The sequence below is a fragment of the Ascidiella aspersa genome, chromosome 5 (assembly GCF_963924565.1).
Source record: "Ascidiella aspersa chromosome 5, kaAscAspe10.2, whole genome shotgun sequence".
Taxonomy (NCBI): Eukaryota; Metazoa; Chordata; class Ascidiacea; order Phlebobranchia; family Ascidiidae; genus Ascidiella; species Ascidiella aspersa.
The window spans coordinates 19,005,335-19,149,513 of NC_139451.1; the positions used below are offsets into that span (position 1 = coordinate 19,005,335).

The following is a 144,179-nucleotide window of genomic DNA, read 5'->3' on the forward strand; positions in this document are numbered from 1 at the left end:
CACATCACTTTCTAGTTTGTAAATAGAATCAGCAATTGGCTTAAGTAAATCTAAAAGTTTTGCATTTTTGGTCCAAAATACATTATTATCTAAAATATTATTCCGTATATCTTTGGGACATGCACTTGATACTTCATCTTCTACAATTGCAGATTGCGGGGCCTTTTTACAGGTTTGCAGATTTTGAATGCAGGTTATCATAGACGCCCAACGTGTGTTACAAATTCTACTGAGTGTGGAAGAAATTGAGTGCTGCATTAACTGTCGTTTGAAGATTGCTGCCGGAACTTGCTTGTTTTTGAAAAATCTTACAATTTTATTGACACTTGAAGTATGGGATGACACTGTTGTAAAATTTTCGAGATCTTGTATAAAAAGTTGTAAAGTGTGTGCAGAACATCCATAACATTGGATATGTGGAATATCTTCCTTTATTATGTGCCACGCAGCTTTAATGTTTGCAGCATTGTCTGTTACAATAGACATAACCTTTTCAGAACCAATCTCATGTATAACATTTTTGAATTGATCTGCAATATATGCTGCTGTATGGCGATGTTCTGTAGTGTTTTGGAAAGAGTAAAAGATAGGATTAGGTGTTGTAACCATGAAATTAATTATTCCCTCATTGTGCACGTTACTCCAGCCATCTGATACAATTGAGACAAATGCAGCTTCATGCAATATATCCTGAACCTTTTTCTTTATTTCGTCTGCTTCCTCATCTAAAAACCGTCCAGATAACAGCTTGCGAGATGGCAAACTATACACTGGTCTTAGCTTTTTAAAAAACTCCTTTACATATGGATTTTCCACAATGTGAAATGGCATGTTACTTGCATACACTGCCCTTGCAAATGATTGGTCTAAATGCTGTTTTGATAGTGGTGTCATTCGGTCTACAAATCCTTTAATACTACTTTGATATGAAGCTGCAGATGCAGAAGACACTGACATCTTATCACTTTCTTCTTCTTCAAATAAATTTACACTTATTTCATTGCTGCTAGTACTGGCTATATCTTGTGTAGATCCTGGCTTTCCTGTTTGAAGTTGCATAATGGTTTCCTTCACACTAGTTGGACAGGAACTGCATTGTGACAGTAAATGTTTTACCATCCTGTCCACATGGGTTACATACTCTTTAGCACAAAACCTACACTGTGCTTTAACTTTGCTGCCCCTTTTAATTGTGTTGTAAAATTTCCAAATAAAGGGCTTACCCAAAACTTTAGCAATGACAAATTCTATACAGATAAAAAAACATTAATGCTCAGTATAATCAATAAGTTACAAGCATATTTCCTGCTAAAATTACTCCTAAGCTACTGACAAAAATGACTACACTGCAAAGCTGTAAATCAAATCTGAAACTGCAAAACCAAGTATTCTATTACTTTTCTTCTATTCCTTTTATGACAAACACAATTCACCACCATTGTGATGTCACAGCAAAAGAAAGCCAGTGAATTTACACTGTATGGTGCAACTCATACTAGTAAACAGACTGGAAGACTTAAAAATATGAAATGCATTCATTCTACTCTAAACAAAATAAAATCACTTTTGCTATTACAAACACTTTGTTATTACCACAAAACTTGTGTTTGCATTAGGTAAACACTACCATTTTATATTTGAATTCTTTAAAAAAGTTACACTTGGGACTATTAAAAACTTCACAAAACAACCGCCGATAAAATTTACAACATTTGCTTCCAAAATGAGTATTTGACCGGTTAAATAAAGTGTGGTCAATTGACCGTATTTGACCAGTCAATTGACAGGCTTGCCAACCCTAATTTAAGGTATATGATTTTTTATGTATTGAATGTTTAACTTTCTTCAAATTCCAAAACAAAATTAGAAATATTCAACCTAAAAAGATCTTGTTCAAACTTTGCACATAGACCTTTGCAAAACAAGAAAATTTGATTGACAGAATACTAGCTATTATTTGTTGTTTTTTCGATCTTATTATTTTTTAGAAAAGTCAGCATATCAAATTGAGGCCTTGTATTAATTTATTATTATTTTTTTGCAGAATAAAAATTTACACGCTGGTGAAAGTGGAGCTATGATTAAGCCAATGAAACACAATCCAAGGTAAAGAGCATAGCATGTTTCTCCTGGCAATTTATGAGTCGTATTATATATGATCAAAATGTCTTACCGAATTCGAGTACCGCCTAAAGTTCTAAACAAATAACCTCAGTTTTTTCTAGTTTTTTTTAACAAATGTAGTATACATTAGCGTGTGCTGTTTTAAAAATTGTCCAACTATCGTGGCACGACAGAAAAAAATTACGATTGCTGTCTATTTTCGCAGGAATTCAAATGTCAAGAAGCGACAGCCTTGTAAGGTACGTGTATACACTATACCGGTCATGTTCAAATCTTCTAATGTAGTCTTAAAAAAATAAACTTTCTACATTGTCTTATGTGAATACCAATTGTCAGTGTTGATGAATTTTGTAAAAAATCAAGCATTAAACGAGACTCCCAAATGCTAATCTTTGTGAGCGTTTGGGGAAAGCAGTAAGCGACAGAAAGCCCCAATTCGATGCTATTGTAAGACCTGAAGTCTAAAACAGGGGTCGGCAACCTACGGCCCGCGGGCCGGATGCGCCCCGCCAATGGTATTTTATCGGTCCGCCGCTTCTTTAACAAACTAGATACGAGTCCATTTCAAATACTTTTGGGGTATTTTAACTATACGTAAGTGCGAAAAATTTTCGCGCTAGCGCGAATGATCTTTCTGCGTCCAACTTGTTTACGTTTTGATGCTTTCTTTTGAACTACATAAGCGCTTCGTTGCCGTTAATAAAAACGTATTCAAAAATATTGGACATTCATTTTTTAACATTTTTATTTTTGGCAATGTAATAAAAACTTGCAAAAAATTAAAAGAAATGTCTGTATACCTAAAAAATCGCGCTCGCTCCACTCGCCACGTGCGCCCAACTTAGAAAGGCTAACAAACCTAAACAAGATTAACTATTAAAGTTATCGCGTTTCTTCAAAGTAGTTTTATCACACTTTTCATTAGTAGTATGGATGACGACGTTTGGGCTCGAATTTAAACCAAACAGCGCCTTTTTTCGCGCTTTGCGCCAACACTTTACTGCCTCCTTAAATGTAATTAAACACGCTTTTAAGTGAAAAAAAAAATCCGAGGTCCGTCTGATAAAAAGTTGTTCTAACATTTTAATAACACAATTCTCAGTTAACATCTTGTGCGGCCCACAAAGACCTTTCTGAGTTTGGTGTTGGCCCGCGACTAAAAAAAGCTGGTCGCCGACCCCTGGACTAAACCAACTCATCATTTTTCTCGCAGAAACAATCTTTGCTGCGTAGGACACTTCACTTTTGACTTAGGGCATATTTACATAAATAAAGCACCATACAAATTAAAGCGTGTCCAATATGTTTACTATTCGCATTTGGTGGATCATCATGTTGTCAGGTTTGACTGTGGTGGATCATGGCAGAAATCATTTGAACACCCCTGCACTATACTATACCGTCACTAACGGTCGTCATTTCGATGTTTACGTAAAGGATTTTAAAATTTGAATTTAAATAAAAACGGAACTATACTATTACAGGCACGGCGCCCGAACGTTAGACCTGGCCCAGGAAAGTATAAAAAGGCAAGTTCGTGTTTAATATTTGCTTAAGCTCATACTACACTATATTAAAACTTTGGAAACAACAAACGTTTTGGATTAATCCATGACCCCTAGGTATTATTATAAATTGTGATCGTAGCTTGAAAACAAAAATAAACAAGATAAAACTAAAACAAGCCAACAACTGTAGGAAGTCGCTCTTACTGCAATCAGCTTTTTATTTATGCTTTAGGTGGAAAATAAAATCGTCTCGCCCGAAAAGCTGCAAATGGTAGGTGATACACTACGTTTTTTTAAAGTGTATACTGTTTTGTTTTATTGAAACACACGGATAGCCGTTTTGCAGAGTTAAAGCTTATTTCAAATGAACTTTCTGTTTGAAAAAAAGAAATAAAATGATGAAATATGCGTTGCCCCCGCATGCAATTTATTAATTATCACATTTTTGTTTCAGCAGAAGCAACCTTTCTTTGATGTTAGTGACAGTGATGACGATTACTGCTTTTCGATGTTTAGCAGCGACATCTCGCTCTTTTGAGTGTTTTATGACCAGGCTACCTACATATAATTAGCTGCTGGCTAATTATATGTAGGTTTACCAACAGCAGTGTTGGAAACCATAACAGCGGTATTTTTTTTATTACGATAAGCAATTCCGTAAACATTCATGATTGTTATTGCTTTTTAACCCAAAATCAAATATAATGTGTAGATCTGATGCTAAACTTAACTTAATGCTTAATTTGCATTCATATGGTTGTTTTTCAATTCTCAGTTTTTTGTTAAAAGTGTTTGTAACTGCAATGAAATCCGTTTTTTCTTTGTTGCCTATTTTTATCTTACAGTTTTCGAATATTTACCAATCAAATACAAAAATGTTTTATTTACATTGTCCCCTGTTAAGGAGTTGTTTAATCTGTATTAGTCTGGTTCTGATATGTATTGACTAGTTTTTACTTAGGTGTGTTCATGAAAGCTTGTCGAAGAATCGATATATAGATAAGAGATATATTCAAATTAGAAAATGACACGAATTTAATCAAAATTTGGCACTACTGAAAACCGATATACCTGCGATCAGTGTTCCCTCTAAGAAAATTGTGTACTGCGCAATAATATTTTAGGACTTTTTTTGGAGATGACGTCACAAAGCGTGACGTCATGAAACAAATATTCTCAAGGAACTTGCATGTGCAACTGCAATCGGGTTACGTTCAAGGATATGGCAATAATGCGGCCGCGCTAAATAAAAGATAGCCGATTATTTGGGTTAAATTGATAAAACGTCCAATTTAGCATGATAGAATATTTGACGTTTTTAGCACACAATCGCGAACTACTCGAATATTTGCATGTATCACTATGAGTTTGCCCATTTGTTTGGCCATTGACACGTAAATATTGCGGTTGTGTTAAAAAATATTCGTCCTCAAAAATGCATTTCGGTTTTATGATCCCGAATTATTGTCAAACACTCCACTGCAGTGTTCAGCACTCTCCTAACCCATTCATTCCCTCAGCTTTGTTTTCCTGTGTAGATATTTAATTTTACGTGAAATAAAAAAAAATACACAGCATGGCATGGATGATGAAAACCGATTAGATTAGACCAGGGTTTCCCAAACTGTGGTCCGTCGCGATATGACAAGAAAAAGTTACACATATACGTTGTACAGCAGGGGTCGACAACCTACGGCCCGCTGGCCGGATCCGGCCTGCGAATGTAATTTATCCGACCCGCAGCCTATTTGACAAACTAGACACAAGTCCATTTCTTATACTTTCTGACTATTTTAACTATGTAGGTGCGAAAAAAAAGCGAAAATTGTTCGCGCTTTGCGTTTAACGATCTTTATACATCAGGTTTGTTTACGTTATGATGCTGTCATTTGAACTAGATTAGCGCTTCTTGCGCTGTGGAAGACTGACTGTCAAAGTGCGTCGCGTACAAACGGAAAACGTATTCAAAAATATTGGACATACATTTTTAATTTTTTTTTTTGAAATGCAATAAAAACTTGCAAGAAATTTTAAAGAAATGCCGGTATACGCCCCCAAAATATGCGCTCCCTTCGCTCGTCAGGTACGCCCTTATTTAAATAGTTTAACAAACAATGAACTACATTAACCATTAAGGTTATCGCGTTTTCTCAAAGTGGTTTTATTACACTTTTTAATATCAATAACGACGTATGGACTCGAATTTTAAACCAAACAAACGCTTTTTGTCCCGCTTTGCGCCAACACTTTACTGCCTTCTTAAAAGTGACTAAACACGTTTTTAAGTACAAAAACATATCTGAAGCCCGCCTGATTTACATTGTTCTGACATTTTAATAACATAATTCTTAGTTAACATTTTGTGCGGCCCGCAGAGACCTTTCTGAGTTTGGTTTTAGCCCGCGACTAGAAAAAGGTTGCCGACCCCTGTTGTACAGTATGTGTACTCTTTTAAAGATGATTAAATTGCCGCAGTTATTCACAACTTATTGATTTCGAAAGCTTTTGCTATCCAGTATCGTAAATCTAACTTGTTGCGCTTTTTATATTAAATTGATCATTTAAGCAGAGGGAAGCAATTCCATCTGTCCCATTGATGTTGTCAATTTTGTAAATATATGAAAGTTGGTTTTATTTATTTTTTGCTTTGTATTGCGGTCCGCGAAAAAACAGATTTACAAATAGTGGTCCGTGGTCCAAAAAAGTTTGGGAAACCCTGGATTAGACAAATAAATTTACAGCAAAAATACAGCACAATCGTCGATGCTGATTTGATTTGTACTTATTTATAGCTGCAAACATCAACAACAAAAATAGCCAATGCGATTACTCAAACTGTTACGGCGAAAAAGTTAAGATATTTTAGTTCTAAGTTGAGAATAATGTAAAGGCGCAAAAGGCAAATTTCACTGCGCGATTTGTCTGGTGGGGCTGCGCAATTGCACACCTTACAACAGTGGTTCTCAAAGTATGGGTCGCGTAGGGTCAAAAAATGGGTCGCTCTAAGTCTAAGGTGATTCTGCGCAAACTAACTTTTTTCGTTTCATTTTTCAAGCATTTTTAATTCAATCATGACTGAAATATTGCATCATAAGCATTTCATGTGGCAACCTGGATTATTGCATCATAAGTGGTTTTCTGACGTTTTGATGACAGCCAGCTACAGTAGCTGCTAAGACTGGTTTAAGCGGTAGCCGCACAGTTACTTACTTTTTTGGAAGATTATTTGGCACTTGTCTAGAGGAAGATTATTCGACACTGGTCTACCACAGGGTTCAAACAATTACTAAATTGCCGCACAATGTTTGAGTTAGGGTGAGGGTTAGCGTTTGGGTGTGGGTGGGTCAAGCATTATTTTATTGATTAACTCAAGTGGTAACCCGCACCCTAACACAAATTAAAATGTGCGTTGTGATAGGATTGTAGAACAGCGCCGATTATTTTGCTAGCTCGTATTACACACATATACTTCATAATTCTGTTAGACTAGAGTTTTTATAGTGCTGTCTTAGTCACTGATAAACTTGGGATTAGAATTGAGAAAATTGTGTAATATTTATTCGCAACTTGAGGTCCTCAGCAGAAACTCATCCGTTTCAGTTCGAGCTATAGGTTCGTTTCTTTCGAATCGAGCTATAGTTTCGTTTCTTTTGATGCGAGCTATAGGTTCGTTTCTTTTGATGCAAGCTATAGGTTCGATGCAAGCTATAGTTTTGCTTCTTTTGATGCAAGCTATAGGTTCGAATTTTTCGATGCGGGCTAGAGTTTTGTTTCTTTTGATGCGAGCTATAGGTTCGTTTCTTTTGATGCAAGCTATAGTTTTGTTTCTTTTGAATCAAGCTATAGGTTCGATTCTTTCGATGCGAGCTAGAGTTTTGTTTCTTTTGATGCGAGCTATAGGTTCGATTCTTTCCATGCGAGCTATAGTTTCGTTTCTTCAAATGCGAGCTATAGGTTTGTTTCTTTTGATGCGAGCTATAGGTTCGTTTCTTTTGATGCAAGCTATAGTTTTGTTTCTTTTGAATCAAGCTATAGGTTCGATTCTTTCGATGCGAGCTAGAGTTTTGTTTCTTTTGATGCGAGCTATAGGTTCGATTCTTTCCATGCGAGCTATAGTTTCGTTTCTTCAAATGCGAGCTATAGGTTTGTTTCTTTTGATGCGAGTTATAGGTTCGTTTCTTTTGATGCGAGCTATAGGTTCGTTTCTTTTGATGCAAGCTATAGGTTCGATTCTTTCGATGCGAGCTAGAGTTTTGTTTCTTTTCATGCGAGCTATAGGTTCGATTCTTTCCATGCGAGCTATAGTTTCGTTTCTTCAAATGCGAGCTATAGGTTTGTTTCTTTTGATGCGAACTATACATTCGTTTCTTTTGATGCGAGCTATAGGTTCGTTTCTTTTGATGCGAGCTAGAGTTTCGTTTCTTTTGATGCGAGCTATTGGTTCGATTCTTTCGATGCGAGCTAGAGTTTTGTTTCTTTTGATGCGAGCATTAGGTTCGATTCTTTCCATGCGAGCTATAGTTTCGTTTCTTCAAATGCGAGCTATAGGTTTGTTTCTTTTGATGCGAGTTATAGGTTCGTTTCTTTTGATGCGAGCTATAGGTTCGTTTCTTTTGATGCAAGCTATAGGTTCGATTCTTTCGATGCGAGCTAGAGTTTTGTTTCTTTTGATGCGAGCTATAGGTTCGATTCTTTCCATGCGAGCTATAGTTTCGTTTCTTCAAATGCGAGCTATAGGTTTGTTTCTTTTGATGCGAGCTATAGGTTCGTTTCTTTTGATGCGAGCTATAGGTTCGTTTCTTTTGATGCAAGCTATAGGTTCGATTCTTTCGATGCGAGCTATAGGTTTGTTTCTTTTAAAGCGAGGTATAGGTTCGTTTCTTTTGATGCGAGCTATAGGTTTGTTCCTTTCAACTAGGTCATTATAAGTTTCAGGTAGTATTGTTAAAAGTTAAAATCAATCCTTTGTTTGGAATAATGAATATTTGTTTCATAGAACTGTGTAGGCTACTACATCTGGTTGTGTGTGTCTTTTTCTATTTCATGCGCAAGAAAAATACATTTTTTGATGTTTGAGGCTTGGGTCGGGAGATGTTCATAAAACTCCGATTTGGGTCGCGCTCAAAAAAGTTTGAGAACCACTGCCTTAGAAGGAACACTGCCTGCGACCAATGATACTATGCTGCGACCAAGAACTTAAACGTTAAATTATTATTAATTACGTTTGACAAATCGTCGTATCTAGCAGACATGTTACATTTAGGCAATGGCCGCCACATTACATTTTCAGACCATGACCTTTTTTAATTCAAACGGTTTAACTAAATAAACGTAGGCCTACACCAAAACGGCTTCTTACTTTTATTTTTGAAAAGTAGCTTTTGCTGCAAGAAATCACTTGTTCTGGGGTTCACTCAAAATGGTCTGTGTGGACCATGGCTAACATTTTATGAACCACTTGCAAATAAATTTATTAGAGGGCCTAAAACTAGGACAGAAACGTAGTTATCAGGCATACTGCAACGAGTTATATGGTTTAATTGATATAAACGATCAAACGGGTGAAAAAACAGAATTGTTACAAAATGATTCGTTGTGTTTTTGCAAATGTTACATTTCAAAAATGATTCGTCGAATCGTGCTGGTAAATCAAGCTTTTAGTATCAATTACTGATATAGGCGGAACAATACAATTTATACAGCGGTCCGAATTAGCAAATGGTTATATTCAAAATAGAATTAGACAATCGCAATTGAGTTACGTATAACGAACGTTTAGTAAGACGAAGTTCAGTAAGTAACTATATGTAAAGTAACTGGCAAAAAGCAGGTAAGTCAGATTAGTAACTCGTGAAGGCATTTTTAATCTACGATGGCAATAGTTATGTGCTTATTAAGGCGGATCATTGCCGCGCTTGGTGGAAAGAAAACACATGTTTCAACTGCATATATTTGCTGTAAGACAGTATTGGACAAAATTATTACCTTTTTAAGTTTCCTAATTGGGCCTTGTCTAAAAGATAGCTTGTTCAAGCTAATTCGAATCACATTTCGGTGGCTATTAAGAAAGCCAAATGATACACAACTTTAGCATGAAACAACTATTTGGCAGACTAATGTTTAGCTTTGACGTCAGCTTAGTCGATTTTTGATTAGTTTTTGACATTTTAGCAAACTGTCTCATCCATGATGGGAATGGAAACGTATATAAAAAGCGACAAACGCCATAAACTATCACGCGAAACCCTTTTATCAGTAAATTAACATTTGTTGGACTAATTGCCGGAACATGTATAACAGTAAATTTTGCAAAATTTTTAGTAACTATTTGCCGTCCAGTGGCCACTTACTACAGGCCTACTGTATGTATAAAGAAAGGATGCTTTCAAAAAGCATAAAGGTAAAGACATTCTGACGGAACAAAACAAATTTGCAAGAATGGGTGAAGAAACAGCACAGTTAGAAACAAAAGATTAGGGATTTGCACTTTATACAGTATGTTGTTCACAAAATTATGTAGAGCACAGACAAGACGTACAAAAAACACCCAGCCGCTTCCAAATAGTAACTATAAACGAATATATTTAGCATACAGAAATTCATGTGTGTGCCGGTTAACTTTTCCACAACCCGTGCAGTGTGCACCAAATGTGGGATGGAAGAATGGATACAGCATTTGTGCTAGCACCGATTTTTTACCGACTTACAGAAGTCATGAAAAGGGGGAAAATTACCACCATATTAAAAATAAATTGATACCATACACCTTAGCTTTACCACTTATGTGAAACCAATTGTAGCCTACTTGCAGCAGGTTATTCAAAAATAATGGTAGCCTATGCGCTTAAAGTTCCTCCGGCAGATATTTTACTTACAGAATACGGTTTTCGTTTGTGCAGTCGCACTGCACCACTTTACAAGCAAAGGTGCAGCAAAAATGCGCACCGCGAAATACAGAAAGAGTAACATACAAAATCCAGTACAAAATACAAAGGCTATTTTGATAATACAAAACAGAATGCAGCGATCGCGACATACAGAAAACAGGAGGACATGTAAGGGGCGATATTGTGATGTGTCAGTCCACGACTGAACGGACAAAATCAATAGGACAAATCCTATTTTCTTTAGGGTAAATATGGGTCGTGTTCAGAGCCAAAACCAAAAGTTGCTTCTTAGCTTTCAGAAAGCTCCAATGGGTACCTACAATGAAAAAAAGTAAGCCATAAGCTACCTTTTTTCGGGTTGATATCACCTTTGTAAATATAATTATATTTTGCGGCACCCTTGATACTTTCTTTAAATCTGTATAAAGGCAATGAAACCGAAGATTCACTTAAACAGATTGGAAATATGGTTAACGCAGCACAATAATTAACTAACACAAACTGAGTAAGGCCATAAATCAGGGGTGGGCAACATACGGCCCGCGGTTGCCAGATCCGGCCCGTAAACGGAAATCATGTGGCCCTCGACCTATTTTTAACAAACTAGGCACGAGGTCATTCCTCATATTTTTTGGATTGTTTAGCTAAGTAAAATCAATTATTTTGGCGCTTTGTGCAAATCTTGTTCCTGCATCGAATGTAACATGTAGTTTAGTCCCCTTTTCAACTGCAAAATAGCATACCCAAGCCTAGTGTTATCCCTGAATAATAGTCGATCACAGTTTAAGTTTACCGGTTCGCAGTGACCTTTCTGAGTTTGGTTTTCGGCCGCGACTAGAAAAATGTTTCCTACCCCTGCCCTACACAGTTAAATAGTTAGATGTGGCATTGGGTATTGCGAAAAACAACCTGATGACTACTCAGTCACATCAAGTTAGGTGTCAGCCTACTTAAAGGGATTCAAAAACTTAGCAAGATTAGGCAGACTTTTGCAAAGGATGGAATGTACAAAAAAATTATAAGCAAATGTAACATGCCTTTTAACAAAATGATACTTTCGGTACTTCGTTCTATATTTTTGGTACTTTTGTTCCATATAGTTGTACTTCTGCAGCTTGAAAACAAGCTAAACCACACATGATTTACATATATTTCGGGCAGCATTGTAGTAATCATGATTCCTATTAAGGAAGTGATTTTTCAAAAGCTTTCTATTTGTTTCTACAAAAATAAAACACTGCTGTGCAATCAGTTGAGGATGACATATTTTCCTGAAAAAAAAGCATTGAAACATAACGTATAACGGCAAAAGCCATAACAAAATTTCTGCATAGCATGAGTCCTAATGCGCTTAAAGATTGTGCTATAATGATTTGCTATAGGGCGTTAAGGTCAACAAATGCCACTTAACCGACCTCTCATTACTAATACTATTGTTTCTAGTTTTTAACCAATTTCTGCCTTACCATTGTGTGGTTGGCTGTGTAAGGTCGCTGTCGGCCAGATTAATAGTAACTTGTCCCATCAGAACCTTCTCGGAAGACAGAAATCCGGTCTGATTCTTTACAACGGCGGTCAACTTGCTTCGAGAAAACTCCTTAAGTGTGCCGTTGAAGGTCAATCTAGAGATGCAAGCAAAAAAGTCATGCGATTTTTACACAATTTACGCGGAAAAATTGTACTTTTAAATATTGTATCGGCAAATTATATGTGCTAGCACCATTACTGGGTGTGTTTTTTCGTAAACACTTATCGACAATTGGTTTTCACAATATGCTCAATGCTCACCAGTTTTAAAATTTAAAATAAAATATATGTGTGTGATGTGATGTAATGATATAAACCTTCACGCTATCCCGGCGAAATTTCTAAGTTCTAAGTTCATATTTTATTGATTTACTGATTTAATTCTCTTGCAAACCAAACAAATAACTGAAATCTCTAATCTATTACTTTTGATCGAACACGGGGTCGAGGCAGTTTTTGACGACTTTGGTCTTCTCCCTGTTCTTCTTGTCGTTGTTGATGTGGACACGAACGTAAGGGTCCGAAGTAGCGTTGTCCTCGTCACACACCATCAGTTTTCTGTAAGCGAAATGTTTTTTGTACATCTGCCATTATTTTATTTGTACATCTGCCATTAGAAAGTTTAATATAATCGTGTGTGAAACCGGTGAAGTAGGTATGTTTCCGATAAGAACAAATAATGGCAGATATCGTTGTTGTATGTGTAATGGCCTATGTGATACTTATTACGAGGGTTTTTTGCCAATTATTTTCCAATTGAAATGAATTTTAATTCCTAAACAGCTACTTTTGCTTCTAAATGTAAAATATTATTTTTCGTAATTTTTAGAACAAAGCTATTGTTCAGAATCGGAACTTCATCTGATTGTACAGGACATTTTATAAGTAGGGGCAGCCAACAGTTATATTAACCGAGCGGAAACATCATCGACCGTTTGATAGCGAAGTAACTTTATCCGTGGCGAGATTTTAGGCATTTTTTTTAATTTTAATTTACCATTTTTTAGATAGCTTCTATTAATCATTAGTCAACCGACATCGCAGCGTTACGATTAGAAACGGTTAAATCCTCTTCAAATAGTCGATTTTCCGTCGTTGGGAGAGGCCAGAACACATTAACGTCAAACTTTTAACAAAAAACTTTATACAGGAAGTAGCAAACACTACTTTCACCAACAACCTGGGCGGAGTCACATGCAAAAATGAAAAAAACAAAGATTTACTCGGCTCTGACGACAAGGATGACCAGCTGGTTGTTGCTGTATCTGTAGGTGAGCTTTAGGCGGCCGAGACCGTTGTCCTGCAGTTCTTCGCTGCTCGAGCTTTTGTCCTTCATTCTGTAAACCGTTGTATGCGAGAAGGTTTATACCGGACTCAAATTCCAGACTTTGATGTTCAGCAAAATTTTGGTGGCTACTAAAGCACTAAATTAAAAGCGTCTATTACTTAACAAATTGTGTTCAGCGTGGTACTTAATGATAGTTTTGAATAATGATATCTGTTTATCAATATCGGGGTCTTTTGTTTATAGACAAAAATGATTTGTTGCATTAAATTGATTTAGTAATATTTTTTTGCCTTTTATCCTGGAAACCGTTTTTACGCGAGAAGGTTTAGACCGGACTCAGACAACTCGATTTGGTTTAGCTTTTTAATATTACATTACAGTTAAAATTAAAACATTTCGGTTGCTTTTAGGCTAAATTTACCGAATTCTTATAAACTAGAAATAATCTATAACAGTAGTAATTTAGATTATTTGTTGCGACTAAGATACTAAAATGCAGCTAAACAAAGTATCATATTTTTTATAACCTTAATCAATTAAAATTAGAATTACGGACGTTTTGTGTTAGAATTTATATAGGCGCACGTTTTAAAACAATGACGACCGTTTTTCGGGGTTGTGCGAATCAATTTATAGGCAGGGTAAAACAACTGTAGTTAGCTTTGCGCTTACTGGTGCGGCCGTTGTTATGTAATTTATAATACCTTTTCGAATTCGTAAATATTATAATTACAATAAAATATTTTTTATCTTTTAAGACGCAAGCAGTTTACAAAAAAACATTTAACGAAATCAAAGCATATGCTCGAAAAAAGTGTAAGGGCTAGTGCATGAAATCATTTGGTTGTTCGCACTTTGGATTACATTACCGAGTAATTTTCCGTTATTTTCGGTTGTTGTTATGAATATATTAACAAGGTGCTTTTGAACTACAACGTCGTATCACATCGTAAAGTTGGTAACAGTAGAGGTCCAGACGTTACAAAGCCTTTTGCAAGCAAACGTATTTTTCAATGATGGATATACCGGATAATCTTACGTCATCGATGTGCAGATACTGCTTGTGTTAGGTCTTAAATGCGTTGCGCAAAACGTTAAAATACGTTGCGCAATTAGCTGTATGGAAAACGAAGAAAGGGGATTTAGTTCGGCATTTCAGAAATGGAAATTACCATAAACAAAAAGTCTTGGACAAAGTAAGAAAATGTCGCTGCATTTTCTAACGATTTATATTCTACACAACAACAATAACGAATCGTCAACCAATTGACTAACTATATATAGTTGTTTTCAACAAGGACGATATACAAATCGCTAAAGAAAAATGAAACAGACAACAATGAAATGCTGAGAACGACTCCACTTAAAAAACACCCAAACACTTTTCATATATTTCAACCTCAATATATGATAAAAGTGCAAAAATAAAGTGTCACTGGTTAACAGTGTTGTGGTAACCTGCTCGACGGGCCTGTCGAAGTGAGACCGAGGCAACAAGAGTCTGCCATCGGACAAAACATTCTCAGCAGGTAATGCCAGTAAAGGATTTCGGACTTTCGTCTAAAATCAACGTTGTGTAACAGCGCAACGATAAGTACCAATAATAAGTAAATAAATTAAAAAATGGCTGTCATGGGAGAAACCCTTCGGCCGTAGTAACGTTTTGACTCAAGATCTTGGCCACACAGAAAGTGCGGTTTATTAACTTGCTAAATGAGTAATAAGAGAACCTGTTTCTAAACCGTTTTTCTGTCGCAGCCTGTTGGAACACAAAAGTTAATAAAAAGTGTTGACCAGTCGTTAGAATAAAAGTAGCTGAACCTAAAATGCACAATTTTATAAGTGTATCAGTCTTTGATTTAAATATGATTTATTCATAACTGTTACTATATTGCTTTGAAAAAAATATATATGTTTATGTATAATTGTAAAGTTGAACCGTTACAACTAGTAGTTGTTCACCGAAAAGCAACTTAGCCTATTAATGAAACACCATTATTCTTAGGGAGGTTCCGTACTTAAAACTATATTTTAAAACCGATATTTTTGCAAAAGTTACAGCCATACCATTCCGAAACCAAAAGGCTTCATTCATAAGGCCAAACAGGCAAAATAGTTACAATGAAATTAAAGTTTCAAGGTTATAAAGCAAAAATTAGCTTTAAAGTATATTGTTCATTTAACATTTTCTTAAAAAAAATCGTCCTTTCAGGTTCAAAATATTACGCATATCCACATTGGTACTGATCGGATAAGTATTGAACATCTTAAATTTCCTTGCCAGTAAACACAATTTAGCCAAAAAAGATCGATCTATATATAAAAATACTTGTATATGGCCGTATTTGTCCTAATTCTAAATAGAGAAATCAGGTGGCACTGTATAAAGACAAATTGTATTTGATTCTCGACAAGCTTTCGCACAACCGTGCTTCATCAGGTCAAAGTAGAAATGAAAACAATTAAAATGCACGTAAAAGCACAGGCGCAAGTAAAAGGCGATAAGGATGGTGACGTCTAACATATCCACAGGCACATACTCGCAAAAGCGTGTTACTGACGCAAAAACAATTATGCTACGATGCCTGCGCTTCAAGGCACGATGGGTGTAGTACAGCCTCCTATGAGGTGTAGTGTGACATAAAGCCCAAATCCCGATTGAGCCCCACATTTATGGCATCGAACTTTTTAATTATGTTTTGTTCGACTGTGAGCCTCGCTTGGGTGCCGTTACTTACTTTTTTGATCACCGAAACTCTAAGGTCTTTTACACTGTGTGATCCTTGGTAAAAATCAGAAAGCGCATGAATGGACATAAAAGTGACATAAGGCATGGACATATGGAGAAACCGGTCGGCGAACATTTTAACCAAGGATCACACAGTGTAAAAGACCTTAGAGTTTCGGTGATCAAAAAAGTAAGTAACGGCACCCAAGCGAGGCTCACAGTCGAACAAAACATAATTAAAAAGTTCGATGCCATAAATGTGGGGCTCAATCGGGATTTGGGCTTTATGTCACACTACACCTCATAGCAGGCTGTACTACACCCATCGTGCCTTGAAGCGCAGGCATCGTAGCATAATTGTTTTTGCGTCAGTAACACGCTTTTGCGAGTATGTGCCTGTGGATATGTTAGACGTCACCATTCTTATCGCCTTTTACTTGCGCCTGTGCTTTTACGTGCATTTTAATTGTTTTCATTTCTACTTTGACCTGATGAAGCACGGTTGTGCGAAAGCTTGTCGAGAATCAAATACAATTTGTCTTTATACAGTGCCACCTGATTTCTCTATATAAAAATAGTTTATTCTGTTGTTGTGACCAGTCATTCTGTCGACGTGATATTCGTGCGATAAATGTAAAAATGCGAAAAAACGACAACCTTTAAAATGGACTACTGTGTCTAATGTATAAACTTAACTAGCTAAGTCAAATTCCAGATGTATAAACATTATATTCAGCAAAATCTTGGTGAACTAAAGCATGGACTTATATTACATATCGAACTATGTTTAGCGTTGCACTTAATATTAGTTTTAAGTATAGATATCTGTTTATCAATATCGTGGTGCTCAAAAAATTGACCTAGTAATGTGGTAACGCTTTTGTCAGAACTGTTCTAACTTTGCATTATATCATTTATCAGCAATCATCGAAACACAGTTTAATTCTCTCGACGCTTGTCAGGTGATAGGTTTCCTCTTTTGAAGTCAATTTTGTGACACAATTAACGTTTCAGCGAAAAAACTTAGTTATTCCAATCCTGAAAATATTAAATTGTATTTAGCAAAGCACCTTTTGTCCAATTAGGAAAAGTGCGTTAAGGGTCTACGACGGCCTTTTACAATGTTTACAAAACATGCAAAATCGAAATGACCTACTTGGCGTTCAGTCTCTTCCGGAGGTCATGGACGGCTCCGGGATTGGAGACCTCGGAGGAAAGACTCGGAGTGCGTCCCAGGGAGGATCTTGTTTGAAGGGAGGAGCTCGATGAGCCCTCTGGTAACGATAAAAAAGGATGAGAAGTAGAAGAGAGAAGAAATTATCATTTTAGCCGTTTGCATTTACAATACTACTATATGTACTGAAATGCCGACAGTTTTTCTAATACAGGCGATTTTTGTCCGTGTTTTAACAGAAGAAACCGTATGTTACGGTATTTACCGTAATTTGTAATTGATATAATTAATTACAGGTATTAATGTAATTGTACTTGTAATGTAAACAAGGCATTTTGGCTCAATACATTGATATTGAGAAAATTGAAGTTTCAATGCCGAAAATTGTAATTGATGACAACTAATTACAGTTTTTAATGTAATTGTAATTGAACTGAATTAATGTAATTAATCCAACTATGGTTGCAGCTACAAAGTATGTTACCTTAAAAGCAAACTGAACCTTTGCTAATTACGTTAACTTTATTGCAAAAATATTTCATGCTCAGTCAAAGTCAGATCTTGAACCACTTAAACTGGCAGAATCGGAACATTTGATACTGCGAAGGTTAAAAAAGGAGCAGAAAAAGTTTAAAAATTACAGCCTTAAGGATAACAAACTCCATTTGGCCGCATGTGGCATAAGAAAGATACCTTCACCGTGCATTTTGTTGAGCAAAAAAAGCATGCAACTCCTTTGCAAAAAAAGTTACCTCTAGAAGGGTAAAACTGACTGACAAAAAAAAATTAAAAGATCCTGTAAAGGTAGGTTTTAAATATCGCAAACTGCTGTCGTGACATTAAAACATCTTTAAAATTACAAAAAAGATAGAAATTAACACAAACTGATTTAAAACAAAAACACAAGTGCCTAGAGCCGGAAAAAAGTAGGATTTCACTTCTTGTCACTTTTAAAAAAATGATTGACAAACAGACGGAACGTATGAAGTTTAATCTATAAATTGAACATTGGACAACTAAGGTTATAAAGCAAACCATAAACAATTTACAAAGATATTTTAGTTTTAAAGGCACTGTGATAAAAGGCGGTATACTTTTTAACCCGCGGTGAATTAAAATAAACAGGATGTCCGTTTTACGAGTTTATTGCTTGTCCTTGCACGATTGAGCAACTATACACCTTATTATTATAACGCTATCATGCATTCAAAGCATTCGACGAACATCGGTTTAGTTAAAAAAATAAGTTTTGTATCTTTTGATTTTCAAAAGACGACAAAGCTTTTGTTTAGTGCTGTTTTTCATTCAACTTCTGAAAAGCCGATTCAAGGGGGGAAGTTGCGAGTAAAGGTCGGACATTTTAGCTTCCACAAGCAAAATATCACGGGCAATCACAAGAGAGAAATTGCGTTTTGGCGTCTTGATTTACAACAGGCAAAAAACATGGCATATAATCGCAGGCTAATTACGGGCATATCACAGTAGCCATTTTTTGGCTGGGGAAATCGGTGAAGTTTCAAATGTGCACTTTTGGTGAAGAAGGCATGCAATATTTTCACACAAACCGTTTTTCTTACCGTAGAAGGACTGCAGCGTTTTATCAACTGAAGACGTAGATAATACCGCGTTAAAAATGCAAAATCATAAGTTGTAGCACACGTTACATGTATTAGATGTTGTATTAGATGACATCGTTTTGAATTCGATCAAAACAATATATGAATGTCAATGGTTTAAAGCGGGCATTACAATTTTTTTCATATACTGGAAATCGAATTCTAAATTCAATTTAGTTGATTAGAATTTAGAAAATAACAGTTGGCATAGTGCAGTGGTTCTCAAAGTATGAGTCGCGACCCAAACATGGGTCGCGTAGGGTCAAAAAATAGGTCGCTCCAAGGTGATTCAATCCTGCGCAAACTAACTTTTTTGTTTCATTTTTCAAGTATTTTTAATTCAATCTTGACTGAAATATTGCATCATAAGTATTTCATATGCAACCTGGATTATTACATCATAAGCGGTTTTCTGAACGTTTTGATGGCAGCCAGCTACAGTAGCTGCTAAGACTGGTGTAAGTGGTAGCCGCACAGTTTATTACTTTTTTTAGAAGATTATTCGGCACTTATCTAGAATCCTACCAGAGCGTTCAAACAATTACTTTTCCGCACAATGTTTGAGTTAGGGCGAGGGTTAGCGTTTGGGGGTGGGTGGGTCAAGCATTATTATATTTATTAACCCAAATGCTAAGCCGCACCCTAACCCAAATAAAAATGTGCGTTGTGGTAGGTTTGTAGACCAGCGCCGATTATTTTGCTAGCTCGTATCACACACATATATAGCTCGTAATGCATACACCTCAGAATTCTGTTAGACTAGCGTTGTTATAGTGCTGTCTTAGTCACTGATAAATTTGGGGTTAGAATTGACAAAATTGTGGAATATTTATTCGCAACTTGAAATCCTGAGCAGAAACTCATCCGTTTCAGTTCGAGCTATAGTTTCGTTTCTTTTGATGCGAGCTATAGGTTCGTTTCTTTCGATGCGAACTATACATTCGTTTCTTTTGATGCGAGCTATAGTTTCGTTTATTTAAAGCGAGCTATAGGTTCGTTTCTTTTGATGCGAGCTATAGGTTCGTTTCTTTCGATGCGAGCTATACATTCGTTTCTTTTAATGCGAGCTATAGTTTCGTTTCTTTTAAAGCGAGCTATAGTTTCGTTTATTTAAAGCGAGCTACAGGTTCGTTTCTTTTGATGCGAGCTATAGGTTCGTTTATTTAAAGCGAGCTATAGGTTCGTTTCTTTTAATGCGAGCTATAGTTTCGTTTCTTTTAAAGCGAGCTATAGTTTCGTTTATTTAAAGCGAGCTATAGGTTCGTTTCTTTTGATGCGAGCTATAGGTTCGTTTCTTTTAATGCGAGCTATAGTTTCGTTTCTTTTAAAGCGAGCTATAGGTTCGTTTCTTTTGATGCGAACTATACATTCGTTTCTTTTGATGCGAGCTATAGTTTAGTTTCTTTTAAAGCGAGCTATAGTTTCGTTTATTTAAAGCGAACTATACATTCGTTTCTTTTGATGCGAGCTATAGGTTCGTTTCTTTTATTGCGAGCTATAGTTTCGTTTATTTAAAGCGAACTATACATTCGTTTCTTTTGATGCGAGCTATAGGTTTGTTTCTTCCAACTAGGTCATTATAAGTATTGTTAAAAGTTAAAAATCAAACCTTTTTGTAATAACAAATCATTGTTTCATAGATCTGTGTGGACTACTACATCTGCTTGTCTGTGTCTTTTTCTATTTCATGCATGTCAGAAAAATAAATTTTTCGGTGTTTGAGACTTGGGTCGTGAGATGTAAAAAAACTCCGATTTGGGTCGCGCTTAAAAAAGTTTGAGAACAACTGGCATAGTGGAATGTAAATAAATGTGCTTACTTAAGCCGACTATATTAATGTTAACTGTTTAATTCAACAGCAGCAAAATCTGTACCGATGCCGATATTACCAAGCTTGAAAAACCTGTAGTGTCATCGCATTGCGCCTAATTTCCACATATTTAGTAAAAAAAGGTTGATTTAGGGGTGGCATATTCAAAACGCTTTTAGTTTAGACGTACCGAAATCGATTTTAGATCCAGGTTCTGTGCTGGTATCGCTTTCTTCCATCGATGATTTTTCCTTCGGGAGACGTGTGGCTTCAGTGGAAGCTGAAAGCAACAAATCTGCATTTTTAGTTTTTAGTTCTGGGTGAATACTATATAATTAATAACATTTTGTTTTCAGGCCGAAACAATTTTTTTTTTTTTGAAAAGTTTCAACCCAAATCTGAATTTTCTAAGTGACGTAGCACAGTCAATACTGAACTAAACGTGCTTAGATTCGGTTTGTGGGGTTTTAAACACAACCTATTCCAGGGGTTCCCACTAAAATTTGATAAAAAATTGTTTTTCTTTTAACAACCCTACTATATATACTTTAAAAAGATTTACAAACAATAAGCTGTTGGGTTTAGTTTTTGTTTTGGATTTCAGTCTCGCTGTCTATTGTTATGAACATAACGGCCACAGTGTTAGGCCAAATGTACGTTACAATGTTTTCACTTTTCCTATACGTTTGCGGTTCATTCGAAATCTTACAAAGTCTCTACCCAAACTTCTATAAACTAAGACAGGGGTTCCCAACTAGTGGTACGAAGGTTTTTCAGGTGGTACGCGAGTAGCTTTCGTTTTTTTCATAAAAACCCGGATTGTCAACAAGAAGCACAGTTGCTTCAAATAGCTGTACAACGCCGTGCAACAGCAGTGGGCGTTAATTGTGCCAAATGATTGCTCTTGATAGATATTATCAATTGTTTTATAGCATAATCTAAAATAGCGTTGAATAATTCCAGTTGGAGGCTAAAAAAAGATAAAATTTGTTTCGATGAAAATAGTTGTTCTACAAGAAGTGGTACGCATGGTAGTACAGAGTGTCCGAGTGGTACGTTATCGTAAAAAGGTTGGGAACCCCTGAACTAAGAGAAATAAAATGAAGTGCGTTTAGATTTTTGCCTGTCCAAGTGTCCAACCATTAACCTGGGTATTCAAAACAACGTTGGTGGCAATACACAAAAAATGTCTCTTCGTAAGCGCGAATTTAAATGACTGTCAAGTTATTTAAAAACTTACGTTTTTCAGGTTTACTACTTCGCTTGTGTACAGTTATTTTTTTGGAGGCGTCCAGCCCTTCAACCATCGGCTTGGCTTTGAGAATCTAAAAAAAATAACATGCAGCTTTTAATCTACCATTGTACAAAGGCTAAACCGTTAAATGGTCATAGTAATTTTCGACCAATAATTGGTAAGGTGTCCATTTCTTATATACCATGTCATAGCTTATTTGCAATAAACAGGATATAGTTTACACGTTTTTTTTCAATAAAACACCAAAGCCATTATATTAAAAAAATCGACATTTTGCCGTTTACAAACGTTTCGGCAATACCTCATGCAATTATCAGTGTAAAAGGATATACTGTTATTGCCAAAACTGAACAACAAATGACGCTATGTCATTACCAATTAGAGGAGTTAAAACTTAAGATTTAGACACAGGAAATAAACACTTCCTTGGTTGTTCCAGATAGTTATGCAGCAAATACATTATAACGCACATATTAGCGCCGCAATGCTTACACAAAACAAAAATTTGTATGATGCATATAAGAATTTTATGTGCATGATAACGTCACCTACATCTGCTTAGCAAATAAAGCTGACGAACATTATGTATTTCTTAATTTAAATGTAAACAACTAAAAATGCATGAACATTGAACACCCTAATAAAATCAGCACATTAGCTATTTTCTAACATATATAAAATTGTTAACCTTTTAAATCTTTAAAAAAAATTTCACTCAGTAAATATATGAAAAATAAAAACTCACCCTGAGTGAAAGCCGGACATTCAGTACTGACTTTCCATCACCTCCCTTAAGGTACAGTGGTTCATCCAATGTCAGCCTTGGTTGTTTTAAAAGCTCACTAACTGCAAGCTCATAACTCCCAAGGCTAGTTTTTCCATTGTTTTCAAGCTGTAAATAAATAATTATCATTTTGTTAATTTTGTTTCTTGCATTTTAGAGCAATAAATTTAAAGCGTTTTTTATTGTTTTTGACAGAGAATTTTTTATATCACTTTTCGCAAAACCTAAAAAACATTGATGAACAAAGTCCGTATGCTCTACAAACATGTACACTCACTTTTAACAATAAATGAAGTTGGTACACTATAAAAAGTCTTATTTATGATTCTTACAATTAGTTCCATTGGGCCTAATTAGAATAAGGTTCATATTTAGTACTTTAAGAACTGTGCACCAAATCACATGTTATTATTTTCTAAGTATATAGGATATTTCCAGCGCTGCCAGTATTAGGCCTTGACGACAATAGGTATTTATCTAGCTAGAAATCTATACAACTATACACGTATCAGAATTAAAGATTTACAGGAAAAACACACTAAGGTCCGTAAAAAATTACTTTTTTAAGAGACACGATATTACAACACATACAAAACACATTGTAATTCAAAATAACTGACATTACAGATTACATATCAAATGACATACATTAAAATCCCTTTAGCTTTCACATCAAACTTATATTAGGAATTTTTTGTACAGAACTTTAAATGTTCAGCAAACTAACTTTGCTTTTGCTGAATAAAAAAGGAAGACATTGAATAAAAAATAGGATAGTAAGTTTGTTTTCAAACTACCAAAATTGGCCATGCTAAAATGACTTGTTTTGTGTATTTTACATAAAAAAATGGTTCAGTAGCAAAAATTAAATGATATATCTCATCTGCATATCATATGTTATCATGCAGGATGATTTTGATCAAGTTATAAGATTATAAGTTATAAGATTATAAATTATATATCTAAATTTGTTTCTTCTTTAATGTTGCAACCAAATTTTAAATGTGATTTGATATAAAGGATATTAAAATATGATTGTGTTTCAAGAGTTAACCAGTTGCACCTCATAAAGTCATGTGTACCAAGTATTTTCCAGTTAAAAAATATTTTAACGAAATACCTTTCTTGATATGAATAAAATAAAAGCCATTGAAAACAACTACAGCAAAATAAAATGCTGGTTGGCACGTGCAACATTTGAGAAATAAACCTTTGTTGACATATGGTGCCTGCTAAAAATGCGACGCATTGACGGTGTCTTTTGTTTCATCTTAAGCTTGTCTTTGAGCTGAGATTCCATAATTAGCAGATATACAATTTACCAGAAAATATAGACAGCAATACAACACCAAATATGGAAAAAGCTGAGTTCATTTATAGATATTAGAGATTTGTTTTATAGAATGAAAGTTTCCGTTTTTTTGGTGATGTAATATGGAAAACAATGAACAAATGTCAGTACTGCCTGAATGCAGAAATTGAATTTATATGCCATTTAATAGAACAAAAAAAAAAGTAAAACGATGTTGAAGGTAGATAATATAATCCTATTGATTAAATTCCTGTGATTTAATGATTTCCATTTACACACATATAGCATTATTGTAAACATGTCGTTTTCAAGTAAAAAAAGTCACGATCAAGTTATTCACAAAATAAGTCCAAGTCAAGTCAAGTTCTAGTCCAAGTAATAGCCATAAACTGTCAGATTCAACTAATGTCATTGGTATATAAAAATATTTAACTGTAAAGTTGGCAAAATCATGTTTGACATAGGAAATATCAAACAAAAGAAAAAGCCATTTAGGATCTTTACATGGAATAAAATAGACATAAATGTATTTAACTGGAGCACTTAAATTAAGTAAGTTCAAGTCAAGTCATTTATCTTTAAGTTCAAGTCAAGTCATTTATCGGAATTGACTCCAATCCAGTAAACTAATTTTGCCGAAAATACTTAAGTGAAGTCAGGTCAAGTCATTTAATAACAGTGACTTAAGTCCACTTTAGGAAAATAATTGGCTTCAGTCATTACAACACTGTTATGTAATTATTTCTGTGAAACATCAGTGTTGTTATTGAAACAGGGATAAGTTTAAAATTTCATAAGTAGCTGCAATTTAAGAAACTACTGCGAAAGTCTCTGATTCTTTGCATGTTTTAGTTGTTTTAAATACACAAACATTGAACTTGTTAGCTATTTTAAACAGATAAAAGAATAAACAAGGGAAATGATAACATCTGGTCAAGGAAAGCTACCTAAGTTTTGGCAAAAACAAAACTATTAAAGGTTATTTATTTTAAAATATAATTAAATAAGGATTAAAGTTAGTTGTTAACCATATTGTTGTAAATCCTGAAACCAACTTATTTTGTCTGCTAAAATAAAAATGGCATCTATGATTAAATATATTTTGTAGGAGATTAGTAAAACTGAAATAAAACCCTTAAACATTATTCATAAAAATAAATCACTGTGATTTCAGCAAAATCTTGCAGTGCATATTCACAGCATATTCCCAACATGCTAGTAAATGCTGTTTAACCCACTAAAGCATAAAACTAAAATGCTTACCTCAAATTTAACATTCTCTTTCTGGGGATTGACCATTAGGCATTGAAAGTTCTCTTCCCAAACTGGATTGGTGGTGTGTTGGATAACCTAAATTTACACAAAACGTGTTGTTTTATATAGAGACAAAAAACTAAATTAAAAAACTAAATTATTTTATATAGGAAAACATATTTTAAAGAAAGCCAAGTAAAACGTTTTCTATATTACTACCTTTTGAATACTATTTATACCAGTGGTTCTCGACCTTTTTTTCACCACGTACCACCTCAAGGTTTTATGATCTTGTTGCGTACCAACAAATTATCGAAAAACTCAACTTTACTCAAAATGTATATAGGATTATTAACAGGGGCGGATTAGCTAATTAGTTAGACCGGAAATTTCAAAACAAATGCGGCCCACTAGTCTCGAAAAAGTGTCATTTTTTAACTTGCAAGATACCGGTAGTCAAGTTTTGTGATTCTTTGTTGTTTTGCTATGACATCATAAACGAAATTTGGATAGATGTCCTGGAAAGAAATAATTTCTATCATTACTGAAGCATAAAATATCTAACTATACAATCATTGCGATGAATGTATAGTTTATTACAGTAGAAAAAACGTTTAACCTTTTGGTAAAACTGTTATTTTACTTAAAACATACTGCGTACCACCCAAAATGACTTCGCGTACCACCAGTGGTACGTGTACCACAGGTTGAGAACCACTGATTTAAACAAATAAGAAAAACAAACTTAATTGAATTTGAAAAATTGATACCTGAGTTTTTAATGGCTCTTTGCCTGTAATGGAAATTTTTAGAATGGGAGATGGATCAAAATTCTCCTGATCGAAGCCCTGCAAGTTAGATACAATAACATAGCAGTTGTAAAGATCGTCTAAATAAATATTTTAAGGTTTTTCGCTTGGTTGTACAATAAAAAAGTATGAAAATCAGCTGCCAAAACATTTCAAAGTTACAGATATTTGGCACTGAAGTGGTGGCTACGTATAAAAACTGATGCAAAGAGATTACAATAATCACAATAAAATACTGTCACAAGATAATTAAAATAAGAATATGTTGTTGCTGCCAGACATTGTTTTAATTGTAAAAATGCCGGAAGAACATATGTGCATTTGTAATTAAAATATTTTGAGTAATATTAATATTATAGGTATTTGAAAAAATCGCAATGCATTTTTCAAAGCAAGAAAGCCATATTGACTAACTTACCTCATTGAGTTGAGCACTATCAGCATAAATGTTGAGGAAAGCTGTGTTAGCGACAGCTTCCCCCTTTGCAAGCACCTATCAAAGAATAACAAAAAGTTTGCTAAAGTATATCGATCAAATAGTCAACGGGCAAAAAAACACAGGATTTCTTATATACAAGGTTAGGTGTGCTCTACAAAGCAATAGGTGTCCAAAAAAAACTGTTTTTTTTGGGCCACATAATTAACTGACAAGGGCCACATCTCTATGTATTAAGCAAGAGTTTACAGTGGGCGGCCATATTTGAAATCCTAACTAGGTTTAACCAATTTTTTTTTTCTTGCATACAAAATTATAATAGGCCCTTAATACTTGATAAAATACCTGATCAAGATCAGCTACATCATCAGACATGTCATACCACTCCAGTTTGACATGAATTGAGCCACTTGCAACATCACTGAGAGTTATCCACTGAAAAAATGCCATTAAATTAACTAAATGAGTAATACAAACTATAAAATGGATTCCTTGATGACATGCTTAAACAAAATGATGGTATTTTGGTAAAACAAAAGCCTAAGCACTAATCCATTGAATATTTAACAAAATTTGTAGTTTTGTGTATATAGAACACTGCTCCGCAGTCTTTTTTGATTTGCGTTTGCGACACCAACTAAGCTAAAACAATTCGGCGGCACACCTATGAAATATATGAAGATTGACATTAGACAACATAAGCCATTATCCTAGGCAGTCCAGAGAAATTAAAACGATTTATGATTAAATGCAAGACGCCAAAAATTTTGATGTAAGACGTTCTTTTACATTACAAGTTTGGGGTTTTCCGGGCTTTCTTTTTAAGACTAAATTTCTAAAATCGCCAAAAACTCTGAAACCTCCCTTGCAAAAATGGATCAAAGAACATTGAGGGCTTTTAAAAGCATATTCGAAAAACTAAACCTGACAATTGTGCTTTGTACTTTGGTTTCTAACTTATTTTGCGAAACAGCAGCAAGAATGAATCTTTTAACTATTATTTGGGCCACTCTCTTTCTACTGAAGATTATGAACAGATCCGGGTTTAGTGTTCCTAAGCAGCAAGATTAGTTTAAGATTAATTTAAATAATCACAAAATGTCAATAAGACATTTGCAATGATATTTCATGGGTTTCAAGTGTACGGGTATTGGATGAGCTCCCTTTCCACTGTGGTGTAAAGTTTAAAAACAATTAAGCACTTCTAGAAGTTATATTAGTTTTTACTGATTTGATATTTGACTTCTGGCGATTGAACATAACATAGGTTTTAAAGAAAGAAACTTACAACTACATTATTGCATAATGTCAAAATGTCTGCCCTAATGTGCCATTTTTGTGTTAATTCTACTGATTATTAAAAAGTATCCTTAAAAGTATAAGACATCCAGAAACATCGTGGTATACCTGGCGTGGCAGAAAAACCTATAGGAATAATTATTTAGCTAATTAAGCAAAATTTCTAAATATATGTAAACACCAAATAAACAAAATAAGCAAATAATCAACAAGTAGAAACAGCACATTTTGAGCATTTTAAAACCACGCAAATTAAATAATAGTGTTCTACCTTGATAATAAATTGAAAAGCCAAAAAGGTCGAGTAATTCGACATTAAGATGATGTCGATCTACTTGACCTATTTGGCTTTGCAATTCAATATCAAGCTACATTACATATCTGTGCATAGTGTACCCAAGTGTTCTACCTCATCAATGACTCCATGTTCAAACACATGCTGAATGGGGACAGATGCACTGTAACAAAATTTAAATGTGACATATAAATTAATGATTTTAAACAGATTGATTTTGTAAATAAACAACAATTCCAGCAGTGTATTTGTAGTAATTTATATTATTAAATTATTTATAAATTACTTTGCTTACCTTCCAAGAAAATCTGCTTTATTCAAAGCACCATCATCATCATGAAGCATAAACTGAATTTGTGTCATAGTGACGTCAGCAACTGGGACATCAAAGGACTCATTCCAAACTGGATCAGTAGTGTGATGAATAATGGCAGTCTTGAAAGTTTGTCTGTGACCAACTTAACATAAATGTACAAATGTAAGAAAACAGCAAAAACTGATAAAAATGTAAGCTAAACCAAAGCATTTCGCTAATTTTTTTACTAGAAAATAACAACTTACAGATATAAATATTTTTGTAAACTTTACAAACAAAATGTTTTTATTTAGCTTGTTCCATGCATGGCGGTATTAGATTTTAATATTTGAAAAGGTATTTAATTTTGTTCAAAACCGTTTATACCAATTGCTAGCTTACTACATAAAAATGGTAACAAACCCTTAAAAACAGGTAAATTGGTAAATAGAAAAGCATCATTTAGACTATTTGTTTCATTAATGAGACAAGATTGAATATAAGGTTGGTAACAATATAAATTAGGCCAATGAAATTCATTTCATTGAAATAGAAAAGTATGTAAACTTACAAAGCAATTCAATTACAACACTATCATAGTACATCACAGCAACAACACAAACACTCCACAGTTATACTACTATACAGAACTTATAAAACACATTTTGATTTCGTGTAATTAGTTCTACGCTAAAAAAGTTCACTTGTCAAATAAAGTTAACATCATAAATCTATGTGAAATTTTAGTTAAAGTAACAATATTTGAAGATCTAACATAGTTTTTACTGTTTTTTAGTCAAAATTAACAATTACATAAAGACAAAAAATTGTAATTACATAAGAACAGGCAATTGAGAAACAAGGATACAAAATGAATTGTTAAAGTTTAAAATTCAACAAAATATTGCTTATCAGTAACACACCAGTTAAAAGTCAGCCAAGGTTAAGAGTTTGGGTGAATCACGCTTTTTGCAGAGAAGGTAAGTAATGTCCACATTGAGCTTGTCATAGTGAAAAATTAGCTTGTCTAGTGAAAATAAGCCTACAGCAAAGCAAAACTTGCTAAGACTAATAGACCAAGGATGATTTTATTAAATGATGTCTAAAGGTGAGGTTTCGAAAGTAAAAATTTTTTAAACAATTGAAAGCGTTTCACAGTAACCCATTTTAAAGTACCCAGTCGTAAGTTGAAATACTGTGTTATTAAAATCATTTCAAAAATTGTTCTGTCCAAGGGCTTAACAAGTGGAAAGATATTTTAATTTCAGATAAAGCAATAAAAATATGGAGGTTATCACTACATTTTACATTTTAGGTAAATTTAAGTAATATTTTTACCAAGGGTAATCAATGAAACATCAAAATTTACAGTCCCCCAAAAAAGTTGGACACCTGTTTTTTTCTACATACAACTGTCTTGGAATAAGACCTAGACCAAGTTAAATGTCTTAAGAACATAAAGTAAAAAGTTTTTTGTCAATAAAAAAGGATAATTTGATAATTTATCAATCTTGTTGTTAAGCCAACATTTGTTACCTATCTCTGGCCAATTTGTTGGCTTAGGTTTACAAATTATTAATTCAGCAATTGTCAATGACAGACAACTTAACAAATTATTATACAATTATCAGGGACAATTTCACAAAACAGACAATTGCTGTGCAGAGAAAAAAATGTGTATATTGTCTTACCTTTTAAATGAACTCCTGCACAAAGATAACATACTTGTATTAAGCAAAAGGTTAGACACCCTAACCTATAATTAACAAGAAGATAACGAAATTTCAAGCTTCCTGTGGAATTTGGAAATCAATTGGCTCGAAGAGAATTAGGGAAATTGTCAACACATTGTTCATTAGTCTCTTATTTGCACTTTAAAAACACACAAAGAAATGCAACAATGGGTTAGAAGCAGTACAGCAATACCAGCATTGTCTGTTAGGCAACAGGAGCTTTTTAAAGCAACATTACGCCATCGCCATGCACCAATTTAAGTGCAACAGAAATTGCAGCTCCCTAAGATGGAACTAACCGGAAAAAGTTTCTTCAGGGTGAATCTGATTTGAATAACTGACTGCAAATAACATGGCATTACTTCCTCCAATAGATTTATGGCAGAACGTCAATTAGCTTACAGATAAGATATTGAAAATCAGCAATGATAAATATAAAAAAATGGCTAGGCTGCCTCATAACAAACATCTTGCAGTTTAGACAAAATCTTTATTTCATGCAGGAGAACTAAACGGGTTATTAGGAGAAAACAATCCTGTTATATGCTGCATTTAAGAAGATTGCAGAAAATTTTGAAGCAGGATATCTTAGTCATGAGGCTAATTTTTATTACTTTTCAATTTGATTTATAGGATATGTGGTGTTTTAAAATTAAATAAGGGCCCATTGGGTAAGAATCTGTATATACAGATGTCCATAAAGTCTCTTTCAATTTAAAAAAATATTTAAAAATGAAATGAGGAGATATCGCAATGAGGTTTGTTTTATGTTAATCAGTATTTCATAAAGTTTTTATTGACACTAAAATTTATTGTTTCAGACAAAATTTCTAAATTAACTGTTTAGATGTGCTTTGTGCAATTAATGGTGCCCATATAAAAGTGTATAAAATAAAGTATTGATATTTTTAATCATTTTTAATTAAATGTTGATTAAATGTTTAGAAGTGTATTTAATGTGTCAATAAAAACTTTATGAAATACTGATTAACATAAAACAAACCTCAAAGCGATATCTCATCATTTCACTTTTTAATAATTTTTTAAATTGTAAAGAGACTTCATGGACACCCTGTATATATATATTATCAAAAAAGCTAACTGAATTTATTTGTCCACTAGGCTTCAACTGTGTAAAGTTGCAACTAAGAATACGTTTCAAAGAAAATTGATAAACTTACGATATTCTACAAAATAAAAATGAAATCTAGTGTACAATAGTAAACAGAGAAAGTGCTAAGCAAACTGTAAAAAATGTATTACCTTTCACTGTTACAAATGGGTCACTTCCACCACCCAATCCTAGAAACTTACGATCTTTTTCCTCCAAATTTTTAGCCTCTAGCACATGGATTCTGATAAGACCCTTAAAAAAGATAAAACAAGATGGCTAGGTAAGATAAGGCAAGGATGTTTTTTTCACAGTCAGTACTAGAGATAGGCCAACATCACTTTTTGGATCGATACTGTTAAGCAATTTTTTAAGTTTTTGCCAATTCTGATAAGCGTTTCATATATACTGTATACCTGAAATTTGGTAGCTAAGACCTTTAAAATTGAAACTATAATGTAAATTAAATCAAGTGTATCTACCTATCTAAATATATATACACACTTTGTTTGGCAAATTTGTTTTCTACGGTAAAGGTCAACACATGAAACCAAACACTACATAACTTAAGAAGGAAATAACAAATGATAAATATGAAAGTTCGAAAAATGGGATATGTTTGTTTTTAAGGAAACTCAATATTATGGTAAATAAATATTTTTATGGTAAATTTTAGAAACCAAAGCGTCTCAAATTTACAGATACCAATATATTGGTATAAGTGGAATATTGAAGCTACATTGAAATATTTCTTTATTGTGCACTGTCATAACCAACCTCTATGTATTGTATTTCAGCATTTTCCAAAGGTATTGTGCACAGACCCTCCCAAATGTTAAGTAACATAGGCATATTAGCAACATTCCATGGTAATCTTCTTCTTATTCTTATTATATTTTATTTTGTCTTTTGTTTAGTTGGAATTTAAAAAATCATAATCCATAAACTGTGTTCACTTACCATTAAATACTGCACATTTTAAAAGTTTAAACTGTAGATTAACTTAATGGTGCATGAATTATCATCAAACTTAAAAATGATGGTAACAAACAAACTTCAGATAGTTTTGAAACATATTTTACATAGTTGGTTTAATTTAGTATTTGGAATAGCCTCCATTGAGCTATCAGCAAAAAAAGTCATTAAGGCCATAAACAGTTTAAAAGGAAGTATAGTCATAAATCAAGTGATTTACATTTTGCATTTTAAAAGCACTTTTGACAAGCATGTAAACTCTGGAAACAGTCCAGTACAATGGCTTGTTTTTGCTTTCCTGTGAAATTAATGTTTAAATAAATAGTATAGGTTGCCTATATGTATAAACAATGGCACGTTGCAAAAAAATGTTTATTCCTCTTGTATTTAACTTTAGATGCAAGTTGTTTGTTTTGTAAGGCAAACAACAGATGAGGCAATATTATTAGTTGTGAAAATAGTGCTGTTTACTAATAAAATAACAAGCAAATAATAAAAAGCTTGATCTGAATTTTGTGTACTTTAGTGAAAAATAGTACATGTTTATAGGAGAATTAACTAAGAACAACCACACATCGCTCTAACACCCTACATAACAGAAATATACCTTTGGTATTGGATATTTTAATTTGCTGACATCAACATCCTTGGAAAGCTTGACAATGTACTTTTCTGGCATAACCATCAGATTTCCGACACAGTCAACGATTGATTCACGAAGAATGTCGTCAATTCCCGGAAGATCAAACAAGTTGGCCAAACCTGTCAGGTCGAAATCGACTTGCTGCAAACAAGTAATAAAGACAGTTATAACACTTCATACTTTTAATGCATTTATTGCAACAAAATTTTCTATATGTTTTTACCATAACAAATCTTAAATTTACCATACATTGATTCTCTGACAAAAAGGTCAAGTAGTTAATAGCAATCATTATAAACAACATGGGCTTACTGGATCCTGGATAAATGACAGAGACAAGGCCCCTATGATTGGGATTTTCGGCATTAGCGGCTGCATGTTAACACGCAAGAGTCCACGGACTTGAAGATCTTTAATTCCTGCCTGAAGGCCATTAATGGATACTCCTAGGTTGCATTCGCTGTCATAACTGAAAAATTTTATCAAAATTATTTTTTCAAATTAAAAAACTTTATAATTTATCTCTCCAACAATCGAACAAACTTTAATCTTTGAGTAAGTCTAATTTTCTAAAGAAAGAAAATCTTGTAAAAATTGAAAATATTTAAAACTGTCTTTGCATCACAAACACTAAATAATTAACAATAATTATGTATTTGTAACACTAATAGCAAAATGGGCAATTAACCTTCATGAGAATGTGATGTACTCATAAATAGTGACAAGTGTTATTCTGTAAAAACAATACAACTACAACTACACACTTATATATGAAATATACATCAATGTTTCAACAAACACTACAGATGAGATACAAACTGTGAACAAACTGTTTATGGTTTGTGTAAAACTGTTTATGGTTTACTTACACAAACTGCACATCCATGACAATTTCGCTTTGACTTATCAAGGAGCCATCATATACTTTAATGCCGGCTATGCGTGGCGCACGATCCCCAAGGTCACACTCAGCAAAAATGAAGCTTGAGAGGAGTGCATGCGATTTTTGCACAGAGGGCTGAATCTACAAACAACAATTACCGTGTTATAAACTTAAGTCACATTTATTTGTTTAATAACTACTTTGTCAACACTTAACAAACTGTGTTTTAAATGCATTTATTTTGTATTTGAAATTTGAACTTCTTTATTAAAAAAATAATGCATCCTAATAGTAATTTTTGAAAAAAGATTTGTAATATGTAGAAAGTAAGCATGATGTCTAGACAAATCATTTGGGCAGCTGTAAAACAGTAGCTTTGCAAGGAAACAAAGTTTACCAAAACAAAATGTTGCTTTGAAAATAGTGCATTTATTTGCAGCATTAATGAGCGCAATTTAAGTATGATTAAAAGGCGCCTTATATGGTTAGTGCCAATTCTCCTTTTTTTCTATAAAACATGAACCAAACACTGAATACTTGTTAATATTTAGTAGACGTCCTATCACTAGGCTTTACAAAATGTGGATTATATTTTAAAAATTTAAATAAACGTGAGAGAGCAAATGTACATCTTGTTAAAACAAAAGTACAGAAAAAATAATATTTTCGGGAGTTTTTATTAAGTCAACTTTCACTAAACATTATAGCAGCTTCAACAAACAGCATCTGCAAAGTTGACATTGGAACAAACAATGGCCTTAACAAAATCCCTTACCTTTGTTACAAGAAGTTCTTTCACATAATCACCCACATTTGGCCAGAGCTGCTGCAAAATGCGGTTCAACCACTCTGCCCTTTCCATGTCAGGAAAGTAAAGCTAAAAATATAGAAACTAAATCACACAAAACTAACATAGTTAACAAATAGTATATAAAAAAAATTGGTTTTAAAATCTTGGCATTTATATAATTTAAAATATCTATGACAAATAATAAACATTTTACAGCAATTAAGGAAATTACATCACTTCCCTAGGAAATGAATGACAAGTTTTAATACCCATTGAGTACTATCAGTCACTAATAGGTACAACTTATTGTTTAATTTAAAAGTGTTGTTGTACACAAACAAAAGAAACAAAATCACAACTGGTTGCTGTTTTACAATAACAAGTAGTACCTTTGCTTCTGAGTCTGCCATTGAAACCTTTATTGTGAAATATTTTGACACAATTCAGTATGAGTTGCAATTCAGTCTGATATAACTTGTATTTATGACTTCCTAAAGCCTGAATCTGGGTTACAAACTAAAGCCAGACCTTGCAAAACGAGAACACTCAGATTGTAGGTCACATGAAAGCCAGACAATACAAAAGAGGCAGAGACTTGCTACATTTTAGATAAAGCTTTTAAATTGTGACAACCTTTACAATATTTTTACCCAGTAGTAAATCTAATATCTCATTGTTTCAAGTTGTTGCATGCACATTGCACACAACCTTAGTATTCTCCATCTGATGGCAGCATTCTAAATATCATAAACTATTCCACAGAGAAAAAATAGATACTCCCTTTGTGGTCTGGTAAACCACACCATCTTCATTTTATACCGCATATATATTTAATGATTTGATATGACATTCAATATGCCAATGTGTCTAAAACAATGCGAGAAAATGCTCTCAAGACTGCAAAGCAATGGCTAACCCTTTTAATCTCAATTGACATAGCCTTTCTCTTTCTGTATTTGTTTTTGACATTGCTAAGGGTAATTAAAGCACAGTGAAGGGAAATACATGGTTGTTTGTCACGCAGCACATGACATAAACGTTTTGATTCGGCTGACAATTCAATTTTCACCATTGTATTTACTGTCTAATCAAATTTGCATGGACCCATATTAGTGGCATCAGCTTACAAAGACATAAACAAAACCATTTTATGCACATTGACACCAAAAGAAGGAAACTTTTACTCAACAACATGTTGAAACCAGTAAAAATTTAAACTTAATATAAGATAGTTTATTTTTAATTTATAATTAAGCCGTAGAACAAAAATGAAAATATCTACAGAATAAGTAACAAAAATGGTTTTGAAAATATTACAACAGCATACATTACATTAAAATATTAGAAGTCATAATCAAGTTATTACAAAGCATTTTTTTTATTTAGTAAAGATTGTATTTGAACCAAACTTACCCAAGATGGCAAACGTCTTCCTTCACCTCGATATAACATCTTCATGTCTTCAACAAACTGTTTGGTATCATCATTTGTTTGCTTGGAGATCTATATAATACAATGTTGTTTTTAGTTATAGCTTTTATGCCCGATCTTTGGAATAAGTTCAATTAAAAAACAGTGATGTGCATATTTAAATGCCAAAAAAACTTTTTTAGTAATAATATATTTGCAATTTTACACTAAACCTTTTGGCGGTTATTATGTGGCCCGAAAAAAAAAATTTTTTTTTGGACACATGTTGTTTTTGTCCGAATTATTATTATTTTTTTTTTTTTTTTTTTTTTTTCAGTCAATTTTTTATGGCTCACTTTTGACAAGGAAAAAAACATAGTTGGAACATGAAATTTTCACAACTGTTAAATACCCTCCCAAAGTTGTTTCTAATATAAAAAAAAATTGCCTAGGTTGTAAGGGGTGGTTTTTAGGGGGGTAAAACTGTCATTTTTTGTTAATTTTGGTTTTCGGCACTTTTCAGAGATGAAAAAATGTAAAAAAAATCTGATATATTTATGGATGATGGATACATTACATATACAATGCTAAGTAACAAAATTTTAGACATTAGACCTGAACTGTTTATCCGGGGGGTCAAAATGCACAACACTTTAGGAAATTTCAAGGATATATTTACACTAGAAGGAAATGACATAAAAATCTGAAAATTTCACAAATGTTAGAGACCCATTTAAAGCTGAAGTTAAAATAAACATTTTACCTTTTGAAAATAGGGGAGTATTTTAGGGGGGCAAAATTAAAATTCGTCCGTTTTTGTGTTTAGAGGTGTCTAAAAAACTAAAGAAAACATTGTTAAATAGTTTTCAATTATAAAGACAAATTATAGGTTGCTTCACAGCAAAATTTTGACCTTCAACTCAAAATAATTAACCCATGGGGGAAAATAATTAACCAAAAATATAGAAATTAAAGTGATTTTTTGATGGAAAAAAAATTGCTAACAAAGTGGTGTACACTGCCTGGCAGATTTTTTATTTAGACTTGCGGCGGTAAAATATGTTGTTTTGTAAGAGCAATAAGTTAATTCACTAAGACGAGACACTTTGCACAATGGATGTTGCACGCGCTGGACAAAAAAAGCACAGCAGGGAGCCAGCCGCTTCGCGGCCAGAATAAGGCAAGCGATATGAACAAATTCTGTATTGCAGGTTTTCTGCCGCTAGATTAGAGTAGATAGCTGTAAAGAACTAAATCGAACACATCACACTATTGATTTTTGTCCCCAATTAGAGGCAAATAGGGGTGCAAGAAAAAAATGTCAAATATTGTTTAATTATAAAGACAAGTTACAGGTTTGCTTCGCAGCCAAATTTATATTAAGACCACTGGCAATCAATCTTGTAAAAGTTCACCATGTCCAACCTATAACACGCAACTTCGGGCCACATCCGCTTTTGCCTGCTAAAGCACCGAAATTGGAAGCACAACATTGGGAGTATATGGACACTGACAAATAAGACCCGTTGAAAGAATATAGAATAACCAAGGAATAACATCCTGGTAAAATATAGTGGAACTGCGCTATATCCCCCCTGGTATAATATAGTAGAACCGCGCTATACACCCCCTAGCAAAATATACAAAAACCGCACACCCTGTCTAGTTCCAAATGTTTTTTTTTTCTGTTTAAAGCAAATGTTTAAGAAGAGATTAAACCAAGACTGTTATTTTAGTAAGTGATAATATGGTGTCTGGAAATGTAATTAGATCGTTAAAGTTTAATTAGTCAGACAAACATAGGCAGCACATAAAAAATAAAACTTATTAGGTCTTTTCTTTTAAAATCAAGCACAAGCTTATTCTTTACAAAAATGAAGTTATTCACTTCTTATTAAAATAAGATGTATCACCAAAGGTTGACAAAAACCTATGTTGAAAAGTTTACACTGATAACAAATAGTCAAAGCTCCAAAATTCTTAAGAGACATTTTACCCAAAAAATATTTATATTTTTTCTCATGCTGTTATTGTATTCATAATTACCTAAAAATAAAAATATGTATTTTTACCATGAAAGCATAATTTTATGCGCTACATAAACAGTATACATATTTAACCTTTTGCATACCTTTGAAGCTATGTTCCGCCGGCGATTTTTCTCTGCAACACCAACTGAACACAAAACACCTGGTAAAACATTTTTAGGGTTATGGTAAAGTTAAGCATAGTATTGTGAGTAATGATGGAAAAGTAAAATAAAAAGCTAGTAAATGCATGCATTATACACATTCACCAAACAGCTAATATAAATATACATAAACTGTATTCTCTGATGTTTTTAGGTGAAACTGTACATAACTTTGGTACTTGTGTCAAATGTTCAAGTTATAAGAAATCAAAAAAGTTTTTTTTTGTTCTTTTTCTTTTTTTCTTTATCTATAAAAGGACATTTAAAACTGCATGTGCCATTTGAACATAAGGTTTAACATAATTTATAATACCTTTATACACAATATTGTTTAGATAATAAAAAAGAAACAGCTCTAGTGTTTCCCTAATCTTTTACCATGAGCACAGGTGCCCAAAATGTTGCACTTGATCCAAACCAGTACTCAAAGTGTCCAAAATATCAAACGTAAATGTGCTCAAAGGAGTCCATTTGGACACATATTTTACATTTTTGTAAAAGTAAACATTGGGCAATGAAAGTACTATATTTACGTCTAAAAAGTTGTGAAATAGCGCAAAAAAGATGTGCTTAGCAGGAACACTGAACAGATTAAGTTTGTTTCACTTTTTAGGGACATACATGAAATTAAAAATCATTTCAAATTTAAGCTCCTCATAATATAAAGTTTTAAATTGTTAAACATTTATTTATTTCTAATTTTATTTTTTTTATTTTAAGTTACATGTATATACCAACTTTGTCATATTTAAACAATCCTACCACCTCGTCCTAAAGGAATCTGAAGCCACCTCTAGATGAACATGATAATGTGAAGAATTTTATCATAAAATAAATAAATAGGTAAAAAAATTCTACACAGGAATGTAAAAAACAAGTAAATTATTTTACCCAGTTGAACAAAAGTCGGGTCATAAACTAATATTTTGGCCACTGTTACAAAAGCGAATATGGGCACTTAAGGACATGTTTTTCTTGCATTTAAAGCACAAACTTTTGCTATCCTGTGCATGTGGTAACAAAAAAGGAACCTTTGTGAATATTTTTTTCCTTCAAACAGACCTAGGCGCTTGGCTTTGCAAGTAAAATGGTTCAACAAGGCATAATTGTTTGGCTGTTTGAATTGTATCCTGTCATAACGAAAAAACTATTGGTAAAATATACTGCCAATGTTTACACAGTCTATTTCCAGTGCTTATCTTGCCCTAAAACTATCTTTGTTTATCGCTAAAGACTATAGAACTACAAAGTTTAAAGGAAAATATGTGTGTTAACCAGGGCTGGGGAGCCGGAGCTGGAGCCCGGAGCTAAGCATTTTCTCTGGAGCCAGAGCCGGAGCCATTTTTATTATTTTTGTGGAGCTGGAGCCGGAGCCGGAGCCATTTATATTATTTTTGTGGCGCTGGAGCCGGAGCCCTTTTTATTATTTTTGTTGAGCTGGAGCCATTTTTCAATTTGTGGTGCTAAAGCTAAGAAATTATATTTTGTTCCATCTCCAACGTTAGTTAGCCAAAAGCAATTTTTAGAACTTGCCATTGAATAAGTGACTGGTGGCACCGGAGCTGGAGCCGGAGTCATTTGGTGTGTGTTTGATGGCTCCGGAGCTGGAGCCGGAGCCAAAGGATATGAGTTTTACTACTCCGGAGCTGGAGCCGGAGCCAAAGGATTGAGTTTTACGACCACGGAGCTGGAGCCGGAGCCATTTAATAATTGCCTGGTGGCTCCGGAGCTGGAGCCGGAGCCATTTAATAATTGCCTGATGGCTCCGGAGCTGGAGCCAGAGCTAATGCTATTTTACGGTGGCTCCCCAGCCCTGGTGTTAACCATGCTAAAAATAGTTACCAATAAATATCCACAACAGACTGAAGTTAAAATATCCCATGAACCATATTGTGCAAGCCAAAGCAAACTTTATTCCTGCTTGTTTTACAAGATCCATAGTTGAAGAAACTCTAACAAAAATGAAAAGATGCAACGTATATAAATATAAATAACACATGTGTTTAAAGAAGTATGCCTTGAAGTTTAAGCATAAAAACCTTTATTAGTAGTACAAGAAGTTAAATTGTCAACACGCAGTAAAAACGTTTTTATAATTAGTTTTTTTTTAATTTGGTAAATTTGGAATTAAAGCTAAAAATTTAGTGTGTTGCTAAGACAAATATTTTAACAATTAGGGTTTCGTCAGGTTAAGGTTGTATTTTGGCTCAATGCTTACATGCGACTAACACGAAGCTTGTAAAAGGAAGCAAACTAGAAGAGGGAGATAAAAAAACAAAAAGGGGAATTTGTATAATCTTAACAGTTTGTACATTTTGCAAAAATTTGTCTAAATGAAACTTACTTGGACCACAATACAGTTTGCACAATTTGACCTATTGATCCTGAGGCTTGATTAGAGCTTGCTTGATTTTCACCAACGGCGTCAGCAAATGTTTCATTTTCCATTGACTCCATTTCATTACCAACATTGGGAGCATCTTCATCTCCAAATCCAGAATCATTTCGAATTGTGGATATAGTTGACATGACTGCACTGTGGCTAGCAGCAAGCCAAATAAACCAGATTTCTTTCAAAGAAAGCTAAGCCTAATTAATCATCAACCTGTTTTTCTTTTAACAAAAAAGAGATATACACTGCTATGCCAATTGAAGTACTTTTTAAATGAAGATTTTATTTGATTGATAATGAAAAATAATATTCAATAGAAATCTCAGTCTGGTGTATATGTAAAAGATTGTAAATTGTTTTTATTATTGTGAATCCTGAGTAATTGCACTTGTAAGGTAAACTACAGGTGAGCATGCAAAGCACAGAAAGCATGCAAATTTTGGAGCATAATGGTTGGAGGCTGCAGCAAGACGTAATAAGAACATCAAAGCCCATACAGAAGTAGGTATCATTTTGGACGTCCAAAATGATACCTACTTCTGTATGGGCTTTGATGTTCTTATTACATGCAAATTTGATTTTAAAAAAATTAGAAAAACGTTAATGAATTGTTGCACCCTATATATCGGTCTATCTCTAGTAAAGTTAAGCATATAGAGCAAAAAATGGAATTCACAAATATTTAAAATAGGTACTGGAGTCTAAGGCTAGGTTGTTGGAAACCATACACAAGATGAATTGTGTCTAATATGTGTTTTTATTTTATTCTAAAAAAATATTTGGCGTTTGTCTAGATTCCTACCACAACGCAAGTTAGTATTTGGGTTAGGGTGCGGGTTAGCATTTGAGTTTGGATGGGTCAAGCATTATTATTGAAAATAAATATAATAATACTTGACCCACATCAAACACCAACTCGCACCCTAATCCAAACACTGTGCTTTAATTTCATAATTGTTTAATAGCTGTGGTAGGACTCTAGACCAGCGCCCAATATTTTGTGACATATGTTCTTTAACAAAAACTACGCTGCATCGCTGCATTATCACCGTGTTACTGTTGCACACAGCTGCAGCTGTCTCTTGCTGCAAATGCAATAAAATAGCCATGATTCTCGAATGATCGCAATTGTTGCAACAAATATGCAAAGGCGAATAATAAACCGTTTATATCAAAAAAGAATGTAGGCTCATAAAAAACAATAAGAATGACACATAACCTAACTACATAAACGGAACTACATAGCCCACGGCTGAACGAGCGAACTGATTGTCGGTCTTCCCCGTGACCTTTTGACACATACGCTTTACAAACATTTTCCTACGCTAACGCCTTTCTTTCTACTGCAAGAAATTGAAATCACCGAATAAACAAAACACAAAGTTGGTTAACATATATCACATAAGTTTCCTGTCAAATTTTTATGAACTCTTCAATTTGATTATCCTGTAGATAACAGCCCCTTTAATTTAATTATTTAATTTTTTTTAACACAAATAAAAGTTAAAGGTAAATCCCCTGTTTTACAACTTTTGCATTTGCGATTACTCGGCCGTAAAAATAAACAAACATAAAAAAGAAAAAAATACGTAATTGTAAAAAGTATTCTTTTACATGTACGCAAACGTAAGCATTTACCGTTCATTTGACTTTTAGGTCTGAGTAAAACGTTCGATCGTAGACTTTCTTGCGACTTTAACTTAAAAATATCGTGACTGATTCGCTTGCAAGTCATTCTGACAAAGCAACCAATAGCTCCTCCAGAATCCTGGTCAGTTGCAAAGTGAAAAGGGCCGTCATTGTGCACCCAACCGACCGCCCATGCAAGTTACGCTTATACTGTTACGGATGTGTTCAACACGCAGACAACCAGGCGGAAATAGCTGACGTAGATTGTTGCGCTTAGAAGCCCTCAAATCTAGTTTATCACTATTCATAACGCCTGTGCGGTGCGAAAGTTATGTTAACAGTAGGGACGAAACGTTGCGTGGGCAGCATGCTTCGGGATCTAGGGGTTGGCGCTAATTCTCGTTCCAAGTTTTTGCTGATCATTCTGGCAAGTATTATTTTAGGTGAGTTTTATTTTACCTTTTGTAACATAGCTTGTAGAATCGTAAAAATGTAATTTGCTGTCTTTAACCAAACTAACTAAAATAATAATTGTTATTAGTTTTTTAACTTTTCCATAGAATAATGATGCTTTTTATTCTGTGTCATGTGTAGGTCAAATTTATATATTTTTGCGAAAGCAACCTTTAGCAGCAAATAATTTGTTCGATGTTTGCAAAGGGCGAATAACTTTTCTCACTGCCTTGTTTCATGTATATTATATATATTGCATGTGTTCAAAAAAGTTGTTCAATAAAACTTTATAATCTTAAATTCCATGATATATTAAACTAACAAGTGTATCACATCAAACTGTTTGTTAAAAGTTTTTATCTAAAACTATTAACTTTTAAGGGTTCTGTTTCCTTGGTATGAAACTATCTGAAATCCACGAGCTGCAGAAGAAACAATTGGTGCAATGTTCACACCAACAGTCTAAACTTTCTATGCCACCACAAACACTTTCAAATCAAGTAACAAAAAATACTGGTAGTCAACTCAAATATTGGCTATGGCACACCAAGTAAAGTTTTGTATTAACTTTTTCATTATCATATTCTGAACAGACTTTATTTTGTAGTTTGACATGACTTAAATGTGTTAGGTAACACTCATAGTAATAAAATGTCATTTTAGTTTTCATTAAACATATTATGTCACAATATCATTGCACTTGTTTATTTACAGTCATTTAGTTTGTTGAACAATATGTTTAATATATTCAATTATTTTATTAACACATTTATTAAGTACTGTAATTGTATGTTTCTGTATTTTCTTGTGCAGTCCTGAGTCACCTCACATGCAGCATGTAAGAAATGCTTTTCGTATGCTGGGCTACGAGATGTGGGACCAAAAGACGGGAACCTGGGATGTCATGTGGGCTTATGAATATCCATTTCCAGTCAGAATAAAACCAGAAGACATAAAACCAAATCAACTGGCAAGTATAAACAGTTTATAGTTAATTAAATACTATTTTTTTTTAACCTAATTAAATTTTATGAATTGTTTTTATATTCTAAAAATGCATGCAAGGTTAGTAGTTTTTGGTTTCGCTAAACTTATTTTCTTTCAGATCAATCATTATCCTGGATTAGGGTACTTGACTAGCAAAGTGTTTCTGGCCAAATCAAAATTCAAGTAAGTGTAATAACTGGTACTCATTTAATAGATTGTGGCATGCATTTTATTTTTAAAAAATAAAGAAATAGAAATATAGCTTTATGTGTTCAAAACTTACATTTAGAGACTGCTTTCACTGTGAATTGTTTCTTGTACAACTAATTTCGATTCGATAATATTTTGAACAGTGAACCAACTAAAACAATATTACAATATAAAATATGTCAAATAAATTAAGTAATTTTTTTTTTATCAGTCAAATAAATTAAGTAATTTTTCATTGCATACCAAATAACTTTAGGTGCTTTATTTATGCATTTCATTGTGTTAGAACTTAAAATTTAATTTTAATCTGATAAAGGTACATCCCAATGGCATTTGAGCTTCCACAGGATAAAGATAAGTTCCATCAACATGCAAATTCTCACCCAGATAAACTGTGGGTTCAGAAAAGCAACAACCACAGGGGAATCACGATTAAGGGTGCTAACGGTAATAAACTTCTATAGTCAGACGAATAGTATCAAAATATACCCGATGCCATATTTTGTTTTCGTTTTTGTGGCTTTTGTGTTATGTGTAATCCAAGAAGATTGATTGTCCACATTTACAGGAAATGATTGTGCATCAGTTGGTGCAGAGGACTGTGTTTGCCAATGTACATGCACTGACAGTTTAAGTTAGTCTTAAGTAGACATTGACAATCTATTCGCTATCCCAGCTCGCTTTACACACATTTTATTACCAATTGAAGAGACTTAAAACACATACAATTTTTCAAGCAATATCACTTTTACTTCTGCTTAAAATGTTAACCTTATTTTTTGTTGTTGCAATATAATCACAATTGTCCTACTGTCATTACTCACTTACTCATTCATCAAAAGTGAATGAGTAATAAACACTATATATATATTAATATGAGTCTTTAATTTTGTTTTGCTTAAATCGTTAGTAACATGGTAAATTATTTTAAGTTCACTTTAAAGTTAACTTTTTATTGTACTGCATTTTTAATATTTATATTTCTTCATAAGTAAATTATGTTTTAGTTTTACTTTTATTGGTTTTAGTTTTAATTTTTTGCACTTGTGTGACACCTTTTCTCTATAGTTGCCTACAGTTGCGCGCAAAAGATAGGGCACGCAAAAAACAATAAAGTTAAAATTTTTTAAGGACCTTGTCTGTCCACGAATCTAAGAATAAAGTTGTTTTCAGCACCTAGGGGACTGTTTCTAAGAAGTTTATAGGTCAAAATAATTGTTAAAATTTACAATAAAGTTAAAAATTTTTAATAAAGTCAAAATTTGTCAAATTATGGCTTTTGACAAAGTTTTTGTGTTTCTTGTGAGTAATTTTTGTAAAAATCCTCGTGGAAGCATTGTAATTCAGGAACTGCGACACAATTAAACCATATTAACCCATAAAAGCAGGAAATATGTTACAATGCCCTCTTGAATCAGCAGTAACTTTTATCGCAAATTGTCTATTTTTTTTATTTATTTCAGGTGTTTAAATAATTCTTATAATACAAAAATGCCTAAGCAAGCTAAATCTATCGCCAAAAAACCCGAAGCACTCTGTATAATCCATAAAACACCTTGACTTTGCGACAAAATATTATGTTTGGGTCGGAAATCGACAAAATATTATACTTGGGAAACTGGCATCAATTCAATTAAGAACTGTGACCACTACAAACAAGCAATTTCGTTAGGTTAAAATAAAGTTAAAATTTGATAAAAATAAAGATAAAAAATTTTTTGGGGGGGATTAAAATAAAAATGGCCCTACCTATAAGTAATAACACCTTTTGATGGCATGTGGTGTGTATAATTATGATATCTTCTTTTAGATCTGGTAACACAACATTTTGTGTTTCTTATTTGGTCCGCTGTTAAAAATAATTGCCTATCCCTGCTCTACAAGGTAAATATATGGTGGTTGTATGTGGCTTTTTCTGCCAGGAAAAATATATTTTACACTTTTTAAAAAACCCTAAAGAAGGTAGTTTTTATAAATTGGGCTTAGAAAAAATAAAAGCGTTTTAGTTTTCCCTAATAGAAGTAAAGGTGAATTGCCGAATTCGTTATAAAACAAATTTGATTTACAATGAATTTGGCCCAAATCTTAGTTTGGCAAACTTGCTAGATGCCAATTGAATTTTCGCTTGACTAGCAGATAACCATATTAACTAAAATCCGTTAAAAAAGTACCATTTTTGTTAAGTTTGCAAATCAGGAAAACAATTAAAGCACCTGTGTACATTTGTACAATTTACAAATGAATGACAACCAATTAAACAGTTAACCGCTTACTAAACTCATTTCTCTTTTCAGAGCTCGATCTTAAAGCTTCCAACACTTTCGTGCAGGAGTTCATCAGCGACCCCTTTTTGATTGACGGGCGCAAGTTTGACATTGGCGTTTACGCAATCATCACCTCGGTCAACCCGCTCAGGCTCTACGTGTACGACGGAGATTGGCTATTCAGGTGAGATTCAATTCAAAATCAAGCGTATATATTTCAAAAAAGAAGCTATTTCTGCCCGGCATAATATATAACCGGTTGTATAATACTACTGGATGAGCCACACTCGGTTGTCTATATTTCAAATTGTGTTACGATTTTGAAGCAAACGTTAAATTTTAACTAGTCAAATGTGTCAAGGGCAACATCCCACTTCGTTAAAAATGTGTTTGTCATTCATTTCTCCACTGGCTGGCTGAATAAAACTTACGTTTGATGTCGCTAATCGGGGGGGCAAAAATGGCTTGCCTACATTTCTCCCAGACACGTGATAATTTTAATTTAATCATGACAAGAACAAAATTGCCGCTAATATCATAGTCACCGCCAGTGTTGTAAACAAGTAATTGGAAATGACCAAAGTTCCAGTGAAGTCAGGTCAAGTCCAGATGAAGTCTTTCAAAAAATTAACAAAATACATCGGTTGAACGAGTCACATAATTATGAGAGCAAGTCAACTCCAAGTCAAACCGATACAAAAGTAAAACTCAACTACGTACGAAAATTAAAATAAATAGCTAAAATTTATGTTAAAATGTTAAATGTAAACACTTAATTTCAATTCAAGTCGTTTGACTCAATAACTTGAGTCCAAGTCAAGTCATTTATCCATAATACTTCAGGTAAAAGTCAAGTCATTTTGTCAAAACGACTTATGTCAAGTCATTTGAAAACAGTGACGTTAGTGCAACACTGGTCACCCGCTAGTTGATATTATGGTAGTGACAGCGGACTTTTATCACGATAAAACGACGCTGTTACTAGTTTTTCGTCAGCGCGCTTTGAAACTGCATTTTCAATAGGACGGCATGTATATGTTTAAAGGTATTCACAAATCACCTAACGCTGGCTGCAAATGATATATTTTTATACTTTTTTTTAAATTACGTAAATTCGATCCTTCGCAAATCGATACAGTTTTTTGAAGAATGCGAAACAAGATGGAAAGAAAGAACAAGAAAGCATAAATGCGTCCCTAATAGCGAGAGTTGTCCAAAGTTAGAACTTTGATTTCCAAGGTTTTGGTCGTCGTTTGATTGCAATATGTCGATATGGCGCTCGTTAAATCAGTTATGCCGAAAGCTAGATTTAGTTCTTACAAAAATGCAAGTGGTATTTTGTTAAAGATTAAACTAAGTACAGAACTTAGTAAACCGAAAATCAGTTTGTTTGGATGTTATAAATTGATAAATATATTTTCGCTATTAAAAGCAGTATTTTAATTCGAATTTGATTCATTCGAATTAAGATACTGAATTTATAACATTTTTTTCGGTTTACTAAGCGATTTTCGGTTTACTAAGTTCTGTACATGGTTTAATCTTTATCATCGATATGCAACCACAATCGTTTGTTTTCACCATTCGGATTCAGGCAGATTTTGGTATTCGAAAGAAAACTTTGATTATATTGGTATTTTGTTAGTAACAAAAATGTCTCGAAAAAAAATTGTAGCAAAAGCGAGAGTTAGATATGTCTATTAGTTCTGACCAGGTGAGATAATAATTAACTTTTCCATTGCTATATTTTTGAAAAACATGGCCTTACGCACGAGCAAGTAACGAAACACCTGGTCCGTGACACGCCACGGCGATTGGCGCCGTAAGATTTATCGTGCTTTCAATTTACCATGGGTCGAACATTTTTAAATGATTAATTCATTATGTCACGCTAATAGCGCAGGTTGCCACGTAACCAATTTGACGGTATTCGATTTGGCCGTTCAACCAGACGTAGGCAAAGAACTCTCGCGTTTGGGGAGTGCACGGGTGGGTTTGGTACTCTTGTTCGATGCAGCTGAAGTAGGCGAAGTACTGGAATTCGTTAGTGGCTGTAGAAAAGGCAAAATACAAGTACATTTTATTTCAATTCTAAGTAACATCTGGGGTCATTTTATAAGGCGAAACCAAAAAATCTTCTGTGTTAAACAGGTGTAATGAGTTTCTGCAATATACAATCACGTAGAGGTTCTTAAAGACGTTAATTTATATAATTATTTTTATTTTAAAGAAGTGGCGTGCAATTTTTTTAGTTGTCCCACTCCAATCCAACAAGACTAAATAGGTTCAGCGAAACACGTGCATAAAATAGTAATCATAGAAAATTTCCCCAATTTATTTTTTCCACTACCTTAATAGAGAATGCCTGTAACGGACTACTTGACCCTGGCAATTAAAACCACGCATGAGATTAGAGGCAAAATTTGTATAAAGCTACTTGTCCAAATTTAAACGAAAGCAGCGAACTCATAACGCGAAATGTTGAATACGCGTTTCTGGCCGCCGCTGAAGGCTAATATGTGCGGCGCACGCATCGCCTGTCGTCACCTGGGTTTTGAAAGAGCTGTACGGTGGAACCTAGAGCGCTGTCGATTGCCTCAACTAGAACCACGATGGTTCCAACAGCAGAAGCACAAGGGTTGTCGGGTACAGCCCGTTTCGCCCGCTTTCCCTTATCCTCGCTTCCAGGTTTTTTGCTCTCGTTCGAGTGGCGCTGGTATTCGGGCAGAGGCCCTAGGTTGTACTTTCTGGATAGCTGGTTCATCCGCTCGGGGTCGGAGCGAGCCAGCTGACAGGACTTTAGGTGTGGGTAGAGCGTGCACATTTCACTCGCGCGATCGAGTTCCTGGGAACATTAGGTGTCCTATAAATTCAGAATCTGTGCACTGTAGCACCAGCAATAATAATTGCCCTTTGTGTTCACTGTGACGCTGTTTGATTATGGAGATATTCAATAAATCTTTCCAGTTTTGCTTGTGTTGTTTTTAGTTACCTTTGGATAAGTTGCCTGTCAAAATAAACCAAATTGCCATTCGCAAATTTATGTTCAATTAAGGTTTAAAAACTGGAGTAAAACACATTTTTTTCAAAATAATGTCCGATTATGTGTTTCACTCGGGTTTTAAACTTTGAGTTCTGTTGTTTATATACCCGTCAGCGGAACAGTGATCGACAAGCAGAAACCAGCTGCCAACGGTTTTGTATTGCATAAAAATACACCATTTTATAAATTTATGTTCTTTTGATTATGTAAAGATGCAGAATGATTGCGAGTTACAAGTCGAAGCGGTAAAGGAAAATCTAACACAAAGATTAAATAACTATAAGTTAAATTTTTCACTGAACTTGCTCACCAGTTTAAAGTCATCCATTTCGAAATCTGATCTTTCCTGGATAGTGGCAGATGCAGATAGTAAGGCACTGCTTTGCAGCAAAACCAGGACGATTAACGACGATCCACTTGCCTGTAAAAGTCCGATGTACGCTTTTAAGGGGGTTTCGGTGCTGTGTTCAAGTTTGTTTACGTTTTGCCATTTTTTACTAAAAATATGGCATTTATGTGACCCACTTCATATAACTTAGTTATGCGGCTGATATAAAAATACAGTGGGTTTATATTTTCTTGTTGGTCAAACTCTTACACAAATCAAATTATCAGACTCCCAACGCCTAAAACATTTAGCAATTTAAAATGCATTACGGCTACTAAATTTAGCGTGATCTTTTCAAGGTCATATAGAGTGTATAAAGATAATTTGTCGCTGACTTGACATTCCGGTAAAAGCTTTTTCTTCTGAATTATCATTTATTAACAGGGTATGTTATAGTGATTATTGGGTAATAATAGTGTTACCTTCATCTTGAATATTATCGGGTACCACTTCACATCTATTCTTTCGTTCTAAGATATAAACAAAGCAGAAAAGTGATTAAAAAACGTTGTTATACGAGTAGGACAAATCGTCACAAATGTTTATGTTAAAAATAAAGTTTGTTTCAAATTACACTTGTCTATCCAAATGACCATAATCTTTCATGCTTGGTTGGAATTTTCCTCAAATTTGCTTAGCTGCCAAGTCTAGAAAAAAAACTAATAGAGAAAATGACTTTGTGTACAAAATAGTGATATAGTTTAACACTGCCAGTTTGATTTTACTACAAATAAGTGACAGTTTCTGAAGCATAAATACATGATTTGGTGCATTCGCCTTCGTACGACAACACTGTTTAATGCCTCTTTGCGGCTGCAACTTCCTCTACACTTTGTAACTTATGTAACAATGCTGCCAAAGAAACACATTTGCTTAGTCCTCTTTATTTTCTGCAACTCTAGCTCTCCAGTTGGTCCGTTCTAGTTTCAGGCAACCTTATCTGTGCTGATTTTTCGCGTAACCGCGATGCTTATCATGCCAACCCAAATTGAAATTGCGCGATTACCTGGTGCCATTTAACGGTTACATATCCAGACTAATTATCGGATGCACTGGGTTACACCTACCTGTTTAATGACGCAGAGTTGAGTATTAGACGAAAAGATTCGCTTCGACGTTGAGACTCCTTACATTTTATTGCCTTCGTTTTTTTTTTAAATAAAATCCGAATTCGTGTTGAAGATAGAACAGGGTGAAACGACAACAGGCTGCTAAATGTTTTAAAATGTCCATCATAACTATAGCCGTGGCGTATACGCTATATTACTGTAGCTGATTTAGTCACCATCAATCGGCCACAAGTACAGACAGATTGCTAACGGTTTGAAAATAATTTTGTCTTTTTTTCTGTTTTGGTAAACGCCTTTTCGGTAAAGATTGTTTTGGTAATTATAAAAATTTAAGTGCTGAAGCTTGTCCTCAGTTGCGGGGATGTTGTTTGCCTGGATGAAACCGATTTGCACATTTAGCCAAAATTTGCCTAAATTACCGACTGACTGGACTGTAATTGCCCACTTCGATTCTACTTTCGATTGAGACACACACTGCAATTTCAATGTCTTACTTCGTGAGCATACTTCTACCAAAATTCCCGTTGTCTTTAAAATTAGGTCAAAACTCTAAATGTTACTCGGGTTTTGCCAATCGAGGGTTTCTCAAGGGTGAAGAATATTTTAATTTGGCCAGTTGAACTCAAGGGTACACAAGTGAAGAATATTTTAATTTGGCCAGTTGAACTTGAAGTCGCGGTTTCCATGATGACCTCAGAGACCTCATTTGTGACGTTTCATGTGGATGTTTTGATCGTGGGCATAATTATTTGAGAGCCGAGGAAGGGGGCAATATTCATGAAAGTTTGAGTAGTATACTGTGCAAAAGAATATTCTTACTTATTACTTTTCATAGTAGTAGAGTATTGTTACCCAACTTCCAGCAATGAGAAGCTTGCAAAACAGCTGTAAGAGGAGCATTTCTGCTGGATAAGGTTACGGAATTTGACCTAGACACGACGTTTCGTTTTAGTCGAAAACTCGCGTTACCTCAGACTACAAATGTAAATTTTCATCCTTGTGTGATATCACTGACGTTGTCATAAGCAAATGAGCGCCCTAATCCCGTATTTGTTTTTATTAAAGGTATTGCCCGGAAGACTATATGCCCTTGGATGTGAAGAACCCTCGTAAATACGTGGTCGAAGACGAATACACGCCAACTTGGGAGGTAAATGCCACCCCACCAAAACTGTATTCTTTGCATATTTTTATTATATTAATGCATAAAATAAATCTAAGGCAGGGACGGGCAACTTCTCCAGTCGGCGGGCCTGATGAGGGAAAATGAAGTACTTGGCGGGCCGGGTTCCTGATCGATATATTAATTGTACTGCCATAGCCTACATGCTTTGTTGCATAATGGTGGCTTATGTTTGAGTACTTAGGCATCCAATCCTTGCTAAATTTGCAACTTTACGTTTCTTGGCAAAATCCAAGGGAAACTACTGATTGTAAATGCTTAATCTAATTTGGAAACACACAATAAGACGTAAAAAGCAACAATGCCTAAAGCCTGAAAATCAATAATTCTATAGTATTAACACCAATGACATAATTAAGCCAAATACGCAGTACAACCCACGACAGAATAAGAACTTAATCGTCCGAATAATACCTAAATCTGACGGAATAAATCCTAAATTCTTCTGAATAAGGCCTGGCCGAATAACACCTGGAACTGTAGATGAGGGTATGAGACGTTTGGGGGCCATGGGTATGGCATTGGCCGTTTTAGTCTCACATTTTGGGCGCCCTAGTTTGAAGGGCGCCGTTATGGCGCCTCTGCTGTTTGGACACCTAATTTTCTGGCCTTGGTTGGGGTTATTGGTATGTAATGGGTAGGTTTAGAAAAATGGTTAGGGTTGAAATTATTAGGGAAGTTAGTGATGTACTTAGGTTTGGGGTTAGGTAAAACGTTAAACAAGCCCGATTCTGGTCATTTAGGTCGTATTCCTACGGGTTTATGACTTATTCCGATTTAGACGATATTACGACTATAAGGAGGTATAAGGCCTACTTTGGTCTTATTCTGAACTGTGTGTTATCTCGACGTTGATGTTGTTCCTTTTTCGATCTTTGGCTGAAGGCCTCTAATTATTACCCAAAACAAAGAACTAAAGAATAACTAACAATCACTATTATTTGACGTAGTAAGCAAGTAGTGGGGGATTGCAGACTGTTGCCGCGGGCCACATTATCATGTAACACCGGAAACTGTCTGCGGGCCGCACAAAATCTCATCGCTGGCCGGATCTGGCCCGCGGGCCGTATGTTGCCCGCCCCTGATCTAAGGTGTGTTTCTAATCTTAGCCCACTGTTATAAAGTGGTTTTAGCCCCAAATCACCGTGCGTTCTACCGCATCCTGGAAAATTAAAGTTTGGGGAACTTAAACGATATAAAGAAAAAGCTTTGCGCGAATCGATAGCATCTTTGTAAAAGCTTTTTTATTGGAAATAACACCTTTCCAACCTAAAACTTAAAAAAAAACTGCGTGGTCTTCGTAAGCTTACTTTCAATGACGTCAGTTTATGTGTAATTTTGTGACGTCACTGTTTTGAAAAGCAACTTATTTTGTCAGAAATCACCTTAAATGTACCACAACAACTGAATTTAAGTCGTTTACAATTCCGTCTTTTTTTAGTTATTGTTACACGCTATGTATAGTTTACTAAAAAAATCTATTACATATATAATAGAGGCGACAATATAACTGGCAGATTATTCAGCTTTATAGGGTAACATAGGCTAAATTGCCACTCAGCTCCAGTAGTTACAATGCATAAAATAGTGGGAAGAATGTGTGGCATTGCAATGTCACCATGCACATTTCACGTTGTTGTGTATACCGCAGGTGTGCCTAACGTTATCAAACTAGGTTGTTTTGGTTCAAATTTTGAAATGCCCGATTGGCCACACAGATGCCGTCACTTCGAGACTACTACGTACGCCTTCGGCTTTCGCACCAACAGACCTTCCTTGCCCATATAAGGAAGCAGGGTCACGACCCCGCCACGTTTCGCCGCCGGCTGTACGACGCTGTGGCCGAGATGACATTCGAAAAACAACCTGACTTTATCCGAGCTTTGCAAAAGTAAGTATCTTTTGTAAGGTTGCGACTGAACTGTAGTAGGTTGACTCAGGCCCAGGACAAATAAAAAAATCATTATATTGCTTTACCTATAGTGGGGTTAATAACTTCTTCATATCCACGACGGTATTACTGGACTAAACCTATACCAGAAGATACTTAAAATTTATAAAACTTTTTGACAATACACAATAAAAATATTATATAAATGCCGTTTTAAACATTAAAATTGAATACGAAATTCATCATTAGCCAAAAGCAACCCATGTTGATATTAATAAAATATACCTTTATTTAATACAATTTATTATTTTGTATGTCAACGATTTGTTTCTGCTTGAACTATTTTTTCCCGAAAAAGTGTGGATTTTTAACCGCTAATTGCTAGGAAAATGTAATCACTTGAATACGCGTTTTGTAGCCTTGTTTTTTTATTATATTTGCTGTTTTAACTTTTGTATGGACCATTTTTAAAGAAAGAAAGTGTACCGAAAAAGTATTTAAAATGGACATTTGTATTTCAACTTTCAAGAGATGGATGGCCTGCGCTTCGGCTAAAAAGTTGCAAGTTCTTTTAGACTCGGAAAACTCGCAGAAAGTATTCCTGTGGCCGGCCTCAGGTAGTCGTGCACAGTTTAAAAGCCTATACCAGTGGTTCTCAACCTTTCATAAGCCGTGGCCCTCTTTAATTAGCACTAAACACTCCGTGCTGGCCCCCTTTCCTCCCGAATTCGGAAAACTCTTTAATCAGCATCATAAGAGAGGTTTCTAAAGACATATCGAAAACCCCCCAAAAAATTTAACAAATAATTAATCAACAGGCAAATTAGTAAACTAAGACATGCTTGTAGCCCCCTGAAGACTGTTCCGTGGCCCACCTGGGGGGCCGACGGCCACAATTAAGAAAGGCTGGCCTATGCACTGGCATTGCGACTAATTCCAAGTTACTATAGGCCATGTTGAAAACAACCAGCGTTTTCCAAGCATTCGTGCCGTAAACAAAGGCCCTTTCGAACAGGTACCCGACCGGCTCGTCGACATTCTTCGAAATGGTCAGGTTCGACTTTGTACTGGACAGCCGGCTCTCGATCTTCCTAATGGAGGTCAACATGTCGCCCAACCTGTCCAGTGCGCACTTCTCCGACAACGCTCTTCTCTACGAGCAAGTGATGCGCAACACCCTCAGTGTGGCCGGAGTGGCCGCCAAGACCTTGCACACCGACGGGTGAGTGTGTGTACTTGTCCGATCCGCTATTCTCGCCAACAGTTGGTAACTGGAACTCAAGTTATTGGTAACTGCAATTCAAGTATACGAAGCAAAAGACTATAATCGTTTACTATGAAGTAAAGTCAAGGAATGTATACTCTTAGTCAGTGAAGTTCGAATTTTAATCTCTTGAAATTAGTAAACTTGTTTAGATACAAGAAGCTAATTCTAGCTAATTTTAATATCGAAATCTAAAAGGAAGTCAATGGATTGGTTTCATGATCCTGTGTAAAAACGGCACTATCAGTCGTTTATCCTTAACTAAACAACAACGAATTCTGCTCTCACGCCTTGCCTTAATCACGCTTCCGAGCTAACCTTATGCCGAATGTTATACAACAAATTGGACTAAAATTTTAATACAACTTTTAAGTCTTACCTGTCTAACCTTTTTAGTATCAACTGGCTAACAACGTTGTAAAGCAGTTTACTAAAATTGCAAATTTATTTCATGTTAGGAAGATGCATCCTGGCGTACTAGCAAGTGACCAAGACATCCAGGTGTACGAAAAGGAATGCGCTGAATGTCATAAGTGCGACGATGAGGTAATTGATTTACTAATGGCATAATACCACAAGAAAAACGTGCGTTTAGCTTAAGAGACCATTTCCAATTGTCCTTCAATTTGTTTAAATTTTTGAAGTGATCCCAAAACCATTGTGAACACAAGTATCGTGTGTGGACTTCAGCAATAATATAAACAAATCACCCTTGGAAACCCGCTTTGTTTTGGGTAACCATTTTGATTCACTGGTGTAAGATAAAATAATATCGGTCTGAATTAGGCCCCAAACAAACGATTGGATTCTAACGTATAGTTCGTGCACTTGCATTTAATGTGTTAAGAAAAAAAATGTTTAACTCAAAGTTAAACCAACTAACATACTGTTTAACTTAAAATATCTCTTTCGAACAATGTTGAAAATATATGAAGAGTTATTGGAGACGTTCAAAAGTTACCTACTGATCTATAGGCTTTCATATTCCCATTTCGTCTAAATAAAACCTCCATTATGTTCCATTGATTATTATAAATCCACATTGTTCATTTAACTGCTAATGTATAGCAGTTAGAAGGACGGTCGTTTTTATGCCGAATGGTTTATTTATTTTTTCGCGGATTGCACTTTAAGAAAATAAATGAAGTGCTGTAACAATAAAATACGTTAGGACTTAAGTCAACACAAGTGTTTTTTCTTTCAGGTGTGTCAGCTATGTTCTCCCTGTATAACTGCTTCTCTTCGAAGCGACTTGAAACGAGCTTTCACGGAGCACGTGAATCGTTTACGATGCGCAAGGGTGTTTCCTAAGCCTCTGGTGAGAGAGCAGAATATGGTTAATCTATAGAATTTATATACGCCAAAATAAATCTAGAATATATACGCAAAGCCTCCGTGTTTAGGACTTAATATACAAGTCCAACGTTTTTTTCCCAAATCCATTCCGAACATCAACAACGACATGATTTACAAGTGTTATACTGATAGATGTTTTTTTACGAAGCCATATACTTTCTTAATAAAACTGGTCCATAATTAAACAAAGCATTATCCTAACAAATTTGCTTCCCAAAATATTTTAAAAGAAGCCAGGCAGTCGATGCTGACTAATTTTTAGCTATAATGAAGCAAGATAGACCTTAATCTTTTGTCCCTCCCCCACCTAATATTAACCAAATTTGCATTTATCCAAAAGGGTTCCCAGCAAAGCGCCAAGACCCACTCGGCGGTGGGCAAGCTCAACGACAAGGACAGGCTCATGGACCTTTGGTACCGCGGAATGTGTCTCAAGTCGGTTGAGTGGTGCACTTGATCGAATTAAACTAACTTCCCGCCCTGCTATCTCGCATATGTCAGCGTCGCCGCGGCCCTGATTTTTTTTTCCGCAGAAGTTTTCTTCCTATTTACATCCACCTCAAGAACGTCTATGCGGTATAGGTATCCCGACGACCTGCGGTGGGAGTCGATAGCAGTGTATCAATTTTTGTTAGCTTTTATAGTGTATTGTTTGATGCCGGTCGAACTTTTTTTCTTAAGCTTATGTTTACTAGTCTTTTTATGCGACCAAGTAACCAGTATTTTTGTAAGTAAAGAAGTTATGTGACTTATTATGGGGACGCAATTGATTCTAACGTATGGCATGCTGTTCAGATCGGTACATCTTATTCCTTATATAACATTTGCGTAGTATGGCACTGACGTAGCAATATTTGTGTGTCAAAATATAAGGACAGCTCGTTTTTATCACCTAGATTAAAATATTAGCATTAGATTTGATGCAGTAACTTTTTACATTAAATTTTATCGCAAGAATCTGTGTAGGCCTATATGAAAACTAGACTTCACTAGAACGCCGGTTGTTGCGAGGTCATTTCTAAGATTGTGTGATCCAAGAAATCTCTTTCTCTTCTCAGAACTGCTGAGCTAGTGACACGTGTTCTTATTTTCTATATATTCTATTTTATTATACATCGCCGTGTTTCTTTGAAATGTATTTTTACATTTCAATACAATACTGTTTTTCCCTTAGCTATACAACTTTCATATAGCATGCTTTTTGATTACCTAGTTCAAACCAGTGTTGAAAGAAGGCCGAAACTATCGTTCCAGTAAAACAATTATTACCGGTACGCCGTAAATAAATTATACTATCTCCACCCTGGTTCATACCTAATATACACACCTTTAGCGTTTGGCTTAGTGCGCATGTAAAGTTTCGGCGCTGTACAGGTCACAGAATTTCCAAAACAGTAATCTGTGACATTTTACACATGGGTCTCAATACAAGCATTATACAGCGAAGTTATGAAAACTTGTTACTGAACCGCTCTACGTCAAGCTTCTACAATTTCACGCAAACACTTGTGTGACGCAGCAAATCATATTTTTGATGGGTCCATCTTTTTGTTGTTTTCTTTCGAATGTGTTTCCATTTGATCATGTCAAAGTAGCTGCTTTGTAAAATCAGGTAACGTACGAGTTTGATGTAGTACTGTGGGCTTTTGCATTTTACCACACTACAAAACTGCCTGTTGTATTTTAACAACTGTGACGTTATTAGACCGAAGAGGGTCTGGCACATATTTTCGTTCAGTGGCAAGATAGTTGCCTGTTTCTCGTGTATTTTACTGCGAATTCATTATTGTTTTTTAGATGTTTAAGCTATTACCGAATCTTAAGTATTTTCTACAGCGGTCAAAAAATAATTTGACCACCTGTCGTTTTTATTTGTATTCTTTAGGTAGCAGTAAACTTTTTCCAAAATGCTTTATTTTCAGCAATCATGTTTACCTATAATGTTTAACCTCAGGTCGAACCTAAGCGGTGTCGAGGTTGAAGAGATTTTGAGTTTTGTGAAATTATTGCCTTTTGCACCATTGCATTTCACTTCGATTAAAGCTATTTAATCACGGTGCCTTTTATTTTAGAAAGAAAACAACCAGACCTTTAATTTTCAAATTAAAAGTTGTTGAAAGGTGTCAGGTGAAAAGTCTTTATCAAAGGGGTTTTATTAACTTAACTCTGATTTTATTGCAAAGTCGTATTTAATTGCATAGCCTGTATTATGTTTTAAAGCAGGGGCGGGCAACATATGCGGTTAGAATTACAGGAAGTGTCGCGAATTAAATAAGGATTTGATGCCCAAGTACTTTTTCACTAAAGTCGGCAAGAATCAGAATTTTCTTTCGAAAAACCAAATCTGCCTGCATCCTAATAATGAAAAACAAACAATTCTGGTTACACATCAATGATTAATAATGTTTGGATGTTATAAGATAAATATATTTCGCATCATCAGTTATTATGCTTTTAGTAGCGAAATATATTTATCTTATAACATCCAAACAAACTGATTTTCGGTTTACTAAGTTCTGTACTTAGTTTATTCTATAAGTCGACAAAAAAGCAGTATTTTTAATGTGCAATGAAAGTGTTGCCGTATTTAAAGAGTACAGCATTAGCCGCCACCATGCGACAAAACATACAAGCTTTAGTAGTACAGTTCGGCCCGCCAAGTATTCATTTTCCCATATCTGGCCCGCCGACCGGAGAAGTTGCCCGCTCCTGTTTTAAAGGAACCACGGAATTCCGTCTATCATAATTGTAACAAGTACTTTTAGCACAGTGATCTTTGCGACAACAATAGCTGCACGTGGCTTCCCGATCGAGGCAAATGGACCGGTTTCCAGGATGTATAGTACCTCCACAGTAAAACAATCTCGTTTGCTGTCGGAATAGCAGTAGACTCCCGAATCTATGAAGCCGCAATTAAATGGTTGCCTTTTCCTTAGTGAAGGATACTGCCTCATTTCTTGTTCCTATAAATACCATTGCTTGCTAAAAGGTTTCTTGGCAGGAGATTTCTTGTTCGTTTTTTCAAGTCTTCAATATTAGAGGCAACCGTGCCAACGATAAAGGATCCGCGAACCATTTATTAGCGGTAAGTTTGTGAACAACATCCTGGAAATAAGAGGATTCGAATAGATCAATAGATCATGCGGGATATACATGAAATCAATTAGATTCCTAGCTGACTTTTGTTTTCTTACTATCAAATTTACGAGATACTGAATTTTATTATCTAACAAAAATGGTCAAGAGTCCCTTTTCAACTAGCCGTATACGCTGTACAGACTGCAAGTCCAACAATAGCCTACCATCAGTGGCGGGATGCAAATTTTGTGTCAGCCGGTTCTATCACAAAAGTCATAGTTTTAAGTCGGCTCTGTTACAAAAAAGAAATATTTTTCGGCAAGTAAACTGATTAGCGAGCATATACGTTAACACTGTGTCATACAAGGGAATGATAGTAACAACAACAGCTTATTTCACTATCTCATTCTTTAAAACCAAACCGGATCCGGCCCGCGGGCCGTAGGTTGCCGACCCCTGGTTTAGACTGTAGACCAAAATCCTGTGTAGTGGCGGATAGATGAATTGTTTCACATTAATTTGCTGTATGTAATAAAATCTTTCAAAAGTTATTAGTGAGTGTCACATAGGCCTAATGAATTTCAAATCATGGTATTTTGGTTAATAACACGTGTTTGAGCCCCATAATTTTCTTTTTTATGAAAATCCCCTACTTTGCCCTACAAAGTGCAAATTTTCCCGTAGGCATTCCCTACTACCTACTTTAGGCGAAAATCCCCTGCCCTAGGGATTTCACCTATTAGTGGCAGCTTTGCAGCTAATAGCCACACTAAAGTCTCATAGCCTGTACTTATGACGCAACAATTGAATTTTCAGACAAACAATCATAAAAGGAAAATTACTACAATTAAAAAAATTAACGCAATGTTTAACTGTTACGTAAGAACTTGTATTCTAGGTTATTTGCAAAATTTTGAATTAAAATTTAGTTTTTTTATAAATTTCGCTGTCAACTCTGGTATACACCCTTCACGATCCCGTTGTTACGTAACAAGATACTGTTGCGTAACAAAACAACGATATATTTAGCCCGCCCGTTGCCAAATTACATGTGTACTTTTTTAAAGATAGCTGGCCGCAAAAGATGTCTTTTTCAGGCCACGTTTAGTTCACTAACCGTTTTTGAGCTCCAGCCGATCATGTTGAAAGATATTATTTTTATTTATACAACCCATATTGGCCGATTATAATTATAGCTTGCTGTCAAAAACACAGTGCAACGAGCCACACGTTCGACATATGACATATACATATGGGCATAAATAAATAAATTATCCCTGTGTTTTTTTACTTACTCAAGTAGGCTACCTTTGCTCAGCTAGATTTTTTTATAAATGTTGCACACTAACAATATTGTGTAGGCTGCAAAAAAGGAAAATATGATGTGAGAAGCAGTGTGTGGATCCCTTGATTTAGTTTAAGGATAAAAACGTTACCTCCGCTATAAAATAACCTCTTTCGGAAAGATGCAACAAGTTTAAAACGTTTTCATTATATCAGGATTTCTCAAAACTTGCTAAGGCAAACTGGAAAGTTAAACTAGTTTAGCGCATATCGCGTAATTTTTTACTAAGTATTCAACTTAAATACAACCTGAACGTAAGAGCCCCATGAAATTGGTAACAAACAACATATTCTACTATTCAATCTATGGTGTAAAAAACTAAAATATTGACATATTGGTTGACTGATCGGGGCTAGGAGCCTTCGGAGTTTATGATATTGAACCGAAGTTTAAAAAAAAAATAAAAAGTTGAAAGATGGTGGGAGGGCATTTGGAAACAAAGTTGGTGTGAAAGCAATCAAAACCTAATTGGTTTTGTGGTTAAACTTGTTCACGGTTTGGTACACCACGTTTCATGCCGTCCCTTAATGAATTTTTGACGGCGGCAGATTTAAGCTCTTTAGAACGGATGTTAACTAACGTTAACACTTTAGACGTCATACTTTAAGCAAATGAATCCTATCTCTGCCCAGTAAGAGAGATTTTTTTTTTGTGAAAAAAGTGTTTGTGGTTTTTAAACATTCTTTAATTGTGGAATATATTTTTTAGTAAATGCTTTAAAATTATGCATACTGTTCTTCATGCCAGTAAAATCAAATGTATAACTTAGGCCTACCATATGTCCTCTTTTAGTAGTATTTGTCCTCTTTTCTCACAAAAAAGTGAATGGTCTTCCGACGACGCTCAAAAATGCCCAAATGTCCTCTTTTTTCGCATTTTGAGTTAGTTGCTTATACTTTCAACAATACCTTTAGGCGGGACGTTGTAATTATTTCCAAAATATCACTGTAGCCATGAAACATGCTGAATTGCTGGTTGTAAAAAGGTTTTCCAACAAATTGCCCTACCAGCATTGGCTGGTATTTGGCAACAAATTGCCTTACCAGCATTCCCGTTCATGAAACTTGGGAAACTGCGCTGCTAATAGTGGAATTATGATTCTACCACAATCAATCACACATCTTTTACGGTCTTGTATTAGTTTTTCGCCTGATGTTGACAATTGTACACTAAGCGGTTTCGCAGCTGGCACCTGGCAGGAGTGTCGACGACGCACGTGTTCGTTTTGCGTCTAAAGGTTCGCTTTTGCTGGACGTTAACTGTCACAAATTGCGTTATACCTGTAAAACCACTTTATATTTCCAGACAGTGCGTTACTTTGCCATCTGTCATTGACCATATCTAATCTAAAATTTTGCGACAGACGTCTTGCAATCACCATTTTATGATTTATTTTATGACGTCATTATTTATAAACGTTAGAAGGAAATAAGGGGAATTCCCACATTGAAAACTCAGGACCCCCTGTTTGTTTTTCGGGATACGCACCTAATGGTCCCCCATGGAAATTTTTCTGCGGGCGCCTCTGCCTACCAGCTCTACCTTCTTGATTGTTATTGCAAATATTGCGCCTAAAAATGGCAATCGAACCGTAAAAACGGCCCATTAATAAAGCAAAGGTGTGTGATTATTTACTTCACTTATAGCTCTTGTGGTAGCCGCCAACAGCAAAACCATATAGATCAATATTTGCGCTCGAGTCGGCCAGCAATACCAAATTTCCTATCGAAAACTAATCCGAGAGCCCAAAACAACACAATATCCTGAAGAATAGCATAAAATTTAAACTCAAACGTAACAATTCTACTTTTGTTTTACTTGCAGGCAAAAAAATGTCCTCTTTTTGGGTGCTGAAAATATGGTAGCCCTAGTATAACTCATATATGCTATGCAGTTGGTACGTAATCTTCATTGTTAACCTATGGTAGATTAACCATTCATCTTGCCGATATCGGAATTCTAAACAAATCAAATATGCAAACTTCTTATTTTGATACAACCTATTGTCTGAAATCGCCTTTTCTGACACGGTGAAGCAATTGATAAGTTATATTTGTGCTTTACCCATCAATTAATGTTAATAATCACGTTATTCTAAAGACCCTTAACAAGCTTTTTGATCCGGTTTGTATGTAATTAAAGAAGTTATATTTTGGATAATTGCTTCTTTGTATTACAATTAGGCAAGAAAAGTGCAACAAAGTAAGATTTGGATGTAATCTATCCATCAATTAGAAAACTGGTATTTTGAAGATAAAATTGTACCCCTGCTGTGTTTAATTGTGATTGTCAAGTTATATGTATTGTTTTGTAGACAATATGCCGCGAGTTTGTTTTCAATAAACGCAATATGTTTGCGCTTTGCGCAATTTTGACCTTAGTCGCATAATTTCATGCAAGTTCGTTCAAGAATAGCACAGTTGTTAAAAATAAATAAATTAGCCCGTAAAATCCTTTAAAATGCTATGGTTTATATTTTTGGTATATCAAAACGACAAACCACAATATAATTACCAAAGAAAAACAAGACGTTTGTAATTTTAGAAAATTATTGAGCAAACACGTACAAAAATTTTAGGTTTGACGTGATAAAAAATAGTTATTGCTCTAGGCCTACTGGAAGAAACCACGTAGAACATTTTTATTTTGTTTTCATTTGGTGGCGGCGTGCGATTGTTCACGTTAAATAGACTTCTTACAATGTAAAGCGTCAGTCCGGTCAACAGAGAGTTTAACACAGTAAAAAGTTAAATTTAACACAAAGTTTGGCACGTTCACAGCACGATTTCCTTGCGAGAATTATGGTTAAACGCAGAAAAAAATAGATTCTATTTGCAGCGAGGCTCCGCTGACAGCACTAAACTAACTTTTTTTTAAACAAAATTCAGCGTTGAATTGGTGATTTAGGAAATACACAACAAAAGGTCGTTAATAAACCCTAACATCGATTTATCTTCACACACGTTGTACACATACCACGGATAAAAGTAGTTTTATAAAATACAAAATGAGGTCTTTACAAAAAAATAAGTAACGTTGTGTGCACACATCCCTTAACAGAGTCAAGTCACCCGAATTGTATCAGTTGTAACTATTGGCAAAAACCTGCATCAAAAAAGCACAGATATTACCAACCAACCTATGAGGGTTAACCCTTTGTTCGGGTAAATATATATTAATCATTTTGGTCGAAAAATAGCCGTAATATGTTATTTACAATTTCTTTATTTTTTAACAAAGAAAAGTACTAAACTTAGTTGGCCAATATAAAAAAGTTTATTGGTAGTATGAAAGACAAGTTTGTGTATATAAAAATCCCGATTGGTCTGCCTGTGTTGATAACGCCAGAAGCGCAAATGTAGGATTTTTTTACTAAATTCTCTTAGATTTGATTAGTTGTTCGACATGCAAAACGAGTTACAAAAACGACTTTAGACAATTTTTGTCTTTTTAGGGTAGCAGGTTTTCCCTCCCCCCTATTAGACACTCATGTCACAACGGTGTTTACCCGTGATGAATCAAAAACTTTCAACTGTTTTGTTTAACAACCTTTAACGCGTAAACTAACTTACCAGTAATACTGACAGGTGTCGAATAAAAACATGGCATATTTTTGGAGATTTAAGTGTAATCTAGTGTCATTTGTGACTGTTATCCATTGCAAATAAATATCTTGAAGCCCCCAAAATATTATAGTTAGCCACAAAAAAGGTATAAATGTTTCAAAGAAAAACATTTTTAAACGTTTATGCAAGTTCTACGTATTATTAACGTATTAACTAACTATCTTAGGGTTATTTAATTTTATAATAACATGATGCTTTGTCTTATCGACCATTTAAAACAGGGGTCGGGAACCTTTTTAGCTAAAGGAGCCATACAAGTCAAATATTCTTGATAGTATTTCCATGAGAGCCATGTTTTGCTTTTTTCAAATCTAGTTATAGGATGACACAAAATAGTAAATTCAACCGGGCCGTTTATTTTGCTCTCATTTAAAGGACAGAACATGCTATATGCACAAAAAAGAAATTAGCTAAGGTTGCACGACTTTGATTACGGAGTTCAGTTGAAAGAATACAACATTTTGGATACTAAAGATTCCTAAAGTTTAAATAGTAGTCCAGTCTAGAACTGTAGAACAACAAACAGGATTTGCGCGAAGCGCCAAAAAGTTACTAGGCTATGTCTATGTGTAACAAAAAAGGAAATAAGTTAAGAAAGCGGCCGTGGACGAGTGCAGTATTATTTAGATCAGTGGTTCTCAACCTTTTTAGCTTAAGGTCCGGTAAAATTTCACAACAAGTTTTGCGGACCGGTGGACCTTCAAAAATCAAAATCAATCCAAAATGTAATTACGACAAAAGTACATGCAACTTGAAGCAAATAATTGAAACGTCAATTTTATAAGCAATTTGCTGCTGTCTTTTTGATATCACACGTGTTTTACGTGGTTCATTGAAGTTTTTCACATACAACTGGTTTTAAAGCGTAAGACTTGAACGAGTTGTAGCCTACTACAACACTTGCACCATCGTGACGAATAAAGTCTAAAGTAGACCATTAACTCTATGTTGCGGCTCAATGCAGCAAATTACAAAACTGGCGAAGTCCTACATTTGATGGACAAGCTTTTAACATCTGGCATTTTGCAACTAAGATGTAAAATTGTAATATATTTGGCGGACCGGCAGGAAAGTTGATGCGGACCGGTACCGTTCCGCGGACCGGCGGTTGAGAACCACTGATTAAGATCATGCTGAAAGGTGATAGCTTAGATTTTTCTGCAAGCAACATTATTTTATCCAAAGAGCCATATAGTGCCACAAAGAAGCCATATATGACCCGCGAGTCATGGGTTCCTCACCCCTACTTTAAAACAATAAAGTTTACTTATTTAAATTCAATATGGTAATTTATTAACAGTTTGAAGGCGGATATTTGTTCCAATCGTATCTCTATAAATTGGATTTGAGACCATATATTTTATTTAGCAAATTAATTAGTTTGTAAATTTTAGATGTTTAAAATTTGATTGAATGAAAGCACATTTTTTTCAATCTTTGAGTGCTTAGTTGTTTCTTGGGTAATGAGTAAATAATATTGATGAAAAATTTACAAGCTTAAAAAGATAGGCTTTCAGAAACACAACTGCTTTAAAAAATACGGTTTTACTGCAGCTTAACCGAATAAATCATATCTTATTGTGTGTAGTATATTTGCGGGCTACACATGTTTGCTACAAATTAAAAATTTTCGTTGCCGAAGTTTATAGCCTGGGATATATATATATTTACAAAGCACTTACCACGCGCATCTGGAAATAAACCCTTATGTTGTTTGTCTACTTTCATTGAAAAGTTTCAAAACGAGTTTTAACAAGGTTCCAAAATACACCGTGACAAGGAACACACCACAAAATTTGTTCCAAATGTTTTCAAATTAATAATAGAACGAACAAAATTAGTTCAGTTTTATTGGCAGTTATAGAATCGTGCATTTAGTTACCATAGTGTTTGGATATTTTATGTCCGGACGATTGTTTATTTGTGACCTGTCACACGGCCTTTATGGCGTCACCGGTCTGCGCGCTTCGGTGCCGAAAGTTGAACCAACCGTGCGTGCAGCGACGCAGGATAAACTTTTAATCAATTTATTCGCGTCTGCTTTTTGTCGAATATTCGTATTTATAATCCCGACAGAGCTCGATTTGACTCAAAAGTCCAGTTGTTGTGAGTCACGCCCCGTTCCAGGCGGCTATATAGGCAGCCAGGGCGCCGTAAATTCATCAATTTTTCCAGTCGAATGTGCAAGTTATAAAAATGCAAGCCGTTTTAGTTACCGTGGCGCTTTTTGCGCTTCTCTGTCCTTCAGACGCCATACTTAGCGCTCTCGGCGGCCTTGGTGGGCTGGGCGGTCTTGGCGGCATCAACATGAAAGAAATAATTAAGAACACCTTGATGAGAAACTTGAAACGGAGCATGTGTGGCCGCTGTCGCGACCAAAGTATGACTTGCTCACCAAAATTGTGCAACATCGGCATGTTCAAGTTACAATGCGCCAAAACCTGTCAGATATGCACTCCATGTGACCAATTGAATGGTGGTGGTGGTGCTGGTGCCGGGGGACCTCCCTCGGGCGCTGGTGGACCGTCTTCAGGTGCGGGTGGACCTCCCCAAGGCCCCGGTGGACCCTCTTCAGGCGCCGGTGGACCCCCTTCTGAAGCAGATAAAAAGATCAGCGGCGGCCGGCGAAGTTCTGTGGTGACTGGAGGAGCCGCTGGCCGCTATTGTCCGCGTAAGTTTCATTAAACACTTCTGTCGATATATTAGTCCGACCCTTTTCTGTTTAGCAGATTAGGTGAACACATTGTTATATTCGAATTCGCTGCGAAAGTTTGACAATTTGTCTCCGCGTATACTTGGAAAATAACTTGACGCGCCTTACTTCATTATCCAATTAATTAATGACGATATTTATTTTTAGCGTGCAGAGATAGTACCGGCTACTGCTTCGATTTGGCGCAGCAAGGCCACTGTTCCAAACCCCTAATCATGATGAGATGTAGAAAAACTTGTGACGCATGTCCTGTATGCACGAATACTGCAACCACTGGAGGCTCATCGGGGGGAGCCGCTGGACCTGGTGGCCCAGGGGGTGCCTCCGGTGCTGGTGGCCCTAGTAGCCCTAGTGGTCCTGGTGGCCCCAGTGGCACCGGCGGCTCCGGTGCCTCTGGTGGTTCCACTGGTGGTGGAGGCGCTACCGCCACCCAATCACAGAGCGCAACCAAGAAGTTTCGTCCTGATGGCAAGATTGAGTGCAATCCAAGTAGGTTGCCGCTTTGTTGTTACCTAATACTTATTTAGGCCTATATTTGAACTTTGCATGGGACAAGGCCCAAAGTGAGCGTAGCACATTGTAGGATTCACTTTATTTAAAAGCGTTTGCTCTGACCGAAGTAAATCGTTTGAAGGATTGTGTTAACAATAATTTAAAATCATTTCGGTTCGTTTTGGGTGGTATAAGTAGCCTATTAAGGGTGTTCTGTCGTTTTTAGTTGAGGCCGAATTTTTAATTTCTGTGGGTAAATATTTTAAAAAATTGCTCGTCCAGACGTTTGCTCTTCTTGTAGCAAGTGAACTATTATTTTTTTTTCAGAATGTCACGATTTCAATAACCAAAGGTGCGATGCCTGGAACAGGGTCGGTTTGTGCAAGCTGAGCAGCAGTAACACGTACCTCGACGTGCGGCAAATGTGCCAAAAGTCGTGCAAGGTCTGTCGCGTTTGCGTTCTTCCAGATGGAACCACATCGGACAAATTTCTACCAAAATAATCGAAAAACGACGAACCGTCCAGTTCGAACAACCGATCTTGATAAGTTCAAAGTTTTGCGCGTGTGTGTATGGTTTCCGTTGAATTGTGTGATGTTAATGCTTTTCGATAAATCTCGTTTTCTTGTGTACATAAATATTGTGTAAATAAAACAATATCCGGAAAGCCAAGCCTACATCTGTTAAATGCAATAAATTATGATTTAGAATATTTATGTTAAAGTACAATGTAATCTATTACATATTTTCCAGTATATACCAGTTGCAATGAAGAATTATTAGTAAATATGCTTAAGTATTGTAAAAAGCCAAATAAACAATTGCAAATAGATGTTGCGGCAACTTTGATTACTGCTTGGAGCACATGGCGTTATTTGTTTTGTTTTTTCTAAACGAAAGCAACATTCTTGCAACGCTCGTTTTAAATTTCCCCGAAGTTCAACCAAACGCTACACAAAGCCTTTTTACATTTTACGGCACATTACTAACGGCTTAATAACAAACAGAATATTTTAATTTTTTTATGTATGTATACTGTAAGGATTATTTGACCAGAAAATGCCATGACGTAAAATGTCTGCTTAAGTGCTATAGATTTTAGAAAACATAATAATTTTTTTAAATTAAAACAAGCAAGTTTGCCAATAAGAAACGTGGTCACCGCTTAATGTTGTTATAATTTGATTCGTATCATACTCAAGTGTGGCTCGTTATAAAAAAATACTTATATTCGAATATTGATTATTAAGCTAACAGGTTGATTCGTTGATAAAATGATAACAACAGGTCTTGCTCATCATCTAATGGTGACACTAAGTAATATACATTTCATACATGTCATGTCAAATATGTATAAATAAGTTGGGAAAACATTACTGTTTCTAAAACACATATTTTTATAAGGCGATCAGTTTTAAATTTGCAAAGGTGTCAAAAATTAGTTGCAATTTACGCGTTAGCCGTTAGGTAAAAACATTCAAAATAATTTTAAGGCAAAATCCAAAATGCGCTTTGGTGGTGTTGTAAAGATATTCCACGCCCCTTTGGAAATTTTGAGAAGTCAATGCTGTCCCCCTATTTTTTCAACCTTTTGAAAAAAATAAGAATTTATTTATAATGCACATGCTTGAAAAATCTTGGTAACACTAGCAGTAGGATGAAAAGGGAAAACGATTCGTCACACATTTTTTGACATTGTAGGATATGATTTTACCCTACAATACCAAAATCTTTGCCGGATGGAAACTTCTAACAGCTGTTGGATCATTCAAAAGTTCCACAAATTCATCCTGAATGCCTTCTGGCAAGATTTGGGAGCAACCTTAAATAATTGCGAATCAGGTGCAAAATCTACGCGACCTTTGTAGGTTGTTCAATTCGCTTTAGATATGAAATGATTACGCTTTACCGCACAATCGTCACGCTTTAGTTCATCAGTTGCGAAAAACGCGTTGCTGCCTGCTGCAGTTTAATTGAATTGTTTCGTTTTAGTGTTAAATCATTTCACAGTCATAGTTCAGGAAAAACGGTGTTTAAGATGTTTAGCAGGGTTTTTCGTGGTGTCCTTGGTTCAGTAAAAACATCGGTAAGTAATGGATATGACGACTTGGAGTGTTGTGGCGTGGTAGGCCTATTATACGAGTCGGAGGTGTTTGACTAGTTTGTCTAGCTGTTTGCAAATCTACCAAGAATGATTGCACTAGTTTCGTTTGATATGTTTCCCTCACTTTAAACATTCTAGTAACTAGCAACTATCATGACTGTAAATATGCATTTATTTAACCCTACGTAGTTTTTTATTCCTAATTATAGGCTGCGCATACCAAATTATAGGCTGGAAAGTAGAGTTGTCGTAATTTTGTCACCACATTAGTTCTAGTTAATTTGGTCAATGGAAAAAGCGTTTTGTCGAGCTGTCTTAATTCGCGTGCACAATTCATCTGTTTGCCCGTTGGCTAATCCAGATACTAATATTTGGCCCGTCAGTTTAAAAGGTTAGTTTAGTCATTAGTGCAATATTGTTTAGGGAGGAGGTTGGGTTACTTGCGTCAAATATGGTTGAAACTTTTGTAGTTGCGGTGTCAATATGAGCGAAAGCTTTTTTGCAACATTAGCTTTGCCAAATTAACATTACCGCAGCCTACGTAACCCAAAGTTACCATAGTCAAGCGGATTAGCCAATTTATTTTCTTCTTATGAATTGATAAACAACAACATCAAAAATGATTTTCAAATATCGTTCGCCCAAAAGGACTGTTATTTTCAAAAAAAGCCTTTCAGAAAGGGCTTTATCAGCATGGTAATGTGTTTGCACTATAGCCCGCGGGAGCAGCAACTGCTCCAGCAAATATGAAAGACGCGCTGAAATTACGCCTTTCGCCTTTCAACGCAGTCACGCTTCTCGCTTCGAGCCAAGTCTAGCGTAACGACGCCGATAGCCAATCGCTTCTACCTTTTTAACTACTTCGAGAAGCCGAGTGATGAAGACGTTTTCAAATCCGTGTGGATTGAGGGCTCCAATTATGTGGTGGAAAGAGAGAACTTCGTGGCCACGTATCTGCACCGATCACTGGACCCTAATGCCAAGTAAGTATAAGCTATTTTTCTACCTACAACTACGTGACCATTTTAGACTTTAGAAAGAGAGGCTAATTCTTGCATGTTGGGCCTATTGGCAATTGCACCGCGTAATTCTTTTGATCTGGTCATGTTCGTAAATAATGCTCTTTATATGTCAATTTTGTGCGAGATCGTAGAGATGCTTTTTAATTCGTTTACACAATTTACACAAACTTTTATTAAAAAAATGTCGCGTTTATGAATGCGATGAGATGTTTCGAAAAAACGGAATTATTTCTCCGTAGGCTGTAAAACACAGTAAAGAGTCATCTTTTAACACTACTTAAAAAAGTCAAACCCGCACTCAAAATATTACCTAAGAGCTGTTTAGCAAAATTGTTGGTTTAGGCTTTTTTAAGCAAAATGCGTTTGATATTGATTCTTGAAACGAACCCCATTATCGAATAGCAAACAGAATAAGAAATGGTGTTGAGTGGCCTTAAGGCCGCCTTTTTCTTTTACAAACAGTTTTCTAGTCTTTCTATAGGGATTGGCCACGCTATGGTATTTTAAAGACTTTTGCCGTTAAGTGTTTGTTCAGCATTTTGTGAACGCATAAGTTGAATAGAGTTTAATACCTGTTTTTGCAGTGCACGATTCAATTTTGTTATCAATTTTATGTGAAAAAATATCGTTTTTGTCGAAGATTAACTCAACGTATTAAAATTTGTTAGTTGTATTACCAGAAAATCAAACCGACAAGCAAAACGGGTTTCGCTTTAATTTAATGAACTGCGAGTCTTTTATTACCAAAGGCTTGAATAGTGTAAATTTGTATATTCAAAAGCCCTCATTTTCATTGTAAATATTATATTGTTATGAAAACTCTATAATATCACTAACAGCCAACACAGACCAGGGGGGCACAAGGCTACAACTTTTTAGCTTTTGGCGGCCGCATAGACAGTTTTTATTATATTTTTTTCTCACAGCCAAATATTTGTTAGAGACAATAAATATTAAAAAGTATTGTTCCCTCGTGCGAAAATATGCAACCGAAATAAAGTCTAGTCGCGCAAAGCGCGTTAATTGGATATAAATTGGTAAAACTTTCACTTCAAACTAAAATGTCGTTTAATTCAAAATGAAAATACCAATATTCTCATATTGTTAAAAACACAGGCATTGATGTCTTAAATTAATAGAAATTGAAATTACAATTTGTTAGTAACGCGACCCAATATATTACATGCTGCAATATCCAAACAATAAATGCATTATTATATAGAGCGCCTTTAATGTGAACGGATTGAGTTCAAATGGACAGAACACAATAAACACAGACCGCAGTTCGCGCGAACCGCGAAAAAACAAAAAAAACTAGTTTAATCCCCTAAATCCAAGTTTTTTAATTCCCGGCTATGTAAGACTGTTTAAAAACTAACGCGATAATTTTTGTCATTGCCCTTTTATTATTCACAACAGATACCCGTGGGTCAACTTTGCACTAACGGAGTCACTGGACATCTGTTTCTTCGGCAAGCCAGACGAGTTTTGGACCAACTACATAGGCGAAGTTATGAAACATGGCTTTAAGGCAAATCCAGGTAGACCATTTGTTGACCTGCTTCAACCTAACTAATTTTAACCGAAACTGTTTCATGCAAACAAATTATTTACAGGTGTATCTGTAACATAACGAATTAATCTCACTGTGAAACGCAGATGACGATGTTTGAGTTGGTATTAATAAAAAATATTTTAATTACAATATTTGGGAGCAACTTTTATAAACAATAATTGCGAGTACGATATAAAAATCCCTACGAATGGAACTAAATAAAACCTTATCGTTCTTTACACAAACAAATAAATAGAGCAGGGTTCGGCAAATAAGCTTTTTTGCACGGCTGAAAATTTGAAATTAGTTCTGAAATTTTATAACCGGCCGGAAAACAACAAATGTTCAGAGTTCAGTAATTAAAGTTTAATACGCTCGAGAAGCGCAACTGCTTCGAACGCCAGGTGTTATAATTTACAATATAAAATATGCTTTTCCCCAAGTAAATTGCATCATTTGCTTTTCTATATCAATAAATAGTGAAAAATATTTAAAAAATTTAAATTGTAGTAAAAATAACAAAATACATACAAAACCAACTCACGAAAGACAAAATGAAAAATTGCATTTGTGGTTAATTTCGTACAGTCTTAAAACAACCGAGGAGATACCAAAGTATCATTCAAAACTACCAAAGCCACAAATTACAATGCTGTTCCCATAAAGAGCTCGGTAAATTTAAGTACACTTATCCATATTAAAGGTAGAATATGATACTTTTATTGTTTATTGTTATGTAGCCGGTGGACATTTTTAAAAAATTCATAGTACTTTTTGGACCTCGTATCGTGACGTGATACGTCCGAAGGAGAGGGGGTCCTTCAAACAAAACAAAATAACTACAAATTTACAGCCGCATTCAGAGAGATCGCAAGTTACAAGGGAGGAGATTTAATCGCGGAAGACAAAGAACGAAAAACGACCCACAGGTTCCTCATAACTGGACTGAAAGGTAGTTTTGAACTTTCCTATTTTACCAAAATATAGGCCGGTCATTTGACTTTCAAGCGAAATTATTTGTGTTCCCTTTTGATATAAGAGTTTAAAATGCACCCGATCGCACGGTTTACTTGTGTAAAAAGCCCGAATGAAAGGTACATGACAATAAATGGAAATACCAAGGAGCTTAAATTCGGAGAGATAATCTTTCGGCTCTTACTTCTTAATAATTTATGAGACTACATGAATAACAGCACTCATAATAAAACAATGCAAGTTCAACTTTAAGGGGAAATTTAAAGGTAACTTCAAAAAAAATAAACATAAAAATAAGGTTGTTTAAAAGAAGATACCGAAAAATTGTTTAAATCGTCAATAAGTTATTATGTCAGACCATATGTTGTATATTTATTTTTTTAATTAAAAGAATGTAGCTTTTACTATTTGTAAATAAACCAGCATAATAACCTTAATGCTTATAGCCTATGTTTAGTTTTTTAGTCCTATTTCCTATTATTGTCAAGAGTTTTAAATGGAACATAAAATAAAAATCAGGTCGTTTCTGAAATTCGTCACGCCTTGCTTCAAAATGATTCATGTGCGATAAGGCTGCCTGGCAAATAGCTTTATGTACACTGCCACGACTTGACGCGATGTTTTAGCCCCGCCGGAAATCAAGGACGAAGATATCGAAGGCAACTGGCAGGAGTGGACTGGCGCCGACCTGGTTCATTCGAGTGGAGCAAAGTCCGTTGTCGACACTCACCTCTACAAGGTAGGTCAATGAGCCAATATCCTCGGAAAAATATCAGTGGTAAGAATATGATCATACTTAAACTTATGTTTTCCTACGATATCCACAGCTTATTTCCATTTAAACCAATCTAATTATAATAACGGTATTAATGTTAGTTTGTGACATAATAATTATAGATAGACCGATATATGTGTTTACCGATAATATCGACTGATATTTGGCTTCTGCTGATTTATCGGTATCGGTAAATGTAGGCCGATACTTTTGCCGATATTACGAAAAGTTTTTCCTGTACAACAAACAACTTACCCATTTTTTAATTAAAAAAATTGGGTTTTAGCATCACGCCAAGTTAATTTGCAAAATAATAGTTTAATAATTAAGAAAGGTATCTAAACTAAAATTATATTTTGATTTTATTTTTAATTAATTCAAGTTTTGAACATTTCCCAGGTATATAAAAAATAGGTAACGGTTTCGGGTATCGGTTGACAAAATTGTAAAAAAATCGTGTATCGGTATCGGTCCAAAAAAGTGATATCGGTCGATCTCTGAAAATAACCTCTGAACATAGACCCTCTCGGTCAAGTTAACTTGCAATGAACTTTAAAAACAGTACGTTGGTACGTTGGCGATTTACACTTGAGTTCAGTGTTCTCCATCGTGAAGTGATATTTCCACAAACGCCTACTACTTTGTGTAAACATGCAGCGCATCATGATGGCGCCTCTCTTTCGTTACGTCGCGCGCACTGAATTCACGGATGTGGACGATGACGTCAGCGGTCAGAATATTGCCTATATGGTGGACAATCACCCGGGAACCACTCCTGGCGTGGAGACAGTTTCGGCATTGTACCAGGTCGAAATTCCACTGAAAGCCAAGTGAAAGACTTTTTCCATTTCGAATGAAAAACTTTTCCTTATTGTTCAAGTGCTGTAAAACGTAATTAAAGTATAGCATTCCAATGGCAATTGGGATATCAACCGTTTTTCGAATCCGCGATACTTAAAATTGATCCTGTGAAAATGATGTAACCTCCCTTGCATCAAAAACTATACACTTGTTATTTTTTTACTTTTACCTTTAAATTCAGTTGTTTTAAACCGCAACTCGAAACTGGCATGATCAGCCAGATGCTTTAACCTTTTTGTATTTGCACATCGTATATCACATGGTGGTCACCCAATAACAACAAAGCCAAACAAAAAACGTTACCTTAGCTTGTAGATCCACCTTGTATATACTATAACTTCATTTCTACCAACTAACAAAAAAATTTATTGTTTGTTACAATTTTTTATTCTTAGTAATTTTACGTTGTGTGTCGTATTACTACCTATACCAATGATGGCAACTAAAAAATATAACCGTTCTAGAAATTCTTTTTACAGCAGCATACCGACTATAGATAAGCAATAACATAAAATTCTGAATAACGTACGGAAATCCTGTTCAGTGAAACAATCCAATTCGACAATGGTGAGTAATTACTAAAATGTTAATTATGGTATAACACAAATCTATACTATCCATGTTTTGGATCTTAGATATTAAAGACAGTTTTAACTTTAATGCCTGTACGTCGGACAGAATGAAGGAAAAAAGAGTTATATATATATAAATATTACGGAACAACACAAATTACTTAAAAATGTGGGGGATTTTTTTTCTGAAAGAGAATTCGATTTTCTAAACGTAATAAAAATAGGCCTTTGCGCTTTTTGGCATAGGAGATGAATGCGATTGGCCAATGCAATAAAGAGCTGTACACAACGAAGTAAGGTAAATGGGTGCGCCCCTTAAAGTTGGCGACGTTATACAAACTGGCTCAGGACAAAAGGGTCTAAATCTGAAAGGAATATTCTATTTCTCACGGTGACGGTTTTATTTAGGCGGCCAACCCACAGGAAGAGCGCTTTTACCTCTTTAACTTCTTTGAAACTCCGAGCAATATGGAAGGCTTTAGAGCGGGCTGGGAGAGCTGTGCTGAGTACATCAAAAAACAGGATCATTTCTTCGGCGCCCGCCTTCACAAGTCCTCCGATCCCAACGCGTTGTATGTATATGTCAATTTTGTTTTGCGCACGTAACTGATGTTTTTTCAGCTCATATGCACGCCTCCTAGACCGTTTCGTTTCCCGAATGCCCGATTTTTGTAAGTCTCTGTTACAAAATTATTTTCGAAAACAGATTTCCAATCGTCAACTTTGCGTTTACCGACTCGGCTGACGTTTGTTGTTTCGGCAAGCCAGACGAGGAATGGCGTAAAATCATCATTGAAAAAGTGGTTGGAACAGCAAAAGGTTATCCAGGCAAGTAATTAACCACGACGCTTAATGTTGACCTTTAACTGGTTTGTATGTAAATGGTATAAAATCGTGTTTTTATAATGGTGTTTTATGGTAGAATAATACTCTGCCCTGTTGAAATTTTGACTCTAGCCGTCAGAAAAATCTCTGTATGTAAGTGCCTTATCATAATGGCAACAACAATACATGCATTTGAAAAAAAAAAATTTAAATCGGTTGGCATTCATCAAATCTTCAACAAATTAGATTAATTTATTTTTTAGTACCTTGTCGTGTTTTATAAGTATGTAATGATCGTTAATTGAAATTATAATGGCACACCTGAGTATTGGATAAACTTTTTACGAACAAAATTCGTCAGGTGATTGTTTGTGCGTTTGGTATTTTAACTAAAACTACAAAGATGCAGTATTTCGAATAATATGTTGTATACCTGAATTGGAGATAAAAGTTACGATACCACCTGTAAATTCAGTAACTAGTGTACGAAGCGTATTACTAACTTTGGCATTGTGTTTCGACAAGTAAGCTTATATTAATATAAATAACCATCCATCAGCCTGCTTTCCTTATATTAAGCCACTTTTGTAGTCGGTTGGCATTTTTAAATCATTTTAACCTATTTGAGTTTAAAATTCATTATTTTTCTTTGCACACTATAGCTGGTTTCAAGGAAGTGGCTGCTTACAGTGGTCCTGACATCACGAAATCACCAGAACGTCGATTCTTTATCACCGCCATCCAAGGTAGAGTAGGCTTCTCACCCTAAAACCCTGATATTGAATAAATACGCCATTAGATGCTCACCATTTTTTTTTTGCTCTGTATTCTCTTAGTGGGCGACGAAGAGCTTAAAGAGAGCGACTGGAAACAATGGAGCGGTTGTGATGTCATTCACGATAAGTTGAAAGATGAGGCCGCCAGTTATTTGTACAAGGTAGTGCAACCTAGTATAGGCACTAACTTTAATATAGAAACGCGCGTGTTGACTTAGTAGTGGTGTAGGATAAAATAGAGGAGGTTGTATTTCGACGTATCTCGAAATAATCTGGCTTGGAATGTAAGATGCCAAAAATCATAGCCCACATGTAAGGCGTGACAAGACTACAAGCTTTTTAGTAGCATAAGAATACGTTGAATAATCTCTAGCTAGGAGAATGTGTAGCTTGCTCTCCTACAGAAACAGACTACAAAAATAAATAAAATATTTTTGTCATTATATCTAAAAACAGTAGCATAATCCTTTGAACAAATCAAAGTGTGAATAACCCAAAAAAATATATTGTTCTCGGTAATATTTTGCTTTCACAAATACAGTTGCTGAAAAAGTGCAGTCGTGTCGAGATAAACTGGTCAAACATATGTTTTAATGAAATAAGCTATTGGTATAATGTATAACCGAGTGTTGCTCATCCAGCAGTTTTATTATAAGCAATCGACGTTTCGGCGTCCTATACAACAAGGGTCGGCAACCTATTTTGCACTGCGGACCGGTTTTAAATCTTAAATTTTGTCACGAACTGGCCTTTTTTTTTCAATGCGAACTTTAGGCTTGTTTTGCCGCAACATTATGGTCGTATCTAGGAATTATTGAACTTTTTTTTTCGTTTTTTTCGGCCCGTCAAGCAATTAAACCTTATAGGCCTTAAAATGTTTTATTGAATAAGTTACACTTGTATACCATTATCACCTATCCCAACTCTTACCAGCTTGTCAAAATAAGGATAATTAAAGCATTGATTTCAATTTTAAAAGAAGTCACACACTTCGGATCTAATTTTATAAAGGCCTCACACGACACTTTTTGTTTCCATAGTAGATGAAAAGACTAACTATTAAAATATAATGACTAGGGCGATTATTTTTGGACTTGTCAAAAAAAGTCAAAATTTTGTCAAAATTTACACGTTAGGTCAAAATTTGTCAAAATTTTTTCAAGTCAAAATCAAATAAAAATGCACATAAATCGCTTACAAAATTAAAAAAAAAATTAGGTCAGCTTTTGAAATTGGTCGTTCAGTTATTTTCAAATTTATCGTTCATTTTATTAAAAAAAATTAGTTTGGATATATGTTGAAAGTCATTTTAACCGTATTATATCTTTATTAGAGCAATATATGGTATAAAAAACGCGCGATTAACGACGCCTAGGTTATTTAAAACAATGTATTTCTCAACAGGTCAAAATTTTGTAAAAATATATTATTTTCAGGTCAAAATTTGTCAAAATTTTAATTTTTCAGGTCAAAATTTCCTATTTTTTAGGTCAAAAAATAATCGCCCTAATAATGACAATACAAAAAACGTATACGAACCACAGACTGACACCTGAAAAGTATAGCTTAGACATTCGTACAAGGCTTGCCAGATTTTTTACACCAAATTTAAAATCATCTGGCTTTTTCAACGTGGCTGATGTCACAAAATTCCTTCAGCATTTTGGCTCTTTTCTATCATTTTTATTGAGGTTTGCTAAAGCTAATTAAACTACATACATGGTTTTCGAAACCCTTTCTGCTTAAATTTTAAAATAATAAATCATTTCATTATGTGACATTGTTTATAAACATTGTTAGCATGAATTTATTCTATTTCACTTGAACATCAAAAAAACATGATATTTTAGCCCATTTTTCGAATTGTACGTCATGAGGAGATTTAGCAACCAAAAATATGCATTTTTGGATGTTGTGGACGTGCTATGTAACTCATATGGCCACAGCACACTGGTTGTTTTGAACCTTACGCGAGCTTGATACTAATTGTTATTTTTCATCATACTAATCAACCATGAAGTATATTTAAACGAAAGTTAATGTATTTGGAATATAAAAATACAGTAAATTGTTTTTGACTTTTGTCTGGCATTTTACGCACAGTTTGGGTTTAATTCAAAATTTTAATCTGGCAACCCTGCTTCGGACCGGTAACGAACTCCTCGCACAACTGCTATACAAGACGCCTTCATCAGGATAATGGCATATCATAAGAAATTTGTCTTGCATGATATGCCATTATCCTGATGAACGCGTCTTGTATAGGACGTCGAAACGCTACCGCATAAGAGCGCGTCTCTTTAGCCTATACGTTCCGATTTAAGCCGATACAATACAAATTTAGCAAACCACGTACATTCTTCTTTATTCACAGAGTTTTACTACAAACTTGTCACCGAGGTTTAAGTACGTCGTTAGAAGCGAAGTGTTTGGCTTGAGTGACAATGATGGTCACGCTATCGCAAAGGCAGCCAATGAGAGCCCGAAGACACCCGGGGTCAAGACCTTTACCTCATTTTACAAGATCGACGTATCGCACGACCATGAGTCGGAAAACAAAAATTAAAAAAAAAACGGTTGCAACTTAACTAACTACACTAAAATACACGATTTGAATAATCTGTTTGATTTTCTTGAGAAATGGATAATTTTATGTTTAATTTTTATATTTGCAATAACCTCGTGCTAATCGATTACCTCATGATAAGTACTGTCTTTTCACTAAAATACAACATTGCATTTTGTAAATTTTTTCTGAAACAAGCGGGTTAGGATCTTTGATCGACAAACGTCACAAGAAAACTCTGATAGAAAAAAAAAAAAAAAACAGTTATGTCAATGCTTTCCAGATGCCAATGCTTCAGTTATTACCTGTGTTTTCTGACAGTCCGATTCTCCAAAGAGTATATAGATATCCTTCCCAATTTCAAATTACTTGTTTCCCTACATCTATTGCTCTTCAACCAGTTTGTCTTGTTAGGAGCGCCAAGGTAGTATTAGTTTTTTTTTTATTTTAGCTTTCCCAGGGTAATGTGTAGTTAATAAAAAAACATTCTATCACACAGATTCGTACGTCTTACAACTGATTTAACTGCCAGGCGAGTGTAGCCTACACTTAGCAGTTCACACCAATGGTTGATCTTTAACATTGAACAACAGTTAAACCATTTTTCCCAGATGCCTTCAAAGAAAAGCGATTCAACTCATTTGTTTCACTGGAAAATATTTACAAGCCTATACATTTAAAAGATGTTTGATGAATATGACCATCAAACGTTTTACGTAACATTTGAAAACCTTAGGTTTTTGGTTATGTTTAATTGGCAATTTGAGCAGTAATTGGTTACTTAAAAGGAAACTTAAATTAAGAGTAAATTGTAAACGAGGACGTTGAAAGGAAAACGGAAACATGAACGAACTCAAGATATGGTGGTTAGAATCTCAGAGATGAAGAAAAGCAAGTCGATCTCCCGAAGTTTAAAAGCAATTCGCGCAATATTAAAAAAAACAATTTCGATCATTTTGTGCACGTTTATGATTTAAAAAACTATATTTTGTTGATTGAGTAGGGCAATTAAAACTTGGAAAAATGCCGCCCATCGAAATTTCTTATGCAGACAAGTTTATAAGGTTTCATCCAGAGTTTAGAACTTGCCTGTTTTTAAACTTTAAGATATTTTAATGTTATGATTTTAAGTTGGCCTTCGGCGGACCAGTGCAGTAACTGTCAGCCTTTTATTACTGCCATAAACACGGGTTGGTTTATAGTTGTAACCCAATCTAAAAAGGTAATGTTTAACACAATCATTATTCAATGAACTTCGGTAAACATCGTTGTAAGGAAAGTACGACATTGGTTGGTAGCTACTTTATGTTTTTGCTTGTTAGGCTAAGTTTAAGGCACTGCAGAAGGTCGCAACACATATATCTATTACCAGGACAGTTTAAATGACAGTAAAATAGGCATGAAGTTGCATGATATATATAAATAAGAATTCCGGCATAGCCATGACTTGCTTACACTAATACACTAATTAGATCAACTGATTTCAGTAAATCTAGTTTGGTATAATACTAATACTATCAATATAAATTTTAAGTCAGTACTACTTCATCGAGGCTATGTTAGATAGACGACACCGCGAATCGGCAAGTTATACGGTTCGCCAAATTAATGACGATTTTTTTAGCGCGAATTAATTTATACATTCTAGTCAGTTTTCACTTAACGGAACATTTTTAGTCTGAAGGCGCAGTACCGGTACACAAAACCTGGAACTATTAACCATTTAAGGTTAAACCAGGTTCGTAGCCGAATTCATTTTATTGCGCTTTGTACGAATTCACTTTGGCTGGATAAGGGATGGAGCATTGTATTATAAAAATCGTTTGAAATAAATAACTTATTGAATCTAATAGAGAACTGCCAGTTTTTAATTTGGAAAAACCTCCAACGATTAAAGGCCAACGCCTGTTTAGCAGAGGCGACAACTAAAAACTCACTAAAATTAAACCATGTTATATTAATTAGAATATTAGTTGACCTTTTAACGTTGTGGTACCAAATTGTTTTTAAAAAAGTCAATTCTTACAAACGTCTTCCAATAAGCGACGGTGTAGGCCTATATAACGCTGAACCCAAGTAGGCTATAGGAATAAATGTAGGACAATGGCGCGTTAATAAAATTTGTAGTGATTAGATTAGTTGGTTGGTCGCGTAAGACGTAAATGAAATTATCATATAAAAGACAGAATCAGATTACGACTAAAATACAAGGCGGCGGAAACCAAACAAGTTCCAAAATTTTAATAAATAATCTCATTTTTGTATGACTCACAGTTTAAAAATCTTTTTCTTTAGAACTCAATATTAGCATCATTAAAACAAAAATGCCAATTAAAAGTTTTACCCACAATGAGGAATTTTCGCACGAGACATTGGCCAAAATGGCAATGGACAAGTTGGATAAATTTGACAAGCTGGTTGCTTTGGTAAATCCTTTTACAGATCAAAAGGTTACATTTCAACAAATCAAAAGAGAATCAATTCAAGTCGCACTTAAGCTGCGTTCATTGGGAATACAAAATGGGGATGTGGTCGCAATTGCGTTGGATTTCAAGTGCAAGTACGTTCCTTTAATTGTTGGCATAACCTTGTGTAAAGCGGCTGTGGCATTTCTATATGCCCACAACGAAATCTCAACACTGTCAAAGCAACTGTCACAAATCGAAGCAAGTGTTTGCATTGTGGAAACATCCGAATCATGCGATGTATTGAAAAAAATAACATCGGTTTTAAATGTTGAGGACATATCTGCCATCAAGGTTTCGGACGAGGATACAAGCCAGCTATTTAGCACCAGCGATGTTAATGTCATGAAAGATCCACTGTTTCTATTTTTAACAAGTGGGTCGACGGGAATTCCCAAGATAGTTGAGTTTACTAACTTCGGAATACTAGCTAATGTTGGTAGAATGGAATTTCCAGGACGGGTTTGTATGACTGTATGTGGCCCATTGCACATATTCTCGGTGGTTACTACTTTTGCTTACATTCTTGGTGGTGCACAGCATGTGATAATCGACGACCTTTCGCCACAAAATTTCAGTCTCTTTGTTTCCAAATACGCTGTGAACAGAATAACCATGAGTAATGCCAGTGGTCTAATAAAAATATTTAAGCACGCAAAAGCGCCATGCAGCGAAACCTTGCAGTCTATTGTTACTGGAGGTGTCAAGTTTCCGGCTCATGTAATTGAGGAGGCTCGTAAAAAGTTTGGTGTCCACATAAGTAGTGCTTTCGGTTCAACGGAAGCAGGTAGGGTATCAGTTGGTCACCACTTTGAAACTCCAGCCGACAGTTGCGGTTATCTTGCACCCAATGTCGAGTTGAAAGTCATTGATATCATCAGCGGGAAAGAATTGCCATTAAACCAAAATGGAGAATTGTGCGTCAAAAGTCCTTATATGATGAAAGGATATTACAAACAACCCCAGGAAACCAGCAAAGTGATAGACTCTGAGGGTTGGCTTCACACTGGAGACTTGGGTTACTATGACGAAAAAGGAACTATCTATGTCGTTGACAGAATCAAGAATATCATCAAAGCAAAGGGCAGTGTGACAATATTTCCTACTGAGCTAGAAGCAGTCCTGCTTTCTCACCCTGGTGTTGCCGAAGCTGTTGTTGTAAAGGTAGATCATCCAACATCCATAGAAGCACCGAGAGCATTTGTTGTAAGGTCAGACCCTAAATTGTCCGAGAGTGACTTGCTTTCCTTCTACAACAGCCGCGTTGCGGAGTTTAAGCAGCTTATTGGTGGATTGGAATTTATCGAGAAAATTCCTAAAACCGGAATTGGCAAACCCCTCAAACGAGCTTTAATCAAGTAACAAGTTACAAAAAATGTAATCTATCAACTGCTTATTGCTGTCTGCCTAATCGTAAACTGGTGACTATAAAATGAAATCATTTAAAACCTAATTATACAAATTTTTGAACCTTATACAAAATGATTTTACCAGAGGTTATTGTGCTACTTTTTTTTGAATTGTTGATATTTTAGGTGGCTGACATTAGTGTCTGTTAATATTTAATTAACGTTTTATTCGCTTTGTTATTTTCATTAGGATTTGGAAAACAAGACGTTTGTTCGAATATTAATTATATTTCAAACTACGTTTCAAGCAATACACGTTTCAATCAATTTTGGATGAGGTTTTATAATTTTAGGTTTATTCGTTTGTTTAATAATTCACCTTAACTTGATTATTGTGGTCGCATATAAATTGAAATTACCTCCGTGTGTTGGTTTGTCTATGTGTTAAACAGACACAACGGTAGCGGTGTTTTAAAATTGTTTGATTTCACGTCACGGTGAATTTTGTGACGTCATTTATCGATATCTGCATGGCCCGCCACAAACAAAAACTCTGGATTCGCCCTGATCATCATAAAGGAGCTTACTATAGCTTATTATTTTGTCTTGGTAGTTTGTAACTTGCTTACAATTAATACAATACCGGTACATTAAATAAAAAAAATCTACGAAAAGCAGCGACTTATTTTGCGTAAACACCTTTTTGAAATATGGGCCGAGTGAGAGTGATGGACAAAATATGTACGCAATGAAAAAATGTTAAATGCATGGATTCCCCGAAATCCAAGTAAGAACATTTTAATATGACAATTGTTGTATTTAGTTGACCATTACATTTGTCGATCAACGGACATTGAACGAGTTAATGACAATGAGGAAAAAGTGCGTAATATTTAGTATGTCATTAGTCATTACATTGGTTTAAGCGTATGGAAAGTGCCACCGGTATATAACTTTGAAAAGTAAGCCCTAATAAATTTATTGCGAAAAATATAATACTTAACGCAGACGATTTTGTTTAATTTTTTTGACACAACTGCTGTAGAAAAAGAAAATATTCGATCCTAAAACTGAAGAGAGAAAATGTGGTGCGCTGTAAACTGCATTCGTTAAAAGGACAATTATGCCTAACTATTAAACGTAATTTCACGAGCAAGTTTGCTCAATACAGGTTGAAATGTCGAGGCAGTTATCCATTTCTCAAGTTATAGGCCTACCATATTCTAATTAAGGGGTCGGCAACCTACGGCCCGCCGATGTAATTCATCCGGCCCGCCGCCTCCTTGACAATTTAGACACGAGTCCGTTCCACATACTTTTTGACTATTTTAACTACGTAAGTGCCAAAATTTTTCGCGCTCCGCACGACATCATTCTACGTTCGGTTTGTTTACGTTTTGATGTTGCCTTTTAACCTAGATCAGCGTTTCTTTACCGTTGCGCCGTGAAAGGCTGCCAAGTGCGTCACGGAAAACGTATTCAAAATGTTGGACGTATATTTTTTAACATTTTTTTTATTTTTGGCAATGTAATAAAAACTTGCAAGAAATTTAAAAAGAAATGCCAGTATACCAAAAAATCGGGATTGCTTTGCTCGCCAGGTGTTCTAACATTCAGCTAGATTAACTTTAAATGTTAGCACGTTCCCTCAAAGTAGTTTTATTACACTTTTCATTAGTAGTATGGATGACGACGTGTCAACTCGAATTTTAAACCAAACTAACGCTTTTTTTCGCTCTTTGCGCCAACACTTTACAGCCTACTTAAATGTTATTATGACCCGAAGTCCGGCTGATTCACAGTTGTTTTAATATGATAATAACACAATTCTTAGTTAGCATTTTGTACGGCCCGCAGAGATCTTTCTGAGTTTGGTTTTGCCCGCGACTACAAAAAGGTTGCCGACTGTTCTAATTTCGTGAAACGTCTGTGAAAAAATTATTCACATTTCGTTCTCAATTACAAAGTATTTTGCAGAGTAAATTGCATTAGTTAACTTGTTTTAGCAGGCTAATTATATAAGAAGAGTAGCCTATGAGGCGGTTAGCGTACCCATATAGAGTAATCCTACAAAAGCTACTCTAAAATATGATATGGCAAAAAATAACTAAATAACTCATTGAAACCGGTTTATAAAGTTCCGTTTCGGATCCAATATGAGTTGCGTTAAGCCTAAAATGTGGGTCATTAAATGTTAGAACGATTACTAATGAATTGTAAGTCGTCCTCCGATAGGTTAATGCCAAATATACTTTATAATTTGGGGGTCTTCGGTTTCATAATGGGTCTTCGGTAGTCAAAAATCCTCACCAACCTGTTTAGTCCCGTTAACATTTCTCCATCAACAACAAATACCCTGGGTAAGAACCACTGAACTTAGGTTTGGGTTACTTTATATTTCGTTTAGTTTCGATTGAACACTTACAATTTTACAAAAACAGTTTAGGTTTGGTTACGTTTTTAATGTAATTAGGGCACACGTCTTAAGCTAATGCGAAACCAAAATCAAAGGCAAAACGCCGTTTTTCGTTTCTGGTCTAGGCGATCGTAAACGCAGGATTTTTTTTCTATCGTTATTTGATCAGTTTGGCTGATCAGCAAGTGTGATGTGTGAAAAATAATAAATCAAGCGGTTTTCGTTTTTTCTCGCTGAAAACGTTGAGTTAAGCGCAGATGATATTCCTCTCTGTTCGCTGTCCGCGCTAATATCCACTGTTGGTGTATGTCTGCAAGACGTGGTTGTATTTTAGCTGACTTGGGACACAGCCCGGCGCAGAGGTTGCGCCAATCGAATACCACCCGGAAAAACGATCTTCGTTTAGTATTGCAGGTGGCGAGAGACGTGCTTGCAATTAAGCGAACTCCTGTACATGGATCTACCAACATCAATCACACATACGGTCTTGGTTTAGTTTCTCGCCTAGAGTTAACGAGTGCATATGAAGCGGTTTTGGCAGTATTGTTGACGACGCACGTGTTCGCTTTGCTTCTAAAGTTAATGGACGGTTTCTGATTAGTTTTTTTATTTATTTATAACGTGATAATAATCACTATTTTATGACGTCGTACCATTCACCATTTTAAGACGTATTAGGTCAGACGGAAAAAACGGGGAATTTCCGAAGTTGAAAATTCGTAATTTTCAAAAAAAATCGTGTCAGTGTTACTCATCGTGAAGGAACCCTTCGATGAACAGTATTTCATTGTTGCATCACGTGGTTTTAAAAAGGTAAACAATGCATAGTAAACAAGCCAGCATTGAACCATTGCCCGTCTGGAAAATATGGCAGATCTCGCGGCTGCACGGCCGAAAAAAATTGGGGTGATCAAGTTCAACTAAGGTTAAAAGTAGGATCCCGCTAGTGTGACATTTGAAAAAAATCCCGTGCATATTCCTTTTTGGTGACTGCAGATTTAGTCTGTTAAAAAAAACGAAATTAACCATTTGACCAGATCGCTCTTTTACGCTGGCACCAATACGTGATTATTTATAGATTTGGCGTTGGGCGATGGGCATCGCCGTATATATATTTAAGGTTTGCATAATTTTATTGATTTTTTTCAAAAATAAATTTAAATTACATTAGGTAAATAGCCTCAGGAGGTGCCTATAGGCTATTTTACCGGATCACTCTTTTACGCTAGCACCCGTTAGTTATTATATGTCGATTTAAACTAGTAGGTGTCTGGGTAAATAGCCTCTTCCTAAAAAAAATCGTGGGTGAGGACAGAAACCCTGCTGCCAATGGTTTTGATTACATAAAGATACGCCCTTTCTATATCTTTAGTACCGTAATAACTATTTTAGTGAATTTAAGCTTGTTTTTACCTAATTTTTCTTTTACTAATTATATTTTTATGTTTGGTACACTTATTAAAGAACATATTTCAGACAGTTTTTTCTGATTTTAATAATCATTGTTTTATATTAGTTATATTTTTTCCATTTTTTATATTTAAACTGGCAGCACTTTTTTAGGTTTTGCATTGACATTATTAGAGATAGACTGATATATATACATATATTGATTTACTAATAATATTGGCTTATTTTCCACTCCTGCCTGTATATCGGCAGATATTTTTGCCGAAATTTTTATATAAAATTATTTTATAGCACTGCTTTAAAAGAAAAAAAACTTACAAATATGTTCTTTGATTTTATTTTTATTGAGTGTTTGATTGTATGGTCTACTGTGTTTCACATAATGCAACCTAGGTAATAAGCAAAATAAGAATTGTATAATTTAATAGATAGACAAACTAAATATAATTTAACTATAGGTTTAAGTAATTAAAGTTATTACTGTATCTCAAGTATATAAAAATTCTGGTATCTGTTGGCAAAAACATAAAAGTATCGGTTATCGGTGTTGGTCGAAAAAGTAATTTTGCAGAATCACTAGCCAGTATAATTCAAGATGTGCATTTTTCAATATATGTTTTTATGTGAAACTATGTTTATAGAAACTTTTTGTTGGTTGAAATAAACCGACCTTAATAGGGTTATTAATTACCCATTTTGTTATTTATATTCTGTTGCGTAAGACTGAGCATGGCAATATTTGCAAAGAAGCCGTCTAGTGTTCTTCAGAGGTTGAAAGTACTTCTTAGTTTTCATTGTATATTTTGAGTAAAACTTCAAGAGATTTAATACATAAAAACAACGTAGAACATCTAGCCTACAATTGTACAATAGCTAACGTCTCTAACACGAGTTCCAAACCTTTTCATGGGACCGAGAGTGATTGTTTTGTGCTCTTCTCAAGAATTTCCAAATAAGCAATTTAAAAGATCCGGTTCAGCTCTGTTTCGACCAGCGTTATTTTTATAACCGGTTCATAAAGTTTTGGTTCAGGTACAATATAACTTGCGTTAAATCTAAAAATGTTGGTCAATAAATGTAGAGAATAATCTTTAAGTTGTAAGTCATTTAATCTAAGTAACTTGACTCTGTAGAATACAAGTTGTGACGTCATGCTGGAGTGAACCACTTTTTTGACAGGTTTGGTTAAGGTACTTTCAAATAATTTCGGTTCAGTTCGGCTCCTTAAAATCTACATAATAAAAGAGAAAGTTTGTGAGATGTAAGATGTAAGCAAGATGTTCGCACAGACGTCATAATCATAAAAGAATGAGTAGGAACAACATTACCTGACCATTCGCAGGGTTAAAAGGTTTCACAATTGATTGACTTTTAAAACAGATAAACAAACATTCATAGATATGTAATTGCAGATTTATTATCTTTTTTTTCGGTTGTAGTATCGTGGACAATAGTCGTTAAAAACAAGTGTGTTGTTTAAATGTCTACTAGTTAGTACGGTACGCCCTCATAATGTGCAATTGAGTCGTGTATTAGAAGTATCTGAAATATTTTAATTATATTTTTATAAAAGAGGCTATTGCCCGTCTCGCCTGCGTACTATGTACATTAAACATGGATATCCGCGTACCGAACTTCAGAATTCAAAGTGCTGTCCACGGCTTGGGATTTTATTAATCCTAAATTGGGCGCTCTTTCACTATTGTACGTAAAAAGTAATAAAAAAGCGTTTGGTTGAGGGTGGGTCAAGTTATTATTAATAATAAACATAATATTACTTGACCCACCCTCACACAAACGCTAACCCGTACCCTAACCCAAATATTGTGCGTTGATTTAATAATTGTGGTTGGATTCTAGACCAGCGCAGTTGTTTTTTTTCTTGTAATTTCTCCAACTAATCGTTAGAAAACTGCAAAGCTTTAAGATTAAATTTCATAATATGACCCACCCCAACCCGAATACCACACCATTACCAAAATAGAGCGCAAGCACCACAAAATTGTGACAACAATTTTGAATGTGAACAGTTTTTCAATAACGTTGCCTTTAGAATGTTACAGTTTTGATCTCTAGCATAATTTAATATTGTAGAGCTAAATTGCAAACAAAGTATCTAACCATTTTCTCCAACTTTCCAAGCTTTAGTTCCGGGCTCATTCTTCCATATTGTCAGTGTGCCTTATTCTAAATTCAGAAGTTTGATACCGGACTGCCAGGCAAATACCATTGTCTGTTTTAAAATCTGTACAAGTCTCGGAATTAACTTACTTTTTAGGTAATTACAAAAATAAAACACCAAAAACGAAAAATACCTAAAGTACATATGATTGTTTTAATTAACATGTTTAATCTGTATCAATAGATTTGTTAAAAAATTTTAAATTTAGATTATTGTATTGGAGGCCTGGTTTAAAGCGTTTAAGAAACACTTACTGTAGATGCATATATTGTATTTAAAAAAATATTATATGTGTTATTTAATACTAGTGGACAGTCATGTGAATTTAAGTTCTTTTCCTAGGCAAGCTAGGCAAAACCAATTACTTATTTTTTTAACGTGTTCCAGGCAACATATAGTATTTTGAATAATTAATTAGGTTTTGTTAATATATAAGGTACTTTTGATTAAATGGTGAAATCTTAATGTTTGCTTTTTTCTCAAAAAATAAATAGAACTGAAAAAACAACTGATGAAATAAGACATAAATGTTATTTATTGTTAGCACATCAATGAAGAAACATGGAGGTCACACATGAAAACACTCTGAGGTCTTGTCGTTCAAATGTAAAGTCATTTATAAAAGTGTTGAACTGCACCAGCTCTGATATTTGCTTGGAGTGGATTGATTTTAGAGGAAAACGTGTCTGTTACTGTGAAAGACTCCAACCAGCCAGCCATATTTCCCTCCTGACGTATGTTGGCCATCCTTGGGTTGTCAGTGTGGCAAGGTTTAAACACCCGCTTCGCTTTGGCGATAATAAAGATAAAGTTTATTTCCCAACAGCGTCAGATCTAAGTGGAGAAGTGCCAACACAGACTATTGTTAAAGTTTTTACTCCAATGAAAAGTCTAACAATGTGTTGTTTACATACAATGCACAAACTGCTGCCTAATGTGGATTCCATAACCAATTTAAGACTGCCTAAAAACCTTGGAAGGCAATTAATAAACTTATTTGAAAACCAAAATGGAAATTCAGTGATTTTAATGCAGAATGGTGGATAATGCAAGGATATAAAGGTTGGTTCACAGTCACACTAGATGCGTTTTAAATTTAGTGTGAGCATTTGGCGTAAAACGCTAGCAACCTTGAATCCACACACATTGTGTTGACTGCGTTTAACAAATTTCCTTGCTCCTAACTGAAATCGTCAAAGTTGATATATTTTAACTTTCTGTAAATCAGCGTGGTCCAACTTCTTTTCATCGCGGGCCAAAAACAATTTTTTTTTATCTTGCGGGCCAATGTTTTTAAATAGCGATTCTTAGGCTTATTGCTGGCAAATTGTACATAGCCTATGGCAGTGGTTTTTAACCTTTTTTCAGTCTCACCTCCTTTGGTAATTTTCCAATGCCTTTTGCCCCCCCTACAAAAAGAAATTCGGAATTTTCAATTAAATATCACTTAGACAATTTGAAAATAGTAAATTGTGTTGTTGGTCGCGCAAACTGCGAAATTTTTTTTTAGTTTAATTGGTTGAATTGGCGCTAAACTGTAAATTTAGGAGGCTTTTCGCATTGGCCACACAACAAATTGCTCGTGTTTGACACAGTGATTTAAACAGTACGTTATCTTGTTTCAAAAGATAACCAGGTTACGAACCACTGGCCTATGGCATGCATACTAACTTTATGAAATGTACACCTTTGTTTAGCTACGGTAGTTATGAAATCACAAAGGGTCATTTACAAAGTTTTTTTTTGTTAATTACAATAACAAAAATTGAAGTGATATTGCTAGATAGAAGCAAAGCTGACTATCAGTTCGCGGGCCAAAAAAGCGGAGCACTTTGGTCCGTGGGCCTGCAGTTGTGGACCACACTGCTGTAAATGAAACAGTACTTAACCCAACACAGTTTTCCGTTAAGTTTTTTGTTTAACATGCCATGGTTTACTTGTAATGTTCATATATACCTATTGTTTTGTTTCTATATTTATGGATGTTAAGCCAACATTCGTTATTCAATTATCCAATTACATAATAATTGATGTATTACTAGGGATGTTTAAAGTAGAATCCATTTAGGTAATATTCTAATATAATAGGTTTCGAATATAGAATATATTTTTAATGGATTATTATTTGGCTTGTATTTTTTGTTTGAATATTCATAATATAAATAGTCTTAGTGACTAACCAACAATCTATATAGTATGTAGTGTGTTGATTAGGCAGTCAAATAACATGCTGCCAGTAAAGCGTTACTATTACTTAAGTTTTGGATTTGAACTTCAGTTTGGATTCAAATCTAAGGATCCGATATTCTACTTTGAACATCTCTAGATATTACATATCACAATAAAAAAAATAGTTGTTTTATACTTTTATGAATAAAAAAAAATATTGAACTTTCATGTTTTATGATTAACTATTTGACAAATTGTTACTTTGCAGTTTATACGCTTAAATCAGGGGCGGGCGACTTCTCCAGTCGGCTGGCCAGATGTGGCGAAATGAAGGACTTGGCGGGCCGGATTAAGTAGCCTACTGTCAAAGCTTGCATGTTTTGTCGCATAATAGTGACTAATGTTGTACTTGTTAAATACGGCAACACTTTTTTGCCGACTTAAAGAATAAACTAAGTATAACTTTATAAACCGAAAATCGGTTTGTTTAGATGTTATGAGATAAATAATTACACGTAAGTAAAAATTTGTCAAAATTATTTCAAGTCAAAAACATATAAAAATGCACATAAATTGTTTACAAAATTAAAAAAACTATTGTCATCTTCTTTATAATTTACGTTATGTTAAAATGTTATTGAAAAAAGTTTTTTTTTTGAGTTATATTCAACAACATTTTAACTGTGTTATGTATACGCGAGCTTCCAGAATTAACCACCCTGTCCAAGTTTATCCCATTAGGCTCAGCTTCGTTTTTGCATTATACAGTTGTTTATTTCTGATTTGGACAAATGTATTGAACAGTATTTGCTGTTTGTTTTCTCTTGACAACATTTTCTAAAATAACCAGCGTCTTTGTTTTCTTCGGCAATTTATAGTTATTTGACTTGACAAAAACATCAACTAAGGATTTAAAATAATTTTGCATAAATCCGAAAAAATAGCTGATTTGGGTTCGACCGATAGTCAGTGAAACAGCGAAAACGTGTTGTTGATGACGCCAAGACACTAATGCTGTTGTTTAAAATAATCAATATATTTATAATAGGTCAAAAATTTGTCAAAAAAATATATTTTTAGGTCAAAATTTCTTTTTTTATGTCAAAAAATAATCGCCCTACTGATGATGCTTTTATTAGCGAATTATATTTATCTCTTTACATCCAAACATTTTTTATTATCTTTGTGTGCAACCGGAATCTTTTGTTTTTCACCATTCAGATTTTGTTATTCAAAAAAAAATACTGATTCTTGCCGATTTGTGTTAAAAAGTACTTGGGCATTCAATCCTTGTTAAATTCGCGACACTCCTTCTCAAACTTACGTTTCTGGGCAAATCCATGGGAAAATATCTTTGTAAATTCTAAATATAATTTCAACCCAAAACAAAGAATCTAAAAACACAAAGAAAACAAAGAGCCAAAGAACAACTAACAATCTTTATAAATTGACGTAGTAAGCAAGTAGTGGGGGATTGTGGCAAAATGATCATGTAACAATATCATGTAACACCAGAAACTGTCTGCGGGCCGCTCAAAATCTCGTCCGTATGTTGCCCGCCCCTGGCTTAAATGCACCAACATAACATTTATTTTAAACAATCTGCTTTTTTATTTAAAAAAATAATATATATTTTAATTTTATTACAAATCCCCCAAATCTTTTGTTTTGTTTCCTGTTTTCATTCAATTGTGATACTAATGACTTAATTTTACATTAGAGGACAATTTCGAAGTTTTACGGGGAAATTTGCGAGTCATATTTATGTGTTTTCAGTGTTTGTATGAAAAAACTGTTTTTATTTGTTTGGTACATTTTACACGAGGTCAAGCGCTCCCGCGTTTCCATGCACATTGTTTTCTTGACTCCTAAATTTTAGAAAAAGAAAATTCCATTTAGCTGTTGGGTCAACGCTTTTAGTCATTATATTGAGCAACATTATATATTTTTAGCTACTTTGTAGTTTGCCTATTTGACATAAGTAATAGAGTTATTTGGTATCAGCTGGAAAATACTTCTTGACTTGCATTTAAGTAATCGGTTACTGGAAATTAATATGGAGTATTGGACATCTGTACAGTTTCAACAAATTGGTATATATTGCAAACATTTTTTTAACTTATTTGGAAGATCACACTAGCGGAAAATACTTCTTTGAAACTTTGTGACCTTCATAATGCAATAAATTTAATAACCAAACATTACTGACTACAATAGTGTGAGCGCCGCGATCAATTTTGGGTATATAGGCGTTTACGCACACGGTTTGTTCATCCCATCCGTCAGAATTAGTGCAGTTTCAAGCAAAATAGTCTACGACAATTAGGGCATCCAAAAGATCGAAATGGACAATTCACTAATTTGGCTTAACAAATCTGCATCAAGAAGATTAATTTAATAATACTTCCCCCCAACCAAAACGCCAACCAGCATCTTAACCAAAATAACGTGTATTGACTTATTACGCTTTTGGCCCTAATACATTAATCTGTGACGTAACAATTCTATATACCCCGGGCGATAAGTTATCTTATACCCAACCGAGTTTGACTTTTTACCCAGCTTTCAAAAATTATAAAATCAACGCACATTTATTGGGTTCGCGTGGGTTAAGTATTAGTAATTATATCAGTTGTATTATTTTTTTTTTGAATTTTTAACTATTATTTTCATTTTATCTATGTCGAAGTTTACCCAAAGGTCCAATTAGTGTATTGCCGCGACCTCAAGGTCTTAAAGTCAGACTTTTCGACCCTTGGATGCCTTAATTGTCGTAGACCTTTTTGCTTAGAACTGCACTGATTTTTAACGGATGGTTGGTTTATTTAGAAAAACAGTAACTCGAGTGAATTGTAGTGTCCTGATTCCCTCAGCCACTACAGCACTAAAAAAAATAGGAGTTATCACTAGTATAAACGGGAACACACAATATGACCTAAAAACAATAAAACCTAAAGCAGAACGATCTAAAAAACCTGTTTGGGGTTATTGGTGGTTAATGGGTGGCGTTAGAAAATCGGTTAGGGTTGAACTTATTAGGGTAGTTAGTAATGTACTTAGGGGCGGGGTTTGGAGTTAGGTTAAGTATTTTATAGGTTTGATTCGAACTCGCTATTTAGGTCTTATTATTACGCATTTAGGACTTATTCCGACTTAGACGATATACGACTATTATAGGTATTATCAATCTAATTTGGTCTTATTCCCAACTGTGTTTTATTCCCACGTTGATGTTGTTCCAATTTCGATTTTTTTGGCAGAGTCCATAAACGAATCTTATTTATCTAGTGGCAAAATAAATTGTTTAAAGCGGAGCAGCGGAGCTGGTTTAAAAATTAAAAAAGTCCTAATCCGACTAAATGTGCGATTTCGTCGAGTCCAGAGCCCGGCTCTGACTGTACCGTCAGAATTTCAGACATTTAAGGAACTAAACTTATCTATCATACAATTGATCCACCCACAATACATGGTTCGAAAACATTCCACCAGTTTATATTTCACTTACAATTAAAGTTTGCTGCCTTATTAGTTTCGAAATTTGATAATGCGCAGGTAGGATTCGGAACTCGGTTAGTTTCATGTAGTCTTACTCGAGTCCGACTCCGCAGCCCTGGTTTAAAGAAGTCCTGTATTACGTAACGCTTAACGTCACAAAGTTTACTTTTTAACCTTTGATTTGTCATCGCTGAGAAAGTCTGATAGTAGCCTATAGCAAATCAGCATTGAGAAGTTGTGGACTATGTACAAAGCGATGTTTATTGTATTATATATAAAGAGTTTTAGAAATTACACAAAACATTTGCTAAATAGTAAGAGGAAGCATACCTTACACTTTTTTAGCACAGTGGTTCCCAACCTGGGGGTCGTAAGGGCTTGTCTAGGGTGTCGCCATATTATTTGTTTAAGATAAAATTGGCAGAAAATCAACAAACTCATCTAAGCATTCAACAGTATCGGAGCGAAAGCACACGCCATCTCTTATTTTTCAATTTGTTTCGTTATAAGTGCACAATACATATTTTCTTCATTTGCATAAAAAATTCATAACTACACGAATCGAGTTGTTATACTTTAGTTTGCTATGCAAATTTTGAAGTGGATGGACACTTTTAAATTTAAAAAACAATCAGTCTATGAATTTAACTGTTGCCAATTTAAATATGATTCTAATTGCTCTGGTTTATACAACAAAACATGGATCGCGCAAGTTTTCAACACCTAAAAAGGTCGCAATAAAAAAAGTTTGGGAACCACTGCCTTAACACATTCTTAAATATTACAAAATCACGATTGTTTAAAGTAAAAACTGACCAGCCAGAATTATTTTTATGTAAGCAGGTCACGACTATCGGGTCGCTAGAATTAGTTTTCGATATTAAAGCAGATTTTAAGGTGATGAGTGAGCAGCTTGTAGTGGTGACTGTATCCATTGGGCAAGTTCCTGAAACTGTGTGACTCATCAGCAGCAAAATAATTGCTGAAGTCTATGTCCTTCGCAATCAGCTCCTTCGATAAAAGGGCCGCGTTCTGTAACGAAATTGACAATCATAATTTGAATTTGTTGGAATGAAGGGTACCGGGTTTTTGTAACATTTTCCCGTGTAGGTTAAATTTAGACGTTTGGCGTGATTTTAAGTTTCTAACACTGACATCGCAGAGGTAATTTTCTAGACATAGATTTTGTTTGTTTTTTGTGGGATCTGATTGATGTAAAGTTGCATTTGTAATAGGCCACAAGAAAATAAGGCCGGTGGCTATTTTCTTTAAAATACATTGGTAAAATTAAACGCGACTTGCTATATTTTGGTTGTAAAAATGCCTATATACACACCCCTTTCCAGGGACGGAACTAGTCATGACCCCGCAAACCATTTTTTCCAGTTTTAAATACGAAAATGGAATTTGTTAATCATCGGTCTTTCTTGCATGTTCGCACGTGTTTTAAACATCTTTACAGAAAAAATGCGCCCTTTGTACTGTGGCACTTTTTAAAAGGAAGTTTGCCAAACTTAGCCTGACATTTAAAAAATTTGTTTTCCTTCGATTTTAAAATAAGAATAAACATTAGTGTAACGGCAGTTTCCCATCTCTAAATTTAACACATAACATTTTTTCAATCTAATATAGGTTTCACCAATTTTTCGTGTTTAGGCTGATTTATACAGTCTTTGCAATATGGTCATTGCATCGCAAGTAACACCAGGGACGCCGGAGCGATTTCAGGGCAAGGGGGCGACTTTTTTGGTAAGGGCAACAAAGAACGCAGGCGAGCGTAGCGATCCGAAATATTGGGGGGTCCAGGGGTACTCCCCCGGAAAAATTTTTGCGGCCACGCCCTCTAGATTGGCTTAAAATGGTACCAAAAATGTTTTAACAAATGTCAACCATGTAATTTTACGAAATTTTTGTGATTTCCGTCGCTTTATGATTTCCGTCGCATAATATTTAACGTTGTGAAAGCAATATATCATTTTCAATAAAAAGGGCACTTTTGCCCCCTTGCCCTTTGTGCTTTGAACTTTTTACGTGTCGACTTCCAGTTGCACATTGGCGCACAACACTTAACGTAGTAATAGGTTTTAAAGCCTAACGTTTTATAGCGTCAAATTATATGACATCATATTTTGTGTATTTAAGATCCCACTTTCAACCCTTAAGGTGAAGGGTGGGCAAATGGGCGTTAAGAACGGGTAATGGGTGACTGTTCCTCTAAACTCAGTAAAAAAGTAAACTGATATATAGGCTACTAATCTTTGACGTCTAAACGTCGCCAAAAATGTCTTACCTGAAAGTGAACGTTTGCATCCGAGGTTCCGTGCACAAGGACAAAATAATGCTTTCCGAAGTTTTCCAACTTTTGAACCGCTGAAGACTTTTCGTAACCTTCCTGTTTTTTGCAGATATACGTAATGTTTAATAGTGCTAATACGCAAATGAACACTGAAAGTGGTTGAGATTCAGTATATTTTTTGCTTGTAAAACTTTGTTACGTCTATGTAGTTTTACTTAGATACTGGCTTGGTATGAAAGCGATCTTACCTCGTTGTCTCCAGTCGGTAGACCCAGGTACCTTTCCGTGTACCCTGTGTAGTATAACTTCCAGTCCACCACAGGTGCCACCGAAAATCCACATTTAAACACTTGGTTAGCATCTTCGCCTATTGTGCGTGCTGTGGCGTAACTATTAAGTATAATTATTTAATGGTTGACGCGCTAATTTACAAGTTGTGCTATAAAATGTTTGAAACCATTGTGTGTTACATTTACATTTAAAATCCTAAATGTTATTGGCGTTACTAAACCTACACAATAAAAACGCTAGAAAATTGTCAAAGCAAACATGTACGAAATAGCAAAAAACAGTTGTCGACATTTAATATAATATAGTTTCGTAATGGCTGTAGCGTAGTTGAAAATCGCTGCACGTTGGTAACATTTTTTTTAAATACAGAAAGTCTACTTGAACTTTAAAGTTTTAACATCCACTTTATAGATTGTTTTTTCACAAAGTTTTTGTTTCATTTTGTATGCACAACGCGTACTATGATTTAAAATAATATTCTTACCCTCCGTAAGACCTTCCCCATATCGCAATCCTACTCTCATCGATGTAATTGAACATGGTCGAAACTTGCTGTGCCGCTTCGATCTGGTCCAGAGGTTCATATTGACCCAACTTGCGGTACACCTTTATGTTGAACATTTGCGCAGTGCTGTTAAATGCCGGTACGTAAAAAAGTTCGCGTAAAGCGCGTATAGCTATACCCGATACTCTGTCCAAATATTGCACGAAAAATAACCCGCAGTTGTGCTTTTAGGTTTAACTTATTTCATTTAAAACATCATTTTATTTGCTGTCATGACTGTAAAAAATTGTTACAACGTTACGTATTATATTGTTAACTATATACAAAACAACAAACTTTGCTAGTTAAACACGTTTTCAACTCCCCTTTAAGCTTGTCAATTGTAAAATTTATAATCACGTGCTGATAATAACTATATGTTATAGCAGGTTTTTACTACGGGGTCTTATACCAGCTTTACTGTTAACGGCAATGAATGAAACATTTTCACGGGAATTGTGCAGCCCTAATTTGGATTCACTGTTGCGATTGCCAAGCCAATGGATACAAAAGTTCTACAAAATCTATGCAAATGTTGTTAAGGAGGTTGATCTTACCATGTGCATGATTGCGTCGCCGCGGTAACCGGTCCCCCGTCCGTCAAACGTCATCACAATGACGTCCAGGTCGCTACTGGCGACATAGCACCTTGCCCAGTCCATGGTCCAAGAGTCTTCGGCGTTTTGCCAACCGGGACCTGTCGGAATTAACAAAATTCTTTTCAATTCTATCGCAAATACCCTACTTTTGAAAATCAAGTGTCAAGAAATAAAAAAAGATAATATATAGAGCAGGGGTGGGCAAATGTATTCAATGGAAGAGCCATTTGCAGAAAATACAAGCACCAAAATGCCTCAAAATTATTTCAATACAAAAACGGTAAATAATGCAAAGCCAATCGCAATAATAACAGAATTATAATATAACGAAACGGCAATAATCAACACAATAATAACGGTAATAGAAAAATAACACGCACAATATTTATTAATATCGGTCTTTTGTTAACCAACTCTTCGGACTCTATGTCTAGTGTTACGTCATAAACGAAATGCTGGCCTAAATAAAGAAAAGAAAAAGAGAGAAACGTTTAAAAACGGTACTCTTGGTAACCTTTAGATTACAATGTTTTGAAATTTTACTTTTCAACTAGAAGAGCCACAAAAAACATGCTGGAGAGAGAGTACCGCTTTATTACTATAGAACTAAATCTAGCCGCGAAGCAGATGCTGATTGTTTGCATCAATCGTGCTACACTAGAAAAAAATTCTCCAAACCATTTGGGGTGAACAACAGACTGGATCTGAAATATGCGGTGTAGGGTTGACGACTAAACAGTATACACGTCCCGGTAAAATAAATCAAAGGTTTGCAATCATTCTAAAGTGCAACGCTGGAGTAATTTAGTCCGAAGAAAATATCGACCTGCAATCCACAGTCGACAGGGACGGGCGCAACAAAACGTAAAGCTTACCTGAGTAGACTTGCACCAGTAGGGGGTACTTTTTGTTTTCGTCAAACATGGGTGGTTTGTGCAGCGTGTAATACCAGTCGTCTTCCAAATCGGGGAGCTTAATTGTTCCGTACACTCGTTCGCGGAAATGGTACTCTGCAAAACATTATCGTTTTCAGGTGTTATAATTATAAAACAGCAGCGAAAGATCAGCGTAAAAAATATGTTTTTTTTTTCAGCAAATGAAAATTAAATTATAAAAAAGTACAACAACTATAAGACAAAAAAACGAGGCTGGGGGCAAAAATTATACGCACAGCACAGAACATAGGCAATTAAAAAATGCTAACAAAATGGGACATTATGTATGAATTTACATATAGTATCAACCAGGGGTTCGTGGCCGCTTTTAGCTATAGACTAAGAATTAAAAAAAACAGCAAAAATAATTAAAAAAATAGTCGTGATTTTTTGGTGTTTTTTTTTATTCAGACAGACACGGCCACCGTGTCTGTCTGAACTACCCAAAAAACAAACAATCAATTGTAGCTAACTGACCTGACAAAGTGTTTTGCAGATCTGTGTTGTTTTCTGCAACCCTTACAAATTGGTAGTCTCCCGTGGCGTCTTTCATGTGTACCGTTGTTAGAGGAACACCTGGATTAAAGTAATATGATGTCGTCCAGAAAAGTTGCAAAGTTGGCTTACGGTAAACAAACGCAGCAGAAAAACTTAGTGTGAGTTAAACGCGTCATATGCTAAAGTGTTTGACTGTACGTTACCATTGGCTGTTCCACCACAGTTCACCACCAAGTAGCTCCCGTTTGTGCTAAACGACGGGGTCACCCAGTTGCAACGATCCTTGTACCCTGTGTTCAGCTCACATGTGATACAGGTGCGAGTTCTGTCGTCGCCGTGACCTGCGTGATACGGAGCGTTAAAAAACTCTACCATCTAAAAAACTTTTACCATTGACATTTTCAGCTATCCGAAGCAGCCATTTTGGTTGGGAATCTCATTATAAGGCCGTGAGTCATTGCGCATTAAAATTTAGGTATATTAAAAAAACGGCTAGTCGTTTGCAAATACAAATTGAATTAGGTGTTATATAGTAGGATCAAATGCCTGTATGATTTTAAAGTATACATGACCAAGTCAATAGGCCGCTTTTAAAGGGTTACTTTATAAAAATACCTATATGTTTTTTTTTCTTAAAATATTGTCATAACTTCTATTTTAAACATTTGGTGGCTGTAGAACCAGGGGGGAACGTCAACGGCAGATGTGGAAAAATTTAAAAGTTGCACTGGCTGGCGATAAATAAGGCTTTCATTTGAAATTCATTGAAAAACCTTTTTAAGTAACGGACATTACAGAAATCTCGGTTGAAGCAAAGGAAATATGTAAATTATACTGCATTAAATTTTGTATGACTGTAAATTATTTCATGAGAGGTATAACGGGCTGACGCAAATTTTTAATTTTGTAACCGGACCTTTGCTAAAAATAGTTGAGTAGCCCTGGGCTACAGTGTTTGAAATAAATGCAAGTTTGATCTTTGCATAATTATTTGGCGCACATAATATAACCTTTAAACTTAATGTGCTATAAGTTGGATAATATGAAAAAACAAGTTTTAGGTTAAACATACCTTTGGTCCTCCAAAGGTGTCGAATTCTTGGTAGGCCATGTCCGATGTTATCTACCATCTCTGTGCTCGTGAAATAGATCCAATCGAAAGTCGAATCGTAGCTATGGATTGATTGATATCCCAAATCTGTGTCTGTCACCTATATGCAATACAAATTAAAGGGTGCAGTTGGAAAAGATTCAGAGCAAATAGTTTGTGAAATATCTATTTTACATTTGGAATTGCCCTAAATTAGGCTTTTATAAAATATACCCTGTGTTAGTTCGATCTACCACATTTTCATCGTCAAAGTAGACAACTTCGCAAGAAAGCAAAGTAAATAGAATATTATGTTTAGTATTTATTACATCAATTTTGTTAAGTAGGCAAATATGTAGCAAAAGTAATACAAAAAATTACACAAATCCAGGCAAATTTATTTGTCTGATTCAAACCATAAATAATTGTTTTTTTGTTCAAACTGAAAATCACATAAAAATTGTAAGATCTCTTGCTGTCGCCAAAAAGTTATATGACTTGACGTAAGCTTCATGCCAAAAACACTTATAAAATCCATTTCTGTTGAAAATTTAGCAAGAAAACGCAAAAAGCAAAAACGGATAACATTTGTGATTTTTGAGTGTCCTCAGAAGACCATTTATTTTTCTTGATAGAAAAAAGGACAAATTATTCTAAAGGGGGGACATGAGTAATTTGATAAAAAATGTATTATCTATTTAAATTTTTTATTCTACTGTCCGACAATGTAACAATTAAAATAGCAAACTGATGCATTAGTCGCTCTTTGGCCGTAGGTGTATGTAACTTTTCATAATATTATGCAAACGCTTTATAAGAGCTCTGAATGTATGGGATCCGGGCCGAATAGCAACTGTAAGTACGGCGACCGTTAGTAGAGCAATTTCACAATAGAGATTCATTAAAAACAGCAACTGTTACAATAGACTTTACTGGACGGTCGCAAAGAGATATGCTAAATTTTGAGTGAATGTTAGAGTTGAGGTAGAGTTAGAGTTGTCCGCACATTTGTGCGAAATAATTCGCATCCCCGTTTCTGCGAAAACTCCAACGATAGGAAAACTATAGTAATGTCACCATTACATGAATCTCTATCGTGAGGTCGCTCTACTGACGGTCGCCTTTCTAACAGTCGCTTTTTAGAGCCTGAGGGAAATATCTATACCCATTTCTGGCGTATATGTTGCTTTTTAAACGCCCATAGGCCTACCATACAAACTGGTACCAGTGTATAGGTAGGTGCACAACCTCACATATCACATATAGAAGTGTAAATACCATGTGTTGAACTTTTAAACCCGGAGCACTTTGGTTTGTTCTTCAAACATGACTTTTATGGGGGGTGGGTATTTAAACATTACGTCAAACAATTCGTGAAAGGGCAATGCAAAACCCTCCCAAAAACTCAGTTGTATCCACACGCATATCTATAAACTTAATATATTCAGTGCTAAAAAATGATTACTTTTTAAATATACACTAATATTTTATTTTGGCCTTTATGGAACTCCTAAAATTACTTCACGGACCCTCAAGGGGTCCATGGAACCCGGTTTAAGAACCCCTTCTACAAACGAACTGACCTCGAAACTTCCGTCGGTGCGCCAGTCAACGTCCATCATTCCGTCGTCCATCCGGGCCAGATGGGGAAACCCATTATTGCTCCTCACCGTGAAGTACTCTGTATCGTTGTTGGAAGGAAAGACGTGAGGCACATTGAAGTGGCCGAGCCAACCAGTCGAACTCGAGTCCATCATGGCGTGATCTGCGACATGAAGCAGACGCGGTCGATAAAAACGGCGCGGTTCACAAACTAATGAGACGTTGAAAGAGGTAACTGACAAAACAGTAATGTGCGCAGGAAAAATAACGCGATGAGTTGTCATATGAAGTGCAATTTATGGTTTAGTGTAGAGAAGAGGTTCTTAAACTTGGTCCATGGACCCCTTGGGGGTACGTGAACTAGTTTTAGTGGGTCCAAGATGGCCTAATTGAAATATTAGCGTATACTTAAAAAGTAATCATTTTTTCAAAGAAAACAGTCTAATTGAAAACTAAACGGTTTTGCACTGACTGTATTTAGACTCCATTTCACTTTCACATGTTTTAGACCGAAAAAACAGATTTATCAAGTTTATTTGTATTATGACGTCAATTTATGACGCCATTTTTTGAAATGGTTTTGCCTATCGTTGTCCACGCAAAGCCAAACTTTTTTAGGTGTCCGCGGTAAAAAAGTTTAGGAACCCCTGGTGAAGAGGTTCTTAAACTGCGCGACGCCACGCGCTTGTGCGCCGTTTTAATCTTCCAGAGCGTCCCAAAATGATTCCGTATAAAAACTCAACTGCAGTAAAGAAATGCGTCCAGAATCCAGATACTATTATTTCCTGGCGTGTGCATTTGGACTCACTATTACAAACTTGTGTACCAGTTAATTATGATTAACAACCATGTTCATCTAAACCACAATGGGCTCCAGCCATAAGACCGAGATAAGAACAACACCAACGTCAGAATAAAACACAATTCGGAATAAGGCCAAAATAGGACAATGGTATTAGTACAGTCTAAATCGGAATAAGTCCTAAATCCGTCGGAATAAGACCTAAATAGTCAGAAGCAGGCCTAAACAACACTTATCTAACCCCAAACCCACCCCCTAAGTACACCACTAACTCCCCTAATAATTTCAACACTAACCCATTTTTAAATCTACCAATTACCCACCAATAACCCCAAACAGGACCAAAAATCCGCTGCCAAAACAGCGGCGTCTTATGTGTTTTCTCACAATTTCACGGTGGTTAATTCTTGGTCTTGGAATAGAGGTTAATGAATTAAAAACAAATTTGGCCGAGACAATTATTTTTTGCCTAATAACTACAATCACTGGCGAAAAACAATTCACTCAATCTTGGTGGTTTAAATATAAACATAAATAGAAAGCCCCCCCCCCCCCCCCACACACACACACACTAGTGTCGGGAAAAAGTTTCCTCATAACAAAGAATAGTTCAGTGTTAACTTTATCTTTCGTTTTACGTTATTGTTTAATTCAATCGTTATAGCATAGTGTTTTTGTTTCCTTTTATATACCCAATAACCCAACAATATACGCACGACAAAAAAATAAGATTTACAAGAGAGTTATTAAAAGAGTTTTGTAATAAAAATGTAACTTGTTTGCGTTTATACTGGTACAAGCGTAGAATAAAGTAGGACAAAAATGCCATGCAATGCAACACATGTATTAGTTAACTGGAGCTTACAGTGGGAACAGGTAAAGTTCGGTGCCACACAGTTTTCCGTCAGAGACTCGTTTTGAACTCGGTTTTTCCACATCGGGGTGAATATGTTGTCGTTTCGCCAGACAGCCGAGTTGAGATAATATTCGGGCCACATCATTTGCGCGTGCTGTGCATAAAAAGCGATAAGATTAAGACAATTAAACTTGACGAAGACTTACATGCATTAAAGGCAAACAGTTTAGGCCTACCTACGACGGAAAAATATAAACTTTCCTAATTTTGTTATATTTGCGCGACTCCGTCCAAAGCCCAGGTCTTGTGACATGTCCTGTACATTGTAAACGTAAACCCACATTCTACTGACATATTGCTACCCGCCGGGCACAAGAATACCTATACGGTACAACCAGGGCCAGATTAAGGTTACTGTATTGGCCCAAATATTGCAAACCTCAAGCTTTGTCTACTCGCACACAAATAAGGCACATATTGACTCGACTCAGTCATTCGTTTTTAACAAAAATTGTAGGCCTGCTGGATTATCAGCCTAACAAAAATAAACCAAAAAAATTAAGGGCCGAGTTTTTCCACGGCTCAAGGCTATAGCCTTAGTAGCCTAATGGTTAATCCGTCCCTGGGTACAACCTTCATATGCGGTCGCATTTCGAGACTTACGTCGTGAGGCTCGATCCTTATCGTCGTACTATTATCAAGGTCGTAAATCGACATGAGAGTCTTTGGTGCAGCCAATCCCACCTTCCCGTAGGGAAAGCGAACAGTCCTGGGATAGCGTTGATTTCCAAAGTACGTGAACTCGAACGGCTCAATGTCTGTATCGTCGACCCTGACAAGAATGGCTTTTTCAGGAAAATAAATTTTCTTTTAGACATGTGGTATGGTTTGCCTGCTGGTCGCCAAAATTAAACAGAAAAAAAATTGCGGTTTAATGTGATGCGGTGGTATGTTTTCGGGGTCATTACTGATTTCAGTTGCAACTAAAAGCTTACTGTGTGTCCGTTTTGGTTGGTCCGAACAAATGTTGTTGTACCATTTTTGAAGAATTTAGAAAGTTAGATATTAAATTAACTTGCGGCAGTGGGTGTAGTTGGACCTACGTTTTTTAGTTAAGATCTTTTTGTCTAAAACTTTTTAACAGTTTTCTTCTTTTATAATGATTTGTACTAAAACTTAATTAATTTGGTTTAGTGATAGACTTTCTGCGGAAAATTAAATATATAAGTTAGATTTTCTAAATGGCTTGAAAGGATAGCTTATCCCAAAAGGGTTTATTTGCAGCTAAAAATATTTTTGAAACTAACAGACGTGAATGTAATTTGCTTTAATTGATGGTCTGTTAACCAATATATAAATACCCACGTAGCAAAGGCGATAAATTTTCCGTTGGGTGACCACCAGAGATTTGCGTAGCTGTCCGACATCAACGAAGAAATAACCGAGTCAGCAATCCCATTAAAAATAACATCTTTGACACCGTCGTTTGTTACGCGCACCGGTGTCACCGTAGGGTCCTTTAAAAAAAGCTCAGAATAACTTTGGCGTTTTCATTTTTTTTGTGGCGTATGATATATTTAGCAGAAGCGATTGGTCGCGAAAAAGTTTTGGTAAAGCGCATATGTTTTTGCTGACCCAAAATAGCAAACGATTATGCTTGCGGTTTGTTGAAAATCCAGACAAACTAACAGGCTGTTGCCCAGGATAAAAAAAATATTTATTTTTATGTGTAATGACTTTAAAAGGTACGTGGAAAAAAAAAAGTTTACGTTTGCGTATCCAGGACAACAGTATAGCCCATTAGCCCCCCCCCCCCCAAAATACATGTTTTGCCTATGCAAACTGCTTAAAATCAATTGTGATTAATGCATTAAATCTCCTATACTGCATTAGAATTTTGGTCCCCACAAACTAAAATCCTGGTTAAGTCATGGTTGCCGGGCATAAACCGCGAAAAAACTGCCAACAATCATGAGGTGGCAAAATTGGGTCTCAATATTAACTTACCACTACAATGTAAAGATCGAAATCAACCACAAATGCTAAAGAATGTCCAAGCGGGTCCCATTTAAAAGTCTGTATTGCCTCTTCTGGAAAGTCAGTGAACTTGACATCAGTTCTACATAATAGATATATATATATATAATATGTCACCGTTTATACCTACATAGGAAATGAAAGGTCATTTTTCCCTTATGTGTCCTGGGCATCAATGAAACTTATGAGGTAATTTTCGAAAAAAACATAGCTTTAGCGGTCCAAATCTAAAGTTTATTATAATTATTGTTCGTCGTCATTGATGCCTTAACATTAAAACACAAAAATTTATACAGCAATTTGGTCTTTATAGCTAAACATCGTATAGAAGAGACTCTCAACGCATAAAAGCTTCTGCGCTATCTTTTATAACAATTCATGTTTTCTAAAAATATAAGCTATGTGTTAATATTTTTTTATGACTTATATATTTCTTTGACTGACACGGTCTTGTTGCACATATGCAGTAGTAGGGAATTTATCATGTTTAATTTATGCTCTATTACCTTTCGGCATCCTATTGATTTTAATTTACACGGATTTAATTTGGTTTAAAAACAATATGTGGCAACATAATTTGATCACTTTTATCAGCAACGTATGCACTTAGTAAATGAACAGTGAAAACTTGGATTAAAAAAAAAAGTAAACTACGCAGTGCGCAGGAAGGAGTTTTTATTTCAACTTATTTCAACGAAAGTTGGTAGAATAAACAAGAAACTTTTTTATTACACTGAACAGAAAGGATTGAAAAGGTGACTTTATATTTAACACACTCAAATAACGTAAGTTTTAAAATATTATAACCACAGACTAAATATTACAGCAAACAAAAAGTTAAAAGGGAGTCTAAAAACATAAATACCCTCATTTTACCTATTAATGTAGTATGGTTAAACAATGTTGTATCTTGATAATACGTTTTAGTTTTAGGTTGGATAAGCTTATATGTTCAAGGTAAATATTATTGTTTAAACAGGTTGGACGCAGCCCTTTATCCAAACCTGATAAATTTTCGCGGATTGAAGCAATACAGAACTATTGAAAACTCACTGTGATGATGTGTCGATAAAGGCCATGGAGAAAGTCCTTGTATAGTGTGGATAGCCCTGCCAAAGTACAATCGACATATTCCAAATAATTTATTATTATAAAGCTTATTATTTACTAGGCGATTTTATGACAGCGTGCATGGTTACTATAAAACTGTCGCAAAACTTTTGTAATCTATGAACCAACCTTTCAGTGTTGCAAATTGGTATATACATTCACGCCAGCAAAACTGAATTACCACTCATCAGTAATTTTATAAACTTGGCATTGTGTAGCAGCTTGTATAAGTCATGATATACTGTTTTGTTTGCATATACATTTCAATGCTATTTATAAAGCAACTTTTTGTTTAATTTGCCAGAAACATCATCTTACCTCAGTGCGGTTGAATAGTATCGCCATGTACGTTTGGTCGGCCGACAGATCCCATGTGTACTGATTCGGATACGAGTTCTAAAAACCAAAAGAACAAAATGACACACCTGCTAAAAAAACAACCTTTGTGTCTTTAGGGCTTTTATGCACTGCTTTCACTTCTAAATAGGTGGTTTTAATCTATCCTATGAAAGTTGTTTCAGTTTGGTGAAGTGTTAAATCCAAACTCGGTCTTTCAAACAACATACCTTGTTAAAGGTTAATATTTAAATTATCAACGATTTGGTTTTCGTCTAAGGTTCAACCCTTTTCATTCAACATAAAGGCCTACTATTTTTGTGTGTTGTTTTAAATGGCCAGTACGATGGTTAATTTTGTCGATTTTAAACACAGATTAGATAATTTGTTAGTTTTGTTGTTTACGCATAAATTTTCACTATGGAACTATCGATCGAAAGGTGAAGACAACGCGTACGTTATGTAGCTAGAAATTTGCGGAATATTGCATATTATCTTTCTCAGTTTAGGCCTATGTCAACGTATACCTATAGTAAGAATTTATCGAGTGACATTTTATTACCCATATTGATGCTGGAAGAAATTCCTCTTCATTTCCCGTTTCAATGTTGACTTTAGCAAAAGATCCATCGTACTTTCTATACAAATACTCCGAGTCTATACACATAAAGCATAGCAGTTGTATGTATAAAGCAGTCGTTTTTAACCTATTAAGTCCACGCTAAATATTTCTGAACTCCAGAAAAGTAAATTGTTACGACAATATAACACAGGGTCGGAAACGTTTTAGCAAACTTTAAACGCCACATATGTTTATTTTTGTTTTTACAAGGGCGTAGCAAAGTTTAGCAAAAAGTGTTAGTTATATAGGGCCGCGAAGTCAGACGCTTTCTGTAGCTTCTGTTCCGTAAAAAATTAACTAATGTGAAAGAAAAAGGCAACTACACAATGCGACAGGAAAAAGGAAATCTGTTCGATTTGGTGCAGATGTTTAATAGACTGAACATATTAAGCGCAAATAAGGCAAAAAAAATACGTCATAGCATAACGTCACAAACAAGTAAGCTAAAGGTGCATGTTGTTGTCTGCCAAATGTCCATGGTTGTCTTTAAAAATGAGTGAATTTCGAGTAAAACTACGACTATATGTATTCTGATTATTTGCTGCGAACTGACTCATAATTTCGGCGAGAAAACTGACCTTGCTAAATTTTAATTTTGACACCTGCTTTATACGAAAACGGTTCGCAAACAGCTAAAATTATTTACCCCTTTAACAAAATTGGCTACAGCGGCGAATTATGTTTTATTTTAAAAGTAGTATACAACTGTTTTGAATTTCTATCTTTAGTACAAACGCCAAAAAACTAATGTACCGGTAGTCCAAAATTTTGGAACTAGAACAACGTTAAAGTATTTTTTGCTCCTATAATCATTTTGCTAAATATAGGCTGTTGTTATTCGATATTATTTCTCGAAAATGTACAGCTGAAAATTCTACTAGCATACTATTACTGGATTAGAAACAATCATCCAAACTCTGGAAAAATTGTACGTTATAGCGACGTAACAATTTAGCAGGTAGTATATCACTCTTGAACAAGTTTGCCAAAATACGGTTCACAACAAGCTAATATCCGTGTAATGCAGAGGTTCCCAACGTTGGCGGTACCGCCCCCTTGTGGGCGTTAGCGAGTTACAAGGGGGTTTGGGGTCTCTTTCTCAATTGGGGAGCGCTGAACCCACACAAGAGGGTGTTGCATAAAAGTATTTTTCGGCATTTTTTTAATAGTATAAACATCACTGTACTATGTATCGTTTAAGCTTAAATGACAACTTTAGTAATGCAAACTTGCAGTAGTTTCGTAATAATGGGCATTCTTATGTAAGGTTGTGTTTCACCGTTTTATACGCGGCAAAATGTTTGTATATTTAAAGCAGGGATCGGGAACCTACCCGCGGGCCGGATCCGATAATGAAATTTATCCGCCCTGTCGCCTCTTTGACAAACTAGGCACAATTTAAATTTAAATACTTTTTGACTATTTTAACTATAAGTAAATGCAAAAAAATTTCGCGCTTGGCGCGAATGATCTTTCTACTTTCGGTTTGCTTACGTTATGATGCTGTCTTTTGAACTAGATCAGCGCATTTTACCGTTGCGCCGTGGAAGGCTGCCAAGTGCGTCACGTAAAAACGGAAAACGTATTTAAAAATATTGGACATATATTTTTTAACATTTTTGAGTCGTTATTTTCGGCAGTGTAATAAAAACTTGCAAGAAATTTAAAAGAAATGCCGGTATATCAAAAAAATTGGGCTCGCTTCGCTCACCAGGTGCGGCTTTACTTAAAAACATCAAACAAACACAAAGGTTATAGCCTTTCCTCAAAGTAGCTTTATTACATTTTTGAACTATATATGACGACGTGTGGATTCGAATTTGAAACCAAACAAACGCTTTTTTTCGCGCTTTGCGCCAACACTTTACTGTCTCCTTAAATGTAATTAAACAAGTTTTTAAGTAAAAAAACAGATCCTAGTCCCACCTGATTCACAGTTGTTCTAACATTTTAATAACACACTTCTTAGTTAACATTTTTCTGAGTTTGGTTTTGGGCCGCGACTAGAAAAAGGTTCCCAACCCCTGATTTAGTATTGGTGCAGAAAGTTGAATTTTTTCTGGAAATAACCTAACCTTGTGAAATAATCTATGTATATACGAATTAATCTTTTATGTTAAGCTAACTGGATTGCCTTTAAACTATATGTTGAATCGCCCTTTAACTGCAGCAGAGCAAAGTAGTTTGCATCAGTGTGTTTAAACCTTAACGAAATTATTTTGTTTGTTATTTTTGTTTGTAAATGTTCTGTTATCTACATTCCCTAGTTTGTAAAGTTATACACCTACGTCATTAATTTAGTTCAATTTATGCACATGCTCACGTAAATTCCTATAGTGAATGTATGTTAGACAACCTAAAACATGATTGACAGCACATCGAAATGAAAGTGCAGACAGTATAATGTTAGACAACGATTAATAAAAAACTTTACTGTAAAGCATGATGAGGGAGGCGAGATGAAATAATATTGAGACCAAGGGGGTACTAGTGTAAAAAAGGTTGGGAAACACTGGTGTAATGCATGGGCGCCCGCAGGGGGGGGGGCAAGAGGGACACTTCCCCCCTGGAATTTCAAAATGCGATTAGTAGTATTATTTATAGGTGTAATATGTATTACTTATGAAGGTTAAAAATATTATACATTATCCATTGCCCCCAGTGGCGTATCCAGGGGGCGGGAGTTATTACCCCCTTTTTGTAAGTGATACTATCGTTTTTTGTTCGTTTTTGTCATGGTTTAACAAACTGTTCGAAGCGGCGTGCTTTTAAGTAATTGGGTCACGCGTCTTAATCTAATGCGAAACCAAAATCGAGTGCAAAACGCCGTTTTTCGCCTTTAGTTTGGTCGACCGTAAACGCTGGAAGTTTTTCTCTTTCGTTATTTGTTTAGGTTGACTGATTAGCAAGTGTGTATTTGACAATTGACAACGCTAAGTCAAACCTTCTTTCTTTTTTTCTCGCTGAAAAACGTCTAGTTATACGCAGTATCAGTATGTTCCTCGCTGTTCGGTCTCTGCGCTAATATCCGATGTTGGTGTAACATCGACATTTGTTTAACTGAAGCAGATTTTTAAAAGGAGGCATTTAATGGTGACTGTTGTGCGCGTTTCAAAGTCTTTATTTTTAAGTAATGATGTTTAACGCAAAATTATGCTCTTTAAGCATAGTCTAAGTCCTAAGACCACGTGGTAAGTGTGCAATGGAGACAACTTATTTCCCCTCAACCGCAGCTGTAATTTAGCTAACTTGGCACACAGCTCGGCGCAGATGTTGCGCTAATCGTGGCATAATAACACCCGAAAAAAAACGATCTTCGTTTGGTGAAAGACGTGCTTGTAATTTAGCGCTCATTCCGTTCATTGAACTTGAAAACTGCGCTGCTGATAGTCGAATTATGTGTGATTCTACCACAATTAATCACACATATTTCACGGTCGTGGTTTGTTTTTTTGCCTGAAGTTAACGATTGCACACCGTGATTTCGCAGCTGGCGCCTGACAGGATTGTCCACGACGCACGTGGTCGCTTTTGCTGGACGTATTTGGCTGTTTCTGATTATTTTTTTTATCACGTCTTGCAATCACCATTCTATGACGTCATACTGTCACTGTTTTATGACGTCATTATTCATTAACGTCAGACAAAAATAGGGGAATTCCCTAAGTTAAAAATTCAGGACCCCCCCTTTTTGATTTTCTGGTTACGCCCCTGATTGCCCCCCCCTGGAAAATTTTCTGCGGGCGCCCCTGGTGTATTGTATAGAAAACATGTTGGCTGAAAAAAAAAAAACGGGACAATTTGGTTGACTATTCGTAACGCCGGGATGAAGCTCAAAAATGTTAAGCCGATGTATTATCAACAAGATTTCTTACCTGATACCCAGTATGGGTTCAAACTTTTTGCCTCAAATTTTCCGGTTACAAAATCATCAAATTGCATGTATTTCTTTTCGTTGGCGGTTGAAACATCTGATAACCAAAATCACAGTGTTACAAATTTTCAATGACCTAAGTCAGTGACTTAACTGCACTGTTTTTAAGTGCTTTGAATCTTTTGAAGAATGACTAGGGTGGAAACTATAGGTGTTTTTATTGGACAGTCTTTTTATATATATATTGGGTTATTTATCTTAATGTTTGCAAATAAAACGATTTGCTTGCTAGGCCCATATCTTGCGATTTTGTTATCTTTAGTCGAGTTATTTTTTATATTTGGAAGAGTTTGCCACTTTTAGTTAACGTTTTATTTTTATGACAAGGACTTGACTTAGAGTTGACTCTAATTATGACTTGACTGGAACGAGACTTTCTCAACTGGTGACTTGGACTTAATATTTATTTATTAAAACGACCTGATTTGGACCTAAGGTATTTTTCAAATGACTTGTTTACACTACTGAAAATAAATAACAAAGTTTTATCAAAAAAATTGTCGTCGAAAAATTACTTTTTCATACATTGACCGAGTGAGTCAATTTTATCAACGGTTTCGCAAATCCCAGGAGAAGCTGCGACTTATCTTTATCACTGTCTTACTTTCATAAAAAAACTTTTAGGTGCGACAAGAATAACCTGTTACTATTGGAATTAATTATAAATCATTTTAATACTTGTGTTCGTACATGTGCTTGTACAAGGTGAAACCATCGCTTGTTACGTCATAAGGAAGATTTATAGGCTTAGGCTGGCTGTTTTAAACCAAAAACAAAATGTCCTAAAAATTGTCATACAAAAAATAAAGATAGATCGCAGAAAAAAGAACGCGGTCGTTTCTACTTTTTGGCTACTTTCTGTTGGTACAACCATTTTAAGATTAGAAAGTTGTACAGTACCATATCGTTCAATGAAAGATTTGCATACAAACGTGTTCAGCACCTAAGATCTATTCCAGACCACCTGAAGTTTTGTAACGCGAATGTGACACCGAAGTTAAATGGTACACTCCAAATAGTGCTTTTAGTACATATTATGCTTTGGTACACGGATCGGATGTCCAACCTTTTAGCAGAATGGTTCAAATTGCCACTTTAAAAATTTCGATAAGCGGCGAAACCTATTAAATTAAATGGGTGACGTCATAAGTTACGTCATATCTTGACGTCATAAAACAACTTAACTTATAAATACCTGCTTTTTGAGAGTGAACTCGTGCGTAAATATGCAAGTAAATATCGGTCTTATCGGGCGTAGCGCGAAAAAATGAGTTTACATGTCGTGTCATGTCATTTTTAGACACCTTTGGGCTGATATATTTCCTTAAAAAGGTCCGCAAAAACACACATTTAGAAAAACACCAATCTTGCTTAGCAATAATGGTGCACAAAAGTGTTCGACGGATGTTGAAATGCGACATTAGACTCGATTATATTCTTAACAAATATAAGATTAGGTCTACTTTAAACACTGCGAGTTCTACACGTTTGATAATAGTGAAAACAATTGTTTTCAATAAAGGCTACTGAAAGTGAGAATAAGTGGTGGGCCGCACGTAAACATCAGACGGACCGCAATGCGGCTGGACATCCCTGCTTTAGTATATGTACGATGAAGCTTTCTTATGTTGTATGACAAGCATACAGTAAGGCATGAAGCAGGCCTTACCGCGTTTCTCTCTTTCAACGAGGCCATGGTCGCCTTTGAGCGAAGAAGACGCAAAGAGAAAGAAGAGAAGTGTTCCAACGACCCCGACCGCTGCACAAATACGTTTGTTGTTCCACACTTTGCGCATTAAAACGCGAAACATGTTTTTGGTTAAGATTAAATAAAAATCTACACGTAGAAGTTAGGCTGAAATAGTAATTCCATAGACCAGTGGTTTTCAACCTTTTTCATACCGCGTCCCATTTCAACAACCCAATGTATCTAACGACCCCTTTGAAAACATTTTGATTCAGGCATTTGTGTATGTGTAATAGCACAAAAAATATCATTAAAAATATCATAAATTATGATACCACTCTGTTTAAAAAATAATCATTTAATAAATTCATGCACAAGGCAGCATCAGTGGAATGGGTGGTGTTTCATCTTGTCTATGTATTGCGCTGTTGCCAAAGTACACTTTTTATGACATGATATACCCAAATATTTTTAGTGGTAGTAATTGTTATTGTAATGTAATACCTATAGTTCTTGTCACACCTGTTAATACTTAGTTTTTTTGCAGTACAGTTTACTACAGTAGACACTTGTCTAGCTTGCGATGTCTGTTTTTAATGAGTTTGAGGATAAACATAGTGCAATATAAATTATCGCAACTTGAATTACAGGTTAAGAGTTTTGCCTAAAAAAGCACTGCCGTGTATAGGCTACCTATGATTCATACCGGGAACTCAATAGTAAACCTACAATGTTAAAATAATAACAACTTTCTTTCTGGCTGCTCACTGTCAACAACACTCACTAATATCATTACAGTTAATTTGTTATGGTAATTAATTGACATTCTCGTAATAGTGTTTGGTATTTAATTGTCGTCTTCGCGACCCCCAAGAAAAGGAAAACGACCCACCCGGGGGTCGCGACCCTCAAACCACTGGCATAGACCAACAAGAGCGTGCAGACCACAGGCCTTACGATTTTATGTTTGTCAACTCGATTGAACATAAAATGTATACAAAACAATTTAAAATCAACTCAATAATTATTTTCGTAAAATAGCTAAGCTATTGGCCAATTTGCGTCTTGAAAACATCATGTCATATATGTGTCTCAACAAAACAAATTTGGCGTAATAAAATACGAGAAACAAAAAAGCACAGTATATAGTCAAATGTCAGTCATTTTAGTTAAATAAGTGTCATATTTCAAAGATTCAAGGAGACCTACTTTAACAGGTGAAATAAATACAGCTAGTCCAGTATTTAGAATCATACAATTTACCTAAACGCTAATATTAGACTAAATATACAAGGTTAACAGGTTTAGCGAAAACTTGTTTTTAAATCTCTTGTCGGTTATGATACACTACGTTTTTCTATTAGATATAAGCTGTTTTTACCGAGACTTGTACTCAAACTCCCGACAAAATCTGAGTGTATATTGCCGTATTGCATAAGCTGTCAACACCGTTGAACGGATTTGCGGTATTAATAATTAATCCAGTTAGTTTTCCGCTTGTGCAAACTAACACATACATTTATTGCCATTGGCAAACAACTCAAGAAGAGTTAATTTTAAGTGCTGTACATAAACCTATGTTCGCTACTCGCAAAAAATTTTGTTGTAGCTTTGTTTGTTTGTTAAATGTGAATCGTTTTCACGAAGTACCGGGTGATAATTTTGTAAAAAAGTTTTTCTTTCAAAATGACAAATACTTGTGGATAAATAGCTCCTTCTTTGTATTGCTGTTATTCCCATAAAGTTCACTAGGCAATTGTATGGCGAGTGACGATCAAGAACTTGTTTAAAAATTGCTGTCGATTGATGAAAAAATAATCAGACTTCAATTTTATGAGAAAATAAGTGACTGTTATAAGGTAAATTTGAAAAACCTAATGGATTTTTTTAAATTGGACGAAACCAGCTCTGTTTCTGTGAACAATTCTATAATAATTATTACTTACTATACGTTTCGACAAATTATTTAATGATTTACGTGTCAGCGTTCCTAACGAATTATAAGGGATTTTTGGCATCTTCTTCTTCGTAACATAGATAAATCTTTCCACGCTTAGCGGTCATGGTTGATCGTTCCAGATTTAGTGTTTGTCAACCTTTTTAGGTAGAAAAACAGTATTGAAGGCGCCTCTGCTGTTTTGCTTGTGTATTCCGGTTTTATGTGATTCTTCTTGTGTAGTAACTTAAAATACTAATTACTTAAATGATTGAACATAGCCTTGAGCCCTAGAGAATATCCTGCACACCTTTGGCTGAAAAATCAGGCATTTCATATTATAGCTACAGAACTGAAATCTTCCGTCATGATAGAGAAACCTATATTTTGTTAAACAACTCCACTCCAGGGCAATGAAAGGATTTTATTAGTTTCAAATGTAAAAACAACTGCAATCATCATGAGGCAAATAATAACCATCCTGAGGCAAGTAAAATATCCGCAACTACTGTGTATCAGTTTATATTTGCATGATTTGAACATTCCTTATATATGGTAACGTGTGAAGGGGCATTTACATTGTTACACACACACGGTAATGCGTACCTTTTGCATTGGATGCACTCGAACATATTGCCGTCCATTCAAAAATCCGGTTGTATTTCCTCACCGCGAGGCATAATTATCATTTTGGCCTGGCACTTGGGACAGTTAGCCATTGTTTCCTTCAAAGGCACTAAAAACAGGATAGTGTCATCACAGCATGCGCTGTTACCCCTGTAACCATGTTTGAGTTTGCAGCAGTAAAAGTGTCGGCATTGAGGATCCAGAAGGCTGTCGCAGCAGTGTGACAATTTGGGCAATCCAGTAAAGCGGTAACTTTGCTTAAGCTTCTAGGTTTACTGTCAGGGAGATACGCTGGGCCGTTGCGGATTCGCTTTCACGATGTTTTTAGTAGCAAGCTCGGTGATTCTGCTTTTGTGGTTATTAACAGGGATTTTTCCACCCCGGGCAGTAAGTGCTGATTGGTTTAACTGTCTTTAAAGCTGTTGATAATCTGATGTTCGCTAGCGCAATCAGTTTGTTTGTGGCCAAATTCACCACAATGCCTGCAAGTAGGCTAATCGTTTATCCGTGGTGCGTTACATAAAGTTCATTGCCGTTCATTCGTATATAACTTGGTATTGTATCTTTTTCTAATTCTGTTTTATTCGTTGTTGCTATCCTTACTCCCGTTAACAAATCTTCTTTATCTTTTTTAAGTGTCATTTTTTTTACTTCTCCGAACTGTTCTTGAATCCAGTTTTCAGTAGATTCAATCGGGAGTTTAAAAAGCGCTTTTAAAAAAAAACTACTTTCGATATGAATATAATCTAAGTATATGTACAGTGAACATTATAGCTGCGGTTTGTCAGATATTCGGTTTGTCAGATATCGATATTGCGTAAGAGAGATACAGAGTTACTGCAATACCTGTAAAGAGAAATTAAGTATTCATTAATTATTTTAAATGCCTAAACTTTTTTGTTAAAAATGTACAAAAAAACACAAAAACTAAATTAAATTAGGAGTATTTCATGCTTTCATACCTGCAAATCACACTATTTACTAAATATTATCTACTACATGGGCGGACATCAGCACAAAAGTTGATGTTTACTTGACAAACAAAGCATTTGAATTAACTGAGTGTTGTTAGAATTTTATATTCACTACAAATTAAGGTAAGCGTTTAATCGTAAAGGTTTATCCAAGGCTGGCAACCAGGAAATGTGTACTCGATGTTTAAACCACAGTAAAAAGGAGCTGTATGTGGTTAAAGCACCACGCTATTGGCCTATGCTATGTTGAAACCCTTTTACGTATTTCAAACACACAAATCCGCTGACAACGCGTTAAAGTCAATAAACATGCTGCCGCTGCGCAACAGTTTGGTAAACCTATTGAATGCGAATCGGACTTTCAGTCTTTCATTATCGCCCTGCGAGGCAAACTTGGACTACTAGATAATTCTAGTTTTCCAATTCAATGAATTAGACCAAAATGCGGCTAATTCTTATTCTAATTCTAATTCTAATCTAATTTGCCAATTGCTTGTGTGTTCTAGTTCTATCTAATTCGGATTTTACCAAAAATCCTACTTTTCCCAACGACATTTTTAGTCTCTTGGTGAAAACAAAGAATTTGAATTCAAACTGTTTAGTTGAAACGTAATTTTCACGGACTAAAACTCATATGCTATGCTAAAAGCTTAAAAATTAGCACACACATAATTGAAATGCACATTCCTATTAAAATACTACTCGATTTAAATGTAATTGATTGTGAATAATAAAATGTAATTTTAGTTCAAATTCGTTTTTTAAGAATTCGGTAATTCTAATTCTAATTCTAATCTAATTTTAGAAAACTCAAAATGATCTAATTCTAATTCTAATCTAATTTGAAAAAAAACTGAAATGCTCTAATTTTAATTCTAATCTAATTTCTAAATCTAATTTTTTTAAGCTAAAATAAATCTAGTTGTCCAAGTCTGCTGCGAGGGAGTATGGATAGACAGTCAGACATCGTTTGTTTTAGCGAATAGTACTACAGTTCACTGTTGAACTGTTGTAAAAATACATGAGTGCTTTTGAAAGAGCTGTTGCATCCTGTGTATTTTGCCGAAAGCTGTAGACAGTTCGTAACGTATTAATTGCAAACTAAATGTACTTGTTGTTGGACAGTGAATGTTTTATCTACTAGTTGCAATATTTGTTTAGAACAAGTACTTTGGCCCAGTTGTAAGTACTTGCATCATTAGAATTGTCCCCCTCTTGGCGGCACAATGACTTCTTAGACTGTAGTGTATGTAGGTTATTTCGACATAAAGCTTGACTGGGATTAAATGTGTTTTAAGTGTCTTACTTACATTAATTGAAGCACGTAGGTAGGTCGTAGGCCTACATAAATGAACTTAATCGAATTGGTTTTCAATATAGCAGTAGTGTTACACAAACTACGTTAGTTGTAGTGTTACTTTAACTTCCTTAGTTATGCTGCTACTCAAATTGTGGTATTGTGGTACGCTGTATATTGAAAACCAGGCGCCATGAGTGACGTTTTAGAGAAATATCAGCGCCGTTACGGAATACCCCTCTTTGTAAGTGATAGAATCGTTTGTCAAGGTTTAACTCGCTGTCCGAAGCGGTAATGTTTTCAATGCAATTGGGTCACGCCTAAAATCAAGTGCAAAACGCCGTTTTTCGACACTTTGTTGCACAAGGGTCGCCGGAAACGCAGGATATTTGTTATTTTTCGCCTTCCGTTCAGGTCGCGCACGTTTCAAAGTCGCCGTTTTATCTAATGATAGCTACCGCTAAATTATTCTTTATAATCATATTCTTAGACCACGTGTTTATAGTGTTCAAATAACGCAACTTAATTTCCCTCAACCGTAGCTTGTATTTTAGCTGACTTGGTACACAGTCCGCGCAGATGTTGCGCTAATCGTGCATAATAACACCCGGGAGAAACGATCTTCGTATAGCACTACAGGTGGCTTGGACTTTGTAATTTAGCGTAGTCCCGTACATGGAAATTAGAAACTGCGCTGCTGATAGTCGAAACATGATGCTACTAAAATCAATCAACCAATTTTCGCCTGACGTTAAACGATTGCACACTAAGCGGTTTCGCAGTGTCGACGACGCACGACGTCGCATGCACGTGTTCGCTTTGCGTCTAAAACAGGAAGCCCGTTTATATGCACCTTTCGCGCTTCCGTTCCAGCGTCGTAGTTACATGGCGCGAAATTCAAGCCATCTTGAGTGTACAAACTGCACTGATATGCATTATTACGTAATATTCCAGTAAACCTTTGACGCACAATTTTTTTTCGGCTTAGGGTACTCTTTGCGGTAGCAATCTATTGCTGCTTGTTCGTTTTTATTAACCTAAAATTGAAAAAAAAGAATTACTTGAGTTAGGTTTGCTGATAAGTACGTTTTTGACTGTATGTATGTGTATAGTGCTTCAGTTTACCTGGCACACAGAATGTAAGTGCAGGAAAGTTAAGCTTGTGTGTGCTGGTCAACGCTATATACAAGGCAGAGTGGACAAAAGAAGGTGATAAGATATACCAAACATGACCAATGAAAACTGTATTTGGCGCTAGCCTAGAATCCTACCACAGCGTTGAGACAATTAAGCAAAGTACAATATTTGGGTGAGGGTGGGCGAAGTATTGCTCTTTAAACCTACCCAAACCCGCATCAAAGAATGTACTTTGTGGATTCTAGACCAGCGCCTCTGTCACAAATTGGCATTTTTTGCGCAAAACTTTGTTGTTATGTTTGACTTTTTGCGCAAAACTTTGTTGTTATGTTTGACTAGCTGTTCGTGTTACGTCATAATGCCCCAAAAGTGGCGTGATGTTTGCTGCGTTAAAGCAGGTCATTATTATACATTAAACGATTTCGGCCGTCAGCGAAACGAACAGATTAAGCGGCGAACGGATTGAACACCAGTTCTATTGACTGATTAAGAAACGAGAGAACTTAATTCATTTCAGCGCCAAGCGAGAGAGAATGAATTAACGAAATAGATTCCAATCCGGCTTGAACGTGCATATAAACGGGCTTAGTGTCTCGCAACCTTTTTTGGCTTGCGTCACCCTACAGAAATTATAAATAGTTTGCTGCACCTTTGCTCGTATTTTTGCTGAATGGTTAACTGGGACTTTTTATCGTTTACAAAAAATTTATTAAGCTTAGCACTAGGGAATAAAATTGAAATCCTAAAGAATTTGAAATATCTCTCGGCACCCTTCACCGTTAAAAATTACACCCTACTAGAGTGTTGAGGCATCCCGGTTGAGAACCACTGGTCTTAAGGTTCGATTTTGCTTGGCGTTAATTGGCTGTGTCTGATTAGTTTTTTACGTATTTATGACGTCATTACAATCACTATGATATGACGTAATACCGTCGCTATTTATGAAGTATTTTTAATAGGGGAATTTTTGCCCCTGAACCAGCTACACAGGCTTAGATGTAAGCATGTTGAGAAACAGCAATACACCTATTCCCTGCTACAACTTGATCGTTTGTGTAATTTTATATAGCAGTGTACCGCAGAAAGTCACTGAATCATGTATACACAAGTGTGTGCAACTGCGTTTTGGCTCTTACGAAATTGTCTGACATAGCGTATGTGTGCCGTTAACGTTGGTCAGTACGACTTCTGACATGCCAAATCTCAGTACACACTTGTTTGTGAAAGTAATACACATATATAATATATATGTATAATCAGTTCTCCAAACAACTATTAACAGTTGTTCTTTTTACTTCTTGTTGGCATTGTTGCACGGGCGGATCCAGTGGCACAATGTCATACCTTCAAACTATCATGTTTGCGTGTTTTAACTACAGCGTAAAATAAAACTTATGTGACTTTTGTATTTACAGATTTGAGAAAAATGTTTAGCCCCTAATGGAATTGACGATTTTTGCGCAAAAAATTGCACTGAAGCATCTTACAATGACTATATGTTAAAAATATTTTAAATGCTAAATATCTCAAAAACGAAAAAAAATTTGAAAAAAAAAATAAAAGCAGGAGGCCGAAATATCATTTTTCAGGGCAGGAGCCCGAAATATAATAAAACGACTGTAACACTTTGTGCCAAAAAAATTATGTTGATGTGTGTAATCTTACCGTATTTTAACCACAATAGTTGAAAGTTATTTAAAGTGTTAATTTGGGCTTGTATTTTTTTAATCTCGCGTTTTAATATTTTAGATACATTTAGTATCGTACCTTGAAATGTTTGAACTGCGTTATACAATATATATTTGTTTTAAATATTAAAAGAAAAAATACTCCTCGCTTTGATTCAAAAATGGTAAAACCAAACTTAATGAAAAAAAATTAATTGAAAAAAATTGAAATGTGCGATTTGTTCGAGGCCCGAGACTCTACAGCAGGGGTGTCCAACTCAACCATGCCGGCGTGCCAATTTTTATCTTTTAACTTCTTCCCGTGTCAATTTTCGTAACCGAACCAATTCTTTTTAATCATAAAAGCGCTTTTTTATAAAAAATAAGAACGTTTATTTAAACTTGAAAAAAAACTGTCTATAGTAGAAATGCGCATCACTACATCAAACTGTCTCTCGTTAAGCTGACTTTTGTTTGTTCACACCAAGCTATATAATAATATGTGAATGCTAGCCTCCACACATAATGTTACTATATCAAAAGTAATTGTTGGTTGTCGTGATTGCCGCGATTGTTTTATATTGTGAACAAACAATGGCAATTGGCTGTAAACAAATTTGGTATTTTCTGACAATTGGCTGAATAACAAATTGAGCTTTTTTGACAATTGGCTGAATAACAATTTTAGTATTTTGGGGGGAGGGCTTGCGTGCCATTTTTTATTAGGTCGCGTGCCGCTTGTTGGACACCCCTGCTCTACAGCCTGTAATCTGCCTATTTACTTAACTAAAATAACGGGGATATTCAGCAATTAACTAATATGAGTGTCATATAATTCATTCACTCACAACATATGGTCGGAAAAAATCCACCATATGCCATCCCGCGTTTTTAATTTCCAGTTGGCAGCCGTATCAGTTTTTAAATTTGGTACTGCGCATGCGCATGTCGGACTCGGTTAGTTTTACGCGGTCTTACTCGAGTCTCGAGTCCCGAGTCCGACTCCAGCAAAACAAACCGACTCCTGGAGTCCCGAGTCCGATTCCGACTCCGCAGCCCTGATTTTAACCACAATAATTGAATTGGGCTTGTATTTTTTTAACCTCACGTTTTAATATTTCAGATACATTTGGTATCAGCTAAGTAACGCCATGGTGAATTGCAAGCACATTGGTACGGTGTCGTTTGCTTTTCTTGAAAACCTTCTAATATCCGGGGCATTTGGCGGCTGGATCTTCATAACGCCAATCTTAAAGCAGGAGGGCGTATACAGTCACCTGTGTCGACCCGGAAACGTCGACGAGTGGAAAAATGTCACCATCGTAAATGCGAAGAACGCTACCTTAGAAACTTGCATTGAACAGACAGAGATTTATAACCTCGTTTTCACTCTAGCTACAGCAATATCGACTTCATCAACGCTGCTAATTGGATTCATGTTCCAGAAACTCGGTACATGGGTTTGCCGAATATCAGCTGTCGTACTCAACGCAATGGGGTGTCTGTGCATGGCCAACGCGTCCATTAACCGTCCAGAACTTCTGTTTCCCGGAATGATTTGCCTGGCGCTTAGCGCATCTTTTTTCTACATGACCAACATGCAATACGCGAACCTGTTCGCCAAAGCCAGGTCTACAATCATTGCCTTCACTACAGGGGCATTCTTTTCCTCGTCTATGGTGCTTTGGGTTTTTTCGCTTCTGTACCCCGTCGGGCTTAGTTTTTCGAACATGTTTTACATGCTGGGCAGCCTGTGTCTTTTCAGTCTTCTGGACACGTTCGTTTTTACCGCAAAGTCTTTCATCCCGTTCCCGGTACCCGAGGGATTTAAATACGGCTTGGCGGATTGCGCAAGAAGAAATCAAACTGGTCAAAGGCAATCTACTGAAATTGAAAATCTCAATCTGAAATTGAATGACGTCAAATCTGAACAAAGCACCGATCAGGCGTCGGTGCTGTCTATCGTTAAGACCCTGTTTTACTGGACCACGATAGTTCAGATGGCGATCTTGCACGTTTGTAACGAGTTCTTCCAGAGCACGTTCGACACATGGCTGCGGCGTCTGACGAGCGAACAGCGCGATATCGATACTTTTACCGATGTGTACGGCGTTTTTTTATTGGCTGGCGGTCTCGTCGCAGCGCCAGTCACAGGCCTTATATTCGATTCAGTTAAAAGACACTTCGTGCGAAGGCATCCCGTTCAGAGAAGCGCCAACTTGAAGGCGTTGCTGGCGTGTTCCACATTCACCAGCGTCATGGGCGTACTGTTTACTAGTTTGCTTTGCGCGACTAACCTTCACTTGCAGTATGCCACCCTTGTCGTGTATGTCTTCTTCAGGGTAGCCGTGTACAGCAACTGTGCGATCGCGTTGGCAACATTCTATCCACCCCAAATGGTGGCTATTTTGCTCGGCATCGGGTTTGTTGTTGCTGCATTGTGCTCCTTGCTTCGCTACCCGATGCTAAGTTTGGTGCTGCGAGAGTTTGGTGGCAACTTCACCTACATTTACATTGTGTGCTTATTTTTCTGCCTGTTGTCTTTCGTGCAACCAGCTTACATCTACCGTGTTATGACGATTGAAACAAAAAGCACGCGCGATGCTTCTCAATTACACTCGCCGCAAAACGTATAGTAACTAGTTTGTAACCATCAGTTCAACTAAACGCTAACCAACATTTTTTTGGTTTGAAAACGCTGTTTTAACTAATTTAAAGTCGCGTGAAGGCAATCGGTTGTTCTGAAAAATATAAAATTCTCGCCGATGTACAATGTCTAAAAATACGACAATGTTCCTAAAAAATTAGAAAAAATACCTTTCGTATCTTGGGTCAACAAAAGATCTGGATTATAGTTTTCAGTCGAAAAAAATAAAAGCCTTTTCTCTTCGAATATAATTTCGTTTCTCACAGGGCCACGGTTGAAAAACCCTGCTCTAATTTATTTCGTAGCCATAAAGTCTATGTGCTTACAGCCTGCTTGTACAGACAGTGATTTCATATAAATACGAACAGTGCTTAGTACAAACATGCGTTTAAAAAGTTAAACTGTGTAATTGTTTTTTTATATCTGTGTTATTCTTTAGCAAAACGTTAATTTGACAATGTGATAAATCAGCATCTGAAGCACGAGTTTGTTTGTTATGTCACAATGGAAAATGTATTTAGATGCATTGCATACTAATATTTACGCAAAATCAAAATCAAATATTGGAGGAAATATATTTTAATCCAATATGAAGAGTTGGCCGCCGCCAGGCCCTGGGGTCACATGAAATCTTTAGAGATTAGGTCACAATGTAAAGTCATACCGTGAAGTCATAAAACAACTAATCTTGAAAAAATGCTGTTCTCAAATGAACTGGTTCTCAAGTATGCAACTATTTTTTTTCTAATGACTCCTAGCGCGAAAAATTGCACTTTTTTTGGTTTAAACGGCCTTAATGTAAAAATTGACGTATTACACATATAATAGAGGCCCATATTACTCGATATAATCGCATTTAATAATATTACAAAAATTGGTATTTTATCCAAGTTCATACGGCGCAGCATGACATGTATAATGTGCACGGCGCGTTTAGGCAAGAAAGATTAAAACGGACAAAACATACCGAAATGTAAAAAAATCGCGCTTTGCGCTTATATAGTCAAAGTTTGGGGGCATGGCCCGGTGCCTTTAGCGTACTCGCGTACTATTAATTGAAAATAGCCTTCACACCTCCCCAGGGGCGCACTATTAGTCTAAGTCAGGGGTTCTTAAACTGGGATCCATGAACCCCTTGGGGTCCGTGAACTAGTTTAGGGGGGTCCATTTTGAAATATTAGAGTATATTTAGGAAGTAATTATTTTTTTAAAGAAAACAGTTTGATTAAAAATAAAACGGTTTTGTTTTTTGACTCCATTTCACTTTCACGTTTTTGAACCGAAATCAGCAGATTTATGAAGTTTATTTGTTCTGTGACGTCAATTTGTGACGTAACATTTGAATTTTTTTTCCTTCTGTGGTCCACGCGAGGCAAACAAATATTTTAGGGGTCCGCGCTGCAAAATTTTAAGAACCCCTGGTCTAAGTTATAGAAGCAGGGGCGGGTTTAGCGATTCTTTTACGGAGAGATTTTTTTTTATTTTCACTCATGGTTTTATTATAATTCAACATAGTTAAGCCCTTGAAGTTGTATTACTCTTTACTTCCATTGTTGGATTCCGCTTTCTATAATGCGTCATTGGTAAAACGTTCCGATGTTCATGATCTCGAAAGGCATTTTGGAAACAAAACAGATTTAAGTTTGATTCGCTCTTAGAATTTATTTTAAACTGCGTTTTAGTCATTTAAAAGTCATTGAGTTTATACCCCTGGACATCAAACTTTAAAGTCCTTCGTGACACTGCAATACCACACAAAGTCAGGCTCTTGAATCTATACTGTAATATTTTAAGATCAATCTGTGTCATCCTAAAAAAATGTTAATAGAGTTGTTTTTGATCAAATCATGTTATTCATTGAGTCTTAAAGCAAGAACCTAAGCAGATTTATTGGAAAGGTTCAAATCCCTTAAGTCATTTAGTTCGCCGTGAGAAAAGTTATTAACAGTATGATAGTTGTACTGAATATGTTAAAAATGGAAATCACCTTGACCCTTGCAAGATAAATGTCGACCTTAATTCCTGATCAGTAACAGCAAAATAATCTAGCAAATCTATCAATTCAGGTCAGACACATTAACCAGATCTTAAAAGATATATATATATATATATCGCCAACTAAGGCATCGTCAGTATATCTGAAATAAGTTTCTGACTCTTTCTTATACTGTTGCGTTTGTTTTTATTCAGATATACTGACGATGCCTTAGTTGGCGAAATATATATATATCTTTTAAGATCTGGTTAATGTGTCTGACCTGAATTGTTAACAGTATGACAGATGAGATTTTTAATTCAGTTTTCAATCTGGTTTTCTCGATTTTAACTTCTATGTTACTGTCATTCCATTGTTCCCAAGCTTGCCACCACTTTAGGATTTCAATTTATAATATTTTTTTAAGTTCGCCTATTGGGCCAATGTTAAACACAACGTTTAATGATGTGTAGTGCCCATCACTTTTCTTAATCGCCCAATTTCACATTTATATATGTAAAAAAACAAAAAATGACATGAAAAGTAGTTTAAAAGTATAAGAAACCTATGCCGTGAGAAGCTTAGACTCTATAAGTGAAAGTGAACAAAATGAAACCACTTAATGAAAACTACAAATGTTATTCTAAAATCAGCAACCAGCTGTCAGGGAACTATGAAAAAATAAAGTAGTTCACTTCATGTCATATTAATAGAAAATAAAACCAGTAAATTCGACGCTTTTAGTTCCTGCTTATAACCATGCTTGGACCAATATTTCTATAAAACGACAAATTTGGTTTAAAGATGTAGACATTTTTTTGCACCCCTTATATTCCTTTAACAATTAATTTTACGTATACAGCATAATACATTTTACACAAACGTCGGTTAATAGTTATCTTCGTATCTGTATCGCATGCAAAAGCGTCTCAATAAAAGAATGCTAAATATGAGATGTGGGTAATGTTTCTCTGTTCAACAATTGTGTACATTTATTATTTTTAGTTGTTTATCTTCGTTATTCTGAGGTTGACGCCGCTCTCAGATTGCAAAATGATCCCAGGCTTCATGATGGTTTCGGGGGTGTTTGCGTCTACCGAGAGTTTGAAGTTTTTGAGGATGTGGCACAAAACCACTTTGATCTCGTTCATGGCAAAAGCCTTCCCGATGCAACTACGCGACCCCGCTGAAAAAGCGAGAAAAGCCAGTGGATGATGTTGACTCGCGTTGTCAGACGAAAAGCGTTCCGGATAGTATGTAAGGGGGTCTTCCCAGTTTAACTCGGAGCGATGGACCACAGCAATATTGACTACTGAAGAGGTACCGGGGCCTACATGGAGTTTTCCTCCGGAGCAGTATTCATCTGCAAAAGTTGCACTCGTGTTGAATTTTCGGGCGGTGTAAGACACAGGTGGATTCAGACGCAGGCTCTCCTTAATACACATGCCCAGATAGGCGAGCTTATTAAGGTCATCCCACTGGACCTCTTGTCTGCATCCAATTATCTTCAAAACCTCCTCTCTACATCTTTGTTGATAATTGGGATGTCGCGCTAAATTGTAGAGGAGCCATGAGATACCACTAGAGGTCGTGTCCTGTCCTGCGAAAAGGAAACTATTAACCTGATCTTGAATTTCTTTAACTGAAAGTCCTTTTCCACTTTCGTCCTTGCTTCTCAGTAGAATATCAATGATATCAAATTGATTCTTCTCTTCTATTGAAGCTCCGTGCCTATTAAGAAAACCATTATTTACACAAACGATATTTAAAATGTAGGATGAAATATGTAACAAATATCTTTGTTAGCATACTTTTAAGCAAGCGTTAAAGCAGTCTTCAGTCTACGAAATTAAAAGTAGTTCTGACTTGTACACAAACGACTTTTTACATTACATCTTGTGAACAAAATCGGGTTTAGTTGTTTTATGCCAGGGTTGCCCGCTTGCCTACGTAATGTGGCCGCCACAAATGTTGTTAATGCTAAACTACACAAGCATCAAGAAATAAACTGTTTATGTTTTGCAGTATACTCACACACTTGACGTTAGGTGTTGCACACAAAAATGGAGAAACTCTTATTTTTTTTCATCGTAAGGTACAAGCAATGGACAAGTCCCTATTTTTTGACGTAGCTTGGAAACCTGGATCCAGCTTTGTGATTTGAGTATTAGCATACAGAGTTTGAAGATTAATGAAGTATTTAGCCCGGCGAAAGAACTAAGTAGTTCCCACCCCTGTTCTATGCCTATAGTTGCCAATAAAACAAACATAATGTTACCAGTTGCCTTTATTGTGGGCTAAAAATTCCCTTTTCTCTCTGATAACTCTTTCTCCATCTTTCTGAACGTAATCATTAGCTTTCTTGAATCTTTTTCCAGCCGAGGAAAGCCAGAAAATCCAGTCAACCATTAAAATCGGAGATCTTAGTCGTTTTAAGATTACAGATAGCATTTCGCGAATAGATGCCCTATATTGATTGTTTATGTCCTTCTGGCAATCGGACTTTGTTGACATAAGGGTTTGGAGCATTATATCCATCGTTAACTTACTGACGTCATCTGTTACGTCAAAGCAGTCTTCGTACCGTGACAACCATTTGTTGACAAGAACTTTAGCGCACTGGTTGTATATCGAAATATAGAGCTTCAAGGCCTTGTTGTGAAAAGCGCGATTCAGCAGTTTGCGGTCGCGTTTCCATTTATTACCAGAGGCGGTAACTAGTCCATCGCCCAACCAAGGACGCAGAAACCCGTACATTCGTTCGTCTTTGGGTGTTGAGCTGTAGAAAAACGTAGCTAGCGTTTCTGGGCGATGCGGATAAACAACGACATTAAACGGCCCAAACCAAGCGATAAATATTCCCTTGAGACGCACCATTTCGTTTAAGCGCCTCGTAAACCCGTCCCTCGTATCTGGGAACAGCTTAAGGTGGCCAAAGAACCATTGTGTTGGTAAGGAACAGCCCCGCTTGGTCAAGTCCAGGCAACCTTGATAGTGCACGAAAAACCTCAACAGTTGTTTTATAAAAAGGTAGGCCAACATTGAAAGAAGTATTTCGAGGTATAATCTTGGAAGCCAAATTCCTTTGCTTAACAAAATGAGGAGCAAGTCATCTACCATTGTTTGTTTGAGATGGTTGTTTTCCATAAAAACACCAAATTTAGATATTGCTCAAACTATATGCAACTAAATTAAAATATGTTTAGTCTTCGCTCAAATTTTGGTTAACGAAATTTTGTTTTGGTTGTTTATACCCAATCGAACAAAGAACACAGTGGGATAAAGTTCTGTAAGTAACACACATTGTGAATTTTGACTAAATTTAAACAGTGGTACTTCCTTATCCGCAAAACACAGTTTATATGATCCAATATAGTTTTGACATCCTACAATTTCCTAAATCTGGTAAGTATTGACAATCTGGTAACTAAAACACGCTAAAAATGATTCACTATAAATAGTTCATAATGACAAACTATTATCGTCTTTTCGGATTTCATAAACATGTAATGTAATTAAAATCTCAAACTCTGCAGGCAAAATTGTGTAAACTCCATGTGAGAATAAACTAGCGTTATATATTTTAAGAGAATACATGATAATCGATTAGAAAATGTATTATTAGTTTGTCGGGGCCGTTAAACGATATCTACATGTCTCTGATCAACAGTCTGCTTTTAAACTAACGCAGATCATGATCAAAACTAACAATAGGAAAACCATTTTATGTAGCAATCTCTAGTTTTGTCCGACTATCGGTTAGAAACGACTAAAGTTCAAGTCATATAGTTTCAACAATTATATAGTATACATAGCCAGTGTAATGATAACCGAAAACGCAAGCCTATGTCAAGTCATTGGTGCTCAAAATTATGCTTATTCGGAACACACTTATAAGTTGTTTGTCAGGTCATTTTATTCCCTCTGCTAAAAGAACAGAAGCAACAGAAATTGTGTTGAGGTAATTTAATCCGTATTAATTGCTCTTTTGGAACCCTTGAAATGTGATTGGTTGCTTTATAGGCCAAAAGATGCCAAACTAAAATCCAAAGATTTCAATTTTATATTTTTCCCAGTGGGAGCCATTTTAAGGCCCGCGGTATTATACAGACCGACATGGGCGAAGGAAAAAAGTGTTTGCCTACATGAATATATCTTTTTGACTACTTTTCTGACGTTATAAATTGTATATTATTTAATTGCCAATCACTTGATAGCCTATTCTTTTTAATGATATTAATTTGTTTGGATCGTTTTTTATAATTAGTTACAGTGGCCTAAACGTGACAAAGTACTTCCACACACTGCACAGTGTTCACAGGGGTCGAATGCACGAGGCCACCCCCTAAAATAATGTTTTTTTACTTTAGAGATGTTTTTCACGCGAAACATACAACACATTTTTTGCGCTTTTCCCCTTTTAGTAGGATTTTTTCTATTAAAACAAAATATTTTTTCTTCAAAGGTAATGCGGGTGGATCAATTATGACACCAATACGAGTGGATTGCAGAAAATCCACCTCAATTTAGTTGCGTAAATGGGTAAAATACATTTTTATTTGACTAAGGCACAATGTTGGGCTGTGTGGAACCATATATTCTAGAATGACGATAGATAACATTGTACCAGGCAATTTAATTAAGCAGTTTGCAAGCGAAATAAACGTAAGACACAAATAAACTGGAATTTGTTTATTATAAACCATTTCTTGTCATTGCTACTAACAATTTTCCAAATGTTGGAGAAATTTTGCCCAGAACTAATCTCTATAAATCTAAATACATAAAAGTCTTACAGGCGGTGACCCAACCAAATCGAACGGCTACCCAGTTATGGGCCTCTGTATCCGTTGGTTAACAAGCACTGGTTCAGGCGGCCCTACAACTTTAAATCTCTGGACTAGATTAATAATAAACAAGCGCAATCATAAATAAATTGGTTAATGACGTGGTCGTCATACCTTTACTTGTTACACACTACTAATTATGTTTAATATTTTTAGCCGCGGACCGATCAAACATATCTAAAATAACGATATTGGCAAATTTCGAATATAACCAACAGCGAAAGAGCGTTCCATCATTAAATATACCGAGGGCGACGAAAAAAAAACATTTTTATCCTCTTTAATTTTACGGCTTCATGCTTTTTCTAAAATGCTTTCTTCCCCATTTAACGCCTTGGGTTTTGACGATTGCGGTTAAGAGCAGTGGTTTCCAACCTTTTTGCAAGGCGACCCAAAACTTGACAAAATATCATATGGGCAAACCTCACGACCCAAGCCATTTTTTGTGAGAAGTGAATCCAAGATTTTTGTTTGTGGGGTCTAAAATTTCTGGATATGACGTCACAAATAAACATCATGAAACCAAGTAACCTTGAGAAATTTGTTGTTCTCGGTTAACGCCATGCGCAAATTTGCAAACCAAAAGAGTCGAAATACATTCAAAGAAGGAGAGCATTTCGAGCAATGCTTAAATCTAAAAAAAAATATTTAGAGTTAGACGTGACGTATTGATAATATTTGAAAATGATTCTGACCAACAGGTTGTGAAACAACAACCCAAATAGCTGTTTGGCAACGCTAAAAACATCGTATAAGTTTGCGGTAAACGCGAGAAACAAAGTGCGCTTATATTGGTAAGCTTTTAAATTAGAAAGGAGGTAATTGCGATACAACGACCATTGTAGATTCTCGCAAAGGGCCAAAAAATTGGATTTGTTAAGTTAAAAAAAAAACGCTTAAAAAAAAACCGAAAAATAAATTTGGGGCCTATATAAATATACCTTGCGAGACATGGTCTCGTGTCCGCTTATATGGAGGTAAAACGTGACCAAGTTGACGTAAAATATTCCCATGAGACAAGTTGGTGGTAGGTTAAAAGGCCGTATTCAGCTTGTTTTAACTATATGTATGCCAACTGTTGATCTAAATTTCTAATATTAACAACATCAATTGGAAATTCGTATTAAAAACGATAATTTCATCATTGGGAAATTATAATACAAAACATTTTTAGGCATTAGGCCTAACTTTGGTCTGTTTTGCAGCACATTCTATAAATATGACAGACAGAATTTCCTGTAAAACTGCTTAAAACTACTAGAAACGAAACAAGACATCCTCATGTGATTATTGTTGATTACATCTAGCAACTTTAAAAATACTTAAGGAATGGTGAAGCAAGTGCTTTGGTACAACAGGTACGGCGTTAGCTTAGGTCTTACAGGCTCTTGGAGGCTTTGTGGAGAAACATAAGTGGGGCAAACAAAGAATTTATTTGGTTATTAGTCTGCAAAATATTCGACTAAGTAGGATAAACTACAAAATCGCTGTTGAACGGCACTATGCTTTTGTACATGTACGCTAAAAAACTTCAACTCATACCTGCAAATCTTATTTTTAAATTATATTTAATAGAGCTTTCCCAAATGGATCGACTATCAGTTTTAACGGAAAAAGAGAAAAGAGGTGAAACGTCAACAATGACGCCATAAACTTATACAAAAATAATTTTACTTTGGGTTAGCGTCGTTTTTTTACTTTAATCAAGCCATTTACTAAAGTCATTAAACCTCTTTGCAAACACAATAACTGCGGTTGTACAAATAGGTATTATTCGTGTAATTAAAACGTATGGATTTAGTCATTATCAAAATACTTTATAACAGGTTGTCCAAGGTTGACAGCATCGAGGGCCACAATATTTCATACATATTCTTTGCGGGCCACAAACATAAGGTTACAGGAGCGGATGAACGATTTTTGTTTGATCGGGGCATGAAATGTTAAAAAATGACGTGCCGATACATCGTCAAAGACTTGTAAGCTCTAGAAATTTGCTGCTAATGTCGAACATGTGCGCAAATGAAATTGCGTGTTATTGAGACTGGGAAAATTGGTGCGCGCGAAGTGCGAAAAAAGTATTTGACAAAACTTTTAATTTAAAAGACTGCTTTTTATAAGCTTGGAATGATTTTGAAATGTATCAACCAGATATATTTGGGTAAAATTGCTTCTTAGAAAGGGTCAGAGCGTTAGCCTAAAGTTACAATGAAAACCGCTTAAACAATACTTTCCAGCAGTGTGATATATTTTATCGTTTATTTATTTATTTTTTTCATTTAATAGTAATTTATATAGGGTCATACGTTTTATGTAATGTTCATATCAAAAAGACGAAAAACAAAACGCTAATATAACTTATAAATTTGCAAAACATCCATTTTATAAAGTTCCATATAGGACGCACTTCGGCTTTTCTTAAACCGGTCTAACACATACCAAACACCCCCTGGATCCAAATTGATGAGCGATAGGAAATTGGTTTATTTAATGGTAAAATGTAATCATACCAAAACAAGAAAAAGGATGTCGCTGGCCACATGTGGCCCGGGGGCCTGGGTTTGGACCACCCTGCTAACTTTATTTTACCAATCGCTTACACAAGCGAAACAATATCCCCTTTTCTACTCAAGAGAAGCAATGTTGCCTTTTTTGGTTTATTATTTTTAGACTGTCAAAACATTCTAAATCCAGAAAAAATAATACTCTCAATTCCATGATGCCAGCTATTTAAATTTCACCGCTAATGCAAGGTTCTTAAAAATTACTATTTCCATGCTTTTTGTAGAAATAAAAACATCCTTTTATCTGGCCAACGCCGGATGGATATAATGTGCCATTAATAGAATATATTTTAAAAGCAATTCGTTTTCTGTCGTAATTTTACTAAATTCTCGCTGTACAGCACACGTTTTTCAATAATAATCTTTGTTACAGTGTGTTTGCCATTTATCCCATGGTAAGTTTAAAGTAGGCTACCCTTAAAGGCTTAAACAATAGAAATTTTTCTTCGTGTGCAAAATAAATCCGTTACCTTAATATATTTTACCATGACGTCAATTGCTATGAAATTATTGGAACGTTCGAAGATAGTTTTAACTACTTGAGGAACCAGGTAAATCAAGACTGTAAATATAAGCCCAGCCAGTTGGTGGGCGAAGCAGTTCATTGGGCTCTTCGAATATCCATCACGTTACCAGCAATCATGTAGGCTTTGTGGAGAAACTTGAGTTGGGCAAACAAAGAATTTATTTGTTTGTTTGTCCGCAAAATATTCAACTAAGTAGAAAATAAACTACAAAATCGCCGTTGCACGGCACTATACTTTTGTATATGTACACTACGAGACTTTAATTCATACCTGCAATTCTTATTTTGGAATAGAATTTTATAGAGCTTCTCCCAATGGATCGACTATCGGTTTTAACGAAGGAAAAGGGGTTAAAAGTCACCAATGATGCCATAAACTTAAAAAAAAAAGATTTTACTTTCGAATAGCGTATTTTTTTACTTTAATCAAGCCATTTACTAAAGTTAGTACACCTCTGTGCAAATACAATAACTGCGGTTGCACAATAGGTATTATTTGTGTAATTAAAACGTATGGGCTTAGTCATTAACAAAATACTTTTTTACTTTATTTCACCAATCGCTTACACAAGCGAAACAATATCCCCTTTTCTACTCAAGAGAAGCAATGTTGTCTTTTTTCGTTTCATATTTTTAGACTGTAAATACATTCCAAATCCAGAAAAAATAATGCTCCCAACTCCATGATACCAGCTATTTGAATTTCATCGCTAATGCAAGGGTCTTAAAAATTACTATTTCCATGCTTTTTGTAGAAATAAAAACATCCTTTTATCTGGCCAACGCCGGATGGATATAAAGTACCATTAATAGAATATTTTTTAAAAGCAATTCGTTTTCTGTCGTAATTGCACTAAATTCTTCCTGTACAGCACACGTTCTTCAATATTTTTTTATTTTATTTCTATTATGTTTGCCATTTATCCCAGGGTAATTTAAAAAGTAAATTATAGAATTTTCTCCGTTACCTTAATTTATTTTACCATGACGTCAATTGCTATGAAATTATTGGAACGTTCGGAGATGGTTTTAAATACTTGAGGAACCAGGTAAATCAAGACTGCAATAATAAGTCCAGCCAGTTGTTGAACGAAGCAGTTTATTGGGCTCTTCGAATATCTACCACGTTACCAGCAAGCAAGAAGCTAAATAATCTTTACTTGCAGCACTATTATCGCTTTGAGCGAAAAACAGCAACACAAAAAGGGCCACTGCATTTCTGTGTTCGTCAATTTACTACGGTTAACGCATAATTGTTTAAAAGAAATCGGTAAATACTTGCAAAAGTCTCAAGTCATATTATTACGATTTTTTCAAGAACGTGAGTTATACACCAGTGTTTCTTAAACTTTTTTAGTTTTATTCACCTCTAGCATCTATCTCCGGTTTTATTCACCCTTGTCTCATGATATGATAAAACTATCTCGTCTATATATAACAGCACAAAATGACTTAGGTTGTTTCAATTTTTTAAGATCAACTCAAGCTAAGTTTTACCATTGCAAATCTACAAAAGTCCAGAAATATAAAGCTACAAAGCACAAAACACAGTCACAATATTTTGTAGGCTACTTATATACTCAGTGCAAACCAACTTCACTATAACAATAAGCAAAAAAACACCAAATAACAACACTTAAGTCTTAAGTAGTCGATTTACTGTAGAAAACGGCTCACGCTTATTCACCCCTTTTGGTTGGTTTACCCCTGTAAAAATTTTATTCTCCCTGGGGTGAACCATTAACCTGATTAAGAAACACTGCAATACACCATCAGAGGCCGACGAAGATTTGTTTTTAAATGTATTTTTATTTTGAAATAAATAGCGCTGCATTTTTTTGAAATAAAAAGCTGAGGAACTTTGCAAGCCAAATAAAAAGACGAGAGGAACTTTGCAAGCCAATGGATTGCAGAGTCCCCCATGTGTATGAGGAATTCTGGATGGAGGCGATCGGGGCCAGGTGCTTTGCCGGACTTTAGCTTCCGAAGGGCGTTGCGGACTTCTTCGGGTGTAAACTCGCTAGAGAGGTTTGCGTCTGCAGTCGGTGATCTCCAAAGCTCTGATAGTTTCTTTACCATACTTGTCTTGGATTGCCGATGGATTTTGGCATTGCGACCATTTTTCACTAGACGCGAAGCTATAGCGTTTGCTGTGACAGGACACTTGCCCGGAGCAGCCTTGCCACGGCCCGTGAGTCGATTAATGGTGAGCCACGCCTTTCGGCTAGAGTGTGTGAAGTCGATGGACTCTACTGTCTCGATCCAACGAGCTTGGCGCTTTCGGTCTAGGTGGTTTACCAGTTCATCGGCTGCTGATTTGGTTTCTTCCAAATTGCTGGAGCGTTTAAACTGGCTATACAGGTCCTGGCAGTCCTGGTCCCAGCATGGGACGTAGTTATTGCGGAATCCCCGCGGGATTGCCTGTTTTGCCGCGCGTGTCAGCATTCCTGCGAAAGCGTAATAGGCCTTATTTTGGTCTTGCGAGTCTGGGCTTGGCAAGGTTTTTGCCATGTGGTGTGCTGCCTTGTTGTAGAGCAACCAACGTGCCTTTCGTAAATTCCACCGTCTCACAGGTTTGCTTGGGGTGGGTTTTAAATGACCGGCCATTGATGTTATTGAAACTCTGTGCTGTGACCGAGGGAACCGACTGATGACGTGTCGTTCAGGAAGGGCTTGTCCAGAAGTCACTCTCGCAAAAGCAAGGTCTGGATTGCTTCCAGTGCTCCAGCGTCCGGAGGTAAAACTGTCGGGGTCTTTTGGGTCATACAAGAGCGACAGGTTGTTAGTTGATGCCCAGTTGGAAAGGGTTTCTCCTTCGCGATTGCTGGTCTGGTACCCCCAGTCCGTGTGGTGACAATTGAAGTCACCTACATACAGGCAAGGGGCAGGGAGTATGGGCAGCGAATTTATCTCGAGTGCTACAGGTGGCGGCTTGTAGACGTTAACGTGAGTGGTTCCTTGTACTTCAACAGCATGCCATTCAATGTCGCTTTCTTTAGGGCATCTTGCTTTGATGGTGTAGTTAAAGCAATTTTTAACAATTGACAATTGAACAAATTGATGATAAAAACAATTGACTAACATAAAAATGAATCACTAGGATCCTAAACCACACATTTAACAATGCTCAGGATATGACGCAAGTTCACGTATCACCACGTCGATTTTTCCTATATGGTTGATATTTCAAACTACTGAAAACGGAAAGGCAAAAAAACATGTCCCCATCGGTTTCCATCGACTAAGCAGTCATATTACAGACATGGTAATACTTAACTACTATATATAATTTAGTTTTTCACTACTTGGGTAAGACCAATTAGTTATTGTCGTTCATTCGCGTTTATTTACAGAATTCTAAAAGATTGTTGTTATAACTTTAAAAACATATTTTTTTATTAATGCAGAACTAAACAGGTGATTTCGCTTGAGAATGAATTTCTCGAGGTCAGAAATATGGGCAGCTCGACTCGATGACCGACAGGCCCTTTGGCTGCCCTTTTGTTATTCTGTAAGTTATTTTGTTTTTCGATAGTTGCAAACATGCACAAAAATAAATTGAATCTGAATCTGAATGACATCATACAAAGGCAAACCTGAACCTGAAAAAATTCCCAAAACAAAAATGGATCTTGCCGAATCCTATCCTGCAAGGCGTCAAGCATTGACAAAAAGACGGGTATAAAGGAGGATTTAAAGGAAAATCAAATCAAAATACCACAAAAAACTCCTGTTAAAAATAGTTTAGAAAATCAATCAGCAAATGCCATTACTCTTAAAACCAAACAAAGATCCAAGTTAAAACCCAACAAGACCAATACTAAAGAAAAAAATAAAATGAAAGGGTACACATGGACCACTAACCAAAAAGAACCACTTATTGTAAATGGTGCTTCTAAAATATAGGCCTACAGGATCGCATATGAGTGCACCCCACACATATAAAGCAATGATTTGTTGGTTTAGGTGTTTGGGTTGGGGGTTAAGCGTTGGGTTATAGGTAAAAAATACCAGCAACAGCAAAAGCAAAATGGTCTCGCAAGTTTTCGGTTTTGTGTTGAATCGCATTAATAATAAATATCTACATATATTGCAATGTTTGTTCTAAAAAGGGCATTCTTTACTTTTGACCAAGTGTTAATGTTGCGGGCAATCTACTCTTGTTAGTTCCAGGTATACTTTATAATATTATTCAAATTCAAAATCACACAGGGATTAAAAAGCGATTAAAAAAGCGCTTTTTGACATTTAGTAATTAGTAGGGCCCGCAAAAGTCAATAAAGTCAAAATTTACAATAAAGTCAAAATTTTTAATAAAGTAAAAATTTGTCAAATTATGGCTTTTGGCAAAGTTTTTGTGTATAGTTATTGTAAAAATTGTCGTGGAAGCATTCTAAATTGAGGAACTGCGACACAATTAAACCATATTAACCCATAAAAGCAGGAAATATGTCACAATGTTAACTTTGATCAGCAGTAACTTTTATCGCAAATTCTCCATTTTTTATTAATAGTTACACATTTAAATAATTCTTATAAAACACTTCTTCTTCATAAACGTGGTATTTTCCAAGATCAACAGTTTGGATCTTAGGAATAGCCTACTGACATCCTGTAATACAAAAATGCCTAAGCAAGCTAAATCTATCGCCAGAAAACACGACGCACATTTTAAATTCATAAAACACCTTGACTTTTCGACAAAATATTACGTTTGGGTCAAAAATCGACAAAATATTATTGTTGGATAGCTGGCATCAATTCAAGGAAGAACTGTGGCTTCTACAAATAAGCAATTTCGTTTTTTTTTTTACTTTGAAATAAAAATGACCCTAGTAATTAGCATACACTGTGCAACATCACGGCAATGGTGGTTCGATGAAGGATTGTGAAGGTTAATAGCTCAAAATTTAAACAATTTCTGAGGGCGAGTTTTCTTTCGAATTTTTGCGTTGTTTTAGGTCAGACCGGGACAAACCATACGGTCCGCGGTCCGCGTCCGGGGACCGCAAAGGAATTTAATCCGACCGGCCCATTTTCTATAAAAAATTTTTTGTAAAATTTATCCATACGTTTTGGTTACCGTTAATTTAGAATATTTTGTTAAATATATTACACTTGTAAGATATACTAACTTATTCGTACTTTTCCCAGCTTGTCAAAACAATACAATATATCCCTAATTTTTAAAGAATCCCAACATTATTTCAGTTTTTCTCTATGTTCCGGCACGCCACGCTGCTATTCTGTTTCTTATGAGGCCGCCAGAAACAATTTCTCGCCCCATTGTTTTGGATTATTTTAATAATTTACAACAAGCACTATCTATAACAGAGGTCCTTAACCGCCGATCCAATAAATTCTTGCTGGTCTGCCAAAGAGTTTTCTATTTTTGTGCAGTTAGCAAAATATATTTTAAACTGCAATTCCGTAAATGCAAATAAACCTTTGCGCGAATTTTGTTCGTTATTTTAGTGTTTTAACTCGCTTTGGAGAGTCTCTTTGGCACAAAAGCACCATGATTTTTATTGCATTCCAGCTCTGAATTGAAATTTATGCCAACGCGCAGTATTAGGTATTGTTATGCTGGTATAAGTTATTGTAAGTCATGTGTTCGGCAAACTAATTCTAGTGTTTGTGTGTTTCTGAACCGCATGAGCAAAGCAAAATCTTTTATTATTGCAAAATTGAAAATTTATCTTATGTGTGGTACTTCACTCTATAAGTCTATAGGCGTATGCTAGCATAATACTTATATGCCCTAAAAAGTCTGAATTTTATACCAACATTTGTAGATCACATATATTATATTATATAGTAACCCCGCATTATACTCTACTGAGTGTACTTCTTAGTAAGTTGCGTTTACTTATGACATGTCCGAGTTGTCTCAGTTGAGAGACGTGGCTTTGGAATGCTGGGTATGTGAAAGGATGTTCGTTTTTTTGCACGTCCGCGTGTATTTTTTAATTGCATTTGCGTAAAAAGTTTAGAAACACTGCTCTATACTGCAGCTAACTGTAAATTTTGCCTTTATTCAATGTTTTTTCGGGCGCAATTCCTACACCAAAATAGTTTTGTGATTTTCTTTTAAAACGATATCCACGACCAAACCGGCATAAAAACTTGTGCAGATAAAACGTTCGTTCAAAATTAATTTGCTTTTGTTACTTTGGGAGATATCGGAACATATTGGGTGTTGACAAATTTATACCTTGAAGTAAGAGAAGCGCATACCTTGCAAAATCTATTTATTTGCCTCATAAAAGCTGACATGTTACGATGCAAAAAAGCAAATCAATTTTTAAATTTACTTTTGGTTATAACATTAAAAGCTTTGTAAAACTGACAAACATACAACATGTTTTTACTATAGCCTACTAACGCGTTGATTTTTCGTATCAAAAAACTATAATTTAGCCATATAAGCAGCAAGCAGTTCGATATATAAAAATCTGGCGCCTAGGCTGTGCCTATATACACTTTTTGTTGAGCCATTTGCAAAAACACAAACTGCGCCTTTTGCAAAAAAAATTGATCAAGGTACGTGTTAAAAAGTTGCATCTTTGTCCCTATCAGGGTTTTTTTAAGGTTTGGTTTGGGTGACCGCTAAGTAGTTTTAAGAGACCGCAAGTGTTTCATTTAAATACCAAAAAGTTGCAAGTCCAAAATTTGGGAAACCGCTGGAGAAATTTGGGATACCGTTTCGGTCCCCCAAAACACCTTAAAAAAACACTGGTCTATATAATTACAAGACCATTAAATCGATTGATTTAAATTGTAAACTGTTTGAAAGACAGAGCTGAAAAAGCAAAACTAATAGCGCTATATAGGCTACCAAGAAAACGTAAGCGGCGTCAAAATACTTTTTCACTCAGGAACACAAGTGTAGATGACTCTGATATACTTTAGTGTGCCGTAGCACGGATCTCCGTAAAGATAGTTGGAAGCCTTTAAAGCACAAGTCCGCCTTCCGTTGCAAGAATGTTTTATTTTATTTTCGGACACAGCCGAAAGGCAGGAAGTTGTTCTAACTGGGCCGCCGCAACTAAAACATAGTTAAAAGTTAAATTTTCTTTAGAAAAATGGTTCTCCAACTGAGGTCATTAAGCAATTTAATCAAGTTATCTGTAGCAGGGTGGACATTTATATTTCGCAGGCTGTACGAAAAAAAATTGCTTACGTGGTAGGGTCATCTCTTCCATAAAAGGCAGATTGTACTTTCATTACAGTGGATGTTGGGCAGCTAAGAATCCTTTCATGGTTTTCACAAATAACCACACCACCGTCTGAATGAACACAAAACAAGAAGTTGAAGCATCATAATTAACATATTTTTAATGCCGAAAAAGACACCTGCAACTTACCGCGGCATTCATAAGTGACCTTAATGAATTTCCTTGTGTAGGGACACGGATCTCCGTACAATATGTGGGACGCCGAGAGACTGCAAGAACTCTTTCCGTCACACTTGTACTTGATGTCACCAGTAGACACACTGGAGCGACAATGAACGGTGTGCGCTGGCCCTCCGCAACTAAACGACAATATTGAGGTTACAACAAGGATAATTAACTTGTTTTAGCAAAGGTCCAAATACAAAAGTTTAAAACCTTTGATTGTAACCCTGCGGAACTCTTTTCCAGTTGCTACGGTTTACGATATTATTGCTTATTTTTTTGTAATATGAAGCTATAGCCGCACCACCATACGCGTCCCACATATTTTTTTCGCTAAGATTATTCCAGGAAGTTACTGTGAACTTTGTTTTTAGAAACAACAGCGTTTCTTGGTTACAGATTGTATACAATATATTTTCGCTTTTCGGAACCTCGCCACGTCCCACGATTTACCGATCGGGTAACACAATTTTCTTGTTTTTAAAACAAAAAGGTTCATGCATTTATTCTGGATGTTGTTCTTCTGTTTAGAATTGACCAAGGTCGCCAAAAAGTGGCCCGCGGCCAGCGACGCACTTTAAAATATTATAAATTGTATATTTTCAGTGACTCTTGCATATTGCGCAAGGTGGTCCAAACACCGGCCGAGGGCCAAATATGGCTAGAGAAATTATTATCTGTGACTCGAGGAACACTGTTTAATTTAGTAAAGGCCAAACTTTTTTCTATTTCAGCCTGTTTGTGTCCCACCCATATGGAAATTCAGTCCATGTGGTAATTCAATCTAACAACCGATTCGCCAGGACTTATTTCAAGAGGCATAACCAATTTTTAAGAGGTCGTCACAAATAACTTTACAACGGTATGTCATAAACCATTATAACTCGTGCGCAAATATGCAGCTAAAATACAATCTGATCTCGCAAAGCGCTAAATTTATAGCCTAATGTCTTTATATTGCGTTTAAATTGGAAAACTTTCAATTGGAAAGAGGTAACGAGATTCGCATATTGTTCGATATATTGGTTTTCATAGTTCGATTCATTGGTTCCCAAAATTTCATGGCTTAGGCCAACCCAAGAAACATAAATATATTTCACCGCTGCTGAATTTTACTTAAATGGTTTACGCAATGTCAATATAAACGGGCCTGGAGCATCACAAGCCAGCTCTAACATGTAGGAAAATTTCATTTGATTTATTGTACTCTAATAGTACACCAAGAGTTGTATCAAGAGGCTTTACCAATAAAGAAAAAAATCAGATTTTTCAATATTTCTAAATACCTTTCGTAACCAAGCATTAAAAACGGCACCTGTTTTTACAACCACTGATTTTATTTAACAGAAATTTCACTATGCCGTAGAGTTTGAGAGTTCGCACGGCGCGACTTCAGTGCACAACATGTTCACAAATTATGAAACAAAATAGCCTTAAAAATTGTGCCTTACGTGCTTAAGTCATCTCTCCCGTAAAAGGCGTCGTGTACTTTGATTATTTGAGTTCCAGGACACCTTACAATACTTTGATTGCCTTCGCAAATCACAGAGGATGTGCTAGACGACACTGCGTATAAATAACAATTGAAAAGCATAGAAGATATTGGTGCACTTATAGAAAACCGAAACAACGTAAATTAAAAAATTGGCGGTTATTTGAGGCATTTATAGCTTAGGTTCCTTTAATAAGGTCTGTTTTTTTTAATCGAAGTAAAAAGGGAATGGCATGCCGACAAACCAGCCACCCAAGTTGCATTTCTGGACCTTGTATATATCCTTACCTCTTGCGAAGACCAGACAGGTGTACAGCACTAGGAGTAGCTTTGACATTGTGCAACTTTTCCCAGGAATTTCTCTAACTTGAAACACAAAAACTTTCTGAAAATATATTAACACTTTCTAAAGTTCTTAAACTCTTAAACTCCGACATCCAATCCCACTATGAACGTTACTTAACTCCAAGTCTACATTTTGACACGTACAAATTCTAAAAAATGTGCGCACATTCTGCAAAAAAACGCCACGCCCTCTGCTGTCAGATTGGGCTTTTGGGCTAGTTTGAGTAAATAAACAAGCGACAAAAATAGCTTGCTTCTGTCACAGTGGGTAAATATTTAAACAAGAAAAAGCAAATGTTTTTGAAAAACATATTGAGCCACGTCCAGCTTGCAGTATAAAAAAATGGCTTAACAGTTTAGCCTTGCAAGACATCTGGCGACTGACTATTGTCATCTGTTAGCAATTCAGCAACAGCGATTTATAAAACGCAAGGCCATTATCTAAAATTTTGTCGTTAGATGTAATAA

The 144,179-nt window shown here is 35.5% G+C and overlaps 8 protein-coding genes and 1 pseudogene across 10 annotated transcripts; 4 read left to right on the forward strand and 5 right to left on the reverse strand.

Annotated features, from left to right (window-relative positions):
- Window positions 1–9,054: 9,054 nt before the first annotated feature.
- Window positions 9,055–40,746, reverse strand: LOC146145226 (extended synaptotagmin-2-like). 3 transcript variants are annotated; one of them, XM_083389811.1, is made up of 25 exons: window positions 40,482–40,746; window positions 39,980–40,089; window positions 38,078–38,136; window positions 35,950–36,039; window positions 34,522–34,623; window positions 33,733–33,887; window positions 33,176–33,332; window positions 32,828–33,004; window positions 31,398–31,500; window positions 30,434–30,475; window positions 28,402–28,564; window positions 28,221–28,269; window positions 26,858–26,947; window positions 26,495–26,569; window positions 26,038–26,115; window positions 25,277–25,363; window positions 22,663–22,809; window positions 21,903–21,987; window positions 20,853–20,942; window positions 18,814–18,840; window positions 17,219–17,336; window positions 13,270–13,383; window positions 12,473–12,604; window positions 11,986–12,141; window positions 9,055–10,835 (listed from the first exon to the last, which is right to left on the reverse strand). In XM_083389811.1, exons 1-25 carry the CDS (start codon window positions 40,664–40,666, stop codon window positions 10,808–10,810), a joined length of 2,619 nt encoding a protein of 872 aa, XP_083245937.1. In that variant the 5' UTR covers window positions 40,667–40,746; the 3' UTR covers window positions 9,055–10,807. The 3 variants fall into 3 exon arrangements, with proteins under 3 accessions (XP_083245937.1, XP_083245939.1, XP_083245938.1); XM_083389813.1 differs by lacking the exon at window positions 30,434–30,475 and having other exon boundaries at window positions 9,056–10,835; XM_083389812.1 differs by lacking the exon at window positions 18,814–18,840 and having other exon boundaries at window positions 9,056–10,835.
- A 1,589-nt stretch (window positions 40,747–42,335) lies between these two features.
- LOC146145227 (putative tubulin polyglutamylase ttll-15) lies at window positions 42,336–58,294 on the forward strand. Its single transcript, XM_083389927.1, has 12 exons — window positions 42,336–42,601; window positions 42,993–43,161; window positions 43,425–43,581; window positions 43,717–43,781; window positions 44,125–44,255; window positions 46,103–46,256; window positions 51,639–51,723; window positions 53,475–53,647; window positions 54,663–54,869; window positions 55,370–55,457; window positions 56,116–56,229; window positions 56,608–58,294. Exons 1-12 carry the CDS (start codon window positions 42,490–42,492, stop codon window positions 56,722–56,724), a joined length of 1,572 nt encoding a protein of 523 aa, XP_083246053.1. The 5' UTR covers window positions 42,336–42,489; the 3' UTR covers window positions 56,725–58,294.
- Window positions 58,295–69,508: 11,214 nt separating this feature from the next.
- Window positions 69,509–79,590, forward strand: LOC146145228 (uncharacterized). Its single transcript, XM_083390512.1, has 10 exons — window positions 69,509–69,607; window positions 70,415–70,608; window positions 72,067–72,188; window positions 73,056–73,154; window positions 73,804–73,916; window positions 74,610–74,782; window positions 76,092–76,213; window positions 76,873–76,956; window positions 77,047–77,147; window positions 79,361–79,590. The coding sequence occupies exons 1-10, from the start codon at window positions 69,560–69,562 to the stop codon at window positions 79,550–79,552; spliced, it is 1,248 nt and encodes a 415-aa protein (XP_083246638.1). The 5' UTR covers window positions 69,509–69,559; the 3' UTR covers window positions 79,553–79,590.
- Window positions 79,591–81,699: 2,109 nt separating this feature from the next.
- LOC146145229 (uncharacterized) lies at window positions 81,700–84,023 on the forward strand. Its single transcript, XM_083389890.1, has one exon. It carries the CDS (start codon window positions 81,877–81,879, stop codon window positions 83,377–83,379), a length of 1,503 nt encoding a protein of 500 aa, XP_083246016.1. The 5' UTR covers window positions 81,700–81,876; the 3' UTR covers window positions 83,380–84,023.
- Window positions 84,024–95,905: 11,882 nt separating this feature from the next.
- On the reverse strand, window positions 95,906–114,401 carry LOC146145230 (dipeptidyl peptidase 4-like). The gene is made up of 19 exons (XM_083390513.1): window positions 114,260–114,401; window positions 112,532–112,627; window positions 108,597–108,691; window positions 108,017–108,094; window positions 107,642–107,697; window positions 106,559–106,670; window positions 105,917–106,068; window positions 105,215–105,383; window positions 104,561–104,705; window positions 102,875–103,056; window positions 101,274–101,412; window positions 100,405–100,542; window positions 100,181–100,279; window positions 99,644–99,778; window positions 98,727–98,866; window positions 98,110–98,231; window positions 97,583–97,724; window positions 97,329–97,430; window positions 95,906–96,070 (listed from the first exon to the last, which is right to left on the reverse strand). Exons 1-19 carry the CDS (start codon window positions 114,399–114,401, stop codon window positions 95,906–95,908), a joined length of 2,409 nt encoding a protein of 802 aa, XP_083246639.1.
- Window positions 114,402–123,066: 8,665 nt separating this feature from the next.
- On the forward strand, window positions 123,067–124,551 carry LOC146145231 (equilibrative nucleobase transporter 1-like). The gene has a single exon (XM_083390514.1). It carries the CDS (start codon window positions 123,067–123,069, stop codon window positions 124,549–124,551), a length of 1,485 nt encoding a protein of 494 aa, XP_083246640.1.
- Window positions 124,552–127,538: 2,987 nt separating this feature from the next.
- LOC146145232 (cytochrome P450 4F6 pseudogene) lies at window positions 127,539–129,657 on the reverse strand (annotated as a pseudogene).
- A 4,892-nt stretch (window positions 129,658–134,549) lies between these two features.
- On the reverse strand, window positions 134,550–137,558 carry LOC146145233 (uncharacterized). The gene is made up of 2 exons (XM_083390516.1): window positions 136,335–137,558; window positions 134,550–134,609 (listed from the first exon to the last, which is right to left on the reverse strand). The coding sequence occupies exons 1-2, from the start codon at window positions 137,556–137,558 to the stop codon at window positions 134,550–134,552; spliced, it is 1,284 nt and encodes a 427-aa protein (XP_083246642.1).
- A 3,158-nt stretch (window positions 137,559–140,716) lies between these two features.
- On the reverse strand, window positions 140,717–143,746 carry LOC146145234 (L-rhamnose-binding lectin CSL3-like). Its single transcript, XM_083390238.1, has 5 exons — window positions 143,655–143,746; window positions 143,326–143,440; window positions 141,842–142,011; window positions 141,658–141,763; window positions 140,717–141,522 (listed from the first exon to the last, which is right to left on the reverse strand). The coding sequence occupies exons 1-5, from the start codon at window positions 143,701–143,703 to the stop codon at window positions 141,345–141,347; spliced, it is 618 nt and encodes a 205-aa protein (XP_083246364.1). The 5' UTR covers window positions 143,704–143,746; the 3' UTR covers window positions 140,717–141,344.
- Window positions 143,747–144,179: the final 433 nt, after the last annotated feature.

Coding starts and splice junctions, on each gene's coding strand:
- LOC146145226 (XM_083389811.1), bottom strand. CDS start 40,666: ATGTCAACTATATCCACAATTCGAAATGATTCTGGATTTGGAGATGAA. Junction 20,943..21,902: donor AAGTAGTAAACCTGAAAAAC/GTAAGTTTTTAA, acceptor TGTTGCTTTCAG/CTTCCACTGAAGCCACACGT. Junction 13,384..17,218: donor CGGAAGAGACTGAACGCCAA/GTAGGTCATTTC, acceptor AACGGTTTACAG/AATGAAGGACAAAAGCTCGA.
- LOC146145227 (XM_083389927.1), top strand. CDS start 42,490: ATGTTAACAGTAGGGACGAAACGTTGCGTGGGCAGCATGCTTCGGGAT. Junction 51,724..53,474: donor AATACACGCCAACTTGGGAG/GTAAATGCCACC, acceptor TTGGCCACACAG/ATGCCGTCACTTCGAGACTA. Junction 55,458..56,115: donor GTCATAAGTGCGACGATGAG/GTAATTGATTTA, acceptor TTTTTCTTTCAG/GTGTGTCAGCTATGTTCTCC.
- LOC146145228 (XM_083390512.1), top strand. CDS start 69,560: ATGTTTAGCAGGGTTTTTCGTGGTGTCCTTGGTTCAGTAAAAACATCG. Junction 72,189..73,055: donor TGGCTTTAAGGCAAATCCAG/GTAGACCATTTG, acceptor ACAAATTTACAG/CCGCATTCAGAGAGATCGCA. Junction 76,957..77,046: donor CTTTATCACCGCCATCCAAG/GTAGAGTAGGCT, acceptor GTATTCTCTTAG/TGGGCGACGAAGAGCTTAAA.
- LOC146145229 (XM_083389890.1), top strand. CDS start 81,877: ATGCCAATTAAAAGTTTTACCCACAATGAGGAATTTTCGCACGAGACA.
- LOC146145230 (XM_083390513.1), bottom strand. CDS start 114,401: ATGTTTCGCGTTTTAATGCGCAAAGTGTGGAACAACAAACGTATTTGT. Junction 100,543..101,273: donor ACACCTTTGGAGGACCAAAG/GTATGTTTAACC, acceptor CGTATCACGCAG/GTCACGGCGACGACAGAACT. Junction 99,779..100,180: donor TCTGCAAAACACTTTGTCAG/GTCAGTTAGCTA, acceptor AATGTTTTGCAG/AGTACCATTTCCGCGAACGA.
- LOC146145231 (XM_083390514.1), top strand. CDS start 123,067: ATGGTGAATTGCAAGCACATTGGTACGGTGTCGTTTGCTTTTCTTGAA.
- LOC146145233 (XM_083390516.1), bottom strand. CDS start 137,558: ATGTTAGTCAATTGTTTTTATCATCAATTTGTTCAATTGTCAATTGTT. Junction 134,610..136,334: donor CTTTTTATTTGGCTTGCAAA/GTTCCTCAGCTT, acceptor GCCCAACTCAAG/TTTCTCCACAAAGCCTACAT.
- LOC146145234 (XM_083390238.1), bottom strand. CDS start 143,703: ATGTCAAAGCTACTCCTAGTGCTGTACACCTGTCTGGTCTTCGCAAGA. Junction 142,012..143,325: donor GGGAGAGATGACTTAAGCAC/GTAAGGCACAAT, acceptor ATTGTCGTTTAG/TTGCGGAGGGCCAGCGCACA. Junction 141,523..141,657: donor GGAAGAGATGACCCTACCAC/GTAAGCAATTTT, acceptor ACTATGTTTTAG/TTGCGGCGGCCCAGTTAGAA.